Below are 136,605 nucleotides of genomic sequence, written 5' to 3'. Positions count from 1 at the left end.
CTCTAGGGCAATGTGGCACACCCAGGGCAGAAGTTCTACTTCAGCCAGATCAGGCCTGCAAAGAAACTGCGTCTCACAGGCCTTTGTAAGAGATGTTCACCGTAGGCTGTAAGAGCACTGTGCAGAGCGAGCTGTTTCTTAGCTTCCCAAAGAGCTGGAAGCAAGATGCTCTGGGGCCCAACTCGCCCTTTGGAAAGCAGATTGCACGTTGTAGCTTTCAGTTCTAGGCCAATGTGGCGCAACCAGAGCAGAAGATCTACTTCAGCCAGATCAGGCCTGCAAAGAAACTGCGTCTCACAGGCCTTTGTAAGAGATGTTCCCGGTAGGCTGTAAGAGCACTGTGCAGAGCGAGTTGTTTCTTAGCTTCCCAAAGAGCTGGAAGCAAGATGCTCTGGGGCCCAACTCGCCCTTTGTTAAGAAGCCTGCACGTTGTGCCTTTCAGCTCTAGGGCAATGTGGCACACCCAGGGCAGAAGTTCTACTTCAGCCAGATCAGGCCTGCAAAGAAACTGCGTTTCACAGGCCTTTGTAAGAGATGTTCCCGGTAGGCTGTAAGAGCAATGTGCAGAGCGAGTTGTTTCTTAGCTTCCCAAAGAGCTGGATGCAAGATGCTCTGGGGCCCAACTCGCCCTTTGGAAAGCAGACTGCACGTTGCAGCTTTCAGCTCTTGGGCAATGTGGCGCAACCAGAGCAGATCTTCTACTTCAGCCAGATCAGGCCTGCAAAGAAACTGCGTTTCACAGGCCTTTGTAAGACATGCTCCCGGTAGGCTGTAAGAGCACTGTGTAGAGCGAGCTGTTTCTTAGCTTCCCAAAGAGCAGGAAACAAGATGCTGTGGTGCCCAACTCGCCCTTTTTTAAGAAGCCTGCACGTTGTGCCTTTCAGCTCTAGGGCAATGTGGCACACCCAGGGCAGAAGTTCTACTTCAGCCAGATCAGGCCTGCAAAGAAACTGCGTTTCACAGGCCTTTGTAAGAGATGTTCCCGCTAGGCTGTCAGAGCCCTGTGCAGAGCGAGTTGTTTCTTACCTTCCCAAAAAGGTTGAAGCAAGATGCTCTGGCGCCCAACTCGCCCTTTGTCAAGAAGCCCGCAGGTTGTGCCTTTCAGCTCTAGGGCAATGTGGCACACCCAGGGCAGAAGTTCTACTTCAGCCAGATCAGGCCTGCAAAGAAACTGCGTTTCACAGGCCTTTGTAAGAGATGTTCCCGGTAGGCTGTAAGAGCACTGTGCAGAGCGAGTTGTTTCTTAGCTTCCCAAAGAGCTGGAAGCAAGATGCTCTGGGGCCCAACTCGCCCTTTGTCAAGAAGCCCGCACGTTGTGCCTTTCAGCTCTAGGGCAATGTGGCACAACCAGGGCAGAAGTTCTACTTCAGCCAGATCAGGCCTGCAAAGAAACTGCGTTTCACAGGCCTTTGTAAGAGATGTTCCCGGTAGGCTGTAAGAGCACTGTGCAGAGCGAGTTGTTTCTTAGCTTCCCAAAGAGCTGGAAGCAAGATGCTCTGGGGCCCAACTCGCCCTTTGGAAAGCAGATTGCACGTTGTAGCTTTCAGATCTAGGCCATTGTGGCGCAACCAGAGCAGAAGATCTACTTCAGCCAGATCAGGCCTGCAAAGAAACTGCGTCTCACAGGCCTTTGTAAGAGATGTTCCCGGTAGGCTGTAAGAGCACTGTGCAGAGCGAGTTGTTTCTTAGCTTCCCAAAGAGCTGGAAGCAAGATGCTCTGGGGCCCAACTCGCCCTTTGTTAAGAAGCCTGCACGTTGTGCCTTTCAGCTCTAGGGCAATGTGGCACACCCAGGGCAGAAGTTCTACTTCAGCCAGATCAGGCCTGCAAAGAAACTGCGTTTCACAGGCCTTTGTAAGAGATGTTCCCGGTAGGCTGTAAGAGCACTGTGCAGAGCAAGTTGTTTCTTAGCTTCCCAAAGAGCTGGAAGCAAGATGCTGTGGGGCCCAACTCGCCCTTTGGAAAGCAGACTGCACGTTGTAGCTTTCAGCTCTAGGGCAATGTGGCGCAACCAGAGCAGAACTTCTACTTCAGCCAGATCAGGCCTGCAAAGAAACTGCGTTTCACAGGCCTTTGTAAGACATGCTCCCGCTAGGCTGTAAGAGCACTGTGTAGAGCGAGTTGTTTCTTAGCTTCCCAAAGAGATGGAAGCAAGATGCTGTGGGGCCCAACTCGCCCTTTGGAAAGAAGCCTGCACGTTGTGCCTTTCAGCTCTAGGGCAAAGTAGCACACCCAGAGCAGAAGTCCTACTTCAGCCAGATCAGGCCTGCAAAGAAACTGCGTTTCACAGGCCTTTGGAAGAGATGTTCCCGGTAGGCTGTAAGAGCACTGTGCAGAGCGAGTTGTTTCTTAGCTTCCCAAAGAGCTGGAAGCAAGATGCTGTGGGGCCCAACTCGCCCTTTGGAAAGAAGCCTGCACGTTGTGCCTTTCAGCTCTAGGGCAAAGTAGCACACCCAGAGGAGAAGTCCTACTTCAGCCAGATCAGGCCTGCAAAGAAACTGCGTTTCACAGGCCTATGGAAGAGATGTTCCCACTAGGCTGTAAGAGCACTGTGCAGAGCGAGTTGTTTCTTAGCTTCCCAAAGAGCTGGAAGCAAGATGCTGTGGGGCCCAACTCGCCCTTTGGAAAGAAGCCTGCACGTTGTGCCTTTCAGCTCTAGGGCAAAGTAGCACACCCAGAGCAGAAGTCCTACTTCAGCCAGATCAGGCCTGCAAAGAAACTGCGTTTCACAGGCCTTTGGAAGAGATGTTCCCGGTAGGCTGTAAGAGCATTGTGCACAGCGAGTTGTTTCTTAGCTTCCCAAAGAGCTGGAAGCAAGATGCTGTGGGGCCCAACTCGCCCTTTGGAAAGAAGCCTGCAGGTTGTGCCTTTCAGCTCTAGGGCAAAGTAGCACACCCAGAGCAGAAGTCCTACTTCAGCCAGATCAGGCCTGCAAAGAATCTGCGTTTCACAGGTCTATGGAAGAGATGTTCCCCGTAGGCTCTAAGAGCACTGTGCAGAGCGAGTTGTTTCTTAGCTTCCCAAAGAGCTGGAAGCAAGATGCTGTGGGGCCCAACTCGCCCTTTGGAAAGAAGCCTGCACGTTGTGCCTTTCAGCTCTAGGGCAGAGTAGCACACCCAGAGCACAAGTCCTACTTCAGCCAGATCAGGCCTGCAAAGAGACTGCGTTTCACAGGCCTTTGGAAGAGATGTTCCCACTAGGCTGTAAGAGCACTGTGCAGAGCGAGTTGTTTATTAGCTTCCCAAAGACAAGGAAGCAAGATGCTGTGGGGCCCAACTCGCCATTTCGAAAGAAGCCTGCACGTTGTGCCTTTCAGCTCTAGGGCTAGGTGCCACACCCAGGGCAGAAGTTCTACTTCACACTGATCAGGCCTGCAAAGAAAGTGCGTTTCACAGGCCTTTGTAAGAGATGTTCCCGGTAGGCTTTAAGAGCACTGTGCAGAGCGAGTTGTTTCTTAGCTTCCCAAAGAGCTGGAAGCAAGATGCTCTGAGGCCCAACTCGCCCTTTGTTAAGAAGCCTGCACGTTGTGCCTTTCAGCTCTAGGGCAATGTGGCACACCCAGGGCAGAAGTTCTACTGAAGCCAGATCAGGCCTGCAAAGAAACTGCGTTTCACAGGCCTTTGTAAGAGATGTTGCCGGTAGGCTGTAAGAGCACTCTGCAGAGCGAGTTGTTTCTTAGCTTCCCAAAGAGCTGGAAGCAAGATGCTCTGGGGCCCAACTCGCCCTTTGTCAAGAAGCCCGCACGTTGTGCCTTTCAGCTCTAGGGCAATGTGGCACACCCAGGGCAGAAGTTCTACTTCAGCCAGATCAGGCCTGCAAGGTAACCGTGTTTCACAGGCCTTTGTAAGAGATGTTCCCAGTAGGCTGTAAGAGCACTGTGCAGAGCGAGTTGTTTCTTAGCTTCCCAAAGAGCTGGAAGGAAGATGCTCTGGGGCCCAACTCGCCCTTTGTTAAGAAGCCTGCACGTTGTGCCTTTCAGCTCTAGGGCAATGTGGCTCACCCAGGGTAGAACTTCTACTTCAGCCTTATCAGTCCTGCAAAGAAACTGCGTTTCACAGGCCTTTGTAAGAGATGTTCCCGGTAGGCTGTAAGAGCACTGTGCAGAGCGAGTTGTTTCTTAGCTTCCCAATGAGCTGGAAGCAAGATGCTCTGGGGCCCAACTCGCCTTTTGTTAAGAAGCCTGCACGTTGTGCCTTTCAGCTCTAAGGCAATGTGGAGCAACCTGAGCAGAAGTTCTACTGCAGCCAGATCAGGCCTGCAAAGAAACTGCATCACAACGGCCTTTGTAAGAGATGTTCCCGGTAGGCTGTAAGAGCACTGTGCAGAGCGAGTTGTTTCTTAGCTTCCCAAAGAGCTGGAAGCAAGATGCTCTGGGGCCCAACGTGCCCTTTGTTAAGAAGCCTGCACGTTGTGCCTTTCAGCTCTAGGGCAATGTGCCACACCCAGGGCAGAAGTTCTACTTCAGCCTGATCAGGCCTACACAGAAACTGCGTTTCACAGGCCTTTGTAAGAGATGTTCCTGGTAGGCTGTAAGAGCACTGTGCAGAGCGAGTTGTTTCTTAGCTTCCCAAAGAGCTGGAAGCAAGATGCTGTGTGGCCCAACTCGCCCTTTGTTAAGAAGCCTGCACGTTGTGCCTTTCAGCTCTAGGGCTAGGTGCCACACACAGGGCAGAAGTTCTACTTCAGCCTGATCAGGCCTGCAAAGAAAGTGCGTTTCACAGGCCTTGGTAAGAGATGTTCCCTGTAGGCTGTAAGAGCACTGTGCAGAGCGAGTTGTTTCTTAGCTTCCCAAAGAGCTGGAAGCAAGATGCTCTGGGGCCCAACTCGCCCTTTGGAAAGCAGACGGCACGTTGTAGCTTTCAGCTCTAGGGCAATGTTGCACACCCAGAGCAGAAGTTCTACTGCAGCCAGATCAGGCCTGCAAAGAAAGTGCATCACACAGGCCTTTGTAAGAGATGTTCCCGGTAGGCTGTAAGAGCACTGTGCAGAGCGAGTTGTTTCTTAGCTTCCCAAAGAGCTGGAAGCAAGATGCTCTGGGGCAAAACTTGCCCTTTGTTAAGAAGCCTGCACGTTGTGCCTTTCAGCTCTAGGGCAATGCGCCACACCCATGGCAGAAGTTCTACTTCAGCCTGATCAGGCCTGCAAAGAAACTGCGTTTCACAGGCCTTTGGAAGAGATGTTCCCGGTAGGCTGTAAGAGCACTGTGCAGAGCGAGTTGTTTCTTAGCTTCCCAAAGAGCTGGAAGCAAGATGCTGTGGGGCCCAACTCGCCCTTTGGAAAGAAGCCTGCACGTTGTGCCTTTCAGCTCTAGGGCAAAGTAGCACACCCAGAGCAGAAGTCCTACTTCAGCCAGATCAGGCCTGCAAAGAAACTGCGTTTCACAGGCCTTTGGAAGAGATGTTCCCGGTAGGCTGTAAGAGCACTGTGCAGAGCGAGTTGTTTCTTAGCTTCCCAAAGAGCTGGAAGCAAGATGCTGTGGGGCCCAACTCGCCCTTTGGAAAGAAGCCTGCAGGTTGTGCCTTTCAGCTCTAGGGCAAAGTAGCACACCCAGAGCAGAAGTCCTACTTCAGCCAGATCAGGCCTGCAAAGAATCTGCGTTTCACAGGTCTATGGAAGAGATGTTCCCCGTAGGCTCTAAGAGCACTGTGCAGAGCGAGTTGTTTCTTAGCTTCCCAAAGAGCTGGAAGCAAGATGCTGTGGGGCCCAACTCGCCCTTTGGAAAGAAGCCTGCACGTTGTGCCTTTCAGCTCTAGGGCAGAGTAGCACACCCAGAGCACAAGTCCTACTTCAGCCAGATCAGGCCTGCAAAGAGACTGCGTTTCACAGGCCTTTGGAAGAGATGTTCCCACTAGGCTGTAAGAGCACTGTGCAGAGCGAGTTGTTTATTAGCTTCCCAAAGACAAGGAAGCAAGATGCTGTGGGGCCCAACTCGCCCTTTCGAAAGAAGCCTGCACGTTGTGCCTTTCAGCTCTAGGGCTAGGTGCCACACCCAGGGCAGAAGTTCTACTTCACACTGATCAGGCCTGCAAAGAAAGTGCGTTTCACAGGCCTTTGTAAGAGATGTTCCCGGTAGGCTTTAAGAGCACTGTGCAGAGCGAGTTGTTTCTTAGCTTCCCAAAGAGCTGGAAGCAAGATGCTCTGAGGCCCAACTCGCCCTTTGTTAAGAAGCCTGCACGTTGTGCCTTTCAGCTCTAGGGCAATGTGGCACACCCAGGGCAGAAGTTCTACTGAAGCCAGATCAGGCCTGCAAAGAAACTGCGTTTCACAGGCCTTTGTAAGAGATGTTGCCGGTAGGCTGTAAGAGCACTCTGCAGAGCGAGTTGTTTCTTAGCTTCCCAAAGAGCTGGAAGCAAGATGCTCTGGGGCCCAACTCGCCCTTTGTCAAGAAGCCCGCACGTTGTGCCTTTCAGCTCTAGGGCAATGTGGCACACCCAGGGCAGAAGTTCTACTTCAGCCAGATCAGGCCTGCAAGGTAACCGTGTTTCACAGGCCTTTGTAAGAGATGTTCCCAGTAGGCTGTAAGAGCACTGTGCAGAGCGAGTTGTTTCTTAGCTTCCCAAAGAGCTGGAAGGAAGATGCTCTGGGGCCCAACTCGCCCTTTGTTAAGAAGCCTGCACGTTGTGCCTTTCAGCTCTAGGGCAATGTGGCTCACCCAGGGTAGAACTTCTACTTCAGCCTTATCAGTCCTGCAAAGAAACTGCGTTTCACAGGCCTTTGTAAGAGATGTTCCCGGTAGGCTGTAAGAGCACTGTGCAGAGCGAGTTGTTTCTTAGCTTCCCAATGAGCTGGAAGCAAGATGCTCTGGGGCCCAACTCGCCTTTTGTTAAGAAGCCGGCACGTTGTGCCTTTCAGCTCTAAGGCAATGTGGAGCAACCTGAGCAGAAGTTCTACTGCAGCCAGATCAGGCCTGCAAAGAAACTGCATCACAACGGCCTTTGTAAGAGATGTTCCCGGTAGGCTGTAAGAGCACTGTGCAGAGCGAGTTGTTTCTTAGCTTCCCAAAGAGCTGGAAGCAAGATGCTCTGGGGCCCAACGTGCCCTTTGTTAAGAAGCCTGCACGTTGTGCCTTTCAGCTCTAGGGCAATGTGCCACACCCAGGGCAGAAGTTCTACTTCAGCCTGATCAGGCCTACACAGAAACTGCGTTTCACAGGCCTTTGTAAGAGATGTTCCTGGTAGGCTGTAAGAGCACTGTGCAGAGCGAGTTGTTTCTTAGCTTCCCAAAGAGCTGGAAGCAAGATGCTGTGTGGCCCAACTCGCCCTTTGTTAAGAAGCCTGCACGTTGTGCCTTTCAGCTCTAGGGCTAGGTGCCACACACAGGGCAGAAGTTCTACTTCAGCCTGATCAGGCCTGCAAAGAAAGTGCGTTTCACAGGCCTTGGTAAGAGATGTTCCCTGTAGGCTGTAAGAGCACTGTGCAGAGCGAGTTGTTTCTTAGCTTCCCAAAGAGCTGGAAGCAAGATGCTCTGGGGCCCAACTCGCCCTTTGGAAAGCAGACGGCACGTTGTAGCTTTCAGCTCTAGGGCAATGTTGCACACCCAGAGCAGAAGTTCTACTGCAGCCAGATCAGGCCTGCAAAGAAAGTGCATCACACAGGCCTTTGTAAGAGATGTTCCCGGTAGGCTGTAAGAGCACTGTGCAGAGCGAGTTGTTTCTTAGCTTCCCAAAGAGCTGGAAGCAAGATGCTCTGGGGCAAAACTTGCCCTTTGTTAAGAAGCCTGCACGTTGTGCCTTTCAGCTCTAGGGCAATGCGCCACACCCATGGCAGAAGTTCTACTTCAGCCTGATCAGGCCTGCAAAGAAACTGCGTTTCACAGGCCTTTGGAAGAGATGTTCCCGGTAGGCTGTAAGAGCACTGTGCAGAGCGAGTTGTTTCTTAGCTTCCCAAAGAGCTGGAAGCAAGATGCTGTGGGGCCCAACTCGCCCTTTGGAAAGAAGCCTGCACGTTGTGCCTTTCAGCTCTAGGGCAAAGTAGCACACCCAGAGCAGAAGTCCTACTTCAGCCAGATCAGGCCTGCAAAGAAACTGCGTTTCACAGGCCTTTGGAAGAGATGTTCCCGGTAGGCTGTAAGAGCACTGTGCAGAGCGAGTTGTTTCTTAGCTTCCCAAAGAGCTGGAAGCAAGATGCTGTGGGGCCCAACTCGCCCTTTGGAAAGAAGCCTGCACGTTGTGCCTTTCAGCTCTAGGGCAAAGTAGCACACCCAGAGCAGAAGTCCTACTTCAGCCAGATCAGGCCTGCAAAGAAACTGCGTTTCACAGGCCTTTGGAAGAGATGTTCCCGGTAGGCTGTAAGAGCACTGTGCAGAGCGAGTTGTTTCTTAGCTTCCCAAAGAGCTGGAAGCAAGATGCTGTGGGGCCCAACTCGCCCTTTGGAAAGAAGCCTGCACGTTGTGCCTTTCAGCTCTAGGGCTAGGTGCCACACTTAGGGCAGAAGTTCTACCTCAGCCTGATCAGGCCTGCAAAGAAAGTGCGTTTCACAGGCCTTTGTAAGAGATGTTCCCGGTAGGCTGTAAGAGCACTGTGCAGAGCGAGTTGTTTCTTAGCTTCCCAAAGAGCTGGAAGGAAGATGCTCTGAGGCCCAACTCGCCCTTTGTTAAGAAGCCTGCACGTTGTGCCTTTCAGCTCTAGGGCTAGGTGCCACACCCAGGGCAGAAGTTCTACTTCAGCCTGATCAGGCCTGCAAAGAAACTGCGTTTCACAGGCCTTGGTAAGAGATGTTCCCTGTAGGCTGTAAGAGCACTGTGCAGACCGAGTTGTTTCTTAGCTTCCCAAAGAGCTGGAAGCAAGATGCTCTGGGGCCCAACTCGCCCTTTGGAAAGCAGACGGCACGTTGTAGCTTTCAGCTCTAGGGCAATGTGGCACACCCAGAGCAGAAGTTCTACTGCAGACAGATCAGGCCTGCAAAGAAAGTGCATCACACAGGCCTTTGTAAGAGATGTTCCCGGTAGGCTGTAAGAGCACTGTGCAGAGCGAGTTGTTTCTTAGCTTCCCAAAGAGCTGGAAGCAAGATGCTGTGGGGCCCAACTCGCCCTTTGGAAAGAAGCCTGCACGTTGTGCCTTTCAGCTCTAGGGCAAAGTAGCACACCCAGAGCAGAAGTCCTACTTCAGCCAGATCAGGCCTGCAAAGAAACTGCGTTTCACAGGCCTTTGGAAGAGATGTTCCCGGTAGGCTGTAAGAGCACTGTGCAGAGCGAGTTGTTTCTTAGCTTCCCAAAGAGCTGGAAGCAAGATGCTCTGGGGCCCTACTCTCACATTGGAAAGGAGACTGCGCGTTGTAGCTTTCAGGTCTAGGGCAGTGTGGCACACCCAGAGCAGAAGTTCTACTTCAGCCAGATCAGGCCTGCAAAGAAACTGCGTTTCACAGGCCTTTGTAAGAGATGTTCCCGGTAGGCTGTAAGAGCACTGTGCAGAGTGAGTTGTTTCTTAGCTTCCCAAAGAGCTGAAAGCAAGATGCACTGGGGCCCAACTCGCCCTTTGTTAAGAAGCCTCCACGTTGTGCATTTCAGCTCTAGGGCAATGTGGCACACCCAGAGCAGAAGTTCTACTTCAGCCAGATCAGGCCTGCCAAGAAACTGCGTTTCACAGGGCTTTTTAAGAGATGTTCCCGGTAGGCTGTAAGAGCACTGTGCAGAGTGAGTTGTTTCTTAGCTTCCCAAAGAGCTGCAAGGAAGATGCTCTGGGGCCCAACTCGCCCTTTGTTAAGACGCCTGCACGTTGTGCCTTTCAGCTCTAGGGCTACGTGACACACCCAGGGCAGAAGTTCTACTTCATCCAGATCAGGCCTGCAAAGAAACTGCGTCTCACAGGCCTTTGAAAGAGATGTTCCCGGTAGGCTGTAAGAGCACTGTGCAGAGCGAGTTGTTTCTTAGCTTCCCAAAGAGCTGGAAGCAAGATGCTCTGGGGCCCAACTCGCCCTTTGGAAAGCAGACTGCACGTTGTAGCTTTCTGCTCTAGGGCAATGTGACGCAACCAGAGCAGAACTTCTACTTCAGCCAGATCAGGCCTGCAAAGAAACTGCGTTTCACAGGCCTTTGTAAGACATGTTTCCGGTAGGCTGTAAGAGCACTGTGCAGAGCGAGTTGTTTCTTAGCTTCCCAAAGAGCTGGAAGCAAGATGCTCTGGGGCCCAACTCGCCCTTTGTTAAGAAGCCTGCACGTTGTAACATTCAGCTGCACGGCAATGTGGCACACCCAGGGCAGAAGTTCTCCTTCAGGCAGATCAGGCCTGCAAAGAAACTGCGTTTCACAGGCCTTTGTAAGAGATGTTCCCGGTAGGCTGTAAGAGCACTGTGCAGAGCGAGTTGTTTCTTAGCTTCCCAAAGAGCTGGAAGCAAGATGCTCTGGGGCCCAACTCGCCCTTTGTTAAGAAGCCTGCACGTTGTGCCTTTCAGCTCTAGGGCAATGTGGCACACCCACGGCAGAAGTTCTACTTCAGCCAGATCAGGCCTGCAAAGAAAGTGCGTTTCACAGGCCTTGGTAAGAGATGTTCCCGGTAGGCTGTAAGAGCACTGTGCAGAGCGAGTTGTTTCTTAGCTTCCCAAAGAGCTGGAAGCAAGATGCTCTGGGGCCCAATTCGCCCTTTGTTAAGAAGCCTGCACGTTGTGCCTTTCAGCTCTAGGGCAATGTGGCACACCCAGGGCAGAAGTTCTACTTCAGCCAGATCAGGCCTGCAAAGAAACAGCATTTCACAGGCCTTTGTAAGAGATGTTCCCGATAGGCTGTAAGAGCACTGTGCAGAGCGAGTTGTTTCTCAGCTTCCCAAAGAGCTGGAAGCAAGATGCTCTGGGCCTAAATCGCCCTTTGTTAAGAAGCCTGCACGTTGTGCCTTTCAGCTCTAGGGCAATGTTGCACACCCAGGGCAGAAATTCTACTTCAGCCAGATCAGGCCTGCAAAGAAACTGTGTTTCACAGGCCTTTGTAAGAGATGTTCCCGGTAGGCTGTAAGAGCACTGTGCAGAGCGAGTTCTTTCTTAGCTTCCCAAAGAGCTGGAAGCAAGATGCTCTGGGGCCCAACTCGCCATTTGTTAAGAAGCCTGAACGTTGTGCCTTTCAGCTCTAGGGCAATGTGGCAGACCCAGGGCAGAAGTTCTACTTCAGCCAGATCAGGCCTGCAAAGAAACTGCGTTTCACAGGCCTTGGTAAGACATGTTCCCGGTAGGCTGTAAGAGCAATGTGCAGAGCGAGTTGTTTCTTAGCTTCCCAAAGAGCTGGATGCAAGATGCTCTGGGGCCCAACTCGCCCTTTGGAAAGCAGACTGCACGTTGTAGCTTTCAGCTCTAGCGCAATGTGGCGCAACCAGAGCAGATCTTCTACTTCAGCCAGATCAGGCCTGCAAAGAAACTGCGTTTCACAGGCCTTTGTAAGACATGCTCCCGGTAGGCTGTAAGAGCACTGTGTAGAGCGAGCTGTTTCTTAGCTTCCCAAAGAGCAGGAAGCAAGATGCTGTGGTGCCCAACTCGCCCTTTTTTAAGAAGCCTGCACGTTGTGCCTTTCAGCTCTAGGGCAATGTGGCACACCCAGGGCAGAAGTTCTACTTCAGCCAGATCAGGCCTGCCAAGAAACTGCGTTTCACAGGCCTTTGTAAGAGATGTTCCCGGTAGGCTGTCAGAGCCCTGTGCAGAGCGAGTTGTTTCTTACCTTCCCAAAAAGGTTGAAGCAAGATGCTCTGGCGCCCAATTCGCCCTTTGTTAAGAAGCCTGCACGTTGTGCCTTTCAGCTCTAGGGCAATGTGGCACACCCAGGGCAGAAGTTCTACTTCAGCCAGATCAGGCCTGCAAAGAAACTGCGTTTCACAGGCCTTTGTAAGAGATGTTCCCGGTAGGCTGTAAGAGCACTGTGCAGAGCGAGTTGTTTCTTAGCTTCCGAAAGAGCTGGAAGCAAGATGCTCTGGGGCCCAACTCGCCCTTTGTCAAGAAGCCCGCAGGTTGTGCCTTTCAGCTCTAGGGCAATGTGGCACACCCAGGGCAGAAGTTCTACTTCAGCCAGATCAGGCCTGCAAAGAAACTGCGTTTCACAGGCCTTTGTAAGAGATGTTCCCGGTAGGGTGTAAGAGCACTGTGCAGAGCGAGTTGTTTCTTAGCTTCCCAAAGAGCTGGAAGCAAGATGCTCTGGGGCCCAACTCGCCCTTTGTCAAGAAGCCCGCACGTTGTGCCTTTCAGCTCTAGGGCAATGTGGCACAACCAGGGCAGAAGTTCTACTTCAGCCAGATCAGGCCTGCAAAGAAACTGCGTTTCACAGGCCTTTGTAAGAGATGTTCCCGGTAGGCTGTAAGAGCACTGTGCAGAGCGAGTTGTTTCTTAGCTTCCCAAAGAGCTGGAAGCAAGATGCTCTGGGGCCCAACTCGCCCTTTGGAAAGCAGATTGCATGTTGTAGCTTTCAGATCTAGGCCATTGTGGCGCAACCAGAGCAGAAGATCTACTTCAGCCAGATCAGGCCTGCAAAGAAACTGCGTCTCACAGGCCTTTGTAAGAGATGTTCCCGGTAGGCTGTAAGAGCACTGTGCAGAGCGAGTTGTCTCTTAGCTTCCCAAAGAGCTGGAAGCAAGATGCTCTGGGGCCCAACTCGCCCTTTGGAAAGCAGACTGCACGTTGTAGCTTTCAGCTCTAGGGCAATGTGGCGCAACCAGAGCAGAACTTCTACTTCAGCCAGATCAGGCCTGCAAAGAAACTGCGTTTCACAGGCCTTTGTAAGACATGCTCCCGGTAGGCTGTAAGAGCACTGTGTAGAGCGAGTTGTTTCTTAGCTTCCCAAAGAGATGGAAGCAAGATGCTGTGGGGCCCAACTCGCCCTTTGGAAAGAAGCCTGCACGTTGTGCCTTTCAGCTCTAGGGCAAAGTAGCACACCCAGAGCAGAAGTCCTACTTCAGCCAGATCAGGCCTGCAAAGAAACTGCGTTTCACAGGCCTTTGGAAGAGATGTTCCCGGTAGGCTGTAAGAGCACTGTGCAGAGCGAGTTGTTTCTTAGCTTCCCAAAGAGCTGGAAGCAAGATGCTGTGGGGCCCAACTGCCCTTTGGAAAGAAGCCTGCACGTTGTGCCTTTCAGCTCTAGGGCAAAGTAGCACACCCAGAGCAGAAGTCCTACTTCAGCCAGATCAGGCCTGCAAAGAAACTGCGTTTCACAGGCCTATGGAAGAGATGTTCCCACTAGGCTGTAAGAGCACTGTGCAGAGCGAGTTGTTTCTTAGCTTCCCAAAGTGCTGGAAGCAAGATGCTGTGGGGCCCAACTCGCCCTTTGGAAAGAAGCCTGCACGTTGTGCCTTTCAGCTCTAGGGCAAAGTAGCACACCCAGAGCAGAAGTCCTACTTCAGCCAGATCAGGCCTGCAAAGAAACTGCGTTTCACAGGCCTTTGGAAGAGATGTTCCCGGTAGGCTGTAAGAGCATTGTGCACAGCGAGTTGTTTCTTAGCTTCCCAAAGAGCTGGAAGCAAGATGCTGTGGGGCCCAACTCGCCCTTTGGAAAGAAGCCTGCAGGTTGTGCCTTTCAGCTCTAGGGCAAAGTAGCACACCCAGAGCAGAAGTCCTACTTCAGCCAGATCAGGCCTGCAAAGAATCTGCGTTTCACAGGTCTATGGAAGAGATGTTCCCCGTAGGCTCTAAGAGCACTGTGCAGAGCGAGTTGTTTCTTAGCTTCCCAAAGAGCTGGAAGCAAGATGCTGTGGGGCCCAACTCGCCCTTTGGAAAGAAGCCTGCACGTTGTGCCTTTCAGCTCTAGGGCTAGGTGCCACACCCAGGGCAGAAGTTCTACTTCACACTGATCAGGCCTGCAAAGAAAGTGCGTTTCACAGGCCTTTGTAAGAGATGTTCCCGGTAGGCTGTAAGAGCACTGTGCAGAGCGAGTTGTTTCTTAGCTTCCCAAAGAGCTGGAAGGAAGATGCTCTGAGGCCCAACTCGCCCTTTGTTAAGAAGCCTGCACGTTGTGCCTTTCAGCTCTAGGGCAATGTGGCACACCCAGGGCAGAAGTTCTACTGAAGCCAGATCAGGCCTGCAAAGAAACTGCGTTTCACAGGCCTTTGTAAGAGATGTTGCCGGTAGGCTGTAAGAGCACTCTGCAGAGCGAGTTGTTTCTTAGCTTCCCAAAGAGCTGGAAGCAAGATGCTCTGGGGTCCAACTCGCCCTTTGTCAAGAAGCCCGCACGTTGTGCCTTTCAGCTCTAGGGCAATGTGGCACACCCAGGGCAGAAGTTCTACTTCAGCCAGATCAGGCCTGCAAGGTAACCGTGTTTCACAGGCCTTTGTAAGAGATGTTCCCGGTAGGCTGTAAGAGCACTGTGCAGAGCGAGTTGTTTCTTAGCTTCCCAAAGAGCTGGAAGCAAGATGCTCTGGGGCCAACTCGCCCTTTTTTAAGAAGCCTGCACGTTGTGCCTTTCAGCTCTAGGGCAATGTGGCACACCCAGGGCAGAAGTTCTACTTCAGCCAGATCAGGCCTGCAAGGTAACCGTGTTTCACAGGCCTTTGTAAGAGATGTTCCCGGTAGGCTGTAAGAGCACTGTGCAGAGCGAGTTGTTTCATAGCTTCCCAAAGAGCTGGAAGCAAGATGGTCTGGGGACAACTCGCCCTTTTTTAAGAAGCCTGCACGTTGTGCCTTTCAGCTCTAGGGCAATGTGGCACACCCAGGGCAGAAGTTCTACTTCAGCCAGATCAGGCCTGCAAAGAAACTGCGTTTCACAGGCCTTTGTAAGAGATGTTCCCGGTAGGCTGTAAGAGCACTGTGCAGAGCGAGTTGTTTCTTAGCTTCCCAAAGAGCTGGAAGCAAGAAGCTCTGGGGCCCAACTCGCCCTTTGTTAAGAAGCCTGCACGTTGTGCCTTTCAGCTCTAGGGCAATGTGGCTCACCCAGGGTAGAACTTCTACTTCAGCCTTATCAGTCCTGCAAAGAAACTGCGTTTCACAGGCCTTTGTAAGAGATGTTCCCGGTAGGCTGTAAGAGCACTGTGCAGAGCGAGTTGTTTCTTAGCTTCCCAATGAGCTGGAAGCAAGATGCTCTGGGGCCCAACTCGCCTTTTGTTAAGAAGCCGGCACGTTGTGCCTTTCAGCTCTAAGGCAATGTGGAGCAACCTGAGCAGAAGTTCTACTGCAGCCAGATCAGGCCTGCAAAGAAACTGCATCACAACGGCCTTTGTAAGAGATGTTCCCGGTAGGCTGTAAGAGCACTGTGCAGAGCGAGTTGTTTCTTAGCTTCCCAAAGAGCTGGAAGCAAGATGCTCTGGGGCCCAACGTGCCCTTTGTTAAGAAGCCTGCACGTTGTGCCTTTCAGCTCTAGGGCAATGTGCCACACCCAGGGCAGAAGTTCTACTTCAGCCTGATCAGGCCTACACAGAAACTGCGTTTCACAGGCCTTTGTAAGAGATGTTCCTGGTAGGCTGTAAGAGCACTGTGCAGAGCGAGTTGTTTCTTAGCTTCCCAAAGAGCTGGAAGCAAGATGCTCTGGGGCCCAACTCGCCCTTTGGAAAGCAGACGGCACGTTGTAGCTTTCAGCTCTAGGGCAATGTTGCACACCCAGAGCAGAAGTTCTACTGCAGCCAGATCAGGCCTGCAAAGAAAGTGCATCACACAGGCCTTTGTAAGAGATGTTCCCGGTAGGCTGTAAGAGCACTGTGCAGAGCGAGTTGTTTCTTAGCTTCCCAAAGAGCTGGAAGCAAGATGCTCTGGGGCAAAACTTGCCCTTTGTTAAGAAGCCTGCACGTTGTGCCTTTCAGCTCTAGGGCAATGCGCCACACCCATGGCAGAAGTTCTACTTCAGCCTGATCAGGCCTGCAAAGAAACTGCGTTTCACAGGCCTTTGTAAGAGATGTTCCCGGTAGGCTGTAAGAGCCCTGTGCAGAGCGAGTTGTTTCTTAGCTTCCCAAAGAGCTGGAAGCAAGATGCTCTGGGGCCCAACTCGCGCTTTGTTAAGAAGCCTGAACGTTGTGCCTTTCAGCTATAGGGCAATGTGGCACACCCAGGGCAGAAGTTCTACTTCAGCCAGATCAGGCCTGCAAAGAAACTGCGTTTCACAGGCCTTTGGAAGAGATGTTCCCGGTAGGCTGTAAGAGCACTGTGCAGAGCGAGTTGTTTCTTAGCTTCCCAAAGAGCTGGAAGCAAGATGCTCTGGGGCCCAACTCGCCCTTTGGAAAGAAGCCTGCACGTTGTGCCTTTCAGCTCTAGGGCAAAGTAGCACACCCAGAGCAGAAGTCCTACTTCAGCCAGATCAGGCCTGCAAAGAAACTGCGTTTCACAGGCCTTTGGAAGACATGTTCCCACTAGGCTGTAAGAGCACTGTGCAGAGCGAGTTGTTTCTTAGCTTCCCAAAGAGCTGGAAGCAAGATGCTGTGGGGCCCAACTCGCCCTTTGGAAAGAAGCCTCCACGTTGTGCCTTTCAGCTCTAGGGCAAAGTAGCACACCCAGAGCAGAAGTCCTACTTCAGCCAGATCAGGCCTGCAAAGAAACTGCGTTTCACAGGCCTTTGGAAGAGATGTTCCCGGTAGGCTGTAAGAGCACTGTGCAGAGCGAGTTGTTTCTTAGCTTCCCAAAGAGCTGGAAGCAAGATGCTGTGGGGCCCAACTCGCCCTTTGGAAAGAAGCCTGCACGTTGTGCCTTTCAGCTCTAGGGCAAAGTAGCACACCCAGAGGAGAAGTCCTACTTCAGCCAGATCAGGCCTGCAAAGAAACTGCGTTTCACAGGCCTTTGGAAGAGACGTTCCCGGTAGGCTGTAAGAGCACTGAGCAGAGCGAGTTGTTTCTTAGCTTCCCAAAGAGCTGGAAGCAAGATGCTGTGGGGCCCAACTCGCCCTTTGTTAAGAAGCCTGCACGTTGTGCCTTTCAGCTCTAGGGCTAGGTGCCACACTTAGGGCAGAAGTTCTACCTCAGCCTGATCAGGCCTGCAAAGAAAGTGCGTTTCACAGGCCTTTGTAAGAGATGTTCCCGGTAGGCTGTAAGAGCACTGTGCAGAGCGAGTTGTTTCTTAGCTTCCCAAAGAGCTGGAAGGAAGATGCTCTGAGGCCCAACTCGCCGTTTGTTAAGAAGCCTGCACGTTGTGCCTTTCAGCTCTAGGGCAATGTGGCACACCCAGGGCAGAAGTTCTACTGAAGCCAGATCAGGCCTGCAAAGAAACTGCGTTTCACAGGCCTTTGTAAGAGATGTTGCCGGTAGGCTGTAAGAGCACTCTGCAGAGCGAGTTGTTTCTTAGCTTCCCAAAGAGCTGGAAGCAAGATGCTCTGGGGCCCAACTCGCCCTTTGTCAAGAAGCCCGCACGTTGTGCCTTTCAGCTCTAGGGCAATGTGGCACACCCAGGGCAGAAGTTCTACTTCAGACAGATTAGGCCTGCAAGGTAACCGTCTTTCACAGGCCTTTGTAAGAGATGTTCCCGGTAGGCTGTAAGAGCACTGTGCAGAGCGAGTTGTTTCTTAGCTTCCCAAAGAGCTCGAAGCAAGATGCTCTGGGGCCAACTCGCCCTTTTTTAAGAAGCCTGCACGTTGTGCCTTTCAGCTCTAGGGCAATGTGGCACACCCAGGGCAGAAGTTCTACTTCAGCCAGATCAGGCCTGCCAGGAAACTGCGTTTCACAGGCCTTTGTAAGAGATGTTCCCGGTAGGCTGTAAGAGCACTGTGCAGAGCGAGTTGTTTCTTACCTTCCCAAAGAGCTGGAAGCAAGATGCTCTGGGGCCCAACTTGCCCTTTCTTAAGAAGCCTGCACATTGCGCCTTTCAGCTCTAGGGCAATGAGGCACACACACTGCAGAAGTTCTACTTCAGCCTGATCAGGCCTGCAAAGAAACTGCGTTTCACAGGCCTTTGTAAGAGATGTTCCCGGTAGGCTGTAAGAGCCCTGTGCAGAGCGAGTTGTTTCTTAGCTTCCCAAAGAGCTGGAAGCAAGATGCTGTGGGGCACAACTCGCGCTTTGTTAAGAAGCCTGAACGTTGTGCCTTTCAGCTATACGGCAATGTGGCACACCCAGGGCAGAAGTTCTACTTCAGCCAGATCAGGACTGCAAAGAAACTGCATTTCACAGGCATTTGTAAGAGATGTTCCCCTTAGGCTGTAAGAGCACTGTGCAGGGCGAGTTGTTTCTTAGCTTACCAAAGAGCTGGAAGCAAGCTGCTCTGGGGCCCAACTCGCCGTTTGTGAAGAAGCCTGCACGTTGTGCCTTTCAGCTCTAGGGCAATGTGGCACACCCAGGGCAGAAGTTCTACTTCAGGCAGATCAGGCCTGCAAGGTAACCGTGTTTCACAGGCCTTTGTAAGAGATGTTCCCGGTAGGCTGTAAGAGCACTGTGCAGAGCGAGTTGTTTCTTAGCTTCCCAAAGAGCTGGAAGGAAGATGATCTGGGGCACAACTCGCCCTTTGTTAAGAAGCCTGCACGTTGTGTCTTTCAGCTCTAGGGCAATGTGGCTCACCCAGGGTAGAACTTCTACTTCAGCCTTATCAGTCCTGCAAAGAAACTGCGTTTCACAGGCCTTTGTAAGAGATGTTCCTGGTAGGCTGTAAGAGCACTGTGCAGAGCGAGTTGTTTCTTAGCTTCCCAAAGAGCTGGAAGCAAGATGCTGTGGGGCCCAACTCGCCCTTTGTTAAGAAGCCTGCACGTTGTGCCTTTCAGCTCTAGGGCAATGTGGCACACCCAGGGCAGAAGTTCTACTTCAGCCAGATCAGGCCTGCAAAGAAACTGCGTTTCACAGGCCTTTGTAAGAGATGTTGCCGGTAGGCTGTAAGAGCACTGTGCAGAGCGAGTTGTTTCTTAGCTTCCCAAAGAGCTGGAAGCAAGATGCTGTGGGGCCCAACTCGCCCTTTGTCAAGAAGCCCGCACGTTGTGCCTTTCAGCTCTAGGGCAATGTGGCACACCCAGGGCAGAAGTTCTACTTCAGACAGATCAGGCCTGCAAGGTAACCGTGTTTCACAGGCCTTTGTAAGAGATGTTCCCGGTAGGCTGTAAGAGCACTGTGCAGAGCGAGTTGTTTCTTAGCTTCCCAAAGAGCTGGAAGCAAGATGCTCTGGGGCCAACTCGCCCTTTGTTAAGAAGCCTGCACGTTGTGCCTTTCAGCTCTAGGGCTAGGTGCCACACTTAGGGCAGAAGTTCTACCTCAGCCTGATCAGGCCTGCAAAGAAAGTGCGTTTCACAGGCCTTTGTAAGAGATGTTCCCGGTAGGCTGTAAGAGCACTGTGCAGAGCGAGTTGTTTCTTAGCTTCCCAAAGAGCTGGAAGGAAGATGCTCTGAGGCCCAACTCGCCGTTTGTTAAGAAGCCTGCACGTTGTGCCTTTCAGCTCTAGGGCAATGTGGCACACCCAGGGCAGAAGTTCTACTGAAGCCAGATCAGGCCTGCAAAGAAACTGCGTTTCACAGGCCTTTGTAAGAGATGTTGCCGGTAGGCTGTAAGAGCACTCTGCAGAGCGAGTTGTTTCTTAGCTTCCCAAAGAGCTGGAAGCAAGATGCTCTGGGGCCCAACTCGCCCTTTGTCAAGAAGCCCGCACGTTGTGCCTTTCAGCTCTAGGGCAATGTGGCACACCCAGGGCAGAAGTTCTACTTCAGACAGATTAGGCCTGCAAGGTAACCGTCTTTCACAGGCCTTTGTAAGAGATGTTCCCGGTAGGCTGTAAGAGCACTGTGCAGAGCGAGTTGTTTCTTAGCTTCCCAAAGAGCTCGAAGCAAGATGCTCTGGGGCCAACTCGCCCTTTTTTAAGAAGCCTGCACGTTGTGCCTTTCAGCTCTAGGGCAATGTGGCACACCCAGGGCAGAAGTTCTACTTCAGCCAGATCAGGCCTGCCAGGAAACTGCGTTTCACAGGCCTTTGTAAGAGATGTTCCCGGTAGGCTGTAAGAGCACTGTGCAGAGCGAGTTGTTTCTTACCTTCCCAAAGAGCTGGAAGCAAGATGCTCTGGGGCCCAACTTGCCCTTTCTTAAGAAGCCTGCACATTGCGCCTTTCAGCTCTAGGGCAATGAGGCACACACACTGCAGAAGTTCTACTTCAGCCTGATCAGGCCTGCAAAGAAACTGCGTTTCACAGGCCTTTGTAAGAGATGTTCCCGGTAGGCTGTAAGAGCCCTGTGCAGAGCGAGTTGTTTCTTAGCTTCCCAAAGAGCTGGAAGCAAGATGCTGTGGGGCACAACTCGCGCTTTGTTAAGAAGCCTGAACGTTGTGCCTTTCAGCTATACGGCAATGTGGCACACCCAGGGCAGAAGTTCTACTTCAGCCAGATCAGGACTGCAAAGAAACTGCATTTCACAGGCATTTGTAAGAGATGTTCCCCTTAGGCTGTAAGAGCACTGTGCAGGGCGAGTTGTTTCTTAGCTTACCAAAGAGCTGGAAGCAAGCTGCTCTGGGGCCCAACTCGCCGTTTGTGAAGAAGCCTGCACGTTGTGCCTTTCAGCTCTAGGGCAATGTGGCACACCCAGGGCAGAAGTTCTACTTCAGGCAGATCAGGCCTGCAAGGTAACCGTGTTTCACAGGCCTTTGTAAGAGATGTTCCCGGTAGGCTGTAAGAGCACTGTGCAGAGCGAGTTGTTTCTTAGCTTCCCAAAGAGCTGGAAGGAAGATGATCTGGGGCACAACTCGCCCTTTGTTAAGAAGCCTGCACGTTGTGTCTTTCAGCTCTAGGGCAATGTGGCTCACCCAGGGTAGAACTTCTACTTCAGCCTTATCAGTCCTGCAAAGAAACTGCGTTTCACAGGCCTTTGTAAGAGATGTTCCTGGTAGGCTGTAAGAGCACTGTGCAGAGCGAGTTGTTTCTTAGCTTCCCAAAGAGCTGGAAGCAAGATGCTGTGGGGCCCAACTCGCCCTTTGTTAAGAAGCCTGCACGTTGTGCCTTTCAGCTCTAGGGCAATGTGGCACACCCAGGGCAGAAGTTCTACTTCAGCCAGATCAGGCCTGCAAAGAAACTGCGTTTCACAGGCCTTTGTAAGAGATGTTGCCGGTAGGCTGTAAGAGCACTGTGCAGAGCGAGTTGTTTCTTAGCTTCCCAAAGAGCTGGAAGCAAGATGCTGTGGGGCCCAACTCGCCCTTTGTCAAGAAGCCCGCACGTTGTGCCTTTCAGCTCTAGGGCAATGTGGCACACCCAGGGCAGAAGTTCTACTTCAGACAGATCAGGCCTGCAAGGTAACCGTGTTTCACAGGCCTTTGTAAGAGATGTTCCCGGTAGGCTGTAAGAGCACTGTGCAGAGCGAGTTGTTTCTTAGCTTCCCAAAGAGCTGGAAGCAAGATGCTCTGGGGCCAACTCGCCCTTTTTTAAGAAGCCTGCACGTTGTGCCTTTCAGCTCTAGGGCAATGTGGCACACCCAGGGCAGAAGTTCTACTTCAGCCAGATCAGGCCTGCCAAGAAACTGCGTTTCACAGGCCTTTGTAAGAGATGTTCCCGGTAGGCTGTAAGAGCACTGTGCAGAGCGAGTTGTTTCTTAGCTACCCAAAGAGCTGGAAGCAAGAAGCTCTGGGGCCCAACTCGCCCTTTGTTAAGAAGCCTGCACGTTGTGCCTTTCAGCTCTAGGGCAATGTGGCACACCCAGGGCAGAAGTTCTACTTCAGCCAGATCAGGCCTGCAAAGAAACTGCGTTTCACAGGCCTTTGTAAGAGATGTTCCCGGTAGGCTTAAAGAGCACTGTGCAGAGCGAGTTGTTTCTTAGCTTCCCAAAGAGCTGGAAGCAAGATGCTCTGGGGCCCAACTTGCCCTTTGTTAAGAAGCCTGCACGTTGCGCCTTTCAGCTCTAGGGCAATGAGGCACACACACTGCAGAAGTTCTACTTCAGCCTGATCAGGCCTGCAAAGAAACTGCGTTTCACAGGCCTTTGTAAGAGATGTTCCCGGTAGGCTGTAAGAGCCCTGTGCAGAGCGAGTTGTTTCTTAGCTTCCCAAAGAGCTGGAAGCAAGATGCTCTGGGGCCCAACTCGCGCTTTGTTAAGAAGCCTGAACGTTGTGCCTTTCAGCTAAACGGCAATGTGGCACACCCAGGGCAGAAGTTCTACTTCAGCCAGATCAGGACTGCAAAGAAACTGCATTTCACAGGCATTTGTAAGAGATGTTCCCCTTAGGCTGTAAGAGCACTGTGCAGGGCGAGTTGTTTCTTAGCTTACCAAAGAGCTGGAAGCAAGCTGCTCTGGGGCCCAACTCGCCCTTTGTGAAGAAGCCTGCACGTTGTGCCTTTCAGCTCTAGGGCAATGTGGCACACCCAGGGCAGAAGTTCTACCTCAGCCAGATCAGGCCTGCAAGGTAACCGTGTTTCACAGGCCTTTGTAAGAGATGTTCCCGGTAGGCTGTAAGAGCACTGTGCAGAGCGAGTTGTTTCTTAGCTTCCCAAAGAGCTGGAAGGAAGATGCTCTGGGGCCCAACTCGCCCTTTGTTAAGAAGCCTGCACGTTGTGCCTTTCAGCTCTAGGGCAATGTGGCTCACCCAGGGTAGAACTTCTACTTCAGCCTTATCAGTCCTGCAAAGAAACTGCGTTTCACAGGCCTTTGTAAGAGATGTTCCCGGTAGGCTGTAAGAGCACTGTGCAGAGCGAGTTGTTTCTTAGCTTCCCAATGAGCTGGAAGCAAGATGCTCTGGGGCCCAACTCGCCTTTTGTTAAGAAGCCTGCACGTTGTGCCTTTCAGCTCTAAGGCAATGTGGAGCAACCTGAGCAGAAGTTCTACTGCAGCCAGATCAGGCCTGCAAAGAAACTGCATCACACAGGCCTTTGTAAGAGATGTTCCCGGTAGGCTGTAAGAGCACTGTGCAGAGCGAGTTGTTTCTTAGCTTCCCAAAGAGCTGGAAGCAAGATGCTCTGGGGCCCAACGTGCCCTTTGTTAAGAAGCCTGCACGTTGTGCCTTTCAGCTCCAGGGCAATGTGCCACACCAAGGGCAGAAGTTCTACTTCAGCCTGATCAGGCCTGCACAGAAACTGCGTTTCACAGGCCTTTGTAAGAGATATTCCTGGTAGGCTGTAAGAGCACTGTGCAGAGCGAGTTGTTTCTTAGCTTCCCAAAGAGCTGGAAGCAAGATGCTGTGGGGCCCAACTCGCCCTTTGTTAGGAAGCCTGCACGTTGTGCCTTTCAGCTCTAGGGCTAGGTGCCACACCCAGGGCAGAAGTTCTACTTCAGCCTGATCAGGCCTGCAAAGAAACTGCGTTTCACAGGCCTTGGTAAGAGATGTTCCCTGTAGGCTGTAAGAGCACTGTGCAGAGCGAGTTGTTTCTTAGCTTCCCAAAGAGCTGGAAGCAAGATGCTCTGGGGCCCAACTCGCCCTTTGGAAAGCAGACGGCACGTTGTAGCTTTCAGCTCTAGGGCAATGTGGCACACCCAGAGCAGAAGTTCTACTGCAGCCAGATCAGGCCTGCAAAGAATGTGCATCACACAGGCCTTTGTAGGAGATGTTCCCGGTAGGCTGTAAGAGCACTGTGCAGAGCGAGTTGTTTCTTAGCTTCCCAAAGAGCTGGAAGCAAGATGCTCTGGGGCAAAACTTCCCCTTTGTTAAGAAGCCTGCACATTGTGCCTTTCAGCTCTAGGGCAATGCGCCACACCCATGGCAGAAGTTCTACTTCAGCCTGATCAGGCCTGCAAAGAAACTGCGTTTCACAGGCCTTTGGAAGAGATGTTCCCGGTAGGCTGTAAGAGCACTGTGCAGAGCGAGTTGTTTCTTAGCTTCCCAAAGAGCTGGAAGCAAGATGCTGTGGGGCCCAACTCGCCCTTTGGAAAGAAGCCTGCACGTTGTGCCTTTCAGCTCTAGGGCAAAGTAGCACACCCAGAGCAGAAGTCCTAGTTCAGCCAGATCAGGCCTGCAAAGAAACTGCCTTTCACAGGCCTTTGGAAGAGATGTTCCCACTAGGCTGTAAGAGCACTGTGCAGAGCGAGTTGTTTCTTAGCTTCCCAAAGAGCTGGAAGCAAGATGCTCTGGGGCCCAACTCGCCCTTTGGAAAGAAGCCTGCACGTTGTGCCTTTCAGCTCTAGGGCAAAGTAGCACACCCAGAGCAGAAGTCCTACTTCAGCCAGATCAGGCCTGCAAAGAAACTGCGTTTCACAGGCCTTTGGAAGAGATGTTCCCGGTAGGCTGTAAGAGCACTGTGCAGAGCGAGTTGTTTCTTAGCTTCCCAAAAGGCTGGAAGGAAGATGCTCTGAGGCCCAACTCGCCCTTTGTTAAGAAGCCTGCACGTTGTGCCTTTCAGCTCTAGGGGAATGTGGCACACCCAGGGCAGAAGTTCTACTGAAGCCAGATCAGGCCTGCAAAGAAACTGCGTTTCACAGGCCTTTGTAAGAGATGTTGCCGGTAGGCTGTAAGAGCACTCTGCAGAGCGAGTTGTTTCTTAGCTTCCCAAAGAGCTGGAAGCAAGATGCTCTGGGGCCCAACTCGCCCTTTGTCAAGAAGCCCGCACGTTGTGCCTTTCAGCTCTAGGGCAATGTGGCACACCCAGGGCAGAAGTTCTACTTCAGACAGATTAGGCCTGCAAGGTAACCGTCTTTCACAGGCCTTTGTAAGAGATGTTCCCGGTAGGCTGTAAGAGCACTGTGCAGAGCGAGTTGTTTCTTAGCTTCCCAAAGAGCTCGAAGCAAGATGCTCTGGGGCCAACTCGCCCTTTTTTAAGAAGCCTGCACGTTGTGCCTTTCAGCTCTAGGGCAATGTGGCACACCCAGGGCAGAAGTTCTACTTCAGCCAGATCAGGCCTGCCAAGAAACTGCGTTTCACAGGTCTTTGGAAGACATGTTCCCGGTAGGCTGTAAGAGCACTGTGCAGAGCGAGTTGTTTCTTAGCTTCCCAAAGAGATGGAAGCAAGATGCTGTGGGGCCCAACTCGCCCTTTGGAAAGAAGCCTGCACGTTGTGCCTTTCAGCTCTAGGGCAAAGTAGCACACCCAGAGCAGAAGTCCTACTTCAGCCAGATCAGGCCTGCAAAGAAACTGCGTTTCACAGGCCTTTGGAAGAGATCTTCCCACTAGGCTGTAAGAGCACTGTGCAGAGCGAGTTGTTTCTTAGCTTCCCAAAGAGCTGGAAGCAAGATGCTGTGGGGCCCAACTCGCCCTTTGGAAAGAAGCCTGCACGTTGTGCCTTTCAGCTCTAGGGCAATGTGGCACACCCAGGGCAGAAGTTCTACTTCAGCCAGATCAGGCCTGCAAAGAAACTGCGTTTCACAGGCCTTTGTAAGAGATGTTCCCGGTAGGCTGTAAGAGCACTGTGCAGAGCGAGTTGTTTCTTAGCTTCCCAAAGAGCTGGAAGCAAGAAGCTCTGGGGCCCAACTCGCCCTTTGTTAAGAAGCCTGCACGTTGTGCCTTTCAGCTCTAGGGCAATGTGGCTCACCCAGGGTAGAACTTCTACTTCAGCCTTATCAGTCCTGCAAAGAAACTGCGTTTCACAGGCCTTTGTAAGAGATGTTCCCGGTAGGCTGTAAGAGCACTGTGCAGAGCGAGTTGTTTCTTAGCTTCCCAATGAGCTGGAAGCAAGATGCTCTGGGGCCCAACTCGCCTTTTGTTAAGAAGCCGGCACGTTGTGCCTTTCAGCTCTAAGGCAATGTGGAGCAACCTGAGCAGAAGTTCTACTGCAGCCAGATCAGGCCTGCAAAGAAACTGCATCACAACGGCCTTTGTAAGAGATGTTCCCAGTAGGCTGTAAGAGCACTGTGCAGAGCGAGTTGTTTCTTAGCTTCCCAAAGAGCTGGAAGCAAGATGCTCTGGGGCCCAACGTGCCCTTTGTTAAGAAGCCTGCACGTTGTGCCTTTCAGCTCTAGGGCAATGTGCCACACCCAGGGCAGAAGTTCTACTTCAGCCTGATCAGGCCTACACAGAAACTGCGTTTCACAGGCCTTTGTAAGAGATGTTCCTGGTAGGCTGTAAGAGCACTGTGCAGAGCGAGTTGTTTCTTAGCTTCCCAAAGAGCTGGAAGCAAGATGCTGTGTGGCCCAACTCGCCCTTTGTTAAGAAGCCTGCACGTTGTGCCTTTCAGCTCTAGGGCTAGGTGCCACACACAGGGCAGAAGTTCTACTTCAGCCTGATCAGGCCTGCAAAGAAAGTGCGTTTCACAGGCCTTGGTAAGAGATGTTCCCTGTAGGCTGTAAGAGCACTGTGCAGAGCGAGTTGTTTCTTAGCTTCCCAAAGAGCTGGAAGCAAGATGCTCTGGGGCCCAACTCGCCCTTTGGAAAGCAGACGGCACGTTGTAGCTTTCAGCTCTAGGGCAATGTTGCACACCCAGAGCAGAAGTTCTACTGCAGCCAGATCAGGCCTGCAAAGAAAGTGCATCACACAGGCCTTTGTAAGAGATGTTCCCGGTAGGCTGTAAGAGCACTGTGCAGAGCGAGTTGTTTCTTAGCTTCCCAAAGAGCTGGAAGCAAGATGCTCTGGGGCCCAACTCGCCCTTTGGAAAGCAGACGGCACGTTGTAGCTTTCAGCTCTAGGGCAATGTTGCACACCCAGAGCAGAAGTTCTACTGCAGCCAGATCAGGCCTGCAAAGAAAGTGCATCACACAGGCCTTTGTAAGAGATGTTCCCGGTAGGCTGTAAGAGCACTGTGCAGAGCGAGTTGTTTCTTAGCTTCCCAAAGAGCTGGAAGCAAGATGCTCTGGGGCAAAACTTGCCCTTTGTTAAGAAGCCTGCACGTTGTGCCTTTCAGCTCTAGGGCAATGCGCCACACCCATGGCAGAAGTTCTACTTCAGCCTGATCAGGCCTGCAAAGAAACTGCGTTTCACAGGCCTTTGTAAGAGATGTTCCCGGTAGGCTGTAAGAGCCCTGTGCAGAGCGAGTTGTTTCTTAGCTTCCCAAAGAGCTGGAAGCAAGATGCTCTGGGGCCCAACTCGCGCTTTGTTAAGAAGCCTGAACGTTGTGCCTTTCAGCTCTAGGGCAATGTGGCACACCCAGGGCAGAAGTTCTACTTCAGCCAGATCAGGCCTGCAAAGAAACTGCGTTTCACAGGCCTTTGGAAGAGATGTTCCCGGTAGGCTGTAAGAGCACTGTGCAGAGCGAGTTGTTTCTTAGCTTCCCAAAGAGCTGGAAGCAAGATGCTGTGGGGCCCAACTCGCCCTTTGGAAAGAAGCCTGCACGTTGTGCCTTTCAGCTCTAGGGCAAAGTAGCACACCCAGAGCAGAAGTCCTACTTCAGCCAGATCAGGCCTGCAAAGAAACTGCGTTTCACAGGCCTTTGGAAGACATGTTCCCACTAGGCTGTAAGAGCACTGTGCAGAGCGAGTTGTTTCTTAGCTTCCCAAAGAGCTGGAAGCAAGATGCTGTGGGGCCCAACTCGCCCTTTGGAAAGAAGCCTCCACGTTGTGCCTTTCAGCTCTAGGGCAAAGTAGCACACCCAGAGCAGAAGTCCTACTTCAGCCAGATCAGGCCTGCAAAGAAACTGCGTTTCACAGGCCTTTGGAAGAGATGTTCCCGGTAGGCTGTAAGAGCACTGTGCAGAGCGAGTTGTTTCTTAGCTTCCCAAAGAGCTGGAAGCAAGATGCTGTGGGGCCCAACTCGCCCTTTGGAAAGAAGCCTGCACGTTGTGCCTTTCAGCTCTAGGGCAAAGTAGCACACCCAGAGCAGAAGTCCTACTTCAGCCAGATCAGGCCTGCAAAGAAACTGCGTTTCACAGGCCTTTGGAAGAGACGTTCCCGGTAGGCTGTAAGAGCACTGAGCAGAGCGAGTTGTTTCTTAGCTTCCCAAAGAGCTGGAAGCAAGATGCTGTGGGGCCCAACTCGCCCTTTGTTAAGAAGCCTGCACGTTGTGCCTTTCAGCTCTAGGGCTAGGTGCCACACTTAGGGCAGAAGTTCTACCTCAGCCTGATCAGGCCTGCAAAGAAAGTGCGTTTCACAGGCCTTTGTAAGAGATGTTCCCGGTAGGCTGTAAGAGCACTGTGCAGAGCGAGTTGTTTCTTAGCTTCCCAAAGAGCTGGAAGGAAGATGCTCTGAGGCCCAACTCGCCCTTTGTTAAGAAGCCTGCACGTTGTGCCTTTCAGCTCTAGGGCAATGTGGCACACCCAGGGCAGAAGTTCTACTGAAGCCAGATCAGGCCTGCAAAGAAACTGCGTTTCACAGGCCTTTGTAAGAGATGTTGCCGGTAGGCTGTAAGAGCACTCTGCAGAGCGAGTTGTTTCTTAGCTTCCCAAAGAGCTGGAAGCAAGATGCTCTGGGGCCCAACTCGCCCTTTGTCAAGAAGCCCGCACGTTGTGCCTTTCAGCTCTAGGGCAATGTGGCACACCCAGGGCAGAAGTTCTACTTCAGACAGATTAGGCCTGCAAGGTAACCGTCTTTCACAGGCCTTTGTAAGAGATGTTCCCGGTAGGCTGTAAGAGCACTGTGCAGAGCGAGTTGTTTCTTAGCTTCCCAAAGAGCTCGAAGCAAGATGCTCTGGGGCCAACTCGCCCTTTTTTAAGAAGCCTGCACGTTGTGCCTTTCAGCTCTAGGGCAATGTGGCACACCCAGGGCAGAAGTTCTACTTCAGCCAGATCAGGCCTGCCAGGAAACTGCGTTTCACAGGCCTTTGTAAGAGATGTTCCCGGTAGGCCGTAAGAGCACTGTGCAGAGCGAGTTGTTTCTTAGCTTCCCAAAGAGCTGGAAGCAAGAAGCTCTGGGGCCCAACTCGCCCTTTGTTAAGAAGCCTGCATGTTGTGCCTTTCAGCTCTAGGGAAATGTGGCACACCCAGGGCAGAAGTTCTACTTCAGCCAGATCAGGCCTGCAAAGAAACTGCGTTTCACAGGCCTTTGTAAGAGATGTTCCCGGTAGGCTGTAAGAGCACTGTGCAGAGCGAGTTGTTTCTTAGCTTCCCAAAGAGCTGGAAGCAAGATGCTCTGGGGCCCTACTTGCCCTTTCTTAAGAAGACTGCACATTGCGCCTTTCAGCTCTAGGGCAATGAGGCACACACACTGCAGAAGTTCTACTTCAGCCTGATCAGGCCTGCAAAGAAACTGCGTTTCACAGGCCTTTGTAAGAGATGTTCCCGGTAGGCTGTAAGAGCCCTGTGCAGAGCGAGTTGTTTCTTAGCTTCCCAAAGAGCTGGAAGCAAGATGCTGTGGGGCCCAACTCGCGCTTTGTTAAGAAGCCTGAACGTTGTGCCTTTCAGCTATACGGCAATGTGGCACACCCAGGGCAGAAGTTCTACTTCAGCCAGATCAGGACTGCAAAGAAACTGCATTTCACAGGCATTTGTAAGAGATGTTCCCCTTAGGCTGTAAGAGCACTGTGCAGGGCGAGTTGTTTCTTAGCTTACCAAAGAGCTGGAAGCAAGCTGCTCTGGGGCCCAACTCGCCGTTTGTGAAGAAGCCTGCACGTTGTGCCTTTCAGCTCTAGGGCAATGTGGCACACCCAGGGCAGAAGTTCTACTTCAGGCAGATCAGGCCTGCAAGGTAACCGTGTTTCACAGGCCTTTGTAAGAGATGTTCCCGGTAGGCTGTAAGAGCACTGTGCAGAGCGAGTTGTTTCTTAGCTTCCCAAAGAGCTGGAAGGAAGATGATCTGGGGCACAACTCGCCCTTTGTTAAGAAGCCTGCACGTTGTGTCTTTCAGCTCTAGGGCAATGTGGCTCACCCAGGGTAGAACTTCTACTTCAGCCTTATCAGTCCTGCAAAGAAACTGCGTTTCACAGGCCTTTGTAAGAGATGTTCCCGGTAGGCTGTAAGAGCACTGTGCAGAGCGAGTTGTTTCTTAGCTTCCCAATGAGCTGGAAGCAAGATGCTCTGGGGCCCAACTCGCCTTTTGTTAAGAAGCCTGCACGTTGTGCCTTTCAGCTCTAAGGCAATGTGGAGCAACCTGAGCAGAAGTTCTACTGCAGCCAGATCAGGCCTGCAAAGAAACTGCATCACACAGGCCTTTGTAAGAGATGTTCCCGGTAGGCTGTAAGAGCACTGTGCAGAGCGAGTTGTTTCTTAGCTTCCCAAAGAGCTGGAAGCAAGATGCTCTGGGGCCCAACGTGCCCTTTGTTAAGAAGCCTGCACGTTGTGCCTTTCAGCTCTAGGGCAATGTGCCACACCCAGGGCAGAAGTTCTACTTCAGCCTGATCAGGCCTGCACAGAAACTGCGTTTCACAGGCCTTTGTAAGAGATGTTCCTGGTAGGCTGTAAGAGCACTGTGCAGAGCGAGTTGTTTCTTAGCTTCCCAAAGAGCTGGAAGCAAGATGCTGTGGGGCCCAACTCGCCCTTTGTTAAGAAGCCTGCACGTTGTGCCTTTCAGCTCTAGGGCAATGTGGCACACCCAGGGCAGAAGTTCTACTTCAGCCAGATCAGGCCTGCAAAGAAACTGCGTTTCACAGGCCTTTGTAAGAGATGTTGCCGGTAGGCTGTAAGAGCACTGTGCAGAGCGAGTTGTTTCTTAGCTTCCCAAAGAGCTGGAAGCAAGATGCTGTGGGGCCCAACTCGCCCTTTGTCAAGAAGCCCGCACGTTGTGCCTTTCAGCTCTAGGGCAATGTGGCACACCCAGGGCAGAAGTTCTACTTCAGACAGATCAGGCCTGCAAGGTAACCGTGTTTCACAGGCCTTTGTAAGAGATGTTCCCGGTAGGCTGTAAGAGCACTGTGCAGAGCGAGTTGTTTCTTAGCTTCCCAAAGAGCTGGAAGCAAGATGCTCTGGGGCCAACTCGCCCTTTTTTAAGAAGCCTGCACGTTGTGCCTTTCAGCTCTAGGGCAATGTGGCACACCCAGGGCAGAAGTTCTACTTCAGCCAGATCAGGCCTGCCAAGAAACTGCGTTTCACAGGCCTTTGTAAGAGATGTTCCCGGTAGGCTGTAAGAGCACTGTGCAGAGCGAGTTGTTTCTTAGCTACCCAAAGAGCTGGAAGCAAGAAGCTCTGGGGCCCAACTCGCCCTTTGTTAAGAAGCCTGCACGTTGTGCCTTTCAGCTCTAGGGCAATGTGGCACACCCAGGGCAGAAGTTCTACTTCAGCCAGATCAGGCCTGCAAAGAAACTGCGTTTCACAGGCCTTTGTAAGAGATGTTCCCGGTAGGCTTAAAGAGCACTGTGCAGAGCGAGTTGTTTCTTAGCTTCCCAAAGAGCTGGAAGCAAGATGCTCTGGGGCTCAACTTGCCCTTTGTTAAGAAGCCTGCACGTTGCGCCTTTCAGCTCTAGGGCAATGAGGCACACACACTGCAGAAGTTCTACTTCAGCCTGATCAGGCCTGCAAAGAAACTGCGTTTCACAGGCCTTTGTAAGAGATGTTCCCGGTAGGCTGTAAGAGCCCTGTGCAGAGCGAGTTGTTTCTTAGCTTCCCAAAGAGCTGGAAGCAAGATGCTCTGGGGCCCAACTCGCGCTTTGTTAAGAAGCCTGAACGTTGTGCCTTTCAGCTAAACGGCAATGTGGCACACCCAGGGCAGAAGTTCTACTTCAGCCAGATCAGGACTGCAAAGAAACTGCATTTCACAGGCATTTGTAAGAGATGTTCCCCTTAGGCTGTAAGAGCACTGTGCAGGGCGAGTTGTTTCTTAGCTTACCAAAGAGCTGGAAGCAAGCTGCTCTGGGGCCCAACTCGCCCTTTGTGAAGAAGCCTGCACGTTGTGCCTTTCAGCTCTAGGGCAATGTGGCACACCCAGGGCAGAAGTTCTACCTCAGCCAGATCAGGCCTGCAAGGTAACCGTGTTTCACAGGCCTTTGTAAGAGATGTTCCCGGTAGGCTGTAAGAGCACTGTGCAGAGCGAGTTGTTTCTTAGCTTCCCAAAGAGCTGGAAGGAAGATGCTCTGGGGCCCAACTCGCCCTTTGTTAAGAAGCCTGCACGTTGTGCCTTTCAGCTCTAGGGCAATGTGGCTCACCCAGGGTAGAACTTCTACTTCAGCCTTATCAGTCCTGCAAAGAAACTGCGTTTCACAGGCCTTTGTAAGAGATGTTCCCGGTAGGCTGTAAGAGCACTGTGCAGAGCGAGTTGTTTCTTAGCTTCCCAATGAGCTGGAAGCAAGATGCTCTGGGGCCCAACTCGCCTTTTGTTAAGAAGCCTGCACGTTGTGCCTTTCAGCTCTAAGGCAATGTGGAGCAACCTGAGCAGAAGTTCTACTGCAGCCAGATCAGGCCTGCAAAGAAACTGCATCACACAGGCCTTTGTAAGAGATGTTCCCGGTAGGCTGTAAGAGCACTGTGCAGAGCGAGTTGTTTCTTAGCTTCCCAAAGAGCTGGAAGCAAGATGCTCTGGGGCCCAACGTGCCCTTTGTTAAGAAGCCTGCACGTTGTGCCTTTCAGCTCCAGGGCAATGTGCCACACCAAGGGCAGAAGTTCTACTTCAGCCTGATCAGGCCTGCACAGAAACTGCGTTTCACAGGCCTTTGTAAGAGATATTCCTGGTAGGCTGTAAGAGCACTGTGCAGAGCGAGTTGTTTCTTAGCTTCCCAAAGAGCTGGAAGCAAGATGCTGTGGGGCCCAACTCGCCCTTTGTTAGGAAGCCTGCACGTTGTGCCTTTCAGCTCTAGGGCTAGGTGCCACACCCAGGGCAGAAGTTCTACTTCAGCCTGATCAGGCCTGCAAAGAAACTGCGTTTCACAGGCCTTGGTAAGAGATGTTCCCTGTAGGCTGTAAGAGCACTGTGCAGAGCGAGTTGTTTCTTAGCTTCCCAAAGAGCTGGAAGCAAGATGCTCTGGGGCCCAACTCGCCCTTTGGAAAGCAGACGGCACGTTGTAGCTTTCAGCTCTAGGGCAATGTGGCACACCCAGAGCAGAAGTTCTACTGCAGCCAGATCAGGCCTGCAAAGAATGTGCATCACACAGGCCTTTGTAGGAGATGTTCCCGGTAGGCTGTAAGAGCACTGTGCAGAGCGAGTTGTTTCTTAGCTTCCCAAAGAGCTGGAAGCAAGATGCTCTGGGGCAAAACTTCCCCTTTGTTAAGAAGCCTGCACATTGTGCCTTTCAGCTCTAGGGCAATGCGCCACACCCATGGCAGAAGTTCTACTTCAGCCTGATCAGGCCTGCAAAGAAACTGCGTTTCACAGGCCTTTGGAAGAGATGTTCCCGGTAGGCTGTAAGAGCACTGTGCAGAGCGAGTTGTTTCTTAGCTTCCCAAAGAGCTGGAAGCAAGATGCTGTGGGGCCCAACTCGCCCTTTGGAAAGAAGCCTGCACGTTGTGCCTTTCAGCTCTAGGGCAAAGTAGCACACCCAGAGCAGAAGTCCTAGTTCAGCCAGATCAGGCCTGCAAAGAAACTGCCTTTCACAGGCCTTTGGAAGAGATGTTCCCACTAGGCTGTAAGAGCACTGTGCAGAGCGAGTTGTTTCTTAGCTTCCCAAAGAGCTGGAAGCAAGATGCTGTGGGGCCCAACTCGCCCTTTGGAAAGAAGCCTGCACGTTGTGCCTTTCAGCTCTAGGGCAAAGTAGCACACCCAGAGCAGAAGTCCTACTTCAGCCAGATCAGGCCTGCAAAGAAACTGCGTTTCACAGGCCTTTGGAAGAGATGTTCCCGGTAGGCTGTAAGAGCACTGTGCAGAGCGAGTTGTTTCTTAGCTTCCCAAAAGGCTGGAAGGAAGATGCTCTGAGGCCCAACTCGCCCTTTGTTAAGAAGCCTGCACGTTGTGCCTTTCAGCTCTAGGGCAATGTGGCACACCCAGGGCAGAAGTTCTACTGAAGCCAGATCAGGCCTGCAAAGAAACTGCGTTTCACAGGCCTTTGTAAGAGATGTTGCCGGTAGGCTGTAAGAGCACTCTGCAGAGCGAGTTGTTTCTTAGCTTCCCAAAGAGCTGGAAGCAAGATGCTCTGGGGCCCAACTCGCCCTTTGTCAAGAAGCCCGCACGTTGTGCCTTTCAGCTCTAGGGCAATGTGGCACACCCAGGGCAGAAGTTCTACTTCAGACAGATTAGGCCTGCAAGGTAACCGTCTTTCACAGGCCTTTGTAAGAGATGTTCCCGGTAGGCTGTAAGAGCACTGTGCAGAGCGAGTTGTTTCTTAGCTTCCCAAAGAGCTCGAAGCAAGATGCTCTGGGGCCAACTCGCCCTTTTTTAAGAAGCCTGCACGTTGTGCCTTTCAGCTCTAGGGCAATGTGGCACACCCAGGGCAGAAGTTCTACTTCAGCCAGATCAGGCCTGCCAAGAAACTGCGTTTCACAGGTCTTTGGAAGACATGTTCCCGGTAGGCTGTAAGAGCACTGTGCAGAGCGAGTTGTTTCTTAGCTTCCCAAAGAGATGGAAGCAAGATGCTGTGGGGCCCAACTCGCCCTTTGGAAAGAAGCCTGCACGTTGTGCCTTTCAGCTCTAGGGCAAAGTAGCACACCCAGAGCAGAAGTCCTACTTCAGCCAGATCAGGCCTGCAAAGAAACTGCGTTTCACAGGCCTTTGGAAGAGATCTTCCCACTAGGCTGTAAGAGCACTGTGCAGAGCGAGTTGTTTCTTAGCTTCCCAAAGAGCTGGAAGCAAGATGCTGTGGGGCCCAACTCGCCCTTTGGAAAGAAGCCTGCACGTTGTGCCTTTCAGCTCTAGGGCAAAGTAGCACACCCAGAGCAGAAGTCCTACTTCAGCTACATCAGGCCTGCAAAGAAACTGCGTTTCACAGGCCTTTGGAAGAGATCTTCCCAGTAGGCTGTAAGAGCACTGTGCAGAGCGAGTTGTTTCTTAGCTTCCCAAAGAGCTGGAAGCAAGATGCTGTGGGGCCCAACTCGCCCTTTGGAAAGAAGTCTGCACGTTGTGCCTTTCAGCTCTAGGGCAAAGTAGCACACCCAGAGCAGAAGTCCTACTTCAGCCAGATCAGGCCTGCAAAGAAACTGCGTTTCACAGGTCTATGGAAGAGATGTTCCCCGTAGGCTCTAAGAGCACTGTGCAGAGCGAGTTGTTTCTTAGCTTCCCAAAGAGATGGAAGCAAGATGCTGTGGGGCCCAACTCGCCCTTTGGAAAGAAGCCTGCACGTTGTGCCTTTCAGCTCTAGGGCAAAGTAGCACACCCAGAGCAGAAGTCCTACTTCAGCCAGATCAGGCCTGCAAAGAAACTGCGTTTCACAGGCCTTTGGAAGAGATGTTCCCGGTAGGCTCTAAGAGCACTGAGCAGAGCGAGTTGTTTCTTAGCTTCCCAAAGAGATGGAAGCAAGATGCTGTGGGGCCCAACTCGCCCTTTGGAAAGAAGCCTGCACGTTGTGCCTTTCAGCTCTAGGGCAAAGTAGCACACCCAGAGCAGAAGTCCTACTTCAGCCAGATCAGGCCTGCAAAGAAACTGCGTTTCACAGGCCTTTGGAAGAGATGTTCCCGGTAGGCTGTAAGAGCACTGTGCAAAGCGAGTTGTTTCTTAGCTTCCCAAAGAGATGGAAGCAAGATGCTGTGGGGCCCAACTCGCCCTTTGGAAAGAAGCCTGCACGTTGTGCCTTTCAGCTCTAGGGCAAAGTAGCACACCCAGAGCAGAAGTCCTACTTCAGCCAGATCAGGCCTGCAAAGAAACTGCGTTTCACAGGTCTTTGGAAGACATGTTCCCGGTAGGCTGTAAGAGCACTGTGCAGAGCGAGTTGTTTCTTAGCTTCCCAAAGAGATGGAAGCAAGCTGCTCTGGGGCCGAACTCGCCGTTTGTGAAGAAGCCTGCACGTTGTGCCTTTCAGCTCTAGGGCAATGTGGCACACCCAGGGCAGAAGTTATGCTTCAGGCAGATCAGGCCTGCAAGGTAACCGTGTTTCACAGGCCTTTGTAAGAGATGTTCCCGGTAGGCTGTAAGAGCACTGTGCAGAGCGAGTTGTTTCTTAGCTTCCCAAAGAGCTGGAAGGAAGATGATCTGGGGCCCAACTCGCCCTTTGTTAAGAAGCCTGCACGTTGTGCCTTTCAGCTCTAGGGCAATGTGGCTCACCCAGGGTAGAACTTCTACTTCAGCCTTATCAGTCCTGCAAAGAAACTGCGTGTCACAGGCCTTTGTAAGAGATGTTCCCGGTAGGCTGTAAGAGCACTGTGCAGAGCGAGTTGTTTCTTAGCTTCCCAATGAGCTGGAAGCAAGATGCTCTGGGGCCCAACTCGCCTTTTGTTAAGAAGCCTGCACGTTGTGCCTTTCAGCTCTAAGGCAATGTGGAGCAACCTGAGCAGAAGTTCTACTGCAGCCAGATCAGGCCTGCAAAGAAACTGCATCACACAGGCCTTTGTAAGAGATGTTCAGGGTAGGCTGTAAGAGCACTGTGCAGAGCGAGTTGTTTCTTAGCTTCCCAAAGAGCTGGAAGCAAGATGCTCTGGGGCCCAACGTGCCCTTTGTTAAGAAGCCTGCACGTTGTGCCTTTCAGCTCTAGGGCAATGTGCCACACCCAGGGCAGAAGTTCTACTTCAGCCTGATCAGGCCTGCACAGAAACTGCGTTTCACAGGCCTTTGTAAGAGATATTCCTGGTAGGCTGTAAGAGCACTGTGCAGAGCGAGTTGTTTCTTAGCTTCCCAAAGAGCTGGAGTCAAGATGCTGTGGGGCCCAACTCGCCCTTTGTTAGGAAGCCTGCACGTTGTGCCTTTCAGCTCTAGGGCTAGGTGCCACACCCAGGGCAGAAGTTCTACTTCAGCCTGATCAGGCCTGCAAAGAAACTGCGTTTCACAGGCCTTGGTAAGAGATGTTCCCTGTAGGCTGTAAGAGCACTGTGCAGAGCGAGTTGTTTCTTAGCTTCCCAAAGAGCTGGAAGCAAGATGCTCTGGGGCCCAACTCGCCCTTTGGAAAGCAGACGGCACGTTGTAGCTTTCAGCTCTAGGGCAATGTGGCACACCCAGAGCAGAAGTTCTACTGCAGCCAGATCAGGCCTGCAAAGAATGTGCATCACACAGGCCTTTGTAGGAGATGTTCCCGGTAGGCTGTAAGAGCACTGTGCAGAGCGAGTTGTTTCTTAGCTTCCCAAAGAGCTGGAAGCAAGATGCTCTGGGGCAAAACTTCCCCTTTGTTAAGAAGCCTGCACATTGTGCCTTTCAGCTCTAGGGCAATGCGCCACACCCATGGCAGAAGTTCTACTTCAGCCTGATCAGGCCTACAAAGAAACTGCGTTTCACAGGCCTTTGGAAGAGATGTTCCCGGTAAGCTGTAAGAGCACTGTGCAGAGCGAGTTGTTTCTTAGCTTCCCAAAGAGCTGGAAGCAAGATGCTGTGGGGCCCAACTCGCCCTTTGGAAAGAAGCCTGCACGTTGTGCCTTTCAGCTCTAGGGCAAAGTAGCACACCCAGAGCAGAAGTCCTAGTTCAGCCAGATCAGGCCTGCAAAGAAACTGCCTTTCACAGGCCTTTGGAAGAGATGTTCCCGGTAGGCTGTAAGAGCACTGTGCAGAGCGAGTTGTTTCTTAGCTTCCCAAAGAGCTGGAAGCAAGATGCTGTGGGGCCCAACTCGCCCTTTGGAAAGAAGCCTGCACGTTGTGCCTTTCAGCTCTAGGGCAAAGTAGCACACCCAGAGCAGAAGTCCTACTTCAGCCAGATCAGGCCTGCAAAGAAACTGCGTTTCACAGGCCTTTGGAAGAGATGTTCCCACTAGGCTGTAAGAGCACTGTGCAGAGCGAGTTGTTTCTTAGCTTCCCAAAGAGCTGGAAGCAAGATGCTGTGGGGCCCAACTCGCCCTTTGGAAAGAAGCCTGCACGTTGTGCCTTTCAGCTCTAGGGCAAAGTAGCACACCCAGAGCAGAAGTCCTACTTCAGCCAGATCAGGCCTGCAAAGAAACTGCGTTTCACAGGCCTTTGGAAGAGATGTTCCCGGTAGGCTGTAAGAGCACTGTGCAGAGCGAGTTGTTTCTTAGCTTCCCAAAGAGCTGGAAGCAAGATGCTGTGGGGCCCAACTCGCCCTTTGGAAAGAAGCCTGCACGTTGTGCCTTTCAGCTCTAGGGCAAAGTAGCACACCCAGAGCAGAAGTCCTACTTCAGCCAGATCAGGCCTGCAAAGAAACTGCGTTTCACAGGCCTTTGGAAGAGATGTTCCCGGTAGGCTGTAAGAGCACTGTGCAGAGCGAGTTGTTTCTTAGCTTCCCAAAGAGCTGGAAGCAAGATGCTGTGGGGCCCAACTCGCCCTTTGGAAAGAAGCCTGCACGTTGTGCCTTTCAGCTCTAGGGCAAAGTAGCACACCCAGAGCAGAAGTCCTACTTCAGCCAGATCAGGCCTGCAAAGAAACTGCGTTTCACAGGTCTTTGGAAGACATGTTCCCGGTAGGCTGTAAGAGCACTGTGCAGAGCGAGTTGTTTCTTAGCTTCCCAAAGAGCTGGAAGCAAGATGCTGTGGGGCCCAACTCGCCCTTTGGAAAGAAGCCTGCACGTTGTGCCTTTCAGCTCTAGGGCAAAGTAGCACACCCAGAGGAGAAGTCCTACTTCAGCCAGATCAGGCCTGCAAAGAAACTGCGTTTCACAGGTCTTTGGAAGACATGTTCCCGGTAGGCTGTAAGAGCACTGTGCAGAGCGAGTTGTTTCTTAGCTTCCCAAAGAGATGGAAGCAAGATGCTGTGGGGCCCAACTCGCCCTTTGGAAAGAAGCCTGCACGTTGTGCCTTTCAGCTCTAGGGCAAAGTAGCACACCCAGAGCAGAAGTCCTACTTCAGCCAGATCAGGCCTGCAAAGAAACTGCGTTTCACAGGCCTTTGGAAGAGATGTTCCCGGTAGGCTCTAAGAGCACTGAGCAGAGCGAGTTGTTTCTTAGCTTCCCAAAGAGCTGGAAGCAAGATGCTTTGGGGCCCAACTCGCCCTTTGGAAAGAAGCCTGCACGTTGTGCCTTTCAGCTCTAGGGCAAAGTAGCACACCCAGAGCAGAAGTCCTACTTCAGCCAGATCAGGCCTGCAAAGAAACTGCGTTTCACAGGCCTTTGGAAGAGATGTTCCCGGTAGGCTGTAAGAGCACTGTGCAGAGCGAGTTGTTTCTTAGCTTCCCAAAGAGCTGGAAGCAAGATGCTGTGGGGCCCAACTCGCCCTTTGGAAAGAAGCCTGCACGTTGTGCCTTTCAGCTCTAGGGCAAAGTAGCACACCCAGAGCAGAAGTCCTACTTCAGCCAGATCAGGCCTGCAAAGAAACTGCGTTTCACAGTTCTATGGAAGAGATGTTCCCCGTAGGCTCTAAGAGCACTGTGCAGAGCGAGTTGTTTCTTAGCTTCCCAAAGAGCTGGAAGCAAGATGCTGTGGGGCCCAACTCACCCTTTGGAAAGAAGCCTGCACGTTGTGAGTTTCAGCTCTAGGGCAAAGTAGCACACCCAGAGCAGAAGTCCTACTTCAGCCAGATCAGGCCTGCAAAGAAACTGCGTTTCACAGGCCTTTGGAAGAGATGTTCCCGGTAGGCTCTAAGAGCACTGAGCAGAGCGAGTTGTTTCTTAGCTTCCCAAAGAGATGGAAGCAAGATGCTGTGGGGCCCAACTCGCCCTTTGGAAAGAAGCCTGCACGTTGTGCCTTTCAGCTCTAGGGCAAAGTAGCACACCCAGAGCAGAAGTCCTACTTCAGCCAGATCAGGCCTGCAAAGAAACTGCGTTTCACAGGCCTTTGGAAGAGATGTTCCCGGTAGGCTGTAAGAGCACTGTGCAGAGCGAGTTGTTTCTTAGCTTCCCAAAGAGCTGGAAGCAAGATGCTGTGGGGCCCAACTCGCCCTTTGGAAAGAAGCCTGCACGTTGTGCCTTTCAGCTCTAGGGCAAAGTAGCACACTCAGAGCAGAAGTCCTACTTCAGCCAGATCAGGCCTGCAAAGAAACTGCGTTTCACAGGCCTTTGGAAGACATGTTCCCACTAGGCTGTAAGAGCACTGTGCAGAGCGAGTTGTTTCTTAGCTTCCCAAAGAGCTGGAAGCAAGATGCTGTGGGGCCCAACTCGCCCTTTGGAAAGAAGCCTGCACGTTGTGCCTTTCAGCTCTAGGGCAAAGTAGCACACCCAGAGCAGAAGTCCTACTTCAGCCAGATCAGGCCTGCAAAGAAACTGCGTTTCACAGGCCTTTGGAAGACATGTTCCCACTAGGCTGTAAGAGCACTGTGCAGAGCGAGTTGTTTCTTAGCTTCCCAAAGAGCTGGAAGCAAGATGCTGTGGGGCCCAACTCGCCCTTTGGAAAGAAGCCTGCACGTTGTGCCTTTCAGCTCTAGGGCAAAGTAGCACACCCAGAGCAGAAGTCCTACTTCAGCCAGATCAGGCCTGCAAAGAAACTGCGTTTCACAGGCCTTTGGAAGAGATCTTCCCACTAGGCTGTAAGAGCACTGTGCAGAGCGAGTTGTTTCTTAGCTTCCCAAAGAGCTGGAAGCAAGATGCTGTGGGGCCCAACTCGCCCTTTGGAAAGAAGCCTGCACGTTGTGCCTTTCAGCTCTAGGGCAAAGTAGCACACCCAGAGCAGAAGTCCTACTTCAGCCAGATCAGGCCTGCAAAGAAACTGCGTTTCACAGGCCTTTGGAAGAGATCTTCCCACTAGGCTGTAAGAGCACTGTGCAGAGCGAGTTGTTTCTTAGCTTCCCAAAGAGCTGGAAGCAAGATGCTGTGGGGCCCAACTCGCCCTTTGGAAAGAAGCCTGCACGTTGTGCCTTTCAGCTCTAGGGCAAAGTAGCACACCCAGAGCAGAAGTCCTACTTCAGCCAGATCAGGCCTGCAAAGAAACTGCGTTTCACAGGCCTTTGGAAGAGATCTTCCCACTAGGCTGTAAGAGCACTGTGCAGAGCGAGTTGTTTCTTAGCTTCCCAAAGAGCTGGAAGCAAGATGCTGTGGGGCCCAACTCGCCCTTTGGAAAGAAGTCTGCACGTTGTGCCTTTCAGCTCTAGGGCAAAGTAGCACACCCAGAGCAGAAGTCCTACTTCAGCCAGATCAGGCCTGCAAAGAAACTGCGTTTCACAGGTCTATGGAAGAGATGTTCCCCGTAGGCTCTAAGAGCACTGTGCAGAGCGAGTTGTTTCTTAGCTTCCCAAAGAGCTGGAAGCAAGATGCTGTGGGGCCCAACTCACCCTTTGGAAAGAAGCCTGCACGTTGTGCCTTTCAGCTCTAGGGCAAAGTAGCACACCCAGAGCAGAAGTCCTACTTCAGCCAGATCAGGCCTGCAAAGAAACTGCGTTTCACAGGCCTTTGGAAGAGATGTTCCCGGTAGGCTCTAAGAGCACTGAGCAGAGCGAGTTGTTTCTTAGCTTCCCAAAGAGATGGAAGCAAGATGCTGTGGGGCCCAACTCGCCCTTTGGAAAGAAGCCTGCACGTTGTGCCTTTCAGCTCTAGGGCAAAGTAGCACACCCAGAGCAGAAGTCCTACTTCAGCCAGATCAGGCCTGCAAAGAAACTGCGTTTCACAGGCCTTTGGAAGAGATGTTCCCGGTAGGCTGTAAGAGCACTGTGCAGAGCGAGTTGTTTCTTAGCTTCCCAAAGAGCTGGAAGCAAGATGCTGTGGGGCCCAACTCGCCCTTTGGAAAGAAGCCTGCACGTTGTGCCTTTCAGCTCTAGGGCAAAGTAGCACACCCAGAGCAGAAGTCCTACTTCAGCCAGATCAGGCCTGCAAAGAAACTGCGTTTCACAGGCCTTTGGAAGACATGTTCCCACTAGGCTGTAAGAGCACTGTGCAGAGCGAGTTGTTTCTTAGCTTCCCAAAGAGCTGGAAGCAAGATGCTGTGGGGCCCAACTCGCCCTTTGGAAAGAAGCCTGCACGTTGTGCCTTTCAGCTCTAGGGCAAAGTAGCACACCCAGAGCAGAAGTCCTACTTCAGCCAGATCAGGCCTGCAAAGAAACTGCGTTTCACAGGCCTTTGGAAGACATGTTCCCACTAGGCTGTAAGAGCACTGTGCAGAGCGAGTTGTTTCTTAGCTTCCCAAAGAGCTGGAAGCAAGATGCTGTGGGGCCCAACTCGCCCTTTGGAAAGAAGCCTGCACGTTGTGCCTTTCAGCTCTAGGGCAAAGTAGCACACCCAGAGCAGAAGTCCTACTTCAGCCAGATCAGGCCTGCAAAGAAACTGCGTTTCACAGGCCTTTGGAAGAGATCTTCCCACTAGGCTGTAAGAGCACTGTGCAGAGCGAGTTGTTTCTTAGCTTCCCAAAGAGCTGGAAGCAAGATGCTGTGGGGCCCAACTCGCCCTTTGGAAAGAAGCCTGCACGTTGTGCCTTTCAGCTCTAGGGCAAAGTAGCACACCCAGAGCAGAAGTCCTACTTCAGCCAGATCAGGCCTGCAAAGAAACTGCGTTTCACAGGCCTTTGGAAGAGATCTTCCCACTAGGCTGTAAGAGCACTGTGCAGAGCGAGTTGTTTCTTAGCTTCCCAAAGAGCTGGAAGCAAGATGCTGTGGGGCCCAACTCGCCCTTTGGAAAGAAGTCTGCACGTTGTGCCTTTCAGCTCTAGGGCAAAGTAGCACACCCAGAGCAGAAGTCCTACTTCAGCCAGATCAGGCCTGCAAAGAAACTGCGTTTCACAGGTCTATGGAAGAGATGTTCCCCGTAGGCTCTAAGAGCACTGTGCAGAGCGAGTTGTTTCTTAGCTTCCCAAAGAGATGGAAGCAAGATGCTGTGGGGCCCAACTCGCCCTTTGGAAAGAAGCCTGCACGTTGTGCCTTTCAGCTCTAGGGCAAAGTAGCACACCCAGAGCAGAAGTCCTACTTCAGCCAGATCAGGCCTGCAAAGAAACTGCGTTTCACAGGCCTTTGGAAGAGATGTTCCCGGTAGGCTCTAAGAGCACTGAGCAGAGCGAGTTGTTTCTTAGCTTCCCAAAGAGCTGGAAGCAAGATGCTGTGGGGCCCAACTCGCCCTTTGGAAAGAAGCCTGCACGTTGTGCCTTTCAGCTCTAGGGCAAAGTAGCACACCCAGAGCAGAAGTCCTACTTCAGCCAGATCAGGCCTGCAAAGAAACTGCGTTTCACAGGCCTTTGGAAGAGATGTTCCCGGTAGGCTGTAAGAGCACTGTGCAGAGCGAGTTGTTTCTTAGCTTCCCAAAGAGATGGAAGCAAGATGCTGTGGGGCCCAACTCGCCCTTTGGAAAGAAGCCTGCACGTTGTGCCTTTCAGCTCTAGGGCAAAGTAGCACACCCAGAGCAGAAGTCCTACTTCAGCCAGATCAGGCCTGCAAAGAAACTGCGTTTCACAGGTCTTTGGAAGACATGTTCCCAGTAGGCTGTAAGAGCACTGTGCAGAGCGAGTTGTTTCTTAGCTTCCCAAAGAGATGGAAGCAAGATGCTGTGGGGCCCAACTCGCCCTTTGGAAAGAAGCCTGCACGTTGTGCCTTTCAGCTCTAGGGCAAAGTAGCACACCCCAGAGCAGAAGTCCTACTTCAGCCAGATCAGGCCTGCAAAGAAACTGCGTTTCACAGGCCTATGGAAGAGATGTTCCCGGTAGGCTGTAAGAGCACTGTGCAGAGCGAGTTGTTTCTTAGCTTCCCAAAGAGCTGGAAGCAAGATGCTGTGGTGCCCAACTCGCCCTTTGGAAAGAAGCCTGCACGTTGTGCCTTTCAGCTCTAGGGCAAAGTAGCACACCCAGAGCAGAAGTCCTACTTCAGCCAGATCAGGCCTGCAAAGAAACTGCGTTTCACAGTCCTTTGGAAGACATGTTCCCACTAGGCTGTAAGAGCACTGTGCAAAGCGAGTTGTTTCTTAGCTTCCCAAAGAGCTGGAAGCAAGATGCTGTGGGGCCCAACTCGCCCTTTGGAAAGAAGCCTGCACGTTGTGCCTTTCAGCTCTAGGGCAAAGTAGCACACCCAGAGCAGAATTCCTACTTCAGCCAGATCAGTACTGCAAAGAAACTGCGTTTCACAGGCCTTTGGAAGAGATGTTCCCAGTAGGCTGTAAGAGCACTGTGCAGAGCGAGTTGTTTCTTAGCTTCCCAAAGAGCTGGAAGCAAGATGCTGTGGGGCCCAACTCGCCCTTTGGAAAGAAGCCTGCACGTTGTGCCTTTCAGCTCTAGGGCAAAGTAGCACACCTAGAGCAGAAGTCCTACTTCAGCTACATCAGGCCTGCAAAGAAACTGCGTTTCACAGGCCTTTGGAAGACATGTTCCCGGTAGTCTGTAAGAGCACTGTCCAGAGCGAGTTGTATCTTAGCTTCCCAAAGAGCTGGAAGCAAGATGCTGTGCGGCCCAACTCGCCCTTGGGAAAGAAGCCTGCACGTTGTGCCTTTCAGCTCTAGGGCAAAGTAGCACACCCAGAGCAGAAGTCCTACTTCAGCCAGATCAGGCCTGCAAAGAAACTGCGTTTCACAGGCCTTTGGAAGAGATGTCCCCACTAGGCTGTAAGAGCACTGTGCAGAGCGAGTTGTTTCTTAGCTTCCCAAAGAGAAGGAAGCAAGATGCTGTGGGGCCCAACTCGCCCTTTGGAAAGAAGCCTGCACGTTGTGCCTTTCAGCTCTAGGGCAAAGTAGCACACCTAGAGCAGAAGTCCTACTTCAGCTACATCAGGCCTGCAAAGAAACTGCGTTTCACAGGCCTTTGGAAGAGATGTTCCCACTAGGCTGTAAGAGCACTGTGCAGAGCGAGTTGTTTCTTAGCTTCCCCAAAGAGCTGGAAGCAAGATGCTGTGGGGCCCAACTCGCCCTTTGGAAAGAAGCCTGCACGTTGTGCCTTTCAGCTCTAGGGCAAAGTAGCACACCCAGAGCAGAAGTCCTACTTCAGCCAGATCAGGCCTGCAAAGAAACTGCGTTTCACAGGCCTTTGCAAGAGATGTTCCCGGTAGGCTGTAAGAGCACTGTGCAGAGCGAGTTGTTTCTTAGCTTCCCAAAGAGCTGGAAGCAAGATGCTGTGGGGCCCAACTCGCCCTTTGGAAAGAAGCCTGCACGTTGTGCCTTTCAGCTCTAGGGCAAAGTAGCACACCCAGAGCAGAAGTCCTACTTCAGCCAGATCTGGCCTGCAAAGAAACTGCGTTTCACAGGCCTATGGAAGAGATGTTCCCACTAGGCTGTAAGAGCACTGTGCAGAGCGAGTTGTTTCTTAGCTTCCCAAAGAGCTGGAAGCAAGATGCTGTGGGGCCCAACTCACCCTTTGGAAAGAAGCCTGCACGTTGTGCCTTTCAGCTCTAGGGCAAAGCAGCACACCCAGAGCAGAAGTCCTACTTCAGCCAGATAAGGCCTGCAAAGAAACTGCGTTTCACAGCCCTTTGGAAGACATGTTCCCGGCAGTCTGTAAGAGCACTGTGCAGAGCGAGTTGTTTCTTAGCTTCCCAAAGAGCTGGAAGCAAGATGCTGTGGGGCCCAACTCGCCCTTTGGAAAGAAGCCTGCACGTTGTGCCTTTCAGCTCTAGGGCAAAGTAGCACACCCAGAGCAGAAGTCCTACTTCAGCCAGATCAGGCCTGCAAAGAAACTGCGTTTCACAGGCCTTTGGAAGAGATGTTCCCGGTAGGCTGTAAGAGCACTGTGCAGAGCGAGTTGTTTCTTAGCTTCCCAAAGAGCTGGAAGCAAGATGCTGTGGGGCCCAACTTGCCCTTTGGAAAGAAGCCTGCACGTTGTGCCTTTCAGCTCTAGGGCAAAGTAGCACACCCAGAGCAGAAGTCCTACTTCAGCCAGATCAGGCCTGCAAAGAAACTGCGTTTCACAGGCCTTTGGAAGAGATGTTCCCACTAGGCTGTAAGAGCACTGTGCAGAGCGAGTTGTTTCTTAGCTTCCCAAAGAGCTGGAAGCAAGATGCTGTGGGGCCCAACTCGCCCTTTGGAAAGAAGCCTGCACGTTGTGCCTTTCAGCTCTAGGGCAAAGTAGCACACCCAGAGCAGAAGTCCTACTTCAGCCAGATCAGTACTGCAAAGAAACTGCCTTTCACAGGCCTTTGGAAGAGATGTTCCCGGTAGGCTGTAAGAGCACTGTGCAGAGCGAGTTGTTTCTTAGCTTCCCAAAGAGCTGGAAGCAAGATGCTGTGGGGCCCAACTCGCCCTTTGGAAAGAAGCCTGCACGTTGTGCCTTTCAGCTCTAGGGCAAAGTAGCACACCCAGAGCAGAAGTCCTACTTCAGCCAGATCAGGCCTGCAAAGAAACTGCGTTTCACAGGCCTTTGGAAGAGATGTTCCCGGTAGGCTGTAAGAGCACTGTGCAGAGCGAGTTGTTTCTTAGCTTCCCAAAGAGCTGGAAGCAAGATGCTGTGGGGCCCAACTCGCCCTTTGGAAAGAAGCCTGCACGTTGTGCCTTTCAGCTCTAGGGCAAAGTAGCACACCCAGAGCAGAAGTCCTACTTCAGCCAGATCAGGCCTGCAAAGAAACTGCGTTTCACAGGCCTTTGGAAGAGATGTTCCCGGTAGGCTGTAAGAGCACTGTGCAGAGCGAGTTGTTTCTTAGCTTCCCAAAGAGCTGGAAGCAAGATGCTGTGGGGCCCAACTCGCCCTTTGGAAAGAAGCCTGCACGTTGTGCCTTTCAGCTCTAGGGCAAAGTAGCACACCCAGAGCAGAAGTCCTACTTCAGCCAGATCAGGCCTGCAAAGAAACTGCGTTTCACAGGTCTTTGGAAGACATGTTCCCGGTAGGCTGTAAGAGCACTGTGCAGAGCGAGTTGTTTCTTAGCTTCCCAAAGGGATGGAAGCAAGATGCTGTGGGGCCCAACTCGCCCTTTGGAAAGAAGCCTGCACGTTGTGCCTTTCAGCTCTAGGGCAAAGTAGCACACCCAGAGCAGAAGTCCTACTTCAGCCAGATCAGGCCTGCAAAGAAACTGCGTTTCACAGGCCTTTGGAAGAGATGTTCCCGGTAGGCTGTAAGAGCACTGTGCAGAGCGAGTTGTTTCTTAGCTTCCCAAAGAGCTGGAAGCAAGATGCTGTGGGGCCCAACTCGCCCTTTGGAAAGAAGCCTGCACGTTGTGCCTTTCAGCTCTAGGGCAAAGTAGCACACCCAGAGCAGAAGTCCTACTTCAGCCAGATCAGGCCTGCAAAGAAACTGCGTTTCACAGGCCTTTGGAAGACATGTTCCCACTAGGCTGTAAGAGCACTGTGCAGAGCGAGTTGTTTCTTAGCTTCCCAAAGAGCTGGAAGCAAGATGCTGTGGGGCCCAACTCGCCCTTTGGAAAGAAGCCTGCACGTTGTGCCTTTCAGCTCTAGGGCAAAGTAGCACACCCAGAGCAGAAGTCCTACTTCAGCCAGATCAGGCCTGCAAAGAAACTGCGTTTCACAGGCCTTTGGAAGAGATCTTCCCACTAGGCTGTAAGAGCACTGTGCAGAGCGAGTTGTTTCTTAGCTTCCCAAAGAGCTGGAAGCAAGATGCTGTGGGGCCCAACTCGCCCTTTGGAAAGAAGCCTGCACGTTGTGCCTTTCAGCTCTAGGGCAAAGTAGCACACCCAGAGCAGAAGTCCTACTTCAGCCAGATCAGGCCTGCAAAGAAACTGCGTTTCACAGGTCTATGGAAGAGATGTTCCCCGTAGGCTCTAAGAGCACTGTGCAGAGCGAGTTGTTTCTTAGCTTCCCAAAGAGCTGGAAGCAAGATGCTGTGGGGCCCAACTCGCCCTTTGGAAAGAAGCCTGCACGTTGTGCCTTTCAGCTCTAGGGCAAAGTAGCACACCCAGAGCACAAGTCCTACTTCAGCCAGATCAGGCCTGCAAAGAAACTGCGTTTCACAGGCCTTTGAAAGAGACGTTCCCGGTAGGCGGTAAGAGCACTGAGCAGAGCGAGGTGTTTCTTAGCTTCCCAAAGAGCTGGAAGCAAGATGCTGTGGGGCCCAACTCGCCCTTTGGAAAGAAGCCTGCACGTTGTGCCTTTCAGCTCTAGGGCAAAGTAGCACACCCAGAGCAGAAGTCCTACTTCAGCCAGATCAGGCCTGCAAAGAAACTGCGTTTCACAGGCCTTTGGAAGAGATGTTCCCGGTAGGCTCTAAGAGCACTGAGCAGAGCGAGTTGTTTCTTAGCTTCCCAAAGAGCTGGAAGCAAGATGCTGTGGGGCCCAACTCGCCCTTTGGAAAGAAGCCTGCACGTTGTGCCTTTCAGCTCTAGGGCAAAGTAGCACACCCAGAGCAGAAGTCCTACTTCAGCCAGATCAGGCCTGCAAAGAAACTGCGTTTCACAGGCCTTTGGAAGAGATGTTCCCGGTAGGCTGTAAGAGCACTGTGCAGAGCGAGTTGTTTCTTAGCTTCCCAAAGAGCTGGAAGCAAGATGCTGTGGGGCCCAACTCGCCCTTTGGAAAGAAGCCTGCACGTTGTGCCTTTCAGCTCTAGGGCAAAGTAGCACACCCAGAGCAGAAGTCCTACTTCAGCCAGATCAGGCCTGCAAAGAAACTGCGTTTCACAGGTCTTTGGAAGACATGTTCCCGGTAGGCTGTAAGAGCACTGTGCAGAGCGAGTTGTTTCTTAGCTTCCCAAAGAGATGGAAGCAAGATGCTGTGGGGCCCAACTCGCCCTTTGGAAAGAAGCCTGCACGTTGTGCCTTTCAGCTCTAGGGCAAAGTAGCACACCCCAGAGCAGAAGTCCTACTTCAGCCAGATCAGGCCTGCAAAGAAACTGCGTTTCACAGGCCTTTGGAAGAGATGTTCCCACTAGGCTGTAAGAGCACTGTGCAGAGCGAGTAGTTTCTTAGCTTCCCAAAGAGCTGGAAGCAAGATGCTGTGGTGCCCAACTCGCCCTTTGGAAAGAAGCCTGCACGTTGTGCCTTTCAGCTCTAGGGCAAAGTAGCACACCCAGAGCAGAAGTCCTACTTCAGCCAGATCAGGCCTGCAAAGAAACTGCGTTTCACAGTCCTTTGGAAGACATGTTCCCACTAGGCTGTAAGAGCACTGTGCAAAGCGAGTTGTTTCTTAGCTTCCCACAGAGCTGGAAGCAAGATGCTGTGGGGCCCAACTCGCCCTTTGGAAAGAAGCCTGCACGTTGTGCCTTTCAGCTCTAGGGCAAAGTAGCACACCCAGAGCAGAATTCCTACTTCAGCCAGATCAGTACTGCAAAGAAACTGCGTTTCACAGGCCTTTGTAAGAGATGTTCCCGGTAGGCTGTAAGAGCACTGTGCAGAGCGAGTTGTTTCTTAGCTACCCAAAGAGCTGGAAGCAAGAAGCTCTGGGGCCCAACTCGCCCTTTGTTAAGAAGCCTGCACGTTGTGCCTTTCAGCTCTAGGGCAATGTGGCACACCCAGGGCAGAAGTTCTACTTCAGCCAGATCAGGCCTGCAAAGAAACTGCGTTTCACAGGCCTTTGTAAGAGATGTTCCCGGTAGGCTTAAAGAGCACTGTGCAGAGCGAGTTGTTTCTTAGCTTCCCAAAGAGCTGGAAGCAAGATGCTCTGGGGCCCAACTTGCCCTTTGTTAAGAAGCCTGCACGTTGCGCCTTTCAGCTCTAGGGCAATGAGGCACACACACTGCAGAAGTTCTACTTCAGCCTGATCAGGCCTGCAAAGAAACTGCGTTTCACAGGCCTTTGTAAGAGATGTTCCCGGTAGGCTGTAAGAGCCCTGTGCAGAGCGAGTTGTTTCTTAGCTTCCCAAAGAGCTGGAAGCAAGATGCTCTGGGGCCCAACTCGCGCTTTGTTAAGAAGCCTGAACGTTGTGCCTTTCAGCTAAACGGCAATGTGGCACACCCAGGGCAGAAGTTCTACTTCAGCCAGATCAGGACTGCAAAGAAACTGCATTTCACAGGCATTTGTAAGAGATGTTCCCCTTAGGCTGTAAGAGCACTGTGCAGGGCGAGTTGTTTCTTAGCTTACCAAAGAGCTGGAAGCAAGCTGCTCTGGGGCCCAACTCGCCCTTTGTGAAGAAGCCTGCACGTTGTGCCTTTCAGCTCTAGGGCAATGTGGCACACCCAGGGCAGAAGTTCTACCTCAGCCAGATCAGGCCTGCAAGGTAACCGTGTTTCACAGGCCTTTGTAAGAGATGTTCCCGGTAGGCTGTAAGAGCACTGTGCAGAGCGAGTTGTTTCTTAGCTTCCCAAAGAGCTGGAAGGAAGATGCTCTGGGGCCCAACTCGCCCTTTGTTAAGAAGCCTGCACGTTGTGCCTTTCAGCTCTAGGGCAATGTGGCTCACCCAGGGTAGAACTTCTACTTCAGCCTTATCAGTCCTGCAAAGAAACTGCGTTTCACAGGCCTTTGTAAGAGATGTTCCCGGTAGGCTGTAAGAGCACTGTGCAGAGCGAGTTGTTTCTTAGCTTCCCAATGAGCTGGAAGCAAGATGCTCTGGGGCCCAACTCGCCTTTTGTTAAGAAGCCTGCACGTTGTGCCTTTCAGCTCTAAGGCAATGTGGAGCAACCTGAGCAGAAGTTCTACTGCAGCCAGATCAGGCCTGCAAAGAAACTGCATCACACAGGCCTTTGTAAGAGATGTTCCCGGTAGGCTGTAAGAGCACTGTGCAGAGCGAGTTGTTTCTTAGCTTCCCAAAGAGCTGGAAGCAAGATGCTCTGGGGCCCAACGTGCCCTTTGTTAAGAAGCCTGCACGTTGTGCCTTTCAGCTCCAGGGCAATGTGCCACACCAAGGGCAGAAGTTCTACTTCAGCCTGATCAGGCCTGCACAGAAACTGCGTTTCACAGGCCTTTGTAAGAGATATTCCTGGTAGGCTGTAAGAGCACTGTGCAGAGCGAGTTGTTTCTTAGCTTCCCAAAGAGCTGGAAGCAAGATGCTGTGGGGCCCAACTCGCCCTTTGTTAGGAAGCCTGCACGTTGTGCCTTTCAGCTCTAGGGCTAGGTGCCACACCCAGGGCAGAAGTTCTACTTCAGCCTGATCAGGCCTGCAAAGAAACTGCGTTTCACAGGCCTTGGTAAGAGATGTTCCCTGTAGGCTGTAAGAGCACTGTGCAGAGCGAGTTGTTTCTTAGCTTCCCAAAGAGCTGGAAGCAAGATGCTCTGGGGCCCAACTCGCCCTTTGGAAAGCAGACGGCACGTTGTAGCTTTCAGCTCTAGGGCAATGTGGCACACCCAGAGCAGGAGTTCTACTGCAGCCAGATCAGGCCTGCAAAGAATGTGCATCACACAGGCCTTTGTAGGAGATGTTCCCGGTAGGCTGTAAGAGCACTGTGCAGAGCGAGTTGTTTCTTAGCTTCCCAAAGAGCTGGAAGCAAGATGCTCTGGGGCAAAACTTCCCCTTTGTTAAGAAGCCTGCACATTGTGCCTTTCAGCTCTAGGGCAATGCGCCACACCCATGGCAGAAGTTCTACTTCAGCCTGATCAGGCCTGCAAAGAAACTGCGTTTCACAGGCCTTTGGAAGAGATGTTCCCGGTAGGCTGTAAGAGCACTGTGCAGAGCGAGTTGTTTCTTAGCTTCCCAAAGAGCTGGAAGCAAGATGCTGTGGGGCCCAACTCGCCCTTTGGAAAGAAGCCTGCACGTTGTGCCTTTCAGCTCTAGGGCAAAGTAGCACACCCAGAGCAGAAGTCCTAGTTCAGCCAGATCAGGCCTGCAAAGAAACTGCCTTTCACAGGCCTTTGGAAGAGATGTTCCCACTAGGCTGTAAGAGCACTGTGCAGAGCGAGTTGTTTCTTAGCTTCCCAAAGAGCTGGAAGCAAGATGCTCTGGGGCCCAACTCGCCCTTTGGAAAGAAGCCTGCACGTTGTGCCTTTCAGCTCTAGGGCAAAGTAGCACACCCAGAGCAGAAGTCCTACTTCAGCCAGATCAGGCCTGCAAAGAAACTGCGTTTCACAGGCCTTTGGAAGAGATGTTCCCGGTAGGCTGTAAGAGCACTGTGCAGAGCGAGTTGTTTCTTAGCTTCCCAAAAGGCTGGAAGGAAGATGCTCTGAGGCCCAACTCGCCCTTTGTTAAGAAGCCTGCACGTTGTGCCTTTCAGCTCTAGGGGAATGTGGCACACCCAGGGCAGAAGTTCTACTGAAGCCAGATCAGGCCTGCAAAGAAACTGCGTTTCACAGGCCTTTGTAAGAGATGTTGCCGGTAGGCTGTAAGAGCACTCTGCAGAGCGAGTTGTTTCTTAGCTTCCCAAAGAGCTGGAAGCAAGATGCTCTGGGGCCCAACTCGCCCTTTGTCAAGAAGCCCGCACGTTGTGCCTTTCAGCTCTAGGGCAATGTGGCACACCCAGGGCAGAAGTTCTACTTCAGACAGATTAGGCCTGCAAGGTAACCGTCTTTCACAGGCCTTTGTAAGAGATGTTCCCGGTAGGCTGTAAGAGCACTGTGCAGAGCGAGTTGTTTCTTAGCTTCCCAAAGAGCTCGAAGCAAGATGCTCTGGGGCCAACTCGCCCTTTTTTAAGAAGCCTGCACGTTGTGCCTTTCAGCTCTAGGGCAATGTGGCACACCCAGGGCAGAAGTTCTACTTCAGCCAGATCAGGCCTGCCAAGAAACTGCGTTTCACAGGTCTTTGGAAGACATGTTCCCGGTAGGCTGTAAGAGCACTGTGCAGAGCGAGTTGTTTCTTAGCTTCCCAAAGAGATGGAAGCAAGATGCTGTGGGGCCCAACTCGCCCTTTGGAAAGAAGCCTGCACGTTGTGCCTTTCAGCTCTAGGGCAAAGTAGCACACCCAGAGCAGAAGTCCTACTTCAGCCAGATCAGGCCTGCAAAGAAACTGCGTTTCACAGGCCTTTGGAAGAGATCTTCCCACTAGGCTGTAAGAGCACTGTGCAGAGCGAGTTGTTTCTTAGCTTCCCAAAGAGCTGGAAGCAAGATGCTGTGGGGCCCAACTCGCCCTTTGGAAAGAAGCCTGCACGTTGTGCCTTTCAGCTCTAGGGCAATGTGGCACACCCAGGGCAGAAGTTCTACTTCAGCCAGATCAGGCCTGCAAAGAAACTGCGTTTCACAGGCCTTTGTAAGAGATGTTCCCGGTAGGCTGTAAGAGCACTGTGCAGAGCGAGTTGTTTCTTAGCTTCCCAAAGAGCTGGAAGCAAGAAGCTCTGGGGCCCAACTCGCCCTTTGTTAAGAAGCCTGCACGTTGTGCCTTTCAGCTCTAGGGCAATGTGGCTCACCCAGGGTAGAACTTCTACTTCAGCCTTATCAGTCCTGCAAAGAAACTGCGTTTCACAGGCCTTTGTAAGAGATGTTCCCGGTAGGCTGTAAGAGCACTGTGCAGAGCGAGTTGTTTCTTAGCTTCCCAATGAGCTGGAAGCAAGATGCTCTGGGGCCCAACTCGCCTTTTGTTAAGAAGCCGGCACGTTGTGCCTTTCAGCTCTAAGGCAATGTGGAGCAACCTGAGCAGAAGTTCTACTGCAGCCAGATCAGGCCTGCAAAGAAACTGCATCACAACGGCCTTTGTAAGAGATGTTCCCAGTAGGCTGTAAGAGCACTGTGCAGAGCGAGTTGTTTCTTAGCTTCCCAAAGAGCTGGAAGCAAGATGCTCTGGGGCCCAACGTGCCCTTTGTTAAGAAGCCTGCACGTTGTGCCTTTCAGCTCTAGGGCAATGTGCCACACCCAGGGCAGAAGTTCTACTTCAGCCTGATCAGGCCTACACAGAAACTGCGTTTCACAGGCCTTTGTAAGAGATGTTCCTGGTAGGCTGTAAGAGCACTGTGCAGAGCGAGTTGTTTCTTAGCTTCCCAAAGAGCTGGAAGCAAGATGCTGTGTGGCCCAACTCGCCCTTTGTTAAGAAGCCTGCACGTTGTGCCTTTCAGCTCTAGGGCTAGGTGCCACACACAGGGCAGAAGTTCTACTTCAGCCTGATCAGGCCTGCAAAGAAAGTGCGTTTCACAGGCCTTGGTAAGAGATGTTCCCTGTAGGCTGTAAGAGCACTGTGCAGAGCGAGTTGTTTCTTAGCTTCCCAAAGAGCTGGAAGCAAGATGCTCTGGGGCCCAACTCGCCCTTTGGAAAGCAGACGGCACGTTGTAGCTTTCAGCTCTAGGGCAATGTTGCACACCCAGAGCAGAAGTTCTACTGCAGCCAGATCAGGCCTGCAAAGAAAGTGCATCACACAGGCCTTTGTAAGAGATGTTCCCGGTAGGCTGTAAGAGCACTGTGCAGAGCGAGTTGTTTCTTAGCTTCCCAAAGAGCTGGAAGCAAGATGCTCTGGGGCCCAACTCGCCCTTTGGAAAGCAGACGGCACGTTGTAGCTTTCAGCTCTAGGGCAATGTTGCACACCCAGAGCAGAAGTTCTACTGCAGCCAGATCAGGCCTGCAAAGAAAGTGCATCACACAGGCCTTTGTAAGAGATGTTCCCGGTAGGCTGTAAGAGCACTGTGCAGAGCGAGTTGTTTCTTAGCTTCCCAAAGAGCTGGAAGCAAGATGCTCTGGGGCAAAACTTGCCCTTTGTTAAGAAGCCTGCACGTTGTGCCTTTCAGCTCTAGGGCAATGCGCCACACCCATGGCAGAAGTTCTACTTCAGCCTGATCAGGCCTGCAAAGAAACTGCGTTTCACAGGCCTTTGTAAGAGATGTTCCCGGTAGGCTGTAAGAGCCCTGTGCAGAGCGAGTTGTTTCTTAGCTTCCCAAAGAGCTGGAAGCAAGATGCTCTGGGGCCCAACTCGCGCTTTGTTAAGAAGCCTGAACGTTGTGCCTTTCAGCTCTAGGGCAATGTGGCACACCCAGGGCAGAAGTTCTACTTCAGCCAGATCAGGCCTGCAAAGAAACTGCGTTTCACAGGCCTTTGGAAGAGATGTTCCCGGTAGGCTGTAAGAGCACTGTGCAGAGCGAGTTGTTTCTTAGCTTCCCAAAGAGCTGGAAGCAAGATGCTGTGGGGCCCAACTCGCCCTTTGGAAAGAAGCCTGCACGTTGTGCCTTTCAGCTCTAGGGCAAAGTAGCACACCCAGAGCAGAAGTCCTACTTCAGCCAGATCAGGCCTGCAAAGAAACTGCGTTTCACAGGCCTTTGGAAGACATGTTCCCACTAGGCTGTAAGAGCACTGTGCAGAGCGAGTTGTTTCTTAGCTTCCCAAAGAGCTGGAAGCAAGATGCTGTGGGGCCCAACTCGCCCTTTGGAAAGAAGCCTCCACGTTGTGCCTTTCAGCTCTAGGGCAAAGTAGCACACCCAGAGCAGAAGTCCTACTTCAGCCAGATCAGGCCTGCAAAGAAACTGCGTTTCACAGGCCTTTGGAAGAGATGTTCCCGGTAGGCTGTAAGAGCACTGTGCAGAGCGAGTTGTTTCTTAGCTTCCCAAAGAGCTGGAAGCAAGATGCTGTGGGGCCCAACTCGCCCTTTGGAAAGAAGCCTGCACGTTGTGCCTTTCAGCTCTAGGGCAAAGTAGCACACCCAGAGCAGAAGTCCTACTTCAGCCAGATCAGGCCTGCAAAGAAACTGCGTTTCACAGGCCTTTGGAAGAGACGTTCCCGGTAGGCTGTAAGAGCACTGAGCAGAGCGAGTTGTTTCTTAGCTTCCCAAAGAGCTGGAAGCAAGATGCTGTGGGGCCCAACTCGCCCTTTGTTAAGAAGCCTGCACGTTGTGCCTTTCAGCTCTAGGGCTAGGTGCCACACTTAGGGCAGAAGTTCTACCTCAGCCTGATCAGGCCTGCAAAGAAAGTGCGTTTCACAGGCCTTTGTAAGAGATGTTCCCGGTAGGCTGTAAGAGCACTGTGCAGAGCGAGTTGTTTCTTAGCTTCCCAAAGAGCTGGAAGGAAGATGCTCTGAGGCCCAACTCGCCCTTTGTTAAGAAGCCTGCACGTTGTGCCTTTCAGCTCTAGGGCAATGTGGCACACCCAGGGCAGAAGTTCTACTGAAGCCAGATCAGGCCTGCAAAGAAACTGCGTTTCACAGGCCTTTGTAAGAGATGTTGCCGGTAGGCTGTAAGAGCACTCTGCAGAGCGAGTTGTTTCTTAGCTTCCCAAAGAGCTGGAAGCAAGATGCTGTGGGGCCCAACTCGCCCTTTGTCAAGAAGCCCGCACGTTGTGCCTTTCAGCTCTAGGGCAATGTGGCACACCCAGGGCAGAAGTTCTACTTCAGACAGATTAGGCCTGCAAGGTAACCGTCTTTCACAGGCCTTTGTAAGAGATGTTCCCGGTAGGCTGTAAGAGCACTGTGCAGAGCGAGTTGTTTCTTAGCTTCCCAAAGAGCTCGAAGCAAGATGCTCTGGGGCCAACTCGCCCTTTTTTAAGAAGCCTGCACGTTGTGCCTTTCAGCTCTAGGGCAATGTGGCACACCCAGGGCAGAAGTTCTACTTCAGCCAGATCAGGCCTGCCAGGAAACTGCGTTTCACAGGCCTTTGTAAGAGATGTTCCCGGTAGGCTGTAAGAGCACTGTGCAGAGCGAGTTGTTTCTTAGCTTCCCAAAGAGCTGGAAGCAAGAAGCTCTGGGGCCCAACTCGCCCTTTGTTAAGAAGCCTGCATGTTGTGCCTTTCAGCTCTAGGGAAATGTGGCACACCCAGGGCAGAAGTTCTACTTCAGCCAGATCAGGCCTGCAAAGAAACTGCGTTTCACAGGCCTTTGTAAGAGATGTTCCCGGTAGGCTGTAAGAGCACTGTGCAGAGCGAGTTGTTTCTTAGCTTCCCAAAGAGCTGGAAGCAAGATGCTCTGGGGCCCTACTTGCCCTTTCTTAAGAAGACTGCACATTGCGCCTTTCAGCTCTAGGGCAATGAGGCACACACACTGCAGAAGTTCTACTTCAGCCTGACCAGGCCTGCAAAGAAACTGCGTTTCACAGGCCTTTGTAAGAGATGTTCCCGGTAGGCTGTAAGAGCCCTGTGCAGAGCGAGTTGTTTCTTAGCTTCCCAAAGAGCTGGAAGCAAGATGCTGTGGGGCCCAACTCGCGCTTTGTTAAGAAGCCTGAACGTTGTGCCTTTCAGCTATACGGCAATGTGGCACACCCAGGGCAGAAGTTCTACTTCAGCCAGATCAGGACTGCAAAGAAACTGCATTTCACAGGCATTTGTAAGAGATGTTCCCCTTAGGCTGTAAGAGCACTGTGCAGGGCGAGTTGTTTCTTAGCTTACCAAAGAGCTGGAAGCAAGCTGCTCTGGGGCCCAACTCGCCGTTTGTGAAGAAGCCTGCACGTTGTGCCTTTCAGCTCTAGGGCAATGTGGCACACCCAGGGCAGAAGTTCTACTTCAGGCAGATCAGGCCTGCAAGGTAACCGTGTTTCACAGGCCTTTGTAAGAGATGTTCCCGGTAGGCTGTAAGAGCACTGTGCAGAGCGAGTTGTTTCTTAGCTTCCCAAAGAGCTGGAAGGAAGATGATCTGGGGCACAACTCGCCCTTTGTTAAGAAGCCTGCACGTTGTGTCTTTCAGCTCTAGGGCAATGTGGCTCACCCAGGGTAGAACTTCTACTTCAGCCTTATCAGTCCTGCAAAGAAACTGCGTTTCACAGGCCTTTGTAAGAGATGTTCCCGGTAGGCTGTAAGAGCACTGTGCAGAGCGAGTTGTTTCTTAGCTTCCCAATGAGCTGGAAGCAAGATGCTCTGGGGCCCAACGCGCCTTTTGTTAAGAAGCCTTCACGTTGTGCCTTTCAGCTCTAAGGCAATGTGGAGCAACCTGAGCAGAAGTTCTACTGCAGCCAGATCAGGCCTGCAAAGAAACTGCATCACACAGGCCTTTGTAAGAGATGTTCCCGGTAGGCTGTAAGAGCACTGTGCAGAGCGAGTTGTTTCTTAGCTTCCCAAAGAGCTGGAAGCAAGATGCTCTGGGGCCCAACGTGCCCTTTGTTAAGAAGCCTGCACGTTGTGCCTTTCAGCTCTAGGGCAATGTGCCACACCCAGGGCAGAAGTTCTACTTCAGCCTGATCAGGCCTGCACAGAAACTGCGTTTCACAGGCCTTTGTAAGAGATGTTCCTGGTAGGCTGTAAGAGCACTGTGCAGAGCGAGTTGTTTCTTAGCTTCCCAAAGAGCTGGAAGCAAGATGCTGTGGGGCCCAACTCGCCCTTTGTTAAGAAGCCTGCACGTTGTGCCTTTCAGCTCTAGGGCAATGTGGCACACCCAGGGCAGAAGTTCTACTTCAGCCAGATCAGGCCTGCAAAGAAACTGCGTTTCACAGGCCTTTGTAAGAGATGTTGCCGGTAGGCTGTAAGAGCACTGTGCAGAGCGAGTTGTTTCTTAGCTTCCCAAAGAGCTGGAAGCAAGATGCTGTGGGGCCCAACTCGCCCTTTGTCAAGAAGCCCGCACGTTGTGCCTTTCAGCTCTAGGGCAATGTGGCACACCCAGGGCAGAAGTTCTACTTCAGACAGATCAGGCCTGCAAGGTAACCGTGTTTCACAGGCCTTTGTAAGAGATGTTCCCGGTAGGCTGTAAGAGCACTGTGCAGAGCGAGTTGTTTCTTAGCTTCCCAAAGAGCTGGAAGCAAGATGCTCTGGGGCCAACTCGCCCTTTTTTAAGAAGCCTGCACGTTGTGCCTTTCAGCTCTAGGGCAATGTGGCACACCCAGGGCAGAAGTTCTACTTCAGCCAGATCAGGCCTGCCAAGAAACTGCGTTTCACAGGCCTTTGTAAGAGATGTTCCCGGTAGGCTGTAAGAGCACTGTGCAGAGCGAGTTGTTTCTTAGCTACCCAAAGAGCTGGAAGCAAGAAGCTCTGGGGCCCAACTCGCCCTTTGTTAAGAAGCCTGCACGTTGTGCCTTTCAGCTCTAGGGCAATGTGGCACACCCAGGGCAGAAGTTCTACTTCAGCCAGATCAGGCCTGCAAAGAAACTGCGTTTCACAGGCCTTTGTAAGAGATGTTCCCGGTAGGCTTAAAGAGCACTGTGCAGAGCGAGTTGTTTCTTAGCTTCCCAAAGAGCTGGAAGCAAGATGCTCTGGGGCCCAACTTGCCCTTTGTTAAGAAGCCTGCACGTTGCGCCTTTCAGCTCTAGGGCAATGAGGCACACACACTGCAGAAGTTCTACTTCAGCCTGATCAGGCCTGCAAAGAAACTGCGTTTCACAGGCCTTTGTAAGAGATGTTCCCGGTAGGCTGTAAGAGCCCTGTGCAGAGCGAGTTGTTTCTTAGCTTCCCAAAGAGCTGGAAGCAAGATGCTCTGGGGCCCAACTCGCGCTTTGTTAAGAAGCCTGAACGTTGTGCCTTTCAGCTAAACGGCAATGTGGCACACCCAGGGCAGAAGTTCTACTTCAGCCAGATCAGGACTGCAAAGAAACTGCATTTCACAGGCATTTGTAAGAGATGTTCCCCTTAGGCTGTAAGAGCACTGTGCAGGGCGAGTTGTTTCTTAGCTTACCAAAGAGCTGGAAGCAAGCTGCTCTGGGGCCCAACTCGCCCTTTGTGAAGAAGCCTGCACGTTGTGCCTTTCAGCTCTAGGGCAATGTGGCACACCCAGGGCAGAAGTTCTACCTCAGCCAGATCAGGCCTGCAAGGTAACCGTGTTTCACAGGCCTTTGTAAGAGATGTTCCCGGTAGGCTGTAAGAGCACTGTGCAGAGCGAGTTGTTTCTTAGCTTCCCAAAGAGCTGGAAGGAAGATGCTCTGGGGCCCAACTCGCCCTTTGTTAAGAAGCCTGCACGTTGTGCCTTTCAGCTCTAGGGCAATGTGGCTCACCCAGGGTAGAACTTCTACTTCAGCCTTATCAGTCCTGCAAAGAAACTGCGTTTCACAGGCCTTTGTAAGAGATGTTCCCGGTAGGCTGTAAGAGCACTGTGCAGAGCGAGTTGTTTCTTAGCTTCCCAATGAGCTGGAAGCAAGATGCTCTGGGGCCCAACTCGCCTTTTGTTAAGAAGCCTGCACGTTGTGCCTTTCAGCTCTAAGGCAATGTGGAGCAACCTGAGCAGAAGTTCTACTGCAGCCAGATCAGGCCTGCAAAGAAACTGCATCACACAGGCCTTTGTAAGAGATGTTCCCGGTAGGCTGTAAGAGCACTGTGCAGAGCGAGTTGTTTCTTAGCTTCCCAAAGAGCTGGAAGCAAGATGCTCTGGGGCCCAACGTGCCCTTTGTTAAGAAGCCTGCACGTTGTGCCTTTCAGCTCCAGGGCAATGTGCCACACCAAGGGCAGAAGTTCTACTTCAGCCTGATCAGGCCTGCACAGAAACTGCGTTTCACAGGCCTTTGTAAGAGATATTCCTGGTAGGCTGTAAGAGCACTGTGCAGAGCGAGTTGTTTCTTAGCTTCCCAAAGAGCTGGAAGCAAGATGCTGTGGGGCCCAACTCGCCCTTTGTTAGGAAGCCTGCACGTTGTGCCTTTCAGCTCTAGGGCTAGGTGCCACACCCAGGGCAGAAGTTCTACTTCAGCCTGATCAGGCCTGCAAAGAAACTGCGTTTCACAGGCCTTGGTAAGAGATGTTCCCTGTAGGCTGTAAGAGCACTGTGCAGAGCGAGTTGTTTCTTAGCTTCCCAAAGAGCTGGAAGCAAGATGCTCTGGGGCCCAACTCGCCCTTTGGAAAGCAGACGGCACGTTGTAGCTTTCAGCTCTAGGGCAATGTGGCACACCCAGAGCAGAAGTTCTACTGCAGCCAGATCAGGCCTGCAAAGAATGTGCATCACACAGGCCTTTGTAGGAGATGTTCCCGGTAGGCTGTAAGAGCACTGTGCAGAGCGAGTTGTTTCTTAGCTTCCCAAAGAGCTGGAAGCAAGATGCTCTGGGGCAAAACTTCCCCTTTGTTAAGAAGCCTGCACATTGTGCCTTTCAGCTCTAGGGCAATGCGCCACACCCATGGCAGAAGTTCTACTTCAGCCTGATCAGGCCTGCAAACAAACTGCGTTTCACAGGCCTTTGGAAGAGATGTTCCCGGTAGGCTGTAAGAGCACTGTGCAGAGCGAGTTGTTTCTTAGCTTCCCAAAGAGCTGGAAGCAAGATGCTGTGGGGCCCAACTCGCCCTTTGGAAAGAAGCCTGCACGTTGTGCCTTTCAGCTCTAGGGCAAAGTAGCACACCCAGAGCAGAAGTCCTAGTTCAGCCAGATCAGGCCTGCAAAGAAACTGCCTTTCACAGGCCTTTGGAAGAGATGTTCCCACTAGGCTGTAAGAGCACTGTGCAGAGCGAGTTGTTTCTTAGCTTCCCAAAGAGCTGGAAGCAAGATGCTCTGGGGCCCAACTCGCCCTTTGGAAAGAAGCCTGCACGTTGTGCCTTTCAGCTCTAGGGCAAAGTAGCACACCCAGAGCAGAAGTCCTACTTCAGCCAGATCAGGCCTGCAAAGAAACTGCGTTTCACAGGCCTTTGGAAGAGATGTTCCCGGTAGGCTGTAAGAGCACTGTGCAGAGCGAGTTGTTTCTTAGCTTCCCAAAAGGCTGGAAGGAAGATGCTCTGAGGCCCAACTCGCCCTTTGTTAAGAAGCCTGCACGTTGTGCCTTTCAGCTCTAGGGGAATGTGGCACACCCAGGGCAGAAGTTCTACTGAAGCCAGATCAGGCCTGCAAAGAAACTGCGTTTCACAGGCCTTTGTAAGAGATGTTGCCGGTAGGCTGTAAGAGCACTCTGCAGAGCGAGTTGTTTCTTAGCTTCCCAAAGAGCTGGAAGCAAGATGCTCTGGGGCCCAACTCGCCCTTTGTCAAGAAGCCCGCACGTTGTGCCTTTCAGCTCTAGGGCAATGTGGCACACCCAGGGCAGAAGTTCTACTTCAGACAGATTAGGCCTGCAAGGTAACCGTCTTTCACAGGCCTTTGTAAGAGATGTTCCCGGTAGGCTGTAAGAGCACTGTGCAGAGCGAGTTGTTTCTTAGCTTCCCAAAGAGCTCGAAGCAAGATGCTCTGGGGCCAACTCGCCCTTTTTTAAGAAGCCTGCACGTTGTGCCTTTCAGCTCTAGGGCAATGTGGCACACCCAGGGCAGAAGTTCTACTTCAGCCAGATCAGGCCTGCCAAGAAACTGCGTTTCACAGGTCTTTGGAAGACATGTTCCCGGTAGGCTGTAAGAGCACTGTGCAGAGCGAGTTGTTTCTTAGCTTCCCAAAGAGATGGAAGCAAGATGCTGTGGGGCCCAACTCGCCCTTTGGAAAGAAGCCTGCACGTTGTGCCTTTCAGCTCTAGGGCAAAGTAGCACACCCAGAGCAGAAGTCCTACTTCAGCCAGATCAGGCCTGCAAAGAAACTGCGTTTCACAGGCCTTTGGAAGAGATCTTCCCACTAGGCTGTAAGAGCACTGTGCAGAGCGAGTTGTTTCTTAGCTTCCCAAAGAGCTGGAAGCAAGATGCTGTGGGGCCCAACTCGCCCTTTGGAAAGAAGCCTGCACGTTGTGCCTTTCAGCTCTAGGGCAAAGTAGCACACCCAGAGCAGAAGTCCTACTTCAGCTACATCAGGCCTGCAAAGAAACTGCGTTTCACAGGCCTTTGGAAGAGATCTTCCCAGTAGGCTGTAAGAGCACTGTGCAGAGCGAGTTGTTTCTTAGCTTCCCAAAGAGCTGGAAGCAAGATGCTGTGGGGCCCAACTCGCCCTTTGGAAAGAAGTCTGCACGTTGTGCCTTTCAGCTCTAGGGCAAAGTAGCACACCCAGAGCAGAAGTCCTACTTCAGCCAGATCAGGCCTGCAAAGAAACTGCGTTTCACAGGTCTATGGAAGAGATGTTCCCCGTAGGCTCTAAGAGCACTGTGCAGAGCGAGTTGTTTCTTAGCTTCCCAAAGAGATGGAAGCAAGATGCTGTGGGGCCCAACTCGCCCTTTGGAAAGAAGCCTGCACGTTGTGCCTTTCAGCTCTAGGGCAAAGTAGCACACCCAGAGCAGAAGTCCTACTTCAGCCAGATCAGGCCTGCAAAGAAACTGCGTTTCACAGGCCTTTGGAAGAGATGTTCCCGGTAGGCTCTAAGAGCACTGAGCAGAGCGAGTTGTTTCTTAGCTTCCCAAAGAGATGGAAGCAAGATGCTGTGGGGCCCAACTCGCCCTTTGGAAAGAAGCCTGCACGTTGTGCCTTTCAGCTCTAGGGCAAAGTAGCACACCCAGAGCAGAAGTCCTACTTCAGCCAGATCAGGCCTGCAAAGAAACTGCGTTTCACAGGCCTTTGGAAGAGATGTTCCCGGTAGGCTGTAAGAGCACTGTGCAGAGCGAGTTGTTTCTTAGCTTCCCAAAGAGATGGAAGCAAGATGCTGTGGGGCCCAACTCGCCCTTTGGAAAGAAGCCTGCACGTTGTGCCTTTCAGCTCTAGGGCAAAGTAGCACACCCAGAGCAGAAGTCCTACTTCAGCCAGATCAGGCCTGCAAAGAAACTGCGTTTCACAGGTCTTTGGAAGACATGTTCCCGGTAGGCTGTAAGAGCACTGTGCAGAGCGAGTTGTTTCTTAGCTTCCCAAAGAGATGGAAGCAAGCTGCTCTGGGGCCGAACTCGCCGTTTGTGAAGAAGCCTGCACGTTGTGCCTTTCAGCTCTAGGGCAATGTGGCACACCCAGGGCAGAAGTTATGCTTCAGGCAGATCAGGCCTGCAAGGTAACCGTGTTTCACAGGCCTTTGTAAGAGATGTTCCCGGTAGGCTGTAAGAGCACTGTGCAGAGCGAGTTGTTTCTTAGCTTCCCAAAGAGCTGGAAGGAAGATGATCTGGGGCCCAACTCGCCCTTTGTTAAGAAGCCTGCACGTTGTGCCTTTCAGCTCTAGGGCAATGTGGCTCACCCAGGGTAGAACTTCTACTTCAGCCTTATCAGTCCTGCAAAGAAACTGCGTGTCACAGGCCTTTGTAAGAGATGTTCCCGGTAGGCTGTAAGAGCACTGTGCAGAGCGAGTTGTTTCTTAGCTTCCCAATGAGCTGGAAGCAAGATGCTCTGGGGCCCAACTCGCCTTTTGTTAAGAAGCCTGCACGTTGTGCCTTTCAGCTCTAAGGCAATGTGGAGCAACCTGAGCAGAAGTTCTACTGCAGCCAGATCAGGCCTGCAAAGAAACTGCATCACACAGGCCTTTGTAAGAGATGTTCAGGGTAGGCTGTAAGAGCACTGTGCAGAGCGAGTTGTTTCTTAGCTTCCCAAAGAGCTGGAAGCAAGATGCTCTGGGGCCCAACGTGCCCTTTGTTAAGAAGCCTGCACGTTGTGCCTTTCAGCTCTAGGGCAATGTGCCACACCCAGGGCAGAAGTTCTACTTCAGCCTGATCAGGCCTGCACAGAAACTGCGTTTCACAGGCCTTTGTAAGAGATATTCCTGGTAGGCTGTAAGAGCACTGTGCAGAGCGAGTTGTTTCTTAGCTTCCCAAAGAGCTGGAGTCAAGATGCTGTGGGGCCCAACTCGCCCTTTGTTAGGAAGCCTGCACGTTGTGCCTTTCAGCTCTAGGGCTAGGTGCCACACCCAGGGCAGAAGTTCTACTTCAGCCTGATCAGGCCTGCAAAGAAACTGCGTTTCACAGGCCTTGGTAAGAGATGTTCCCTGTAGGCTGTAAGAGCACTGTGCAGAGCGAGTTGTTTCTTAGCTTCCCAAAGAGCTGGAAGCAAGATGCTCTGGGGCCCAACTCGCCCTTTGGAAAGCAGACGGCACGTTGTAGCTTTCAGCTCTAGGGCAATGTGGCACACCCAGAGCAGAAGTTCTACTGCAGCCAGATCAGGCCTGCAAAGAATGTGCATCACACAGGCCTTTGTAGGAGATGTTCCCGGTAGGCTGTAAGAGCACTGTGCAGAGCGAGTTGTTTCTTAGCTTCCCAAAGAGCTGGAAGCAAGATGCTCTGGGGCAAAACTTCCCCTTTGTTAAGAAGCCTGCACATTGTGCCTTTCAGCTCTAGGGCAATGCGCCACACCCATGGCAGAAGTTCTACTTCAGCCTGATCAGGCCTACAAAGAAACTGCGTTTCACAGGCCTTTGGAAGAGATGTTCCCGGTAAGCTGTAAGAGCACTGTGCAGAGCGAGTTGTTTCTTAGCTTCCCAAAGAGCTGGAAGCAAGATGCTGTGGGGCCCAACTCGCCCTTTGGAAAGAAGCCTGCACGTTGTGCCTTTCAGCTCTAGGGCAAAGTAGCACACCCAGAGCAGAAGTCCTAGTTCAGCCAGATCAGGCCTGCAAAGAAACTGCCTTTCACAGGCCTTTGGAAGAGATGTTCCCGGTAGGCTGTAAGAGCACTGTGCAGAGCGAGTTGTTTCTTAGCTTCCCAAAGAGCTGGAAGCAAGATGCTGTGGGGCCCAACTCGCCCTTTGGAAAGAAGCCTGCACGTTGTGCCTTTCAGCTCTAGGGCAAAGTAGCACACCCAGAGCAGAAGTCCTACTTCAGCCAGATCAGGCCTGCAAAGAAACTGCGTTTCACAAGCCTTTGGAAGAGATGTTCCCACTAGGCTGTAAGAGCACTGTGCAGAGCGAGTTGTTTCTTAGCTTCCCAAAGAGCTGGAAGCAAGATGCTGTGGGGCCCAACTCGCCCTTTGGAAAGAAGCCTGCACGTTGTGCCTTTCAGCTCTAGGGCAAAGTAGCACACCCAGAGCAGAAGTCCTACTTCAGCCAGATCAGGCCTGCAAAGAAACTGCGTTTCACAGGCCTTTGGAAGAGATGTTCCCACTAGGCTGTAAGAGCACTGTGCAGAGCGAGTTGTTTCTTAGCTTCCCAAAGAGCTGGAAGCAAGATGCTGTGGGGCCCAACTCGCCCTTTGGAAAGAAGCCTGCACGTTGTGCCTTTCAGCTCTAGGGCAATGTAGCACACCCAGAGCAGAAGTCCTACTTCAGCCAGATCAGGCCTGCAAAGAAACTGCGTTTCACAGGCCTTTGGAAGAGATGTTCCCGGTAGGCTGTAAGAGCACTGTGCAGAGCGAGTTGTTTCTTAGCTTCCCAAAGAGCTGGAAGCAAGATGCTGTGGGGCCCAACTCGCCCTTTGGAAAGAAGCCTGCACGTTGTGCCTTTCAGCTCTAGGGCAAAGTAGCACACCCAGAGCAGAAGTCCTACTTCAGCCAGATCAGGCCTGCAAAGAAACTGCGTTTCACAGGCCTTTGGAAGAGATGTTCCCACTAGGCTGTAAGAGCACTGTGCAGAGCGAGTTGTTTCTTAGCTTCCCAAAGAGCTGGAAGCAAGATGCTGTGGGGCCCAACTCGCCCTTTGGAAAGAAGCCTGCACGTTGTGCCTTTCGGCTCTAGGGCAAAGTAGCACACCCAGAGCAGAAGTCCTACTTCAGCCAGATCAGGCCTGCAAAGAAACTGCGTTCCACAGTCCTTTGGAAGACATGTTCCCACTAGGCTGTAAGAGCACTGTGCAGAGCGAGTTGTTTCTTAGCTTCCCAAAGAGCTGGAAGCAAGATGCTGTGGGGCCCAACTCGCCCTTTGGAAAGAAGCCTGCACGTTGTGCCTTTCAGCTCTAGGGCAAAGTAGCACACCCAGAGCAGAAGTCCTACTTCAGCCAGATCAGTACTGCAAAGAAACTGCGTTTCACAGGCCTTTGGAAGAGATGTTCCCAGTAGGCTGTAAGAGCACTGTGCAGAGCGAGTTGTTTCTTAGCTTCCCAAAGAGCTGGAAGCAAGATGCTGTGGGGCCCAACTCGCCCTTTGGAAAGAAGCCTGCACGTTGTGACTTTCAGCTCTAGGGCAAAGTAGCACACCCAGAGCAGAAGTCCTACTTCAGCCAGATCAGGCCTGCAAAGAAACTGCGTTTCACAGGCCTTTAGAAGACATGTTCCCGGTAGTCTGTAAGAGCACTGTCCAGAGCGAGTTGTATCTTAGCTTCCCAAAGAGCTGGAAGCAAGATGCTGTGGGGCCCAACTCGCCCTTTGGAAAGAAGCCTGCACGTTGTGCCTTTCAGCTCTAGGGCAAAGTAGCACACCCAGAGCAGAAGTCCTACTTCAGCCAGATCAGGCCTGCAAAGAAACTGCGTTTCACAGGCCTTTGGAAGAGATGTTCCCGGTAGGCTGTAAGAGCACTGTGCAGAGCGAGTTGTTTCTTAGCTTCCCAAAGAGCTGGAAGCAAGATGCTGTGGGGCCCAACTCGCCCTTTGGAAAGAAGCCTGCACGTTGTGCCTTTCAGCTCTAGGGCAAAGTAGCACACCCAGAGCAGAAGTCCTACTTCAGCCAGATCAGGCCTGCAAAGAAACTGCGTTTCACAGGCCTTTGGAAGAGATGTTCCCGGTAGGCTGTAAGAGCACTGTGCAGAGCGAGTTGTTTCTTAGCTTCCCAAAGAGCTGGAAGCAAGATGCTGTGGGGCCCAACTCGCCCTTTGGAAAGAAGCCTGCACGTTGTGCCTTTCAGCTCTAGGGCAAAGTAGCACACCCAGAGCAGAAGTCCTACTTCAGCCAGATCAGGCCTGCAAAGAAACTGCGTTTCACAGGTCTTTGGAAGACATGTTCCCGGTAGGCTGTAAGAGCACTGTGCAGAGCGAGTTGTTTCTTAGCTTCCCAAAGAGCTGGAAGCAAGATGCTGTGGGGCCCAACTCGCCCTTTGGAAAGAAGCCTGCACGTTGTGCCTTTCAGCTCTAGGGCAAAGTAGCACACCCAGAGGAGAAGTCCTACTTCAGCCAGATCAGGCCTGCAAAGAAACTGCGTTTCACAGGTCTTTGGAAGACATGTTCCCGGTAGGCTGTAAGAGCACTGTGCAGAGCGAGTTGTTTCTTAGCTTCCCAAAGAGATGGAAGCAAGATGCTGTGGGGCCCAACTCGCCCTTTGGAAAGAAGCCTGCACGTTGTGCCTTTCAGCTCTAGGGCAAAGTAGCACACCCAGAGCAGAAGTCCTACTTCAGCCAGATCAGGCCTGCAAAGAAACTGCGTTTCACAGGCCTTTGGAAGAGATGTTCCCGGTAGGCTCTAAGAGCACTGAGCAGAGCGAGTTGTTTCTTAGCTTCCCAAAGAGCTGGAAGCAAGATGCTTTGGGGCCCAACTCGCCCTTTGGAAAGAAGCCTGCACGTTGTGCCTTTCAGCTCTAGGGCAAAGTAGCACACCCAGAGCAGAAGTCCTACTTCAGCCAGATCAGGCCTGCAAAGAAACTGCGTTTCACAGGCCTTTGGAAGAGATGTTCCCGGTAGGCTGTAAGAGCACTGTGCAGAGCGAGTTGTTTCTTAGCTTCCCAAAGAGCTGGAAGCAAGATGCTGTGGGGCCCAACTCGCCCTTTGGAAAGAAGCCTGCACGTTGTGCCTTTCAGCTCTAGGGCAAAGTAGCACACCCAGAGCAGAAGTCCTACTTCAGCCAGATCAGGCCTGCAAAGAAACTGCGTTTCACAGTTCTATGGAAGAGATGTTCCCCGTAGGCTCTAAGAGCACTGTGCAGAGCGAGTTGTTTCTTAGCTTCCCAAAGAGCTGGAAGCAAGATGCTGTGGGGCCCAACTCACCCTTTGGAAAGAAGCCTGCACGTTGTGAGTTTCAGCTCTAGGGCAAAGTAGCACACCCAGAGCAGAAGTCCTACTTCAGCCAGATCAGGCCTGCAAAGAAACTGCGTTTCACAGGCCTTTGGAAGAGATGTTCCCGGTAGGCTCTAAGAGCACTGAGCAGAGCGAGTTGTTTCTTAGCTTCCCAAAGAGCTGGAAGCAAGATGCTGTGGGGCCCAACTCGCCCTTTGGAAAGAAGCCTGCACGTTGTGCCTTTCAGCTCTAGGGCAAAGTAGCACACCCAGAGCAGAAGTCCTACTTCAGCCAGATCAGGCCTGCAAAGAAACTGCGTTTCACAGGCCTTTGGAAGAGATGTTCCCGGTAGGCTGTAAGAGCACTGTGCAGAGCGAGTTGTTTCTTAGCTTCCCAAAGAGCTGGAAGCAAGATGCTGTGGGGCCCAACTCGCCCTTTGGAAAGAAGCCTGCACGTTGTGCCTTTCAGCTCTAGGGCAAAGTAGCACACCCAGAGCAGAAGTCCTACTTCAGCCAGATCAGGCCTGCAAAGAAACTGCGTTTCACAGGCCTTTGGAAGACATGTTCCCACTAGGCTGTAAGAGCACTGTGCAGAGCGAGTTGTTTCTTAGCTTCCCAAAGAGCTGGAAGCAAGATGCTGTGGGGCCCAACTCGCCCTTTGGAAAGAAGCCTGCACGTTGTGCCTTTCAGCTCTAGGGCAAAGTAGCACACCCAGAGCAGAAGTCCTACTTCAGCCAGATCAGGCCTGCAAAGAAACTGCGTTTCACAGGCCTTTGGAAGACATGTTCCCACTAGGCTGTAAGAGCACTGTGCAGAGCGAGTTGTTTCTTAGCTTCCCAAAGAGCTGGAAGCAAGATGCTGTGGGGCCCAACTCGCCCTTTGGAAAGAAGCCTGCACGTTGTGCCTTTCAGCTCTAGGGCAAAGTAGCACACCCAGAGCAGAAGTCCTACTTCAGCCAGATCAGGCCTGCAAAGAAACTGCGTTTCACAGGCCTTTGGAAGAGATCTTCCCACTAGGCTGTAAGAGCACTGTGCAGAGCGAGTTGTTTCTTAGCTTCCCAAATAGCTGGAAGCAAGATGCTGTGGGGCCCAACTCGCCCTTTGGAAAGAAGCCTGCACGTTGTGCCTTTCAGCTCTAGGGCAAAGTAGCACACCCAGAGCAGAAGTCCTACTTCAGCCAGATCAGGCCTGCAAAGAAACTGCGTTTCACAGGCCTTTGGAAGAGATCTTCCCACTAGGCTGTAAGAGCACTGTGCAGAGCGAGTTGTTTCTTAGCTTCCCAAAGAGCTGGAAGCAAGATGCTGTGGGGCCCAACTCGCCCTTTGGAAAGAAGCCTGCACGTTGTGCCTTTCAGCTCTAGGGCAAAGTAGCACACCCAGAGCAGAAGTCCTACTTCAGCCAGATCAGGCCTGCAAAGAAACTGCGTTTCACAGGCCTTTGGAAGAGATCTTCCCACTAGGCTGTAAGAGCACTGTGCAGAGCGAGTTGTTTCTTAGCTTCCCAAAGAGCTGGAAGCAAGATGCTGTGGGGCCCAACTCGCCCTTTGGAAAGAAGTCTGCACGTTGTGCCTTTCAGCTCTAGGGCAAAGTAGCACACCCAGAGCAGAAGTCCTACTTCAGCCAGATCAGGCCTGCAAAGAAACTGCGTTTCACAGGTCTATGGAAGAGATGTTCCCCGTAGGCTCTAAGAGCACTGTGCAGAGCGAGTTGTTTCTTAGCTTCCCAAAGAGCTGGAAGCAAGATGCTGTGGGGCCCAACTCACCCTTTGGAAAGAAGCCTGCACGTTGTGCCTTTCAGCTCTAGGGCAAAGTAGCACACCCAGAGCAGAAGTCCTACTTCAGCCAGATCAGGCCTGCAAAGAAACTGCGTTTCACAGGCCTTTGGAAGAGATGTTCCCGGTAGGCTCTAAGAGCACTGAGCAGAGCGAGTTGTTTCTTAGCTTCCCAAAGAGATGGAAGCAAGATGCTGTGGGGCCCAACTCGCCCTTTGGAAAGAAGCCTGCACGTTGTGCCTTTCAGCTCTAGGGCAAAGTAGCACACCCAGAGCAGAAGTCCTACTTCAGCCAGATCAGGCCTGCAAAGAAACTGCGTTTCACAGGCCTTTGGAAGAGATGTTCCCGGTAGGCTGTAAGAGCACTGTGCAGAGCGAGTTGTTTCTTAGCTTCCCAAAGAGCTGGAAGCAAGATGCTGTGGGGCCCAACTCGCCCTTTGGAAAGAAGCCTGCACGTTGTGCCTTTCAGCTCTAGGGCAAAGTAGCACACCCAGAGCAGAAGTCCTACTTCAGCCAGATCAGGCCTGCAAAGAAACTGCGTTTCACAGGCCTTTGGAAGACATGTTCCCACTAGGCTGTAAGAGCACTGTGCAGAGCGAGTTGTTTCTTAGCTTCCCAAAGAGCTGGAAGCAAGATGCTGTGGGGCCCAACTCGCCCTTTGGAAAGAAGCCTGCACGTTGTGCCTTTCAGCTCTAGGGCAAAGTAGCACACCCAGAGCAGAAGTCCTACTTCAGCCAGATCAGGCCTGCAAAGAAACTGCGTTTCACAGGCCTTTGGAAGACATGTTCCCACTAGGCTGTAAGAGCACTGTGCAGAGCGAGTTGTTTCTTAGCTTCCCAAAGAGCTGGAAGCAAGATGCTGTGGGGCCCAACTCGCCCTTTGGAAAGAAGCCTGCACGTTGTGCCTTTCAGCTCTAGGGCAAAGTAGCACACCCAGAGCAGAAGTCCTACTTCAGCCAGATCAGGCCTGCAAAGAAACTGCGTTTCACAGGCCTTTGGAAGAGATCTTCCCACTAGGCTGTAAGAGCACTGTGCAGAGCGAGTTGTTTCTTAGCTTCCCAAAGAGCTGGAAGCAAGATGCTGTGGGGCCCAACTCGCCCTTTGGAAAGAAGCCTGCACGTTGTGCCTTTCAGCTCTAGGGCAAAGTAGCACACCCAGAGCAGAAGTCCTACTTCAGCCAGATCAGGCCTGCAAAGAAACTGCGTTTCACAGGCCTTTGGAAGAGATCTTCCCACTAGGCTGTAAGAGCACTGTGCAGAGCGAGTTGTTTCTTAGCTTCCCAAAGAGCTGGAAGCAAGATGCTGTGGGGCCCAACTCGCCCTTTGGAAAGAAGTCTGCACGTTGTGCCTTTCAGCTCTAGGGCAAAGTAGCACACCCAGAGCAGAAGTCCTACTTCAGCCAGATCAGGCCTGCAAAGAAACTGCGTTTCACAGGTCTATGGAAGAGATGTTCCCCGTAGGCTCTAAGAGCACTGTGCAGAGCGAGTTGTTTCTTAGCTTCCCAAAGAGATGGAAGCAAGATGCTGTGGGGCCCAACTCGCCCTTTGGAAAGAAGCCTGCACGTTGTGCCTTTCAGCTCTAGGGCAAAGTAGCACACCCAGAGCAGAAGTCCTACTTCAGCCAGATCAGGCCTGCAAAGAAACTGCGTTTCACAGGCCTTTGGAAGAGATGTTCCCGGTAGGCTCTAAGAGCACTGAGCAGAGCGAGTTGTTTCTTAGCTTCCCAAAGAGCTGGAAGCAAGATGCTGTGGGGCCCAACTCGCCCTTTGGAAAGAAGCCTGCACGTTGTGCCTTTCAGCTCTAGGGCAAAGTAGCACACCCAGAGCAGAAGTCCTACTTCAGCCAGATCAGGCCTGCAAAGAAACTGCGTTTCACCGGCCTTTGGAAGAGATGTTCCCGGTAGGCTGTAAGAGCACTGTGCAGAGCGAGTTGTTTCTTAGCTTCCCAAAGAGATGGAAGCAAGATGCTGTGGGGCCCAACTCGCCCTTTGGAAAGAAGCCTGCACGTTGTGCCTTTCAGCTCTAGGGCAAAGTAGCACACCCAGAGCAGAAGTCCTACTTCAGCCAGATCAGGCCTGCAAAGAAACTGCGTTTCACAGGTCTTTGGAAGACATGTTCCCAGTAGGCTGTAAGAGCACTGTGCAGAGCGAGTTGTTTCTTAGCTTCCCAAAGAGATGGAAGCAAGATGCTGTGGGGCCCAACTCGCCCTTTGGAAAGAAGCCTGCACGTTGTGCCTTTCAGCTCTAGGGCAAAGTAGCACACCCCAGAGCAGAAGTCCTACTTCAGCCAGATCAGGCCTGCAAAGAAACTGCGTTTCACAGGCCTTTGGAAGAGATGTTCCCGGTAGGCTGTAAGAGCACTGTGCAGAGCGAGTTGTTTCTTAGCTTCCCAAAGAGCTGGAAGCAAGATGCTGTGGTGCCCAACTCGCCCTTTGGAAAGAAGCCTGCACGTTGTGCCTTTCAGCTCTAGGGCAAAGTAGCACACCCAGAGCAGAAGTCCTACTTCAGCCAGATCAGGCCTGCAAAGAAACTGCGTTTCACAGTCCTTTGGAAGACATGTTCCCACTAGGCTGTAAGAGCACTGTGCAAAGCGAGTTGTTTCTTAGCTTCCCAAAGAGCTGGAAGCAAGATGCTGTGGGGCCCAACTCGCCCTTTGGAAAGAAGCCTGCACGTTGTGCCTTTCAGCTCTAGGGCAAAGTAGCACACCCAGAGCAGAATTCCTACTTCAGCCAGATCAGTACTGCAAAGAAACTGCGTTTCACAGGCCTTTGGAAGAGATGTTCCCAGTAGGCTGTAAGAGCACTGTGCAGAGCGAGTTGTTTCTTAGCTTCCCAAAGAGCTGGAAGCAAGATGCTGTGGGGCCCAACTCGCCCTTTGGAAAGAAGCCTGCACGTTGTGCCTTTCAGCTCTAGGGCAAAGTAGCACACCTAGAGCAGAAGTCCTACTTCAGCTACATCAGGCCTGCAAAGAAACTGCGTTTCACAGGCCTTTGGAAGACATGTTCCCGGTAGTCTGTAAGAGCACTGTCCAGAGCGAGTTGTATCTTAGCTTCCCAAAGAGCTGGAAGCAAGATGCTGTGCGGCCCAACTCGCCCTTGGGAAAGAAGCCTGCACGTTGTGCCTTTCAGCTCTAGGGCAAAGTAGCACACCCAGAGCAGAAGTCCTACTTCAGCCAGATCAGGCCTGCAAAGAAACTGCGTTTCACAGGCCTTTGGAAGAGATGTCCCCACTAGGCTGTAAGAGCACTGTGCAGAGCGAGTTGTTTCTTAGCTTCCCAAAGAGAAGGAAGCAAGATGCTGTGGGGCCCAACTCGCCCTTTGGAAAGAAGCCTGCACGTTGTGCCTTTCAGCTCTAGGGCAAAGTAGCACACCTAGAGCAGAAGTCCTACTTCAGCTACATCAGGCCTGCAAAGAAACTGCGTTTCACAGGCCTTTGGAAGAGATGTTCCCACTAGGCTGTAAGAGCACTGTGCAGAGCGAGTTGTTTCTTAGCTTCCCCAAAGAGCTGGAAGCAAGATGCTGTGGGGCCCAACTCGCCCTTTGGAAAGAAGCCTGCACGTTGTGCCTTTCAGCTCTAGGGCAAAGTAGCACACCCAGAGCAGAAGTCCTACTTCAGCCAGATCAGGCCTGCAAAGAAACTGCGTTTCACAGGCCTTTGCAAGAGATGTTCCCGGTAGGCTGTAAGAGCACTGTGCAGAGCGAGTTGTTTCTTAGCTTCCCAAAGAGCTGGAAGCAAGATGCTGTGGGGCCCAACTCGCCCTTTGGAAAGAAGCCTGCACGTTGTGCCTTTCAGCTCTAGGGCAAAGTAGCACACCCAGAGCAGAAGTCCTACTTCAGCCAGATCAGGCCTGCAAAGAAACTGCGTTTCACAGGCCTATGGAAGAGATGTTCCCACTAGGCTGTAAGAGCACTGTGCAGAGCGAGTTGTTTCTTAGCTTCCCAAAGAGCTGGAAGCAAGATGCTGTGGGGCCCAACTCACCCTTTGGAAAGAAGCCTGCACGTTGTGCCTTTCAGCTCTAGGGCAAAGCAGCACACCCAGAGCAGAAGTCCTACTTCAGCCAGATAAGGCCTGCAAAGAAACTGCGTTTCACAGCCCTTTGGAAGACATGTTCCCGGTAGTCTGTAAGAGCACTGTGCAGAGCGAGTTGTTTCTTAGCTTCCCAAAGAGCTGGAAGCAAGATGCTGTGGGGCCCAACTCGCCCTTTGGAAAGAAGCCTGCACGTTGTGCCTTTCAGCTCTAGGGCAAAGTAGCACACCCAGAGCAGAAGTCCTACTTCAGCCAGATCAGGCCTGCAAAGAAACTGCGTTTCACAGGCCTTTGGAAGAGATGTTCCCGGTAGGCTGTAAGAGCACTGTGCAGAGCGAGTTGTTTCTTAGCTTCCCAAAGAGCTGGAAGCAAGATGCTGTGGGGCCCAACTTGCCCTTTGGAAAGAAGCCTGCACGTTGTGCCTTTCAGCTCTAGGGCAAAGTAGCACACCCAGAGCAGAAGTCCTACTTCAGCCAGATCAGGCCTGCAAAGAAACTGCGTTTCACAGGCCTTTGGAAGAGATGTTCCCACTAGGCTGTAAGAGCACTGTGCAGAGCGAGTTGTTTCTTAGCTTCCCAAAGAGCTGGAAGCAAGATGCTGTGGGGCCCAACTCGCCCTTTGGAAAGAAGCCTGCACGTTGTGCCTTTCAGCTCTAGGGCAAAGTAGCACACCCAGAGCAGAAGTCCTACTTCAGCCAGATCAGTACTGCAAAGAAACTGCCTTTCACAGGCCTTTGGAAGAGATGTTCCCGGTAGGCTGTAAGAGCACTGTGCAGAGCGAGTTGTTTCTTAGCTTCCCAAAGAGCTGGAAGCAAGATGCTGTGGGGCCCAACTCGCCCTTTGGAAAGAAGCCTGCACGTTGTGCCTTTCAGCTCTAGGGCAAAGTAGCACACCCAGAGCAGAAGTCCTACTTCAGCCAGATCAGGCCTGCAAAGAAACTGCGTTTCACAGGCCTTTGGAAGAGATGTTCCCGGTAGGCTGTAAGAGCACTGTGCAGAGCGAGTTGTTTCTTAGCTTCCCAAAGAGCTGGAAGCAAGATGCTGTGGGGCCCAACTCGCCCTTTGGAAAGAAGCCTGCACGTTGTGCCTTTCAGCTCTAGGGCAAAGTAGCACACCCAGAGCAGAAGTCCTACTTCAGCCAGATCAGGCCTGCAAAGAAACTGCGTTTCACAGGCCTTTGGAAGAGATGTTCCCGGTAGGCTGTAAGAGCACTGTGCAGAGCGAGTTGTTTCTTAGCTTCCCAAAGAGCTGGAAGCAAGATGCTGTGGGGCCCAACTCGCCCTTTGGAAAGAAGCCTGCACGTTGTGCCTTTCAGCTCTAGGGCAAAGTAGCACACCCAGAGCAGAAGTCCTACTTCAGCCAGATCAGGCCTGCAAAGAAACTGCGTTTCACAGGTCTTTGGAAGACATGTTCCCGGTAGGCTGTAAGAGCACTGTGCAGAGCGAGTTGTTTCTTAGCTTCCCAAAGGGATGGAAGCAAGATGCTGTGGGGCCCAACTCGCCCTTTGGAAAGAAGCCTGCACGTTGTGCCTTTCAGCTCTAGGGCAAAGTAGCACACCCAGAGCAGAAGTCCTACTTCAGCCAGATCAGGCCTGCAAAGAAACTGCGTTTCACAGGCCTTTGGAAGAGATGTTCCCGGTAGGCTGTAAGAGCACTGTGCAGAGCGAGTTGTTTCTTAGCTTCCCAAAGAGCTGGAAGCAAGATGCTGTGGGGCCCAACTCGCCCTTTGGAAAGAAGCCTGCACGTTGTGCCTTTCAGCTCTAGGGCAAAGTAGCACACCCAGAGCAGAAGTCCTACTTCAGCCAGATCAGGCCTGCAAAGAAACTGCGTTTCACAGGCCTTTGGAAGACATGTTCCCACTAGGCTGTAAGAGCACTGTGCAGAGCGAGTTGTTTCTTAGCTTCCCAAAGAGCTGGAAGCAAGATGCTGTGGGGCCCAACTCGCCCTTTGGAAAGAAGCCTGCACGTTGTGCCTTTCAGCTCTAGGGCAAAGTAGCACACCCAGAGCAGAAGTCCTACTTCAGCCAGATCAGGCCTGCAAAGAAACTGCGTTTCACAGGCCTTTGGAAGAGATGTTCCCACTAGGCTGTAAGAGCACTGTGCAGAGCGAGTTGTTTCTTAGCTTCCCAAAGAGCTGGAAGCAAGATGCTGTGGGGCCCAACTCGCCCTTTGGAAAGAAGCCTGCACGTTGTGCCTTTCAGCTCTAGGGCAAAGTAGCACACCCAGAGCAGAAGTCCTACTTCAGCCAGATCAGGCCTGCAAAGAAACTGCGTTTCACAGGTCTATGGAAGAGATGTTCCCCGTAGGCTCTAAGAGCACTGTGCAGAGCGAGTTGTTTCTTAGCTTCCCAAAGAGCTGGAAGCAAGATGCTGTGGGGCCCAACTCGCCCTTTGGAAAGAAGCCTGCACGTTGTGCCTTTCAGCTCTAGGGCAAAGTAGCACACCCAGAGCACAAGTCCTACTTCAGCCAGATCAGGCCTGCAAAGAAACTGCGTTTCACAGGCCTTTGAAAGAGACGTTCCCGGTAGGCGGTAAGAGCACTGTGCAGAGCGAGTTGTTTCTTAGCTTCCCAAAGAGCTGGAAGCAAGATGCTGTGGGGCCCAACTCGCCCTTTGGAAAGAAGCCTGCACGTTGTGCCTTTCAGCTCTAGGGCAAAGTAGCACACCCAGAGCAGAAGTCCTACTTCAGCCAGATCAGGCCTGCAAAGAAACTGCGTTTCACAGGCCTTTGGAAGAGATGTTCCCGGTAGGCTCTAAGAGCACTGAGCAGAGCGAGTTGTTTCTTAGCTTCCCAAAGAGCTGGAAGCAAGATGCTGTGGGGCCCAACTCGCCCTTTGGAAAGAAGCCTGCACGTTGTGCCTTTCAGCTCTAGGGCAAAGTAGCACACCCAGAGCAGAAGTCCTACTTCAGCCAGATCAGGCCTGCAAAGAAACTGCGTTTCACAGGCCTTTGGAAGAGATGTTCCCGGTAGGCTGTAAGAGCACTGTGCAGAGCGAGTTGTTTCTTAGCTTCCCAAAGAGCTGGAAGCAAGATGCTGTGGGGCCCAACTCGCCCTTTGGAAAGAAGCCTGCACGTTGTGCCTTTCAGCTCTAGGGCAAAGTAGCACACCCAGAGCAGAAGTCCTACTTCAGCCAGATCAGGCCTGCAAAGAAACTGCGTTTCACAGGTCTTTGGAAGACATGTTCCCGGTAGGCTGTAAGAGCACTGTGCAGAGCGAGTTGTTTCTTAGCTTCCCAAAGAGATGGAAGCAAGATGCTGTGGGGCCCAACTCGCCCTTTGGAAAGAAGCCTGCACGTTGTGCCTTTCAGCTCTAGGGCAAAGTAGCACACCCCAGAGCAGAAGTCCTACTTCAGCCAGATCAGGCCTGCAAAGAAACTGCGTTTCACAGGCCTTTGGAAGAGATGTTCCCGGTAGGCTTTAAGAGCACTGTGCAGAGCGAGTAGTTTCTTAGCTTCCCAAAGAGCTGGAAGCAAGATGCTGTGGTGCCCAACTCGCCCTTTGGAAAGAAGCCTGCACGTTGTGCCTTTCAGCTCTAGGGCAAAGTAGCACACCCAGAGCAGAAGTCCTACTTCAGCCAGATCAGGCCTGCAAAGAAACTGCGTTTCACAGTCCTTTGGAAGACATGTTCCCACTAGGCTGTAAGAGCACTGTGCAAAGCGAGTTGTTTCTTAGCTTCCCAAAGAGCTGGAAGCAAGATGCTGTGGGGCCCAACTCGCCCTTTGGAAAGAAGCCTGCACGTTGTGCCTTTCAGCTCTAGGGCAAAGTAGCACACCCAGAGCAGAATTCCTACTTCAGCCAGATCAGTACTGCAAAGAAACTGCGTTTCACAGGCATTTGGAAGAGATGTTCCCAGTAGGCTGTAAGAGCACTGTGCAGAGCGAGTTGTTTCTTAGCTTCCCAAAGAGCTGGAAGCAAGATGCTCTGGGGCCCAACTCGCCCTTTGGAAAGAAGCCTGCACGTTGTGCCTTTCAGCTCTAGGGCAAAGTAGCACACCCAGAGCAGAAGTCCTACTTCAGCCAGATCAGGCCTGCAAAGAAACTGCGTTTCACAGGCCTTTGGAAGACATGTTCCCGGTAGTCTGTAAGAGCACTGTCCAGAGCGAGTTGTATCTTAGCTTCCCAAAGAGCTGGAAGCAAGATGCTGTGCGGCCCAACTCGCCCTTGGGAAAGAAGCCTGAACGTTGTGCCTTTCAGCTCTAGGGCAAAGTAGCACACCCAGAGCAGAAGTCCTACTTCAGCCAGATCAGGCCTGCAAAGAAACTGCGTTTCACAGGCCTTTGGAAGAGATGTCCCCACTAGGCTGTAAGAGCACTGTGCAGAGCGAGTTGTTTCTTAGCTTCCCAAAGAGAAGGAAGCAAGATGCTGTGGGGCCCAACTCGCCCTTTGGAAAGAAGCCTGCACGTTGTGCCTTTCAGCTCTAGGGCAAAGTAGCACACCTAGAGCAGAAGTCCTACTTCAGCTACATCAGGCCTGCAAAGAAACTGCGTTTCACAGGCCTTTGGAAGAGATGTTCCCACTAGGCTGTAAGAGCACTGTGCAGAGCGAGTTGTTTCTTAGCTTCCCAAAGAGCTGGAAGCAAGATGCTGTGGGGCCCAACTCGCCCTTTGGAAAGAAGCCTGCACGTTGTGCCTTTCAGCTCTAGGGCAAAGTAGCATACCCAGAGCAGAAGTCCTACTTCAGCCAGATCAGGCCTGCAAAGAAACTGCGTTTCACAGGCCTTTGGAAGAGATGTTCCCGGTAGGCTGTAAGAGCACTGTGCAGAGCGAGTTGTTTCTTAGCTTCCCAAAGAGCTGGAAGCAAGATGCTGTGGGGCCCAACTCGCCCTTTGGAAAGAAGCCTGCACGTTGTGCCTTTCAGCTCTAGGGCAAAGTAGCACACCCAGAGCAGAAGTCCTACTTCAGCCAGATCAGGCCTGCAAAGAAACTGCGTTTCACAGGCCTTTGGAAGAGATGTTCCCACTAGGCTGTAAGAGCACTGTGCAGAGCGAGTTGTTTCTTAGCTTCCCAAAGAGCTGGAAGCAAGATGCTGTGGGGCCCAACTCGCCCTTTGGAAAGAAGCCTGCACGTTGTGCCTTTCAGCTCTAGGGCAAAGTAGCACACCCAGAGCAGAAGTCCTACTTCAGCCAGATCAGTACTGCAAAGAAACTGCCTTTCACAGGCCTTTGGAAGAGATGTTCCCGGTAGGCTGTAAGAGCACTGTGCAGAGCGAGTTGTTTCTTAGCTTCCCAAAGAGCTGGAAGCAAGATGCTGTGGGGCCCAACTCGCCCTTTGGAAAGAAGCCTGCACGTTGTGCCTTTCAGCTCTAGGGCAAAGTAGCACACCCAGAGCAGAAGTCCTACTTCAGCCAGATCAGGCCTGCAAAGAAACTGCGTTTCACAGGCCTTTGGAAGAGATGTTCCCGGTAGGCTGTAAGAGCACTGTGCAGAGCGAGTTGTTTCTTAGCTTCCCAAAGAGCTGGAAGCAAGATGCTGTGGGGCCCAACTCGCCCTTTGGAAAGAAGCCTGCACGTTGTGCCTTTCAGCTCTAGGGCAAAGTAGCACACCCAGAGCAGAAGTCCTACTTCAGCCAGATCAGGCCTGCAAAGAAACTGCGTTTCACAGGCCTATGGAAGAGATGTTCCCACCAGGCTGTAAGAGCACTGTGCAGAGCGAGTTGTTTCTTAGCTTCCCAAAGAGCTGGAAGCAAGATGCTGTGGGGCCCAACTCGCCCTTTGGAAAGAAGCCTGCACGTTGTGCCTTTCAGCTCTAGGGCAAAGTAGCACACCCAGAGCAGAAGTCCTACTTCAGCCAGATCAGGCCTGCAAAGAAACTGCGTTTCACAGGCCTTTGGAAGAGATGTTCCCGGTAGGCTGTAAGAGCACTGTGCAGAGCGAGTTGTTTCTTAGCTTCCCAAAGAGCTGGAAGCAAGATGCTGTGGGGCCCAACTCGCCCTTTGGAAAGAAGCCTGCACGTTGTGCCTTTCAGCTCTAGGGCAAAGTAGCACACCCAGAGGAGAAGTCCTACTTCAGCCAGATCAGGCCTGCAAAGAAACTGCGTTTCACAGGTCTTTGGAAGACATGTTCCCGGTAGGCTGTAAGAGCACTGTGCAGAGCGAGTTGTTTCCTAGCTTCCCAAAGAGCTGGAAGCAAGATGCTGTGGGGCCCAACTCGCCCTTTGGAAAGAAGCCTGCACGTTGTGCCTTTCAGCTCTAGGGCAAAGTAGCACACCCAGAGCCGAAGTCCTACTTCAGCCAGATCAGGCCTGCAAAGAAACTGCGTTTCACAGGCCTTTGGAAGAGATGTTCCCACTAGGCTGTAAGAGCACTGTGCAGAGCGAGTTGTTTCTTAGCTTCCCAAAGAGCTGGAAGCAAGATGCTGTGGGGCCCAACTCGCCCTTTGGAAAGAAGCCTGCACGTTGTGCCTTTCGGCTCTAGGGCAAAGTAGCACACCCAGAGCAGAAGTCCTACTTCAGCCAGATCAGGCCTGCAAAGAAACTGCGTTCCACAGTCCTTTGGAAGACATGTTCCCACTAGGCTGTAAGAGCACTGTGCAGAGCGAGTTGTTTCTTAGCTTCCCAAAGAGCTGGAAGCAAGATGCTGTGGGGCCCAACTCGCCCTTTGGAAAGAAGCCTGCACGTTGTGCCTTTCAGCTCTAGGGCAAAGTAGCACACCCAGAGCAGAAGTCCTACTTCAGCCAGATCAGTACTGCAAAGAAACTGCGTTTCACAGGCCTTTGGAAGAGATGTTCCCAGTAGGCTGTAAGAGCACTGTGCAGAGCGAGTTGTTTCTTAGCTTCCCAAAGAGCTGGAAGCAAGATGCTGTGGGGCCCAACTCGCCCTTTGGAAAGAAGCCTGCACGTTGTGACTTTCAGCTCTAGGGCAAAGTAGCACACCCAGAGCAGAAGTCCTACTTCAGCCAGATCAGGCCTGCAAAGAAACTGCGTTTCACAGGCCTTTAGAAGACATGTTCCCGGTAGTCTGTAAGAGCACTGTCCAGAGCGAGTTGTATCTTAGCTTCCCAAAGAGCTGGAAGCAAGATGCTGTGGGGCCCAACTCGCCCTTTGGAAAGAAGCCTGCACGTTGTGCCTTTCAGCTCTAGGGCAAAGTAGCACACCCAGAGCAGAAGTCCTACTTCAGCCAGATCAGGCCTGCAAAGAAACTGCGTTTCACAGGCCTTTGGAAGAGATGTTCCCGGTAGGCTGTAAGAGCACTGTGCAGAGCGAGTTGTTTCTTAGCTTCCCAAAGAGCTGGAAGCAAGATGCTGTGGGGCCCAACTCGCCCTTTGGAAAGAAGCCTGCACGTTGTGCCTTTCAGCTCTAGGGCAAAGTAGCACACCCAGAGCAGAAGTCCTACTTCAGCCAGATCAGGCCTGCAAAGAAACTGCGTTTCACAGGCCTTTGGAAGAGATGTTCCCGGTAGGCTGTAAGAGCACTGTGCAGAGCGAGTTGTTTCTTAGCTTCCCAAAGAGCTGGAAGCAAGATGCTGTGGGGCCCAACTCGCCCTTTGGAAAGAAGCCTGCACGTTGTGCCTTTCAGCTCTAGGGCAAAGTAGCACACCCAGAGCAGAAGTCCTACTTCAGCCAGATCAGGCCTGCAAAGAAACTGCGTTTCACAGGTCTTTGGAAGACATGTTCCCGGTAGGCTGTAAGAGCACTGTGCAGAGCGAGTTGTTTCTTAGCTTCCCAAAGAGCTGGAAGCAAGATGCTGTGGGGCCCAACTCGCCCTTTGGAAAGAAGCCTGCACGTTGTGCCTTTCAGCTCTAGGGCAAAGTAGCACACCCAGAGGAGAAGTCCTACTTCAGCCAGATCAGGCCTGCAAAGAAACTGCGTTTCACAGGTCTTTGGAAGACATGTTCCCGGTAGGCTGTAAGAGCACTGTGCAGAGCGAGTTGTTTCTTAGCTTCCCAAAGAGATGGAAGCAAGATGCTGTGGGGCCCAACTCGCCCTTTGGAAAGAAGCCTGCACGTTGTGCCTTTCAGCTCTAGGGCAAAGTAGCACACCCAGAGCAGAAGTCCTACTTCAGCCAGATCAGGCCTGCAAAGAAACTGCGTTTCACAGGCCTTTGGAAGAGATGTTCCCGGTAGGCTCTAAGAGCACTGAGCAGAGCGAGTTGTTTCTTAGCTTCCCAAAGAGCTGGAAGCAAGATGCTTTGGGGCCCAACTCGCCCTTTGGAAAGAAGCCTGCACGTTGTGCCTTTCAGCTCTAGGGCAAAGTAGCACACCCAGAGCAGAAGTCCTACTTCAGCCAGATCAGGCCTGCAAAGAAACTGCGTTTCACAGGCCTTTGGAAGAGATGTTCCCGGTAGGCTGTAAGAGCACTGTGCAGAGCGAGTTGTTTCTTAGCTTCCCAAAGAGCTGGAAGCAAGATGCTGTGGGGCCCAACTCGCCCTTTGGAAAGAAGCCTGCACGTTGTGCCTTTCAGCTCTAGGGCAAAGTAGCACACCCAGAGCAGAAGTCCTACTTCAGCCAGATCAGGCCTGCAAAGAAACTGCGTTTCACAGTTCTATGGAAGAGATGTTCCCCGTAGGCTGTAAGAGCACTGTGCAGAGCGAGTTGTTTCTTAGCTTCCCAAAGAGCTGGAAGCAAGATGCTGTGGGGCCCAACTCACCCTTTGGAAAGAAGCCTGCACGTTGTGCCTTTCAGCTCTAGGGCAAAGTAGCACACCCAGAGCAGAAGTCCTACTTCAGCCAGATCAGGCCTGCAAAGAAACTGCGTTTCACAGGCCTTTGGAAGAGATGTTCCCGGTAGGCTCTAAGAGCACTGAGCAGAGCGAGTTGTTTCTTAGCTTCCCAAAGAGATGGAAGCAAGATGCTGTGGGGCCCAACTCGCCCTTTGGAAAGAAGCCTGCACGTTGTGCCTTTCAGCTCTAGGGCAAAGTAGCACACCCAGAGCAGAAGTCCTACTTCAGCCAGATCAGGCCTGCAAAGAAACTGCGTTTCACAGGCCTTTGGAAGAGATGTTCCCGGTAGGCTGTAAGAGCACTGTGCAGAGCGAGTTGTTTCTTAGCTTCCCAAAGAGCTGGAAGCAAGATGCTGTGGGGCCCAACTCGCCCTTTGGAAAGAAGCCTGCACGTTGTGCCTTTCAGCTCTAGGGCAAAGTAGCACACCCAGAGCAGAAGTCCTACTTCAGCCAGATCAGGCCTGCAAAGAAACTGCGTTTCACAGGCCTTTGGAAGACATGTTCCCACTAGGCTGTAAGAGCACTGTGCAGAGCGAGTTGTTTCTTAGCTTCCCAAAGAGCTGGAAGCAAGATGCTGTGGGGCCCAACTCGCCCTTTGGAAAGAAGCCTGCACGTTGTGCCTTTCAGCTCTAGGGCAAAGTAGCACACCCAGAGCAGAAGTCCTACTTCAGCCAGATCAGGCCTGCAAAGAAACTGCGTTTCACAGGCCTTTGGAAGACATGTTCCCACTAGGCTGTAAGAGCACTGTGCAGAGCGAGTTGTTTCTTAGCTTCCCAAAGAGCTGGAAGCAAGATGCTGTGGGGCCCAACTCGCCCTTTGGAAAGAAGCCTGCACGTTGTGCCTTTCAGCTCTAGGGCAAAGTAGCACACCCAGAGCAGAAGTCCTACTTCAGCCAGATCAGGCCTGCAAAGAAACTGCGTTTCACAGGCCTTTGGAAGAGATCTTCCCACTAGGCTGTAAGAGCACTGTGCAGAGCGAGTTGTTTCTTAGCTTCCCAAAGAGCTGGAAGCAAGATGCTGTGGGGCCCAACTCGCCCTTTGGAAAGAAGCCTGCACGTTGTGCCTTTCAGCTCTAGGGCAAAGTAGCACACCCAGAGCAGAAGTCCTACTTCAGCCAGATCAGGCCTGCAAAGAAACTGCGTTTCACAGGCCTTTGGAAGAGATCTTCCCACTAGGCTGTAAGAGCACTGTGCAGAGCGAGTTGTTTCTTAGCTTCCCAAAGAGCTGGAAGCAAGATGCTGTGGGGCCCAACTCGCCCTTTGGAAAGAAGCCTGCACGTTGTGCCTTTCAGCTCTAGGGCAAAGTAGCACACCCAGAGCAGAAGTCCTACTTCAGCCAGATCAGGACTGCAAAGAAACTGCGTTTCACAGGCCTTTGGAAGAGATCTTCCCACTAGGCTGTAAGAGCACTGTGCAGAGCGAGTTGTTTCTTAGCTTCCCAAAGAGCTGGAAGCAAGATGCTGTGGGGCCCAACTCGCCCTTTGGAAAGAAGTCTGCACGTTGTGCCTTTCAGCTCTAGGGCAAAGTAGCACACCCAGAGCAGAAGTCCTACTTCAGCCAGATCAGGCCTGCAAAGAAACTGCGTTTCACAGGTCTATGGAAGAGATGTTCCCCGTAGGCTCTAAGAGCACTGTGCAGAGCGAGTTGTTTCTTAGCTTCCCAAAGAGCTGGAAGCAAGATGCTGTGGGGCCCAACTCACCCTTTGGAAAGAAGCCTGCACGTTGTGCCTTTCAGCTCTAGGGCAAAGTAGCACACCCAGAGCAGAAGTCCTACTTCAGCCAGATCAGGCCTGCAAAGAAACTGCGTTTCACAGGCCTTTGGAAGAGATGTTCCCGGTAGGCTCTAAGAGCACTGAGCAGAGCGAGTTGTTTCTTAGCTTCCCAAAGAGATGGAAGCAAGATGCTGTGGGGCCCAACTCGCCCTTTGGAAAGAAGCCTGCACGTTGTGCCTTTCAGCTCTAGGGCAAAGTAGCACACCCAGAGCAGAAGTCCTACTTCAGCCAGATCAGGCCTGCAAAGAAACTGCGTTTCACAGGCCTTTGGAAGAGATGTTCCCGGTAGGCTGTAAGAGCACTGTGCAGAGCGAGTTGTTTCTTAGCTTCCCAAAGAGCTGGAAGCAAGATGCTGTGGGGCCCAACTCGCCCTTTGGAAAGAAGCCTGCACGTTGTGCCTTTCAGCTCTAGGGCAAAGTAGCACACCCAGAGCAGAAGTCCTACTTCAGCCAGATCAGGCCTGCAAAGAAACTGCGTTTCACAGGCCTTTGGAAGACATGTTCCCACTAGGCTGTAAGAGCACTGTGCAGAGCGAGTTGTTTCTTAGCTTCCCAAAGAGCTGGAAGTAAGATGCTGTGGGGCCCAACTCGCCCTTTGGAAAGAAGCCTGCACGTTGTGCCTTTCAGCTCTAGGGCAAAGTAGCACACCCAGAGCAGAAGTCCTACTTCAGCCAGATCAGGCCTGCAAAGAAACTGCGTTTCACAGGCCTTTGGAAGACATGTTCCCACTAGGCTGTAAGAGCACTGTGCAGAGCGAGTTGTTTCTTAGCTTCCCAAAGAGCTGGAAGCAAGATGCTGTGGGGCCCAACTCGCCCTTTGGAAAGAAGCCTGCACGTTGTGCCTTTCAGCTCTAGGGCAAAGTAGCACACCCAGAGCAGAAGTCCTACTTCAGCCAGATCAGGCCTGCAAAGAAACTGCGTTTCACAGGCCTTTGGAAGAGATCTTCCCACTAGGCTGTAAGAGCACTGTGCAGAGCGAGTTGTTTCTTAGCTTCCCAAAGAGCTGGAAGCAAGATGCTGTGGGGCCCAACTCGCCCTTTGGAAAGAAGCCTGCACGTTGTGCCTTTCAGCTCTAGGGCAAAGTAGCACACCCAGAGCAGAAGTCCTACTTCAGCCAGATCAGGCCTGCAAAGAAACTGCGTTTCACAGGCCTTTGGAAGAGATCTTCCCACTAGGCTGTAAGAGCACTGTGCAGAGCGAGTTGTTTCTTAGCTTCCCAAAGAGCTGGAAGCAAGATGCTGTGGGGCCCAACTCGCCCTTTGGAAAGAAGTCTGCACGTTGTGCCTTTCAGCTCTAGGGCAAAGTAGCACACCCAGAGCAGAAGTCCTACTTCAGCCAGATCAGGCCTGCAAAGAAACTGCGTTTCACAGGTCTATGGAAGAGATGTTCCCCGTAGGCTCTAAGAGCACTGTGCAGAGCGAGTTGTTTCTTAGCTTCCCAAAGAGATGGAAGCAAGATGCTGTGGGGCCCAACTCGCCCTTTGGAAAGAAGCCTGCACGTTGTGCCTTTCAGCTCTAGGGCAAAGTAGCACACCCAGAGCAGAAGTCCTACTTCAGCCAGATCAGGCCTGCAAAGAAACTGCGTTTCACAGGCCTTTGGAAGAGATGTTCCCGGTAGGCTCTAAGAGCACTGAGCAGAGCGAGTTGTTTCTTAGCTTCCCAAAGAGCTGGAAGCAAGATGCTGTGGGGCCCAACTCGCCCTTTGGAAAGAAGCCTGCACGTTGTGCCTTTCAGCTCTAGGGCAAAGTAGCACACCCAGAGCAGAAGTCCTACTTCAGCCAGATCAGGCCTGCAAAGAAACTGCGTTTCACAGGCCTTTGGAAGAGATGTTCCCGGTAGGCTGTAAGAGCACTGTGCAGAGCGAGTTGTTTCTTAGCTTCCCAAAGAGATGGAAGCAAGATGCTGTGGGGCCCAACTCGCCCTTTGGAAAGAAGCCTGCACGTTGTGCCTTTCAGCTCTAGGGCAAAGTAGCACACCCAGAGCAGAAGTCCTACTTCAGCCAGATCAGGCCTGCAAAGAAACTGCGTTTCACAGGTTTTTGGAAGACATGTTCCCAGTAGGCTGTAAGAGCACTGTGCAGAGCGAGTTGTTTCTTAGCTTCCCAAAGAGATGGAAGCAAGATGCTGTGGGGCCCAACTCGCCCTTTGGAAAGAAGCCTGCACGTTGTGCCTTTCAGCTCTAGGGCAAAGTAGCACACCCCAGAGCAGAAGTCCTACTTCAGCCAGATCAGGCCTGCAAAGAAACTGCGTTTCACAGGCCTTTGGAAGAGATGTTCCCGGTAGGCTGTAAGAGCACTGTGCAGAGCGAGTTGTTTCTTAGCTTCCCAAAGAGCTGGAAGCAAGATGCTGTGGTGCCCAACTCGCCCTTTGGAAAGAAGCCTGCACGTTGTGCCTTTCAGCTCTAGGGCAAAGTAGCACACCCAGAGCAGAAGTCCTACTTCAGCCAGATCAGGCCTGCAAAGAAACTGCGTTTCACAGTCCTTTGGAAGACATGTTCCCACTAGGCTGTAAGAGCACTGTGCAAAGCGAGTTGTTTCTTAGCTTCCCAAAGAGCTGGAAGCAAGATGCTGTGGGGCCCAACTCGCCCTTTGGAAAGAAGCCTGCACGTTGTGCCTTTCAGCTCTAGGGCAAAGTAGCACACCCAGAGCAGAATTCCTACTTCAGCCAGATCAGTACTGCAAAGAAACTGCGTTTCACAGGCCTTTGGAAGAGATGTTCCCAGTAGGCTGTAAGAGCACTGTGCAGAGCGAGTTGTTTCTTAGCTTCCCAAAGAGCTGGAAGCAAGATGCTGTGGGGCCCAACTCGCCCTTTGGAAAGAAGCCTGCACGTTGTGCCTTTCAGCTCTAGGGCAAAGTAGCACACCTAGAGCAGAAGTCCTACTTCAGCTACATCAGGCCTGCAAAGAAACTGCGTTTCACAGGCCTTTGGAAGACATGTTCCCGGTAGTCTGTAAGAGCACTGTCCAGAGCGAGTTGTATCTTAGCTTCCCAAAGAGCTGGAAGCAAGATGCTGTGCGGCCCAACTCGCCCTTGGGAAAGAAGCCTGCACGTTGTGCCTTTCAGCTCTAGGGCAAAGTAGCACACCCAGAGCAGAAGTCCTACTTCAGCCAGATCAGGCCTGCAAAGAAACTGCGTTTCACAGGCCTTTGGAAGAGATGTCCCCACTAGGCTGTAAGAGCACTGTGCAGAGCGAGTTGTTTCTTAGCTTCCCAAAGAGAAGGAAGCAAGATGCTGTGGGGCCCAACTCGCCCTTTGGAAAGAAGCCTGCACGTTGTGCCTTTCAGCTCTAGGGCAAAGTAGCACACCTAGAGCAGAAGTCCTACTTCAGCTACATCAGGCCTGCAAAGAAACTGCGTTTCACAGGCCTTTGGAAGAGATGTTCCCACTAGGCTGTAAGAGCACTGTGCAGAGCGAGTTGTTTCTTAGCTTCCCCAAAGAGCTGGAAGCAAGATGCTGTGGGGCCCAACTCGCCCTTTGGAAAGAAGCCTGCACGTTGTGCCTTTCAGCTCTAGGGCAAAGTAGCACACCCAGAGCAGAAGTCCTACTTCAGCCAGATCAGGCCTGCAAAGAAACTGCGTTTCACAGGCCTTTGCAAGAGATGTTCCCGGTAGGCTGTAAGAGCACTGTGCAGAGCGAGTTGTTTCTTAGCTTCCCAAAGAGCTGGAAGCAAGATGCTGTGGGGCCCAACTCGCCCTTTGGAAAGAAGCCTGCACGTTGTGCCTTTCAGCTCTAGGGCAAAGTAGCACACCCAGAGCAGAAGTCCTACTTCAGCCAGATCAGGCCTGCAAAGAAACTGCGTTTCACAGGCCTATGGAAGAGATGTTCCCACTAGGCTGTAAGAGCACTGTGCAGAGCGAGTTGTTTCTTAGCTTCCCAAAGAGCTGGAAGCAAGATGCTGTGGGGCCCAACTCACCCTTTGGAAAGAAGCCTGCACGTTGTGCCTTTCAGCTCTAGGGCAAAGCAGCACACCCAGAGCAGAAGTCCTACTTCAGCCAGATAAGGCCTGCAAAGAAACTGCGTTTCACAGCCCTTTGGAAGACATGTTCCCGGTAGTCTGTAAGAGCACTGTGCAGAGCGAGTTGTTTCTTAGCTTCCCAAAGAGCTGGAAGCAAGATGCTGTGGGGCCCAACTCGCCCTTTGGAAAGAAGCCTGCACGTTGTGCCTTTCAGCTCTAGGGCAAAGTAGCACACCCAGAGCAGAAGTCCTACTTCAGCCAGATCAGGCCTGCAAAGAAACTGCGTTTCACAGGCCTTTGGAAGAGATGTTCCCGGTAGGCTGTAAGAGCACTGTGCAGAGCGAGTTGTTTCTTAGCTTCCCAAAGAGCTGGAAGCAAGATGCTGTGGGGCCCAACTTGCCCTTTGGAAAGAAGCCTGCACGTTGTGCCTTTCAGCTCTAGGGCAAAGTAGCACACCCAGAGCAGAAGTCCTACTTCAGCCAGATCAGGCCTGCAAAGAAACTGCGTTTCACAGGCCTTTGGAAGAGATGTTCCCACTAGGCTGTAAGAGCACTGTGCAGAGCGAGTTGTTTCTTAGCTTCCCAAAGAGCTGGAAGCAAGATGCTGTGGGGCCCAACTCGCCCTTTGGAAAGAAGCCTGCACGTTGTGCCTTTCAGCTCTAGGGCAAAGTAGCACACCCAGAGCAGAAGTCCTACTTCAGCCAGATCAGTACTGCAAAGAAACTGCCTTTCACAGGCCTTTGGAAGAGATGTTCCCGGTAGGCTGTAAGAGCACTGTGCAGAGCGAGTTGTTTCTTAGCTTCCCAAAGAGCTGGAAGCAAGATGCTGTGGGGCCCAACTCGCCCTTTGGAAAGAAGCCTGCACGTTGTGCCTTTCAGCTCTAGGGCAAAGTAGCACACCCAGAGCAGAAGTCCTACTTCAGCCAGATCAGGCCTGCAAAGAAACTGCGTTTCACAGGCCTTTGGAAGAGATGTTCCCGGTAGGCTGTAAGAGCACTGTGCAGAGCGAGTTGTTTCTTAGCTTCCCAAAGAGCTGGAAGCAAGATGCTGTGGGGCCCAACTCGCCCTTTGGAAAGAAGCCTGCACGTTGTGCCTTTCAGCTCTAGGGCAAAGTAGCACACCCAGAGCAGAAGTCCTACTTCAGCCAGATCAGGCCTGCAAAGAAACTGCGTTTCACAGGCCTTTGGAAGAGATGTTCCCGGTAGGCTGTAAGAGCACTGTGCAGAGCGAGTTGTTTCTTAGCTTCCCAAAGAGCTGGAAGCAAGATGCTGTGGGGCCCAACTCGCCCTTTGGAAAGAAGCCTGCACGTTGTGCCTTTCAGCTCTAGGGCAAAGTAGCACACCCAGAGCAGAAGTCCTACTTCAGCCAGATCAGGCCTGCAAAGAAACTGCGTTTCACAGGCCTTTGGAAGAGATGTTCCCGGTAGGCTGTAAGAGCACTGTGCAGAGCGAGTTGTTTCTTAGCTTCCCAAAGAGCTGGAAGCAAGATGCTGTGGGGCCCAACTCGCCCTTTGGAAAGAAGCCTGCACGTTGTGCCTTTCAGCTCTAGGGCAAAGTAGCACACCCAGAGCAGAAGTCCTACTTCAGCCAGATCAGGCCTGCAAAGAAACTGCGTTTCACAGGTCTTTGGAAGACATGTTCCCGGTAGGCTGTAAGAGCACTGTGCAGAGCGAGTTGTTTCTTAGCTTCCCAAAGTGATGGAAGCAAGATGCTGTGGGGCCCAACTCGCCCTTTGGAAAGAAGCCTGCACGTTGTGCCTTTCAGCTCTAGGGCAAAGTAGCACACCCAGAGCAGAAGTCCTACTTCAGCCAGATCAGGCCTGCAAAGAAACTGCGTTTCACAGGCCTTTGGAAGAGATGTTCCCGGTAGGCTGTAAGAGCACTGTGCAGAGCGAGTTGTTTCTTAGCTTCCCAAAGAGCTGGAAGCAAGATGCTGTGGGGCCCAACTCGCCCTTTGGAAAGAAGCCTGCACGTTGTGCCTTTCAGCTCTAGGGCAAAGTAGCACACCCAGAGCAGAAGTCCTACTTCAGCCAGATCAGGCCTGCAAAGAAACTGCGTTTCACAGGCCTTTGGAAGACATGTTCCCACTAGGCTGTAAGAGCACTGTGCAGAGCGAGTTGTTTCTTAGCTTCCCAAAGAGCTGGAAGCAAGATGCTGTGGGGCCCAACTCGCCCTTTGGAAAGAAGCCTGCACGTTGTGCCTTTCAGCTCTAGGGCAAAGTAGCACACCCAGAGCAGAAGTCCTACTTCAGCCAGATCAGGCCTGCAAAGAAACTGCGTTTCACAGGCCTTTGGAAGAGATCTTCCCACTAGGCTGTAAGAGCACTGTGCAGAGCGAGTTGTTTCTTAGCTTCCCAAAGAGCTGGAAGCAAGATGCTGTGGGGCCCAACTCGCCCTTTGGAAAGAAGCCTGCACGTTGTGCCTTTCAGCTCTAGGGCAAAGTAGCACACCCAGAGCAGAAGTCCTACTTCAGCCAGATCAGGCCTGCAAAGAAACTGCGTTTCACAGGTCTATGGAAGAGATGTTCCCCGTAGGCTCTAAGAGCACTGTGCAGAGCGAGTTGTTTCTTAGCTTCCCAAAGAGCTGGAAGCAAGATGCTGTGGGGCCCAACTCGCCCTTTGGAAAGAAGCCTGCACGTTGTGCCTTTCAGCTCTAGGGCAAAGTAGCACACCCAGAGCACAAGTCCTACTTCAGCCAGATCAGGCCTGCAAAGAAACTGCGTTTCACAGGCCTTTGAAAGAGACGTTCCCGGTAGGCGGTAAGAGCACTGAGCAGAGCGAGTTGTTTCTTAGCTTCCCAAAGAGCTGGAAGCAAGATGCTGTGGGGCCCAACTCGCCCTTTGGAAAGAAGCCTGCACGTTGTGCCTTTCAGCTCTAGGGCAAAGTAGCACACCCAGAGCAGAAGTCCTACTTCAGCCAGATCAGGCCTGCAAAGAAACTGCGTTTCACAGGCCTTTGGAAGAGATGTTCCCGGTAGGCTCTAAGAGCACTGAGCAGAGCGAGTTGTTTCTTAGCTTCCCAAAGAGCTGGAAGCAAGATGCTGTGGGGCCCAACTCGCCCTTTGGAAAGAAGCCTGCACGTTGTGCCTTTCAGCTCTAGGGCAAAGTAGCACACCCAGAGCAGAAGTCCTACTTCAGCCAGATCAGGCCTGCAAAGAAACTGCGTTTCACAGGCCTTTGGAAGAGATGTTCCCGGTAGGCTGTAAGAGCACTGTGCAGAGCGAGTTGTTTCTTAGCTTCCCAAAGAGCTGGAAGCAAGATGCTGTGGGGCCCAACTCGCCCTTTGGAAAGAAGCCTGCACGTTGTGCCTTTCAGCTCTAGGGCAAAGTAGCACACCCAGAGCAGAAGTCCTACTTCAGCCAGATCAGGCCTGCAAAGAAACTGCGTTTCACAGGTCTTTGGAAGACATGTTCCCGGTAGGCTGTAAGAGCACTGTGCAGAGCGAGTTGTTTCTTAGCTTCCCAAAGAGATGGAAGCAAGATGCTGTGGGGCCCAACTCGCCCTTTGGAAAGAAGCCTGCACGTTGTGCCTTTCAGCTCTAGGGCAAAGTAGCACACCCCAGAGCAGAAGTCCTACTTCAGCCAGATCAGGCCTGCAAAGAAACTGCGTTTCACAGGCCTTTGGAAGAGATGTTCCCGGTAGGCTTTAAGAGCACTGTGCAGAGCGAGTAGTTTCTTAGCTTCCCAAAGAGCTGGAAGCAAGATGCTGTGGTGCCCAACTCGCCCTTTGGAAAGAAGCCTGCACGTTGTGCCTTTCAGCTCTAGGGCAAAGTAGCACACCCAGAGCAGAAGTCCTACTTCAGCCAGATCAGGCCTGCAAAGAAACTGCGTTTCACAGTCCTTTGGAAGACATGTTCCCACTAGGCTGTAAGAGCACTGTGCAAAGCGAGTTGTTTCTTAGCTTCCCAAAGAGCTGGAAGCAAGATGCTGTGGGGCCCAACTCGCCCTTTGGAAAGAAGCCTGCACGTTGTGCCTTTCAGCTCTAGGGCAAAGTAGCACACCCAGAGCAGAATTCCTACTTCAGCCAGATCAGTACTGCAAAGAAACTGCGTTTCACAGGCATTTGGAAGAGATGTTCCCAGTAGGCTGTAAGAGCACTGTGCAGAGCGAGTTGTTTCTTAGCTTCCCAAAGAGCTGGAAGCAAGATGCTGTGGGGCCCAACTCGCCCTTTGGAAAGAAGCCTGCACGTTGTGCCTTTCAGCTCTAGGGCAAAGTAGCACACCCAGAGCAGAAGTCCTACTTCAGCCAGATCAGGCCTGCAAAGAAACTGCGTTTCACAGGCCTTTGGAAGACATGTTCCCGGTAGTCTGTAAGAGCACTGTCCAGAGCGAGTTGTATCTTAGCTTCCCAAAGAGCTGGAAGCAAGATGCTGTGCGGCCCAACTCGCCCTTGGGAAAGAAGCCTGAACGTTGTGCCTTTCAGCTCTAGGGCAAAGTAGCACACCCAGAGCAGAAGTCCTACTTCAGCCAGATCAGGCCTGCAAAGAAACTGCGTTTCACAGGCCTTTGGAAGAGATGTCCCCACTAGGCTGTAAGAGCACTGTGCAGAGCGAGTTGTTTCTTAGCTTCCCAAAGAGAAGGAAGCAAGATGCTGTGGGGCCCAACTCGCCCTTTGGAAAGAAGCCTGCACGTTGTGCCTTTCAGCTCTAGGGCAAAGTAGCACACCTAGAGCAGAAGTCCTACTTCAGCTACATCAGGCCTGCAAAGAAACTGCGTTTCACAGGCCTTTGGAAGAGATGTTCCCACTAGGCTGTAAGAGCACTGTGCAGAGCGAGTTGTTTCTTAGCTTCCCAAAGAGCTGGAAGCAAGATGCTGTGGGGCCCAACTCGCCCTTTGGAAAGAAGCCTGCACGTTGTGCCTTTCAGCTCTAGGGCAAAGTAGCATACCCAGAGCAGAAGTCCTACTTCAGCCAGATCAGGCCTGCAAAGAAACTGCGTTTCACAGGCCTTTGGAAGAGATGTTCCCGGTAGGCTGTAAGAGCACTGTGCAGAGCGAGTTGTTTCTTAGCTTCCCAAAGAGCTGGAAGCAAGATGCTGTGGGGCCCAACTCGCCCTTTGGAAAGAAGCCTGCACGTTGTGCCTTTCAGCTCTAGGGCAAAGTAGCACACCCAGAGCAGAAGTCCTACTTCAGCCAGATCAGGCCTGCAAAGAAACTGCGTTTCACAGGCCTTTGGAAGAGATGTTCCCACTAGGCTGTAAGAGCACTGTGCAGAGCGAGTTGTTTCTTAGCTTCCCAAAGAGCTGGAAGCAAGATGCTGTGGGGCCCAACTCGCCCTTTGGAAAGAAGCCTGCACGTTGTGCCTTTCAGCTCTAGGGCAAAGTAGCACACCCAGAGCAGAAGTCCTACTTCAGCCAGATCAGTACTGCAAAGAAACTGCCTTTCACAGGCCTTTGGAAGAGATGTTCCCGGTAGGCTGTAAGAGCACTGTGCAGAGCGAGTTGTTTCTTAGCTTCCCAAAGAGCTGGAAGCAAGATGCTGTGGGGCCCAACTCGCCCTTTGGAAAGAAGCCTGCACGTTGTGCCTTTCAGCTCTAGGGCAAAGTAGCACACCCAGAGCAGAAGTCCTACTTCAGCCAGATCAGGCCTGCAAAGAAACTGCGTTTCACAGGCCTTTGGAAGAGATGTTCCCGGTAGGCTGTAAGAGCACTGTGCAGAGCGAGTTGTTTCTTAGCTTCCCAAAGAGCTGGAAGCAAGATGCTGTGGGGCCCAACTCGCCCTTTGGAAAGAAGCCTGCACGTTGTGCCTTTCAGCTCTAGGGCAAAGTAGCACACCCAGAGCAGAAGTCCTACTTCAGCCAGATCAGGCCTGCAAAGAAACTGCGTTTCACAGGCCTATGGAAGAGATGTTCCCACCAGGCTGTAAGAGCACTGTGCAGAGCGAGTTGTTTCTTAGCTTCCCAAAGAGCTGGAAGCAAGATGCTGTGGGGCCCAACTCGCCCTTTGGAAAGAAGCCTGCACGTTGTGCCTTTCAGCTCTAGGGCAAAGTAGCACACCCAGAGCAGAAGTCCTACTTCAGCCAGATCAGGCCTGCAAAGAAACTGCGTTTCACAGGCCTTTGGAAGAGATGTTCCCGGTAGGCTGTAAGAGCACTGTGCAGAGCGAGTTGTTTCTTAGCTTCCCAAAGAGCTGGAAGCAAGATGCTGTGGGGCCCAACTCGCCCTTTGGAAAGAAGCCTGCACGTTGTGCCTTTCAGCTCTAGGGCAAAGTAGCACACCCAGAGGAGAAGTCCTACTTCAGCCAGATCAGGCCTGCAAAGAAACTGCGTTTCACAGGTCTTTGGAAGACATGTTCCCGGTAGGCTGTAAGAGCACTGTGCAGAGCGAGTTGTTTCCTAGCTTCCCAAAGAGCTGGAAGCAAGATGCTGTGGGGCCCAACTCGCCCTTTGGAAAGAAGCCTGCACGTTGTGCCTTTCAGCTCTAGGGCAAAGTAGCACACCCAGAGCAGAAGTCCTACTTCAGCCAGATCAGGCCTGCAAAGAAACTGCGTTTCACAGGCCTTTGGAAGAGATGTTCCCGGTAGGCTGTAAGAGCACTGTGGAGAGCGAGTTGTTTCTTAGCTTCCCAAAGAGCTGGAAGCAAGATGCTGTGGGGCCCAACTCGCCCTTTGGAAAGAAGCCTGCACGTTGTGCCTTTCAGCTCTAGGGCAAAGTAGCACACCCAGAGCAGAAGTCCTACTTCAGCCAGATCAGGCCTGCAAAGAAACTGCGTTTCACAGGCCTTTGGAAGACATGTTCCCACTAGGCTGTAAGAGCACTGTGCAGAGCGAGTTGTTTCTTAGCTTCCCAAAGAGCTGGAAGCAAGATGCTGTGGGGCCCAACTCGCCCTTTGGAAAGAAGCCTGCACGTTGTGCCTTTCAGCTCTAGGGCAAAGTAGCACACCCAGAGCAGAAGTCCTACTTAAGCCAGATCAGGCCTGCAAAGAAACTGCGTTTCACAGGCCTTTGGAAGAGATCTTCCCACTAGGCTGTAAGAGCACTGTGCAGAGCGAGTTGTTTCTTAGCTTCCCAAAGAGCTGGAAGCAAGATGCTGTGGGGCCCAACTCGCCCTTTGGAAAGAAGCCTGCACGTTGTGCCTTTCAGCTCTAGGGCAAAGTAGCACACCCAGAGCAGAAGTCCTACTTCAGCCAGATCAGGCCTGCAAAGAAACTGCGTTTCACAGGCCTTTGGAAGAGATCTTCCCACTAGGCTGTAAGAGCACTGTGCAGAGCGAGTTGTTTCTTAGCTTCCCAAAGAGCTGGAAGCAAGATGCTGTGGGGCCCAACTCGCCCTTTGGAAAGAAGCCTGCACGTTGTGCCTTTCAGCTCTAGGGCAAAGTAGCACACCCAGAGCAGAAGTCCTACTTCAGCCAGATCAGGCCTGCAAAGAAACTGCGTTTCACAGGCCTTTGGAAGAGATCTTCCCACTAGGCTGTAAGAGCACTGTGCAGAGCGAGTTGTTTCTTAGCTTCCCAAAGAGATGGAAGCAAGATGCTGTGGGGCCCAACTCGCCCTTTGGAAAGAAGCCTGCACGTTGTGCCTTTCAGCTCTAGGGCAAAGTAGCACACCCAGAGCAGAAGTCCTACTTCAGCCAGATCAGGCCTGCAAAGAAACTGCGTTTCACAGGTCTATGGAAGAGATGTTCCCCGTAGGCTCTAAGAGCACTGTGCAGAGCGAATTGTTTCTTAGCTTTCAAAGAGCTGGAAGCAAGATGCTGTGGGGCCCAACTCGCCCTTTGGAAAGAAGCCTGCACGTTGTGCCTTTCAGCTCTAGGGCAAAGTAGCACACCCAGAGCACAAGTCCTACTTCAGCCAGATCAGGCCTGCAAAGAAACTGCCTTTCACAGGCCTTTGGAAGAGACGTTCCCGGTCGGCGGTAAGAGCACTGAGCAGAGCGAGTTGTTTCTTAGCTTCCCAAAGAGCTGGAAGCAAGATGCTGTGGGGCCCAACTCGCCCTTTGGAAAGAAGCCTGCACGTTGTGCCTTTCAGCTCTAGGGCAAAGTAGCACACCCAGAGCAGAAGTCCTACTTCAGCCAGATCAGGCCTGCAAAGAAACTGCGTTTCACAGGCCTTTGGAAGAGATGTTCCCGGTAGGCTCTAAGAGCACTGAGCAGAGCGAGTTGTTTCTTAGCTTCCCAAAGAGCTGGAAGCAAGATGCTGTGGGGCCCAACTCGCCCTTTGGAAAGAAGCCTGCACGTTGTGCCTTTCAGCTCTAGGGCAAAGTAGCACACCCAGAGCAGAAGTCCTACTTCAGCCAGATCAGGCCTGCAAAGAAACTGCCTTTCACAGGCCTTTGAAAGAGATGTTCCCGGTAGGCTGTAAGAGCACTGTGCAGAGCGAGTTGTTTCTTAGCTTCCCAAAGAGCTGGAAGCAAGATGCTGTGGGGCCCAACTCGCCCTTTGGAAAGAAGCCTGCACGTTGTGCCTTTCAGCTCTAGGGCAAAGTAGCACACCCAGAGGAGAAGTCCTACTTCAGCCAGATCAGGCCTGCAAAGAAACTGCGTTTCACAGGTCTTTGGAAGACATGTTCCCGGTAGGCTGTAAGAGCACTGTGCAGAGCGAGTTGTTTCTTAGCTTCCCAAAGAGATGGAAGCAAGATGCTGTGGGGCCCAACTCGCCCTTTGGAAAGAAGCCTGCACGTTGTGCCTTTCAGCTCTAGGGCAAAGTAGCACACCCAGAGCACAAGTCCTACTTCAGCCAGATCAGGCCTGCAAAGAAACTGCGTTTCACAGGCCTTTGGAAGAGATGTTCCCGGTAGGCTGTAAGAGCACTGTGCAGAGCGAGTTGTTTCTTAGCTTCCCAAAGAGCTGGAAGCAAGATGCTATGGGGCCCAACTCGCCCTTTGGAAAGAAGCCTGCACGTTGTGCCTTTCAGCTCTAGGGCAAAGTAGCACACCCAGAGCAGAAGTCCTACTTCAGCCAGATCAGGCCTGCAAAGAAACTGCGTTTCACAGACCTTTGGAAGACATGTTCCCACTAGGCTGTAAGAGAACTGTGCAGAGCGAGTTGTTTCTTAGCTTCCCAAAGAGCTGGAAGCAAGATGCTGTGGGGCCCAACTCGCCCTTTGGAAAGAAGCCTGCACGTTGTGCCTTTCAGCTCTAGGGCAAAGTAGCACACCCAGAGCACAAGTCCTACTTCAGCCAGATCAGGCCTGCAAAGAAACTGCGTTTCACAGGCCTTTGGAAGAGATCTTCCCACTAGGCTGTAAGAGCACTGTGCAGAGCGAGTTGTTTCTTAGCTTCCCAAAGAGATGGAAGCAAGATGCTGTGGGGCCCAACTCGCCCTTTGGAAAGAAGCCTGCACGTTGTGCCTTTCAGCTCTAGGGCAAAGTAGCACACCCAGAGCAGAAGTCCTACTTCAGCCAGATCAGGCCTGCAAAGAAACTGCGTTTCACAGGCCTTTGGAAGAGATGTTCCCGGTAGGCTGTAAGAGCACTGTGCAGAGCGAGTTGTTTCTTAGCTTCCCAAAGAGCTGGAAGCAAGATGCTGTGGGGCCCAACTCGCCCTTTGGAAAGAAGCCTGCACGTTGTGCCTTTCAGCTCTAGGGCAAAGTAGCACACCCAGAGCAGAAGTCCTACTTCAGCCAGATCAGGCCTGCAAAGAAACTGCGTTTCACAGGCCTTTGGAAGAGATGTTCCCGGTAGGCTGTAAGAGCACTGTGCAGAGCGAGTTGTTTCTTAGCTTCCCAAAGAGCTGGAAGCAAGATGCTGTGGGGCCCAACTCGCCCTTTGGAAAGAAGCCTGCACGTTGTGCCTTTCAGCTCTAGGGCAAAGTAGCACACCCAGAGCAGAAGTCCTACTTCAGCCAGATCAGGCCTGCAAAGAAACTGCGTTTCACAGGCCTTTGGAAGAGATGTTCCCGGTAGGCTGTAAGAGCACTGTGCAGAGCGAGTTGTTTCTTAGCTTCCCAAAGAGCTGGAAGCAAGATGCTGTGGGGCCCAACTCGCCCTTTGGAAAGAAGCCTGCACGTTGTGCCTTTCAGCTCTAGGGCAAAGTAGCACACCCAGAGCAGAAGTCCTACTTCAGCCAGATCAGGCCTGCAAAGAAACTGCGTTTCACAGGCCTTTGGAAGAGATCTTCCCACTAGGCTGTAAGAGCACTGTGCAGAGCGAGTTGTTTCTTAGCTTCCCAAAGAGCTGGAAGCAAGATGCTGTGGGGCCCAACTCGCCCTTTGGAAAGAAGCCTGCACGTTGTGCCTTTCAGCTCTAGGGCAAAGTAGCACACCCAGAGCAGAAGTCCTACTTCAGCCAGATCAGGCCTGCAAAGAAACTGCGTTTCACAGGTCTTTGGAAGACATGTTCCCGGTAGGCTGTAAGAGCACTGTGCAGAGCGAGTTGTTTCTTAGCTTCCCAAAGAGATGGAAGCAAGATGCTGTGGGGCCCAACTCGCCCTTTGGAAAGAAGCCTGCACGTTGTGCCTTTCAGCTCTAGGGCAAAGTAGCACACCCCAGAGCAGAAGTCCTACTTCAGCCAGATCAGGCCTGCAAAGAAACTGCGTTTCACAGGCCTTTGGAAGAGATGTTCCCGGTAGGCTTTAAGAGCACTGTGCAGAGCGAGTTGTTTCTTAGCTTCCCAAAGAGCTGGAAGCAAGATGCTGTGGGGCCCAACTCGCCCTTTGGAAAGAAGCCTGCACGTTGTGCCTTTCAGCTCTAGGGCAAAGTAGCACACCCAGAGCAGAAGTCCTACTTCAGCCAGATCAGGCCTGCAAAGAAACTGCGTTTCACAGTCCTTTGGAAGACATGTTCCCACTAGGCTGTAAGAGCACTGTGCAAAGCGAGTTGTTTCTTAGCTTCCCAAAGAGCTGGAAGCAAGATGCTGTGGGGCCCAACTCGCCCTTTGGAAAGAAGCCTGCACGTTGTGCCTTTCAGCTCTAGGGCAAAGTAGCACACCCAGAGGAGAAGTCCTACTTCAGCCAGATCAGGCCTGCAAAGAAACTGCGTTTCACAGGTCTTTGGAAGACATGTTCCCGGTAGGCTGTAAGAGCACTGTGCAGAGCGAGTTGTTTCTTAGCTTCCCAAAGAGATGGAAGCAAGATGCTGTGGGGCCCAACTCGCCCTTTGGAAAGAAGCCTGCACGTTGTGCCTTTCAGCTCTAGGGCAAAGTAGCACACCCAGAGCAGAAGTCCTACTTCAGCCAGATCAGGCCTGCAAAGAAACTGCGTTTCACAGGTCTATGGAAGAGATGTTCCCCGTAGGCTCTAAGAGCACTGTGCAGAGCGAGTTGTTTCTTAGCTTTCAAAGAGCTGGAAGCAAGATGCTGTGGGGCCCAACTCGCCCTTTGGAAAGAAGCCTGCACGTTGTGCCTTTCAGCTCTAGGGCAAAGTAGCACACCCAGAGCACAAGTCCTACTTCAGCCAGATCAGGCCTGCAAAGAAACTGCGTTTCACAGGCCTTTGGAAGAGACGTTCCCGGTCGGCGGTAAGAGCACTGAGCAGAGCGAGTTGTTTCTTAGCTTCCCAAAGAGCTGGAAGCAAGATGCTGTGGGGCCCAACTCGCCCTTTGGAAAGAAGCCTGCACGTTGTGCCTTTCAGCTCTAGGGCAAAGTAGCACACCCAGAGCAGAAGTCCTACTTCAGCCAGATCAGGCCTGCAAAGAAACTGCGTTTCACAGGCCTTTGGAAGAGATGTTCCCGGTAGGCTCTAAGAGCACTGAGCAGAGCGAGTTGTTTCTTAGCTTCCCAAAGAGCTGGAAGCAAGATGCTGTGGGGCCCAACTCGCCCTTTGGAAAGAAGCCTGCACGTTGTGCCTTTCAGCTCTAGGGCAAAGTAGCACACCCAGAGCAGAAGTCCTACTTCAGCCAGATCAGGCCTGCAAAGAAACTGCCTTTCACAGGCCTTTGAAAGAGATGTTCCCGGTAGGCTGTAAGAGCACTGTGCAGAGCGAGTTGTTTCTTAGCTTCCCAAAGAGCTGGAAGCAAGATGCTGTGGGGCCCAACTCGCCCTTTGGAAAGAAGCCTGCACGTTGTGCCTTTCAGCTCTAGGGCAAAGTAGCACACCCAGAGGAGAAGTCCTACTTCAGCCAGATCAGGCCTGCAAAGAAACTGCGTTTCACAGGTCTTTGGAAGACATGTTCCCGGTAGGCTGTAAGAGCACTGTGCAGAGCGAGTTGTTTCTTAGCTTCCCAAAGAGATGGAAGCAAGATGCTGTGGGGCCCAACTCGCCCTTTGGAAAGAAGCCTGCACGTTGTGCCTTTCAGCTCTAGGGCAAAGTAGCACACCCAGAGGAGAAGTCCTACTTCAGCCAGATCAGGCCTGCAAAGAAACTGCGTTTCACAGGCCTTTGGAAGAGATGTTCCCGGTAGGCTGTAAGAGCACTGTGCAGAGCGAGTTGTTTCTTAGCTTCCCAAAGAGCTGGAAGCAAGATGCTATGGGGCCTAACTCGCCCTTTGGAAAGAAGCCTGCACGTTGTGCCTTTCAGCTCTAGGGCAAAGTAGCACACCCAGAGCAGAAGTCCTACTTCAGCCAGATCAGGCCTGCAAAGAAACTGCGTTTCACAGACCTTTGGAAGACATGTTCCCACTAGGCTGTAAGAGCACTGTGCAGAGCGAGTTGTTTCTTAGCTTCCCAAAGAGCTGGAAGCAAGATGCTGTGGGGCCCAACTCGCCCTTTGGAAAGAAGCCTGCACGTTGTGCCTTTCAGCTCTAGGGCAAAGTAGCACACCCAGAGCACAAGTCCTACTTCAGCCAGATCAGGCCTGCAAAGAAACTGCGTTTCACAGGCCTTTGGAAGAGATCTTCCCACTAGGCTGTAAGAGCACTGTGCAGAGCGAGTTGTTTCTTAGCTTCCCAAAGAGATGGAAGCAAGATGCTGTGGGGCCCAACTCGCCCTTTGGAAAGAAGCCTGCACGTTGTGCCTTTCAGCTCTAGGGCAAAGTAGCACACCCAGAGCAGAAGTCCTACTTCAGCCAGATCAGGCCTGCAAAGAAACTGCGTTTCACAGGCCTTTGGAAGAGATGTTCCCGGTAGGCTGTAAGAGCACTGTGCAGAGCGAGTTGTTTCTTAGCTTCCCAAAGAGCTGGAAGCAAGATGCTGTGGGGCCCAACTCGCCCTTTGGAAAGAAGCCTGCACGTTGTGCCTTTCAGCTCTAGGGCAAAGTAGCACACCCAGAGGAGAAGTCCTACTTCAGCCAGATCAGGCCTGCAAAGAAACTGCGTTTCACAGGCCTTTGGAAGAGATGTTCCCGGTAGGCTGTAAGAGCACTGTGCAGAGCGAGTTGTTTCTTAGCTTCCCAAAGAGCTGGAAGCAAGATGCTGTGGGGCCCAACTCGCCCTTTGGAAAGAAGCCTGCACGTTGTGCCTTTCAGCTCTAGGGCAAAGTAGCACACACAGAGCAGAAGTCCTACTTCAGCCAGATCAGTACTGCAAAGAAACTGCCTTTCACAGGCCTTTGGAAGAGATGTTCCCGGTAGGCTGTAAGAGCACTGTGCAGAGCGAGTTGTTTCTTAGCTTCCCAAAGAGCTGGAAGCAAGATGCTGTGGGGCCCAACTCGCCCTTTGGAAAGAAGCCTGCACGTTGTGCCTTTCAGCTCTAGGGCAAAGTAGCACACCCAGAGCAGAAGTCCTACTTCAGCCAGATCAGTACTGCAAAGAAACTGCCTTTCACAGGCCTTTGGAAGAGATGTTCCCACTAGGCTGTAAGAGCACTGTGCAGAGCGAGTTGTTTATTAGCTTCCCAAAGAGCTGGAAGCAAGATGCTGTGGGGCCCAACTCGCCCTTTGGAAAGAAGCCTGCACGTTGTGCCTTTCAGCTCTAGGGCAAAGTAGCACACCCAGAGCAGAAGTCCTACTTCAGCCAGATCAGGCCTGCAAAGAAACTGCGTTTCACAGGCCTTTGGAAGAGATGTTCCCGGTAGGCTGTAAGAGCACTGTGCAGAGCGAGTTGTTTCTTAGCTTCCCAAAGAGCTGGAAGCAAGATGCTGTGGGGCCCAACTCGCCCTTTGGAAAGAAGCCTGCACGTTGTGCCTTTCAGCTCTAGGGCAAAGTAGCACACCCAGAGCAGAAGTCCTACTTCAGCCAGATCAGGCCTGCAAAGAAACTGCGTTTCACAGGCCTATGGAAGAGATGTTCCCACCAGGCTGTAAGAGCACTGTGCAGAGCGAGTTGTTTCTTAGCTTCCCAAAGAGCTGGAAGCAAGATGCTGTGGGGCCCAACTCGCCCTTTGGAAAGAAGCCTGCACGTTGTGCCTTTCAGCTCTAGGGCAAAGTAGCACACCCAGAGCAGAAGTCCTACTTCAGCCAGATCAGGCCTGCAAAGAAACTGCGTTTCACAGGCCTTTGGAAGAGATGTTCCCGGTAGGCTGTAAGAGCACTGTGCAGAGCGAGTTGTTTCTTAGCTTCCCAAAGAGCTGGAAGCAAGATGCTGTGGGGCCCAACTCGCCCTTTGGAAAGAAGCCTGCACGTTGTGCCTTTCAGCTCTAGGGCAAAGTAGCACACCCAGAGGAGAAGTCCTACTTCAGCCAGATCAGGCCTGCAAAGAAACTGCGTTTCACAGGTCTTTGGAAGACATGTTCCCGGTAGTCTGTAAGAGCACTGTGCAGAGCGAGTTGTTTCTTAGCTTCCCAAAGAGATGGAAGCAAGATGCTGTGGGGCCCAACTCGCCCTTTGGAAAGAAGCCTGCACGTTGTGCCTTTCAGCTCTAGGGCAAAGTAGCACACCCAGAGCAGAAGTCCTACTTCAGCCAGATCAGGCCTGCAAAGAAACTGCGTTTCACAGGTCTATGGAAGAGATGTTCCCCGTAGGCTCTAAGAGCACTTTGCAGAGCGAGTTGTTTCTTAGCTTTCAAAGAGCTGGAAGCAAGATGCTGTGGGGCCCAACTCGCCCTTTGGAAAGAAGCCTGCACGTTGTGCCTTTCAGCTCTAGGGCAAAGTAGCACACCCAGAGCACAAGTCCTACTTCAGCCAGATCAGGCCTGCAAAGAAACTGCGTTTCACAGGCCTTTGGAAGAGACGTTCCCGGTAGGCGGTAAGAGCACTGAGCAGAGCGAGTTGTTTCTTAGCTTCCCAAAGAGCTGGAAGCAAGATGCTGTGGGGCCCAACTCGCCCTTTGGAAAGAAGCCTGCACGTTGTGCCTTTCAGCTCTAGGGCAAAGTAGCACACCCAGAGCAGAAGTCCTACTTCAGCCAGATCAGGCCTGCAAAGAAACTGCGTTTCACAGGCCTTTGGAAGAGATGTTCCCACTAGGCTCTAAGAGCACTGAGCAGAGCGAGTTGTTTCTTAGCTTCCCAAAGAGCTGGAAGCAAGATGCTGTGGGGCCCAACTCGCCCTTTGGAAAGAAGCCTGCACGTTGTGCCTTTCAGCTCTAGGGCAAAGTAGCACACCCAGAGCAGAAGTCCTACTTCAGCCAGATCAGGCCTGCAAAGAAACTGCCTTTCACAGGCCTTTGAAAGAGATGTTCCCGGTAGGCTGTAAGAGCACTGTGCAGAGCGAGTTGTTTCTTAGCTTCCCAAAGAGCTGGAAGCAAGATGCTGTGGGGCCCAACTCGCCCTTTGGAAAGAAGCCTGCACGTTGTGCCTTTCAGCTCTAGGGCAAAGTAGCACACCCAGAGGAGAAGTCCTACTTCAGCCAGATCAGGCCTGCAAAGAAACTGCGTTTCACAGGTCTTTGGAAGACATGTTCCCGGTAGGCTGTAAGAGCACTGTGCAGAGCGAGTTGTTTCTTAGCTTCCCAAAGAGATGGAAGCAAGATGCTGTGGGGCCCAACTCGCCCTTTGGAAAGAAGCCTGCACGTTGTGCCTTTCAGCTCTAGGGCAAAGTAGCACACCCAGAGCAGAAGTCCTACTTCAGCCAGATCAGGCCTGCAAAGAAACTGCGTTTCACAGGCCTTTGGAAGAGATGTTCCCGGTAGGCTGTAAGAGCACTGTGCAGAGCGAGTTGTTTCTTAGCTTCCCAAAGAGCTGGAAGCAAGATGCTGTGGGGCCCAACTCGCCCTTTGGAAAGAAGCCTGCACGTTGTGCCTTTCAGCTCTAGGGCAAAGTAGCACACCCAGAGCAGAAGTCCTACTTCAGCCAGATCAGGCCTGCAAAGAAACTGCGTTTCACAGACCTTTGGAAGACATGTTCCCACTAGGCTGTAAGAGCACTGTGCAGAGCGAGTTGTTTCTTAGCTTCCCAAAGAGCTGGAAGCAAGATGCTGTGGGGCCCAACTCGCCCTTTGGAGAGAAGCCTGCACGTTGTGCCTTTCAGCTCTAGGGCAAAGTAGCACACCCAGAGCACAAGTCCTACTTCAGCCAGATCAGGCCTGCAAAGAAACTGCGTTTCACAGGCCTTTGGAAGAGATCTTCCCACTAGGCTGTAAGAGCACTGTGCAGAGCGAGTTGTTTCTTAGCTTCCCAAAGAGCTGGAAGCAAGATGCTGTGGGGCCCAACTCGCCCTTTGGAAAGAAGCCTGCACGTTGTGCCTTTCAGCTCTAGGGCAAAGTAGCACACCCAGAGCAGAAGTCCTACTTCAGCCAGATCAGGCCTGCAAAGAAACTGCCTTTCACAGGCCTTTGAAAGAGATGTTCCCGGTAGGCTGTAAGAGCACTGTGCAGAGCGAGTTGTTTCTTAGCTTCCCAAAGAGCTGGAAGCAAGATGCTGTGGGGCCCAACTCGCCCTTTGGAAAGAAGCCTGCACGTTGTGCCTTTCAGCTCTAGGGCAAAGTAGCACACCCAGAGGAGAAGTCCTACTTCAGCCAGATCAGGCCTGCAAAGAAACTGCGTTTCACAGGTCTTTGGAAGACATGTTCCCGGTAGGCTGTAAGAGCACTGTGCAGAGCGAGTTGTTTCTTAGCTTCCCAAAGAGATGGAAGCAAGATGCTGTGGGGCCCAACTCGCCCTTTGGAAAGAAGCCTGCACGTTGTGCCTTTCAGCTCTAGGGCAAAGTAGCACACCCAGAGCAGAAGTCCTACTTCAGCCAGATCAGGCCTGCAAAGAAACTGCGTTTCACAGGCCTTTGGAAGAGATGTTCCCGGTAGGCTGTAAGAGCACTGTGCAGAGCGAGTTGTTTCTTAGCTTCCCAAAGAGCTGGAAGCAAGATGCTGTGGGGCCCAACTCGCCCTTTGGAAAGAAGCCTGCACGTTGTGCCTTTCAGCTCTAGGGCAAAGTAGCACACCCAGAGCAGAAGTCCTACTTCAGCCAGATCAGGCCTGCAAAGAAACTGCGTTTCACAGACCTTTGGAAGACATGTTCCCACTAGGCTGTAAGAGCACTGTGCAGAGCGAGTTGTTTCTTAGCTTCCCAAAGAGCTGGAAGCAAGATGCTGTGGGGCCCAACTCGCCCTTTGGAAAGAAGCCTGCACGTTGTGCCTTTCAGCTCTAGGGCAAAGTAGCACACCCAGAGCACAAGTCCTACTTCAGCCAGATCAGGCCTGCAAAGAAACTGCGTTTCACAGGCCTTTGGAAGAGATCTTCCCACTAGGCTGTAAGAGCACTGTGCAGAGCGAGTTGTTTCTTAGCTTCCCAAAGAGATGGAAGCAAGATGCTGTGGGGCCCAAATCGCCCTTTGGAAAGAAGCCTGCACGTTGTGCCTTTCAGCTCTAGGGCAAAGTAGCACACCCAGAGCAGAAGTCCTACTTCAGCCAGATCAGGCCTGCAAAGAAACTGCGTTTCACAGGCCTTTGGAAGAGATGTTCCCGGTAGGCTGTAAGAGCACTGTGCAGAGCGAGTTGTTTCTTAGCTTCCCAAAGAGCTGGAAGCAAGATGCTGTGGGGCCCAACTCGCCCTTTGGAAAGAAGCCTGCACGTTGTGCCTTTCAGCTCTAGGGCAAAGTAGCACACCCAGAGGAGAAGTCCTACTTCAGCCAGATCAGGCCTGCAAAGAAACTGCGTTTCACAGGCCTTTGGAAGAGATGTTCCCGGTAGGCTGTAAGAGCACTGTGCAGAGCGAGTTGTTTCTTAGCTTCCCAAAGAGCTGGAAGCAAGATGCTGTGGGGCCCAACTCGCCCTTTGGAAAGAAGCCTGCACGTTGTGCCTTTCAGCTCTAGGGCAAAGTAGCACACCCAGAGCAGAAGTCCTACTTCAGCCAGATCAGGCCTGCAAAGAAACTGCGTTTCACAGGCCTTTGGAAGAGATGTTCCCGGTAGGCTGTAAGAGCACTGTGCAGAGCGAGTTGTTTCTTAGCTTCCCAAAGAGCTGGAAGCAAGATGCTGTGGGGCCCAACTCGCCCTTTGGAAAGAAGCCTGCACGTTGTGCCTTTCAGCTCTAGGGCAAAGTAGCACACCCAGAGCAGAAGTCCTACTTCAGCCAGATCAGGCCTGCAAAGAAACTGCGTTTCACAGGCCTTTGGAAGAGATCTTCCCACTAGGCTGTAAGAGCACTGTGCAGAGCGAGTTGTTTCTTAGCTTCCCAAAGAGCTGGAAGCAAGATGCTGTGGGGCCCAACTCGCCCTTTGGAAAGAAGCCTGCACGTTGTGCCTTTCAGCTCTAGGGCAAAGTAGCACACCCAGAGCAGAAGTCCTACTTCAGCCAGATCAGGCCTGCAAAGAAACTGCGTTTCACAGGTCTATGGAAGAGATGTTCCCCGTAGGCTGTAAGAGCACTGTGCAGAGCGAGTTGTTTCTTAGCTTCCCAAAGAGCTGGAAGCAAGATGCTGTGGGGCCCAACTCGCCCTATGGAAAGAAGCCTGCACGTTGTGCCTTTCAGCTCTAGGGCAAAGTAGCACACCCAGAGCACAAGTCCTACTTCAGCCAGATCAGGCCTGCAAAGAAACTGCGTTTCACAGGCCTTTGGAAGAGACGTTCCCGGTAGGCGGTAAGATCACTGAGCAGAGCGAGTTGTTTCTTAGCTTCCCAAAGAGCTGGAAGCAAGATGCTGTGGGGCCCAACTCGCCCTTTGGAAAGAAGCCTGCACGTTGTGCCTTTCAGCTCTAGGGCAAAGTAGCACACCCAGAGCAGAAGTCCTACTTCAGCCAGATCAGGCCTGCAAAGAAACTGCGTTTCACAGGCCTTTGGAAGAGATGTTCCCGGTAGGCTGTAAGAGCACTGTGCAGAGCGAGTTGTTTCTTAGCTTCCCAAAGAGCTGGAAGCAAGATGCTGTGGGGCCCAACTCGCCCTTTGGAAAGAAGCCTGCACGTTGTGCCTTTCAGCTCTAGGGCAAAGTAGCACACCCAGAGCAGAAGTCCTACTTCAGCCAGATCAGGCCTGCAAAGAAACTGCGTTTCACAGGCCTTTGGAAGAGATGTTCCCGGTAGGCTGTAAGAGCACTGTGCAGAGCGAGTTGTTTCTTAGCTTCCCAAAGAGCTGGAAGCAAGATGCTGTGGGGCCCAACTCGCCCTTTGGAAAGAAGCCTGCACGTTGTGCCTTTCAGCTCTAGGGCAAAGTAGCACACCCAGAGCAGAAGTCCTACTTCAGCCAGATCAGTACTGCAAAGAAACTGCCTTTCACAGGCCTTTGGAAGAGATGTTCCCGGTAGGCTGTAAGAGCACTGTGCAGAGCGAGTTGTTTCTTAGCTTCCCAAAGAGCTGGAAGCAAGATGCTGTGGGGCCCAACTCGCCCTTTGGAAAGAAGCCTGCACGTTGTGCCTTTCAGCTCTAGGGCAAAGTAGCACACCCAGAGCAGAAGTCCTACTTCAGCCAGATCAGTACTGCAAAGAAACTGCCTTTCACAGGCCTTTGGAAGAGATGTTCCCACTAGGCTGTAAGAGCACTGTGCAGAGCGAGTTGTTTCTTAGCTTCCCAAAGAGCTGGAAGCAAGATGCTGTGGGGCCCAACTCGCCCTTTGGAAAGAAGCCTGCACGTTGTGCCTTTCAGCTCTAGGGCAAAGTAGCACACCCAGAGGAGAAGTCCTACTTCAGCCAGATCAGGCCTGCAAAGAAACTGCGTTTCACAGGCCTTTGGAAGAGATGTTCCCGGTAGGCTGTAAGAGCACTGTGCAGAGCGAGTTGTTTCTTAGCTTCCCAAAGAGCTGGAAGCAAGATGCTGTGGGGCCCAACTCGCCCTTTGGAAAGAAGCCTGCACGTTGTGCCTTTCAGCTCTAGGGCAAAGTAGCACACCCAGAGCAGAAGTCCTACTTCAGCCAGATCAGGCCTGCAAAGAAACTGCGTTTCACAGGCCAATGGAAGAGATGTTCACACCAGGCTGTAAGAGCACTGTGCAGAGCGAGTTGTTTCTTAGCTTCCCAAAGAGCTGGAAGCAAGATGCTGTGGGGCCCAACTCGCCCTTTGGAAAGAAGCCTGCACGTTGTGCCTTTCAGCTCTAGGGCAAAGTAGCACACCCAGAGCAGAAGTCCTACTTCAGCCAGATCAGGCCTGCAAAGAAACTGCGTTTCACAGGCCTTTGGAAGAGATCTTCCCGGTAGGCTGTAAGAGCACTGTGCAGAGCGAGTTGTTTCTTAGCTTCCCAAAGAGCTGGAAGCAAGATGCTGTGGGGCCCAACTCGCCCTTTGGAAAGAAGCCTGCACGTTGTGCCTTTCAGCTCTAGGGCAAAGTAGCACACCCAGAGGAGAAGTCCTACTTCAGCCAGATCAGGCCTGCAAAGAAACTGCGTTTCACAGGTCTTTGGAAGACATGTTCCCGGTAGTCTGTAAGAGCACTGTGCAGAGCGAGTTGTTTCTTAGCTTCCCAAAGAGATGGAAGCAAGATGCTGTGTGGCCCAACTCGCCCTTTGGAAAGAAGCCTGCACGTTGTGCCTTTCAGCTCTAGGGCAAAGTAGCACACCCAGAGCAGAAGTCCTACTTCAGCCAGATCAGGCCTGCAAAGAAACTGCGTTTCACAGGTCTATGGAAGAGATGTTCCCCGTAGGCTCTAAGAGCACTGTGCAGAGCGAGTTGTTTCTTAGCTTTCAAAGAGCTGGAAGCAAGATGCTGTGGGGCCCAACTCGCCCTTTGGAAAGAAGCCTGCACGTTGTGCCTTTCAGCTCTAGGGCAAAGTAGCACACCCAGAGCAGAAGTCCTACTTCAGCCAGATCAGGCCTGCAAAGAAACTGCGTTTCACAGGCCTTTGGAAGAGACGTTCCCGGTAGGCGGTAAGAGCACTGAGCAGAGCGAGTTGTTTCTTAGCTTCCCAAAGAGCTGGAAGCAAGATGCTGTGGGGCCCAACTCGCCCTTTGGAAAGAAGCCTGCACGTTGTGCCTTTCAGCTCTAGGGCAAAGTAGCACACCCAGAGCAGAAGTCCTACTTCAGCCAGATCAGGCCTGCAAAGAAACTGCGTTTCACAGGCCTTTGGAAGAGATGTTCCCACTAGGCTCTAAGAGCACTGAGCAGAGCGAGTTGTTTCTTAGCTTCCCAAAGAGCTGGAAGCAAGATGCTGTGGGGCCCAACTCGCCCTTTGGAAAGAAGCCTGCACGTTGTGCCTTTCAGCTCTAGGGCAAAGTAGCACACCCAGAGCAGAAGTCCTACTTCAGCCAGATCAGGCCTGCAAAGAAACTGCCTTTCACAGGCCTTTGAAAGAGATGTTCCCGGTAGGCTGTAAGAGCACTGTGCAGAGCGAGTTGTTTCTTAGCTTCCCAAAGAGCTGGAAGCAAGATGCTGTGGGGCCCAACTCGCCCTTTGGAAAGAAGCCTGCACGTTGTGCCTTTCAGCTCTAGGGCAAAGTAGCACACCCAGAGGAGAAGTCAAACTTCAGCCAGATCAGGCCTGCAAAGAAACTGCGTTTCACAGGTCTTTGGAAGACATGTTCCCGGTAGGCTGTAAGAGCACTGTGCAGAGCGAGTTGTTTCTTAGCTTCCCAAAGAGATGGAAGCAAGATGCTGTGGGGCCCAACTCGCCCTTTGGAAAGAAGCCTGCACGTTGTGCCTTTCAGCTCTAGGGCAAAGTAGCACACCCAGAGGAGAAGTCCTACTTCAGCCAGATCAGGCCTGCAAAGAAACTGCGTTTCACAGGCCTTTGGAAGAGATGTTCCCGGTAGGCTGTAAGAGCACTGTGCAGAGCGAGTTGTTTCTTAGCTTCCCAAAGAGCTGGAAGCAAGATGCTGTGGGGCCCAACTCGCCCTTTGGAAAGAAGCCTGCACGTTGTGCCTTTCAGCTCTAGGGCAAAGTAGCACACCCAGAGCAGAAGTCCTACTTCAGCCAGATCAGGCCTGCAAAGAAACTGCGTTTCACAGGCCTTTGGAAGAGATGTTCCCGGTAGGCTGTAAGAGCACTGTGCAGAGCGAGTTGTTTCTTAGCTTCCCAAAGAGCTGGAAGCAAGATGCTGTGGGGCCCAACTCGCCCTTTGGAAAGAAGCCTGCACGTTGTGCCTTTCAGCTCTAGGGCAAAGTAGCACACCCAGAGCAGAAGTCCTACTTCAGCCAGATCAGGCCTGCAAAGAAACTGCGTTTCACAGGCCTTTGGAAGAGATGTTCCCGGTAGGCTGTAAGAGCACTGTGCAGAGCGAGTTGTTTCTTAGCTTCCCAAAGAGCTGGAAGCAAGATGCTGTGGGGCCCAACTCGCCCTTTGGAAAGAAGCCTGCACGTTGTGCCTTTCAGCTCTAGGGCAAAGTAGCACACCCAGAGCAGAAGTCCTACTTCAGCCAGATCAGGCCTGCAAAGAAACTGCGTTTCACAGGTCTATGGAAGAGATGTTCCCCGTAGGCTCTAAGAGCACTGTGCAGAGCGAGTTGTTTCTTAGCTTCCCAAAGAGCTGGAAGCAAGATGCTGTGGGGCCCAACTCGCCCTTTGGAAAGAAGCCTGCACGTTGTGCCTTTCAGCTCTAGGGCAACGTAGCACACCCAGAGCACAAGTCCTACTTCAGCCAGATCAGGCCTGCAAAGAAACTGCGTTTCACAGGCCTTTGGAAGAGACGTTCCCGGTAGGCGGTAAGATCATTGAGCAGAGCGAGTTGTTTCTTAGCTTCCCAAAGAGCTGGAAGCAAGATGCTGTGGGGCCCAACTCGCCCTTTGGAAAGAAGCCTGCACGTTGTGCCTTTCAGCTCTAGGGCAAAGTAGCACACCCAGAGCAGAAGTCCTACTTCAGCCAGATCAGGCCTGCAAAGAAACTGCGTTTCACAGGCCTTTGGAAGAGATCTTCCCACTAGGCTGTAAGAGCACTGTGCAGAGCGAGTTGTTTCTTAGCTTCCCAAAGAGCTGGAAGCAAGATGCTGTGGGGCCCAACTCGCCCTTTGGAAAGAAGCCTGCACGTTGTGCCTTTCAGCTCTAGGGCAAAGTAGCACACCCAGAGCAGAAGTCCTACTTCAGCCAGATCAGGCCTGCAAAGAAACTGCGTTTCACAGGTCTATGGAAGAGATTTTCCCCGTAGGCTCTAAGAGCACTGTGCAGAGCGAGTTCTTTCTTAGCTTTCAAAGAGCTGGAAGCAAGATGCTGTGGGGCCCAACTCGCCCTTTGGAAAGAAGCCTGCACGTTGTGCCTTTCAGCTCTAGGGCAAAGTAGCACACCCAGAGCACAAGTCCTACTTCAGCCAGATCAGGCCTGCAAAGAAACTGCGTTTCACAGGCCTTTGGAAGAGACGTTCCCGGTAGGCGGTAAGAGCACTGAGCAGAGCGAGTTGTTTCTTAGCTTCCCAAAGAGCTGGAAGCAAGATGCTGTGGGGCCCAACTCGCCCTTTGGAAAGAAGCCTGCACGTTGTGCCTTTCAGCTCTAGGGCAAAGTAGCACACCCAGAGCAGAAGTCCTACTTCAGCCAGATCAGGCCTGCAAAGAAACTGCGTTTCACAGGCCTTTGGAAGAGATGTTCCCACTAGGCTCTAAGAGCACTGAGCAGAGCGAGTTGTTTCTTAGCTTCCCAAAGAGCTGGAAGCAAGATGCTGTGGGGCCCAACTCGCCCTTTGGAAAGAAGCCTGCACGTTGTGCCTTTCAGCTCTAGGGCAAAGTAGCACACCCAGAGCAGAAGTCCTACTTCAGCCAGATCAGGCCTGCAAAGAAACTGCCTTTCACAGGCCTTTGAAAGAGATGTTCCCGGTAGGCTGTAAGAGCACTGTGCAGAGCGAGTTGTTTCTTAGCTTCCCAAAGAGCTGGAAGCAAGATGCTGTGGGGCCCAACTCGCCCTTTGGAAAGAAGCCTGCACGTTGTGCCTTTCAGCTCTAGGGCAAAGTAGCACACCCAGAGGAGAAGTCCTACTTCAGCCAGATCAGGCCTGCAAAGAAACTGCGTTTCACAGGTCTTTGGAAGACATGTTCCCGGTAGGCTGTAAGAGCACTGTGCAGAGCGAGTTGTTTCTTAGCTTCCCAAAGAGATGGAAGCAAGATGCTGTGGGGCCCAACTCGCCCTTTGGAAAGAAGCCTGCACGTTGTGCCTTTCAGCTCTAGGGCAAAGTAGCACACCCAGAGCAGAAGTCCTACTTCAGCCAGATCAGGCCTGCAAAGAAACTGCGTTTCACAGGCCTTTGGAAGAGATGTTCCCGGTAGGCTGTAAGAGCACTGTGCAGAGCGAGTTGTTTCTTAGCTTCCCAAAGAGCTGGAAGCAAGATGCTGTGGGGCCCAACTCGCCCTTTGGAAAGAAGCCTGCACGTTGTGCCTTTCAGCTCTAGGGCAAAGTAGCACACCCAGAGCAGAAGTCCTACTTCAGCCAGATCAGGCCTGCAAAGAAACTGCGTTTCACAGACCTTTGGAAGACATGTTCCCACTAGGCTGTAAGAGCACTGTGCAGAGCGAGTTGTTTCTTAGCTTCCCAAAGAGCTGGAAGCAAGATGCTGTGGGGCCCAACTCGCCCTTTGGAAAGAAGCCTGCACGTTGTGCCTTTCAGCTCTAGGGCAAAGTAGCACACCCAGAGCACAAGTCCTACTTCAGCCAGATCAGGCCTGCAAAGAAACTGCGTTTCACAGGCCTTTGGAAGAGATCTTCCCACTAGGCTGTAAGAGCACTGTGCAGAGCGAGTTGTTTCTTAGCTTCCCAAAGAGATGGAAGCAAGATGCTGTGGGGCCCAACTCGCCCTTTGGAAAGAAGCCTGCACGTTGTGCCTTTCAGCTCTAGGGCAAAGTAGCACACCCAGAGCAGAAGTCCTACTTCAGCCAGATCAGGCCTGCAAAGAAACTGCGTTTCACAGGCCTTTGGAAGAGATGTTCCCGGTAGGCTGTAAGAGCACTGTGCAGAGCGAGTTGTTTCTTAGCTTCCCAAAGAGCTGGAAGCAAGATGCTGTGGGGCCCAACTCGCCCTTTGGAAAGAAGCCTGCACGTTGTGCCTTTCAGCTCTAGGGCAAAGTAGCACACCCAGAGCAGAAGTCCTACTTCAGCCAGATCAGGCCTGCAAAGAAACTGCGTTTCACAGGCCTTTGGAAGAGATGTTCCCGGTAGGCTGTAAGAGCACTGTGCAGAGCGAGTTGTTTCTTAGCTTCCCAAAGAGCTGGAAGCAAGATGCTGTGGGGCCCAACTCGCCCTTTGGAAAGAAGCCTGCACGTTGTGCCTTTCAGCTCTAGGGCAAAGTAGCACACCCAGAGCAGAAGTCCTACTTCAGCCAGATCAGGCCTGCAAAGAAACTGCGTTTCACAGGCCTTTGGAAGAGATGTTCCCGGTAGGCTGTAAGAGCACTGTGCAGAGCGAGTTGTTTCTTAGCTTCCCAAAGAGCTGGAAGCAAGATGCTGTGGGGCCCAACTCGCCCTTTGGAAAGAAGCCTGCACGTTGTGCCTTTCAGCTCTAGGGCAAAGTAGCACACCCAGAGCAGAAGTCCTACTTCAGCCAGATCAGGCCTGCAAAGAAACTGCGTTTCACAGGCCTTTGGAAGAGATCTTCCCACTAGGCTGTAAGAGCACTGTGCAGAGCGAGTTGTTTCTTAGCTTCCCAAAGAGCTGGAAGCAAGATGCTGTGGGGCCCAACTCGCCCTTTGGAAAGAAGCCTGCACGTTGTGCCTTTCAGCTCTAGGGCAAAGTAGCACACCCAGAGCAGAAGTCCTACTTCAGCCAGATCAGGCCTGCAAAGAAACTGCGTTTCACAGGCCTTTGGAAGAGATGTTCCCGGTAGGCTGTAAGAGCACTGTGCAGAGCGAGTTGTTTCTTAGCTTCCCAAAGAGCTGGAAGCAAGATGCTGTGGGGCCCAACTCGCCCTTTGGAAAGAAGCCTGCACGTTGTGCCTTTCAGCTCTAGGGCAAAGTAGCACACCCAGAGCAGAAGTCCTACTTCAGCCAGATCAGGCCTGCAAAGAAACTGCGTTTCACAGACCTTTGGAAGACATGTTCCCACTAGGCTGTAAGAGCACTGTGCAGAGCGAGTTGTTTCTTAGCTTCCCAAAGAGCTGGAAGCAAGATGCTGTGGGGCCCAACTCGCCCTTTGGAAAGAAGCCTGCACGTTGTGCCTTTCAGCTCTAGGGCAAAGTAGCACACCCAGAGCAGAAGTCCTACTTCAGCCAGATCAGGCCTGCAAAGAAACTGCGTTTCACAGGCCTTTGGAAGAGATGTTCCCGGTAGGCTGTAAGAGCACTGTGCAGAGCGAGTTGTTTCTTAGCTTCCCAAAGAGCTGGAAGCAAGATGCTGTGGGGCCCAACTCGCCCTTTGGAAAGAAGCCTGCACGTTGTGCCTTTCAGCTCTAGGGCAAAGTAGCACACCCAGAGCAGAAGTCCTACTTCAGCCAGATCAGGCCTGCAAAGAAACTGCGTTTCACAGGCCTTTGGAAGAGATCTTCCCACTAGGCTGTAAGAGCACTGTGCAGAGCGAGTTGTTTCTTAGCTTCCCAAAGAGCTGGAAGCAAGATGCTGTGGGGCCCAACTCGCCCTTTGGAAAGAAGCCTGCACGTTGTGCCTTTCAGCTCTAGGGCAAAGTAGCACACCCAGAGCAGAAGTCCTACTTCAGCCAGATCAGGCCTGCAAAGAAACTGCGTTTCACAGGTCTATGGAAGAGATGTTCCCCGTAGGCTCTAAGAGCACTGTGCAGAGCGAGTTGTTTCTTAGCTTCCCAAAGAGCTGGAAGCAAGATGCTGTGGGGCCCAACTCGCCCTATGGAAAGAAGCCTGCACGTTGTGCCTTTCAGCTCTAGGGCAAAGTAGCACACCCAGAGCACAAGTCCTACTTCAGCCAGATCCGGCCTGCAAAGAAACTGCGTTTCACAGGCCTTTGGAAGAGACGTTCCCGGTAGGCGGTAAGATCACTGAGCAGAGCGAGTTGTTTCTTAGCTTCCCAAAGAGCTGGAAGCAAGATGCTGTGGGGCCCAACTCGCCCTTTGGAAAGAAGCCTGCACGTTGTGCCTTTCAGCTCTAGGGCAAAGTAGCACACCCAGAGCAGAAGTCCTACTTCAGCCAGATCAGGCCTGCAAAGAAACTGCGTTTCACAGGCCTTTGGAAGAGATGTTCCCGGTAGGCTGTAAGAGCACTGTGCAGAGCGAGTTGTTTCTTAGCTTCCCAAAGAGCTGGAAGCAAGATGCTGTGGGGCCCAACTCGCCCTTTGGAAAGAAGCCTGCACGTTGTGCCTTTCAGCTCTAGGGCAAAGTAGCACACCCAGAGCAGAAGTCCTACTTCAGCCAGATCAGGCCTGCAAAGAAACTGCGTTTCACAGGCCTTTGGAAGAGATGTTCCCGGTAGGCTGTAAGAGCACTGTGCAGAGCGAGTTGTTTCTTAGCTTCCCAAAGAGCTGGAAGCAAGATGCTGTGTGGCCCAACTCGCCCTTTGGAAAGAAGCCTGCACGTTGTGCCTTTCAGCTCTAGGGCAAAGTAGCACACCCAGAGCAGAAGTCCTACTTCAGCCAGATCAGTACTGCAAAGAAACTGCCTTTCACAGGCCTTTGGAAGAGATGTTCCCGGTAGGCTGTAAGAGCACTGTGCAGAGCGAGTTGTTTCTTAGCTTCCCAAAGAGCTGGAAGCAAGATGCTGTGGGGCCCAACTCGCCCTTTGGAAAGAAGCCTGCACGTTGTGCCTTTCAGCTCTAGGGCAAAGTAGCACACCCAGAGCAGAAGTCCTACTTCAGCCAGATCAGTACTGCAAAGAAACTGCCTTTCACAGGCCTTTGGAAGAGATGTTCCCACTAGGCTGTAAGAGCACTGTGCAGAGCGAGTTGTTTCTTAGCTTCCCAAAGAGCTGGAAGCAAGATGCTGTGGGGCCCAACTCGCCCTTTGGAAAGAAGCCTGCACGTTGTGCCTTTCAGCTCTAGGGCAAAGTAGCACACCCAGAGCAGAAGTCCTACTTCAGCCAGATCAGGCCTGCAAAGAAACTGCGTTTCACAGGCCTTTGGAAGAGATGTTCCCGGTAGGCTGTAAGAGCACTGTGCAGAGCGAGTTGTTTCTTAGCTTCCCAAAGAGCTGGAAGCAAGATGCTGTGGGGCCCAACTCGCCCTTTGGAAAGAAGCCTGCACGTTGTGCCTTTCAGCTCTAGGGCAAAGTAGCACACCCAGAGCAGAAGTCCTACTTCAGCCAGATCAGGCCTGCAAAGAAACTGCGTTTCACAGGCCTTTGGAAGAGATGTTCCCACCAGGCTGTAAGAGCACTGTGCAGAGCGAGTTGTTTCTTAGCTTCCCAAAGAGCTGGAAGCAAGATGCTGTGGGGCCCAACTCGCCCTTTGGAAAGAAGCCTGCACGTTGTGCCTTTCAGCTCTAGGGCAAAGTAGCACACCCAGAGCAGAAGTCCTACTTCAGCCAGATCAGGCCTGCAAAGAAACTGCGTTTCACAGGCCTTTGGAAGAGATGTTCCCGGTAGGCTGTAAGAGCACTGTGCAGAGCGAGTTGTTTCTTAGCTTCCCAAAGAGCTGGAAGCAAGATGCTGTGGGGCCCAACTCGCCCTTTGGAAAGAAGCCTGCACGTTGTGCCTTTCAGCTCTAGGGCAAAGTAGCACACCCAGAGGAGAAGTCCTACTTCAGCCAGATCAGGCCTGCAAAGAAACTGCGTTTCTCAGGTCTTTGGAAGACATGTTCCCGGTAGTCTGTAAGAGCACTGTGCAGAGCGAGTTGTTTCTTAGCTTCCCAAAGAGATGGAAGCAAGATGCTGTGGGGCCCAACTCGCCCTTTGGAAAGAAGCCTGCACGTTGTGCCTTTCAGCTCTAGGGCAAAGTAGCACACCCAGAGCAGAAGTCCTACTTCAGCCAGATCAGGCCTGCAAAGAAACTGCGTTTCACAGGCCTTTGGAAGAGATGTTCCCGGTAGGCTGTAAGAGCACTGTGCAGAGCGAGTTGTTTCTTAGCTTCCCAAAGAGCTGGAAGCAAGATGCTGTGGGGCCCAACTCGCCCTTTGGAAAGAAGCCTGCACGTTGTGCCTTTCAGCTCTAGGGCAAAGTAGCACACCCAGAGCAGAAGTCCTACTTCAGCCAGATCAGGCCTGCAAAGAAACTGCGTTTCACAGGCCTTTGGAAGAGATGTTCCCGGTAGGCTGTAAGAGCACTGTGCAGAGCGAGTTGTTTCTTAGCTTCCCAAAGAGCTGGAAGCAAGATGCTGTGGGGCCCAACTCGCCCTTTGGAAAGAAGCCTGCACGTTGTGCCTTTCAGCTCTAGGGCAAAGTAGCACACCCAGAGCAGAAGTCCTACTTCAGCCAGATCAGTACTGCAAAGAAACTGCCTTTCACAGGCCTTTGGAAGAGATGTTCCCGGTAGGCTGTAAGAGCACTGTGCAGAGCGAGTTGTTTCTTAGCTTCCCAAAGAGCTGGAAGCAAGATGCTGTGGGGCCCAACTCGCCCTTTGGAAAGAAGCCTGCACGTTGTGCCTTTCAGCTCTAGGGCAAAGTAGCACACCCAGAGCAGAAGTCCTACTTCAGCCAGATCAGTACTGCAAAGAAACTGCCTTTCACAGGCCTTTGGAAGAGATGTTCCCACTAGGCTGTAAGAGCACTGTGCAGAGCGAGTTGTTTCTTAGCTTCCCAAAGAGCTGGAAGCAAGATGCTGTGGGGCCCAACTCGCCCTTTGGAAAGAAGCCTGCACGTTGTGCCTTTCAGCTCTAGGGCAAAGTAGCACACCCAGAGCAGAAGTCCTACTTCAGCCAGATCAGGCCTGCAAAGAAACTGCGTTTCACAGGCCTTTGGAAGAGATGTTCCCGGTAGGCTGTAAGAGCACTGTGCAGAGCGAGTTGTTTCTTAGCTTCCCAAAGAGCTGGAAGCAAGATGCTGTGGGGCCCAACTCGCCCTTTGGAAAGAAGCCTGCACGTTGTGCCTTTCAGCTCTAGGGCAAAGTAGCACACCCAGAGCAGAAGTCCTACTTCAGCCAGATCAGTACTGCAAAGAAACTGCCTTTCACAGGCCTTTGGAAGAGATGTTCCCGGTAGGCTGTAAGAGCACTGTGCAGAGCGAGTTGTTTCTTAGCTTCCCAAAGAGCTGGAAGCAAGATGCTGTGGGGCCCAACTCGCCCTTTGGAAAGAAGCCTGCACGTTGTGCCTTTCAGCTCTAGGGCAAAGTAGCACACCCAGAGCAGAAGTCCTACTTCAGCCAGATCAGTACTGCAAAGAAACTGCCTTTCACAGGCCTTTGGAAGAGATGTTCCCACTAGGCTGTAAGAGCACTGTGCAGAGCGAGTTGTTTCTTAGCTTCCCAAAGAGCTGGAAGCAAGATGCTGTGGGGCCCAACTCGCCCTTTGGAAAGAAGCCTGCACGTTGTGCCTTTCAGCTCTAGGGCAAAGTAGCACACCCAGAGGAGAAGTCCTACTTCAGCCAGATCAGGCCTGCAAAGAAACTGCGTTTCACAGGCCTTTGGAAGAGATGTTCCCGGTAGGCTGTAAGAGCACTGTGCAGAGCGAGTTGTTTCTTAGCTTCCCAAAGAGCTGGAAGCAAGATGCTGTGGGGCCCAACTCGCCCTTTGGAAAGAAGCCTGCACGTTGTGCCTTTCAGCTCTAGGGCAAAGTAGCACACCCAGAGCAGAAGTCCTACTTCAGCCAGATCAGGCCTGCAAAGAAACTGCGTTTCACAGGCCAATGGAAGAGATGTTCACACCAGGCTGTAAGAGCACTGTGCAGAGCGAGTTGTTTCTTAGCTTCCCAAAGAGCTGGAAGCAAGATGCTGTGGGGCCCAACTCGCCCTTTGGAAAGAAGCCTGCACGTTGTGCCTTTCAGCTCTAGGGCAAAGTAGCACACCCAGAGCAGAAGTCCTACTTCAGCCAGATCAGGCCTGCAAAGAAACTGCGTTTCACAGGCCTTTGGAAGAGATGTTCCCGGTAGGCTGTAAGAGCACTGTGCAGAGCGAGTTGTTTCTTAGCTTCCCAAAGAGCTGGAAGCAAGATGCTGTGGGGCCCAACTCGCCCTTTGGAAAGAAGCCTGCACGTTGTGCCTTTCAGCTCTAGGGCAAAGTAGCACACCCAGAGGAGAAGTCCTACTTCAGCCAGATCAGGCCTGCAAAGAAACTGCGTTTCACAGGTCTTTGGAAGACATGTTCCCGGTAGTCTGTAAGAGCACTGTGCAGAGCGAGTTGTTTCTTAGCTTCCCAAAGAGATGGAAGCAAGATGCTGTGGGGCCCAACTCGCCCTTTGGAAAGAAGCCTGCACGTTGTGCCTTTCAGCTCTAGGGCAAAGTAGCACACCCAGAGCAGAAGTCCTACTTCAGCCAGATCAGGCCTGCAAAGAAACTGCGTTTCACAGGTCTATGGAAGAGATGTTCCCCGTAGGCTCTAAGAGCACTGTGCAGAGCGAGTTGTTTCTTAGCTTTCAAAGAGCTGGAAGCAAGATGCTGTGGGGCCCAACTCGCCCTTTGGAAAGAAGCCTGCACGTTGTGCCTTTCAGCTCTAGGGCAAAGTAGCACACCCAGAGCAGAAGTCCTACTTCAGCCAGATCAGGCCTGCAAAGAAACTGCGTTTCACAGGCCTTTGGAAGAGACGTTCCCGGTAGGCGGTAAGAGCACTGAGCAGAGCGAGTTGTTTCTTAGCTTCCCAAAGAGCTGGAAGCAAGATGCTGTGGGGCCCAACTCGCCCTTTGGAAAGAAGCCTGCACGTTGTGCCTTTCAGCTCTAGGGCAAAGTAGCACACCCAGAGCAGAAGTCCTACTTCAGCCAGATCAGGCCTGCAAAGAAACTGCGTTTCACAGGCCTTTGGAAGAGATGTTCCCACTAGGCTCTAAGAGCACTGAGCAGAGCGAGTTGTTTCTTAGCTTCCCAAAGAGCTGGAAGCAAGATGCTGTGGGGCCCAACTCGCCCTTTGGAAAGAAGCCTGCACGTTGTGCCTTTCAGCTCTAGGGCAAAGTAGCACACCCAGAGCAGAAGTCCTACTTCAGCCAGATCAGGCCTGCAAAGAAACTGCCTTTCACAGGCCTTTGAAAGAGATGTTCCCGGTAGGCTGTAAGAGCACTGTGCAGAGCGAGTTGTTTCTTAGCTTCCCAAAGAGCTGGAAGCAAGATGCTGTGGGGCCCAACTCGCCCTTTGGAAAGAAGCCTGCACGTTGTGCCTTTCAGCTCTAGGGCAAAGTAGCACACCCAGAGGAGAAGTCCTACTTCAGCCAGATCAGGCCTGCAAAGAAACTGCGTTTCACAGGTCTTTGGAAGACATGTTCCCGGTAGGCTGTAAGAGCACTGTGCAGAGCGAGTTGTTTCTTAGCTTCCCAAAGAGATGGAAGCAAGATGCTGTGGGGCCCAACTCGCCCTTTGGAAAGAAGCCTGCACGTTGTGCCTTTCAGCTCTAGGGCAAAGTAGCACACCCAGAGGAGAAGTCCTACTTCAGCCAGATCAGGCCTGCAAAGAAACTGCGTTTCACAGGCCTTTGGAAGAGATGTTCCCGGTAGGCTGTAAGAGCACTGTGCAGAGCGAGTTGTTTCTTAGCTTCCCAAAGAGCTGGAAGCAAGATGCTGTGGGGCCCAACTCGCCCTTTGGAAAGAAGCCTGCACGTTGTGCCTTTCAGCTCTAGGGCAAAGTAGCACACCCAGAGCAGAAGTCCTACTTCAGCCAGATCCGGCCTGCAAAGAAACTGCGTTTCACAGGCCTTTGGAAGAGATGTTCCCGGTAGGCTGTAAGAGCACTGTGCAGAGCGAGTTGTTTCTTAGCTTCCCAAAGAGCTGGAAGCAAGATGCTGTGGGGCCCAACTCGCCCTTTGGAAAGAAGCCTGCACGTTGTGCCTTTCAGCTCTAGGGCAAAGTAGCACACCCAGAGCAGAAGTCCTACTTCAGCCAGATCAGGCCTGCAAAGAAACTGCGTTTCACAGGCCTTTGGAAGAGATGTTCCCGGTAGGCTGTAAGAGCACTGTGCAGAGCGAGTTGTTTCTTAGCTTCCCAAAGAGCTGGAAGCAAGATGCTGTGGGGCCCAACTCGCCCTTTGGAAAGAAGCCTGCACGTTGTGCCTTTCAGCTCTAGGGCAAAGTAGCACACCCAGAGCAGAAGTCCTACTTCAGCCAGATCAGGCCTGCAAAGAAACTGCGTTTCACAGGTCTATGGAAGAGATGTTCCCCGTAGGCTCTAAGAGCACTGTGCAGAGCGAGTTGTTTCTTAGCTTCCCAAAGAGCTGGAAGCAAGATGCTGTGGGGCCCAACTCGCCCTATGGAAAGAAGCCTGCACGTTGTGCCTTTCAGCTCTAGGGCAAAGTAGCACACCCAGAGCACAAGTCCTACTTCAGCCAGATCAGGCCTGCAAAGAAACTGCGTTTCACAGGCCTTTGGAAGAGACGTTCCCGGTAGGCGGTAAGATCATTGAGCAGAGCGAGTTGTTTCTTAGCTTCCCAAAGAGCTGGAAGCAAGATGCTGTGGGGCCCAACTCGCCCTTTGGAAAGAAGCCTGCACGTTGTGCCTTTCAGCTCTAGGGCAAAGTAGCACACCCAGAGCAGAAGTCCTACTTCAGCCAGATCAGGCCTGCAAAGAAACTGCGTTTCACAGGCCTTTGGAAGAGATCTTCCCACTAGGCTGTAAGAGCACTGTGCAGAGCGAGTTGTTTCTTAGCTTCCCAAAGAGCTGGAAGCAAGATGCTGTGGGGCCCAACTCGCCCTTTGGAAAGAAGCCTGCACGTTGTGCCTTTCAGCTCTAGGGCAAAGTAGCACACCCAGAGCAGAAGTCCTACTTCAGCCAGATCAGGCCTGCAAAGAAACTGCGTTTCACAGGTCTATGGAAGAGATTTTCCCCGTAGGCTCTAAGAGCACTGTGCAGAGCGAGTTGTTTCTTAGCTTTCAAAGAGCTGGAAGCAAGATGCTGTGGGGCCCAACTCGCCCTTTGGAAAGAAGCCTGCACGTTGTGCCTTTCAGCTCTAGGGCAAAGTAGCACACCCAGAGCACAAGTCCTACTTCAGCCAGATCAGGCCTGCAAAGAAACTGCGTTTCACAGGCCTTTGGAAGAGACGTTCCCGGTAGGCGGTAAGAGCACTGAGCAGAGCGAGTTGTTTCTTAGCTTCCCAAAGAGCTGGAAGCAAGATGCTGTGGGGCCCAACTCGCCCTTTGGAAAGAAGCCTGCACGTTGTGCCTTTCAGCTCTAGGGCAAAGTAGCACACCCAGAGCAGAAGTCCTACTTCAGCCAGATCAGGCCTGCAAAGAAACTGCGTTTCACAGGCCTTTGGAAGAGATGTTCCCACTAGGCTCTAAGAGCACTGAGCAGAGCGAGTTGTTTCTTAGCTTCCCAAAGAGCTGGAAGCAAGATGCTGTGGGGCCCAACTCGCCCTTTGGAAAGAAGCCTGCACGTTGTGCCTTTCAGCTCTAGGGCAAAGTAGCACACCCAGAGGAGAAGTCCTACTTCAGCCAGATCAGGCCTGCAAAGAAACTGCGTTTCACAGGTCTTTGGAAGACATGTTCCCGGTAGGCTGTAAGAGCACTGTGCAGAGCGAGTTGTTTCTTAGCTTCCCAAAGAGATGGAAGCAAGATGCTGTGGGGCCCAACTCGCCCTTTGGAAAGAAGCCTGCACGTTGTGCCTTTCAGCTCTAGGGCAAAGTAGCACACCCAGAGCAGAAGTCCTACTTCAGCCAGATCAGGCCTGCAAAGAAACTGCGTTTCACAGGCCTTTGGAAGAGATGTTCCCGGTAGGCTGTAAGAGCACTGTGCAGAGCGAGTTGTTTCTTAGCTTCCCAAAGAGCTGGAAGCAAGATGCTGTGGGGCCCAACTCGCCCTTTGGAAAGAAGCCTGCACGTTGTGCCTTTCAGCTCTAGGGCAAAGTAGCACACCCAGAGCAGAAGTCCTACTTCAGCCAGATCAGGCCTGCAAAGAAACTGCGTTTCACAGGTCTATGGAAGAGATTTTCCCCGTAGGCTCTAAGAGCACTGTGCAGAGCGAGTTGTTTCTTAGCTTTCAAAGAGCTGGAAGCAAGATGCTGTGGGGCCCAACTCGCCCTTTGGAAAGAAGCCTGCACGTTGTGCCTTTCAGCTCTAGGGCAAAGTAGCACACCCAGAGCACAAGTCCTACTTCAGCCAGATCAGGCCTGCAAAGAAACTGCGTTTCACAGGCCTTTGGAAGAGACGTTCCCGGTAGGCGGTAAGAGCACTGAGCAGAGCGAGTTGTTTCTTAGCTTCCCAAAGAGCTGGAAGCAAGATGCTGTGGGGCCCAACTCGCCCTTTGGAAAGAAGCCTGCACGTTGTGCCTTTCAGCTCTAGGGCAAAGTAGCACACCCAGAGCAGAAGTCCTACTTCAGCCAGATCAGGCCTGCAAAGAAACTGCGTTTCACAGGCCTTTGGAAGAGATGTTCCCACTAGGCTCTAAGAGCACTGAGCAGAGCGAGTTGTTTCTTAGCTTCCCAAAGAGCTGGAAGCAAGATGCTGTGGGGCCCAACTCGCCCTTTGGAAAGAAGCCTGCACGTTGTGCCTTTCAGCTCTAGGGCAAAGTAGCACACCCAGAGGAGAAGTCCTACTTCAGCCAGATCAGGCCTGCAAAGAAACTGCGTTTCACAGGTCTTTGGAAGACATGTTCCCGGTAGGCTGTAAGAGCACTGTGCAGAGCGAGTTGTTTCTTAGCTTCCCAAAGAGATGGAAGCAAGATGCTGTGGGGCCCAACTCGCCCTTTGGAAAGAAGCCTGCACGTTGTGCCTTTCAGCTCTAGGGCAAAGTAGCACACCCAGAGCAGAAGTCCTACTTCAGCCAGATCAGGCCTGCAAAGAAACTGCGTTTCACAGGCCTTTGGAAGAGATGTTCCCGGTAGGCTGTAAGAGCACTGTGCAGAGCGAGTTGTTTCTTAGCTTCCCAAAGAGCTGGAAGCAAGATGCTGTGGGGCCCAACTCGCCCTTTGGAAAGAAGCCTGCACGTTGTGCCTTTCAGCTCTAGGGCAAAGTAGCACACCCAGAGCAGAAGTCCTACTTCAGCCAGATCAGGCCTGCAAAGAAACTGCGTTTCACAGACCTTTGGAAGACATGTTCCCACTAGGCTGTAAGAGCACTGTGCAGAGCGAGTTGTTTCTTAGCTTCCCAAAGAGCTGGAAGCAAGATGCTGTGGGGCCCAACTCGCCCTTTGGAAAGAAGCCTGCACGTTGTGCCTTTCAGCTCTAGGGCAAAGTAGCACACCCAGAGCACAAGTCCTACTTCAGCCAGATCAGGCCTGCAAAGAAACTGCGTTTCACAGGCCTTTGGAAGAGATCTTCCCACTAGGCTGTAAGAGCACTGTGCAGAGCGAGTTGTTTCTTAGCTTCCCAAAGAGATGGAAGCAAGATGCTGTGGGGCCCAACTCGCCCTTTGGAAAGAAGCCTGCACGTTGTGCCTTTCAGCTCTAGGGCAAAGTAGCACACCCAGAGCAGAAGTCCTACTTCAGCCAGATCAGGCCTGCAAAGAAACTGCGTTTCACAGGCCTTTGGAAGAGATGTTCCCGGTAGGCTGTAAGAGCACTGTGCAGAGCGAGTTGTTTCTTAGCTTCCCAAAGAGCTGGAAGCAAGATGCTGTGGGGCCCAACTCGCCCTTTGGAAAGAAGCCTGCACGTTGTGCCTTTCAGCTCTAGGGCAAAGTAGCACACCCAGAGCAGAAGTCCTACTTCAGCCAGATCAGGCCTGCAAAGAAACTGCGTTTCACAGGCCTTTGGAAGAGATGTTCCCGGTAGGCTGTAAGAGCACTGTGCAGAGCGAGTTGTTTCTTAGCTTCCCAAAGAGCTGGAAGCAAGATGCTGTGGGGCCCAACTCGCCCTTTGGAAAGAAGCCTGCACGTTGTGCCTTTCAGCTCTAGGGCAAAGTAGCACACCCAGAGCAGAAGTCCTACTTCAGCCAGATCAGGCCTGCAAAGAAACTGCGTTTCACAGGCCTTTGGAAGAGATGTTCCCGGTAGGCTGTAAGAGCACTGTGCAGAGCGAGTTGTTTCTTAGCTTCCCAAAGAGCTGGAAGCAAGATGCTGTGGGGCCCAACTCGCCCTTTGGAAAGAAGCCTGCACGTTGTGCCTTTCAGCTCTAGGGCAAAGTAGCACACCCAGAGCAGAAGTCCTACTTCAGCCAGATCAGGCCTGCAAAGAAACTGCGTTTCACAGGCCTTTGGAAGAGATCTTCCCACTAGGCTGTAAGAGCACTGTGCAGAGCGAGTTGTTTCTTAGCTTCCCAAAGAGCTGGAAGCAAGATGCTGTGGGGCCCAACTCGCCCTTTGGAAAGAAGCCTGCACGTTGTGCCTTTCAGCTCTAGGGCAAAGTAGCACACCCAGAGCAGAAGTCCTACTTCAGCCAGATCAGGCCTGCAAAGAAACTGCGTTTCACAGGCCTTTGGAAGAGATGTTCCCGGTAGGCTGTAAGAGCACTGTGCAGAGCGAGTTGTTTCTTAGCTTCCCAAAGAGCTGGAAGCAAGATGCTGTGGGGCCCAACTCGCCCTTTGGAAAGAAGCCTGCACGTTGTGCCTTTCAGCTCTAGGGCAAAGTAGCACACCCAGAGCAGAAGTCCTACTTCAGCCAGATCAGGCCTGCAAAGAAACTGCGTTTCACAGACCTTTGGAAGACATGTTCCCACTAGGCTGTAAGAGCACTGTGCAGAGCGAGTTGTTTCTTAGCTTCCCAAAGAGCTGGAAGCAAGATGCTGTGGGGCCCAACTCGCCCTTTGGAAAGAAGCCTGCACGTTGTGCCTTTCAGCTCTAGGGCAAAGTAGCACACCCAGAGCACAAGTCCTACTTCAGCCAGATCAGGCCTGCAAAGAAACTGCGTTTCACAGGCCTTTGGAAGAGATCTTCCCACTAGGCTGTAAGAGCACTGTGCAGAGCGAGTTGTTTCTTAGCTTCCCAAAGAGATGGAAGCAAGATGCTGTGGGGCCCAACTCGCCCTTTGGAAAGAAGCCTGCACGTTGTGCCTTTCAGCTCTAGGGCAAAGTAGCACACCCAGAGGAGAAGTCCTACTTCAGCCAGATCAGGCCTGCAAAGAAACTGCGTTTCACAGGCCTTTGGAAGAGATGTTCCCGGTAGGCTGTAAGAGCACTGTGCAGAGCGAGTTGTTTCTTAGCTTCCCAAAGAGCTGGAAGCAAGATGCTGTGGGGCCCAACTCGCCCTTTGGAAAGAAGCCTGCACGTTGTGCCTTTCAGCTCTAGGGCAAAGTAGCACACCCAGAGCAGAAGTCCTACTTCAGCCAGATCAGGCCTGCAAAGAAACTGCGTTTCACAGGCCTTTGGAAGAGATGTTCCCGGTAGGCTGTAAGAGCACTGTGCAGAGCGAGTTGTTTCTTAGCTTCCCAAAGAGCTGGAAGCAAGATGCTGTGGGGCCCAACTCGCCCTTTGGAAAGAAGCCTGCACGTTGTGCCTTTCAGCTCTAGGGCAAAGTAGCACACCCAGAGCAGAAGTCCTACTTCAGCCAGATCAGGCCTGCAAAGAAACTGCGTTTCACAGGCCTTTGGAAGAGATGTTCCCGGTAGGCTGTAAGAGCACTGTGCAGAGCGAGTTGTTTCTTAGCTTCCCAAAGAGCTGGAAGCAAGATGCTGTGGGGCCCAACTCGCCCTTTGGAAAGAAGCCTGCACGTTGTGCCTTTCAGCTCTAGGGCAAAGTAGCACACCCAGAGCAGAAGTCCTACTTCAGCCAGATCAGGCCTGCAAAGAAACTGCGTTTCACAGGCCTTTGGAAGAGATCTTCCCACTAGGCTGTAAGAGCACTGTGCAGAGCGAGTTGTTTCTTAGCTTCCCAAAGAGCTGGAAGCAAGATGCTGTGGGGCCCAACTCGCCCTTTGGAAAGAAGCCTGCACGTTGTGCCTTTCAGCTCTAGGGCAAAGTAGCACACCCAGAGCAGAAGTCCTACTTCAGCCAGATCAGGCCTGCAAAGAAACTGCGTTTCACAGGTCTATGGAAGAGATGTTCCCCGTAGGCTCTAAGAGCACTGTGCAGAGCGAGTTGTTTCTTAGCTTCCCAAAGAGCTGGAAGCAAGATGCTGTGGGGCCCAACTCGCCCTATGGAAAGAAGCCTGCACGTTGTGCCTTTCAGCTCTAGGGCAAAGTAGCACACCCAGAGCACAAGTCCTACTTCAGCCAGATCCGGCCTGCAAAGAAACTGCGTTTCACAGGCCTTTGGAAGAGACGTTCCCGGTAGGCGGTAAGATCACTGAGCAGAGCGAGTTGTTTCTTAGCTTCCCAAAGAGCTGGAAGCAAGATGCTGTGGGGCCCAACTCGCCCTTTGGAAAGAAGCCTGCACGTTGTGCCTTTCAGCTCTAGGGCAAAGTAGCACACCCAGAGCAGAAGTCCTACTTCAGCCAGATCAGGCCTGCAAAGAAACTGCGTTTCACAGGCCTTTGGAAGAGATGTTCCCGGTAGGCTGTAAGAGCACTGTGCAGAGCGAGTTGTTTCTTAGCTTCCCAAAGAGCTGGAAGCAAGATGCTGTGGGGCCCAACTCGCCCTTTGGAAAGAAGCCTGCACGTTGTGCCTTTCAGCTCTAGGGCAAAGTAGCACACCCAGAGCAGAAGTCCTACTTCAGCCAGATCAGGCCTGCAAAGAAACTGCGTTTCACAGGCCTTTGGAAGAGATGTTCCCGGTAGGCTGTAAGAGCACTGTGCAGAGCGAGTTGTTTCTTAGCTTCCCAAAGAGCTGGAAGCAAGATGCTGTGGGGCCCAACTCGCCCTTTGGAAAGAAGCCTGCACGTTGTGCCTTTCAGCTCTAGGGCAAAGTAGCACACCCAGAGCAGAAGTCCTACTTCAGCCAGATCAGTACTGCAAAGAAACTGCCTTTCACAGGCCTTTGGAAGAGATGTTCCCGGTAGGCTGTAAGAGCACTGTGCAGAGCGAGTTGTTTCTTAGCTTCCCAAAGAGCTGGAAGCAAGATGCTGTGGGGCCCAACTCGCCCTTTGGAAAGAAGCCTGCACGTTGTGCCTTTCAGCTCTAGGGCAAAGTAGCACACCCAGAGCAGAAGTCCTACTTCAGCCAGATCAGTACTGCAAAGAAACTGCCTTTCACAGGCCTTTGGAAGAGATGTTCCCACTAGGCTGTAAGAGCACTGTGCAGAGCGAGTTGTTTCTTAGCTTCCCAAAGAGCTGGAAGCAAGATGCTGTGGGGCCCAACTCGCCCTTTGGAAAGAAGCCTGCACGTTGTGCCTTTCAGCTCTAGGGCAAAGTAGCACACCCAGAGCAGAAGTCCTACTTCAGCCAGATCAGGCCTGCAAAGAAACTGCGTTTCACAGGCCTTTGGAAGAGATGTTCCCGGTAGGCTGTAAGAGCACTGTGCAGAGCGAGTTGTTTCTTAGCTTCCCAAAGAGCTGGAAGCAAGATGCTGTGGGGCCCAACTCGCCCTTTGGAAAGAAGCCTGCACGTTGTGCCTTTCAGCTCTAGGGCAAAGTAGCACACCCAGAGCAGAAGTCCTACTTCAGCCAGATCAGGCCTGCAAAGAAACTGCGTTTCACAGGCCTTTGGAAGAGATGTTCCCACCAGGCTGTAAGAGCACTGTGCAGAGCGAGTTGTTTCTTAGCTTCCCAAAGAGCTGGAAGCAAGATGCTGTGGGGCCCAACTCGCCCTTTGGAAAGAAGCCTGCACGTTGTGCCTTTCAGCTCTAGGGCAAAGTAGCACACCCAGAGCAGAAGTCCTACTTCAGCCAGATCAGGCCTGCAAAGAAACTGCGTTTCACAGGCCTTTGGAAGAGATGTTCCCGGTAGGCTGTAAGAGCACTGTGCAGAGCGAGTTGTTTCTTAGCTTCCCAAAGAGCTGGAAGCAAGATGCTGTGGGGCCCAACTCGCCCTTTGGAAAGAAGCCTGCACGTTGTGCCTTTCAGCTCTAGGGCAAAGTAGCACACCCAGAGGAGAAGTCCTACTTCAGCCAGATCAGGCCTGCAAAGAAACTGCGTTTCTCAGGTCTTTGGAAGACATGTTCCCGGTAGTCTGTAAGAGCACTGTGCAGAGCGAGTTGTTTCTTAGCTTCCCAAAGAGATGGAAGCAAGATGCTGTGGGGCCCAACTCGCCCTTTGGAAAGAAGCCTGCACGTTGTGCCTTTCAGCTCTAGGGCAAAGTAGCACACCCAGAGCAGAAGTCCTACTTCAGCCAGATCAGGCCTGCAAAGAAACTGCGTTTCACAGGCCTTTGGAAGAGATGTTCCCGGTAGGCTGTAAGAGCACTGTGCAGAGCGAGTTGTTTCTTAGCTTCCCAAAGAGCTGGAAGCAAGATGCTGTGGGGCCCAACTCGCCCTTTGGAAAGAAGCCTGCACGTTGTGCCTTTCAGCTCTAGGGCAAAGTAGCACACCCAGAGCAGAAGTCCTACTTCAGCCAGATCAGGCCTGCAAAGAAACTGCGTTTCACAGGCCTTTGGAAGAGATGTTCCCGGTAGGCTGTAAGAGCACTGTGCAGAGCGAGTTGTTTCTTAGCTTCCCAAAGAGCTGGAAGCAAGATGCTGTGGGGCCCAACTCGCCCTTTGGAAAGAAGCCTGCACGTTGTGCCTTTCAGCTCTAGGGCAAAGTAGCACACCCAGAGCAGAAGTCCTACTTCAGCCAGATCAGTACTGCAAAGAAACTGCCTTTCACAGGCCTTTGGAAGAGATGTTCCCGGTAGGCTGTAAGAGCACTGTGCAGAGCGAGTTGTTTCTTAGCTTCCCAAAGAGCTGGAAGCAAGATGCTGTGGGGCCCAACTCGCCCTTTGGAAAGAAGCCTGCACGTTGTGCCTTTCAGCTCTAGGGCAAAGTAGCACACCCAGAGCAGAAGTCCTACTTCAGCCAGATCAGTACTGCAAAGAAACTGCCTTTCACAGGCCTTTGGAAGAGATGTTCCCACTAGGCTGTAAGAGCACTGTGCAGAGCGAGTTGTTTCTTAGCTTCCCAAAGAGCTGGAAGCAAGATGCTGTGGGGCCCAACTCGCCCTTTGGAAAGAAGCCTGCACGTTGTGCCTTTCAGCTCTAGGGCAAAGTAGCACACCCAGAGCAGAAGTCCTACTTCAGCCAGATCAGGCCTGCAAAGAAACTGCGTTTCACAGGCCTTTGGAAGAGATGTTCCCGGTAGGCTGTAAGAGCACTGTGCAGAGCGAGTTGTTTCTTAGCTTCCCAAAGAGCTGGAAGCAAGATGCTGTGGGGCCCAACTCGCCCTTTGGAAAGAAGCCTGCACGTTGTGCCTTTCAGCTCTAGGGCAAAGTAGCACACCCAGAGCAGAAGTCCTACTTCAGCCAGATCAGGCCTGCAAAGAAACTGCGTTTCACAGGCCTATGGAAGAGATGTTCCCACCAGGCTGTAAGAGCACTGTGCAAAGCGAGTTGTTTCTTAGCTTCCCAAAGAGCTGGAAGCAAGATGCTGTGGGGCCCAACTCGCCCTTTGGAAAGAAGCCTGCACGTTGTGCCTTTCAGCTCTAAGGCAAAGTAGCACACCCAGAGCAGAAGTCCTACTTCAGCCAGATCAGGCCTGCAAAGAAACTGCGTTTCACAGGCCTTTGGAAGAGATGTTCCCGGTAGGCTGTAAGAGCACTGTGCAGAGCGAGTTGTTTCTTAGCTTCCCAAAGAGCTGGAAGCAAGATGCTGTGGGGCCCAACTCGCCCTTTGGAAAGAAGCCTGCACGTTGTGCCTTTCAGCTCTAGGGCAAAGTAGCACACCCAGAGGAGAAGTCCTACTTCAGCCAGATCAGGCCTGCAAAGAAACTGCGTTTCTCAGGTCTTTGGAAGACATGTTCCCGGTAGTCTGTAAGAGCACTGTGCAGAGCGAGTTGTTTCTTAGCTTCCCAAAGAGATGGAAGCAAGATGCTGTGGGGCCCAACTCGCCCTTTGGAAAGAAGCCTGCACGTTGTGCCTTTCAGCTCTAGGGCAAAGTAGCACACCCAGAGCAGAAGTCCTACTTCAGCCAGATCAGGCCTGCAAAGAAACTGCGTTTCACAGGTCTATGGAAGAGATGTTCCCCGTAGGCTCTAAGAGCACTGTGCAGAGCGAGTTGTTTCTTAGCTTTCAAAGAGCTGGAAGCAAGATGCTGTGGGGCCCAACTCGCCCTTTGGAAAGAAGCCTGCACGTTGTGCCTTTCAGCTCTAGGGCAAAGTAGCACACCCAGAGCAGAAGTCCTACTTCAGCCAGATCAGGCCTGCAAAGAAACTGCGTTTCACAGGCCTTTGGAAGAGACGTTCCCGGTAGGCGGTAAGAGCACTGAGCAGAGCGAGTTGTTTCTTAGCTTCCCAAAGAGCTGGAAGCAAGATGCTGTGGGGCCCAACTCGCCCTTTGGAAAGAAGCCTGCACGTTGTGCCTTTCAGCTCTAGGGCAAAGTAGCACACCCAGAGCAGAAGTCCTACTTCAGCCAGATCAGGCCTGCAAAGAAACTGCGTTTCACAGGCCTTTGGAAGAGATGTTCCCACTAGGCTCTAAGAGCACTGAGCAGAGCGAGTTGTTTCTTAGCTTCCCAAAGAGCTGGAAGCAAGATGCTGTGGGGCCCAACTCGCCCTTTGGAAAGAAGCCTGCACGTTGTGCCTTTCAGCTCTAGGGCAAAGTAGCACACCCAGAGCAGAAGTCCTACTTCAGCCAGATCAGGCCTGCAAAGAAACTGCCTTTCACAGGCCTTTGAAAGAGATGTTCCCGGTAGGCTGTAAGAGCACTGTGCAGAGCGAGTTGTTTCTTAGCTTCCCAAAGAGCTGGAAGCAAGATGCTGTGGGGCCCAACTCGCCCTTTGGAAAGAAGCCTGCACGTTGTGCCTTTCAGCTCTAGGGCAAAGTAGCACACCCAGAGGAGAAGTCCTACTTCAGCCAGATCAGGCCTGCAAAGAAACTGCGTTTCACAGGTCTTTGGAAGACATGTTCCCGGTAGGCTGTAAGAGCACTGTGCAGAGCGAGTTGTTTCTTAGCTTCCCAAAGAGATGGAAGCAAGATGCTGTGGGGCCCAACTCGCCCTTTGGAAAGAAGCCTGCACGTTGTGCCTTTCAGCTCTAGGGCAAAGTAGCACACCCAGAGCAGAAGTCCTACTTCAGCCAGATCAGGCCTGCAAAGAAACTGCGTTTCACAGGCCTTTGGAAGAGATGTTCCCGGTAGGCTGTAAGAGCACTGTGCAGAGCGAGTTGTTTCTTAGCTTCCCAAAGAGCTGGAAGCAAGATGCTGTGGGGCCCAACTCGCCCTTTGGAAAGAAGCCTGCACGTTGTGCCTTTCAGCTCTAGGGCAAAGTAGCACACCCAGAGCAGAAGTCCTACTTCAGCCAGATCAGGCCTGCAAAGAAACTGCGTTTCACAGACCTTTGGAAGACATGTTCCCACTAGGCTGTAAGAGCACTGTGCAGAGCGAGTTGTTTCTTAGCTTCCCAAAGAGCTGGAAGCAAGATGCTGTGGGGCCCAACTCGCCCTTTGGAAAGAAGCCTGCACGTTGTGCCTTTCAGCTCTAGGGCAAAGTAGCACACCCAGAGCACAAGTCCTACTTCAGCCAGATCAGGCCTGCAAAGAAACTGCGTTTCACAGGCCTTTGGAAGAGATCTTCCCACTAGGCTGTAAGAGCACTGTGCAGAGCGAGTTGTTTCTTAGCTTCCCAAAGAGATGGAAGCAAGATGCCTTGGGGCCCAACTCGCCCTTTGGAAAGAAGCCTGCACGTTGTGCCTTTCAGCTCTAGGGCAAAGTAGCACACCCAGAGCAGAAGTCCTACTTCAGCCAGATCAGGCCTGCAAAGAAACTGCGTTTCACAGGCCTTTGGAAGAGATGTTCCCGGTAGTCTGTAAGAGCACTGTGCAGAGCGAGTTGTTTCTTAGCTTCCCAAAGAGCTGGAAGCAAGATGCTGTGGGGCCCAACTCGCCCTTTGGAAAGAAGCCTGCACGTTGTGCCTTTCAGCTCTAGGGCAAAGTAGCACACCCAGAGGAGAAGTCCTACTTCAGCCAGATCAGGCCTGCAAAGAAACTGCGTTTCACAGGCCTTTGGAAGAGATGTTCCCGGTAGGCTGTAAGAGCACTGTGCAGAGCGAGTTGTTTCTTAGCTTCCCAAAGAGCTGGAAGCAAGATGCTGTGGGGCCCAACTCGCCCTTTGGAAAGAAGCCTGCACGTTGTGCCTTTCAGCTCTAGGGCAAAGTAGCACACCCAGAGCAGAAGTCCTACTTCAGCCAGATCAGGCCTGCAAAGAAACTGCGTTTCACAGGCCTTTGGAAGAGATGTTCCCGGTAGGCTGTAAGAGCACTGTGCAGAGCGAGTTGTTTCTTAGCTTCCCAAAGAGCTGGAAGCAAGATGCTGTGGGGCCCAACTCGCCCTTTGGAAAGAAGCCTGCACGTTGTGCCTTTCAGCTCTAGGGCAAAGTAGCACACCCAGAGCAGAAGTCCTACTTCAGCCAGATCAGGCCTGCAAAGAAACTGCGTTTCACAGGCCTTTGGAAGAGATCTTCCCACTAGGCTGTAAGAGCACTGTGCAGAGCGAGTTGTTTCTTAGCTTCCCAAAGAGCTGGAAGCAAGATGCTGTGGGGCCCAACTCGCCCTTTGGAAAGAAGCCTGCACGTTGTGCCTTTCAGCTCTAGGGCAAAGTAGCACACCCAGAGCAGAAGTCCTACTTCAGCCAGATCAGGCCTGCAAAGAAACTGCGTTTCACAGGTCTATGGAAGAGATGTTCCCCGTAGGCTCTAAGAGCACTGTGCAGAGCGAGTTGTTTCTTAGCTTCCCAAAGAGCTGGAAGCAAGATGCTGTGGGGCCCAACTCGCCCTATGGAAAGAAGCCTGCACGTTGTGCCTTTCAGCTCTAGGGCAAAGTAGCACACCCAGAGCACAAGTCCTACTTCAGCCAGATCAGGCCTGCAAAGAAACTGCGTTTCACAGGCCTTTGGAAGAGACGTTCCCGGTAGGCGGTAAGATCACTGAGCAGAGCGAGTTGTTTCTTAGCTTCCCAAAGAGCTGGAAGCAAGATGCTGTGGGGCCCAACTCGCCCTTTGGAAAGAAGCCTGCACGTTGTGCCTTTCAGCTCTAGGGCAAAGTAGCACACCCAGAGCAGAAGTCCTACTTCAGCCAGATCAGGCCTGCAAAGAAACTGCGTTTCACAGGCCTTTGGAAGAGATGTTCCCACTAGGCTGTAAGAGCACTGTGCAGAGCGAGTTGTTTCTTAGCTTCCCAAAGAGAAGGAAGCAAGATGCTGTGGGGCCCAACTCGCCCTTTGGAAAGAAGCCTGCACGTTGTGCCTTTCAGCTCTAGGGCAAAGTAGCACACCCAGAGCAGAAGTCCTACTTCAGCCAGATCAGGCCTGCAAAGAAACTGCGTTTCACAGGCCTTTGGAAGAGATGTTCCCGGTAGGCTGTAAGAGCACTGTGCAGAGCGAGTTGTTTCTTAGCTTCCCAAAGAGCTGGAAGCAAGATGCTGTGGGGCCCAACTCGCCCTTTGGAAAGAAGCCTGCACGTTGTGCCTTTCAGCTCTAGGGCAAAGTAGCACACCCAGAGCAGAAGTCCTACTTCAGCCAGATCAGGCCTGCAAAGAAACTGCGTTTCACAGACCTTTGGAAGACATGTTCCCACTAGGCTGTAAGAGCACTGTGCAGAGCGAGTTGTTTCTTAGCTTCCCAAAGAGCTGGAAGCAAGATGCTGTGGGGCCCAACTCGCCCTTTGGAAAGAAGCCTGCACGTTGTGCCTTTCAGCTCTAGGGCAAAGTAGCACACCCAGAGCACAAGTCCTACTTCAGCCAGATCAGGCCTGCAAAGAAACTGCGTTTCACAGGCCTTTGGAAGAGATCTTCCCACTAGGCTGTAAGAGCACTGTGCAGAGCGAGTTGTTTCTTAGCTTCCCAAAGAGATGGAAGCAAGATGCCTTGGGGCCCAACTCGCCCTTTGGAAAGAAGCCTGCACGTTGTGCCTTTCAGCTCTAGGGCAAAGTAGCACACCCAGAGCAGAAGTCCTACTTCAGCCAGATCAGGCCTGCAAAGAAACTGCGTTTCACAGGCCTTTGGAAGAGATGTTCCCGGTAGTCTGTAAGAGCACTGTGCAGAGCGAGTTGTTTCTTAGCTTCCCAAAGAGCTGGAAGCAAGATGCTGTGGGGCCCAACTCGCCCTTTGGAAAGAAGCCTGCACGTTGTGCCTTTCAGCTCTAGGGCAAAGTAGCACACCCAGAGGAGAAGTCCTACTTCAGCCAGATCAGGCCTGCAAAGAAACTGCGTTTCACAGGCCTTTGGAAGAGATGTTCCCGGTAGGCTGTAAGAGCACTGTGCAGAGCGAGTTGTTTCTTAGCTTCCCAAAGAGCTGGAAGCAAGATGCTGTGGGGCCCAACTCGCCCTTTGGAAAGAAGCCTGCACGTTGTGCCTTTCAGCTCTAGGGCAAAGTAGCACACCCAGAGCAGAAGTCCTACTTCAGCCAGATCAGGCCTGCAAAGAAACTGCGTTTCACAGGCCTTTGGAAGAGATGTTCCCGGTAGGCTGTAAGAGCACTGTGCAGAGCGAGTTGTTTCTTAGCTTCCCAAAGAGCTGGAAGCAAGATGCTGTGGGGCCCAACTCGCCCTTTGGAAAGAAGCCTGCACGTTGTGCCTTTCAGCTCTAGGGCAAAGTAGCACACCCAGAGCAGAAGTCCTACTTCAGCCAGATCAGGCCTGCAAAGAAACTGCGTTTCACAGGCCTTTGGAAGAGATCTTCCCACTAGGCTGTAAGAGCACTGTGCAGAGCGAGTTGTTTCTTAGCTTCCCAAAGAGCTGGAAGCAAGATGCTGTGGGGCCCAACTCGCCCTTTGGAAAGAAGCCTGCACGTTGTGCCTTTCAGCTCTAGGGCAAAGTAGCACACCCAGAGCAGAAGTCCTACTTCAGCCAGATCAGGCCTGCAAAGAAACTGCGTTTCACAGGTCTATGGAAGAGATGTTCCCCGTAGGCTCTAAGAGCACTGTGCAGAGCGAGTTGTTTCTTAGCTTCCCAAAGAGCTGGAAGCAAGATGCTGTGGGGCCCAACTCGCCCTATGGAAAGAAGCCTGCACGTTGTGCCTTTCAGCTCTAGGGCAAAGTAGCACACCCAGAGCACAAGTCCTACTTCAGCCAGATCAGGCCTGCAAAGAAACTGCGTTTCACAGGCCTTTGGAAGAGACGTTCCCGGTAGGCGGTAAGATCACTGAGCAGAGCGAGTTGTTTCTTAGCTTCCCAAAGAGCTGGAAGCAAGATGCTGTGGGGCCCAACTCGCCCTTTGGAAAGAAGCCTGCACGTTGTGCCTTTCAGCTCTAGGGCAAAGTAGCACACCCAGAGCAGAAGTCCTACTTCAGCCAGATCAGGCCTGCAAAGAAACTGCGTTTCACAGGCCTTTGGAAGAGATGTTCCCACTAGGCTGTAAGAGCACTGTGCAGAGCGAGTTGTTTCTTAGCTTCCCAAAGAGAAGGAAGCAAGATGCTGTGGGGCCCAACTCGCCCTTTGGAAAGAAGCCTGCACGTTGTGCCTTTCAGCTCTAGGGCAAAGTAGCACACCCAGAGCAGAAGTCCTACTTCAGCCAGATCAGGCCTGCAAAGAAACTGCGTTTCACAGGTCTTTGGAAGAGATGTTCCCGGTAGGCTGTAAGAGCACTGTGCAGAGCGAGTTGTATCTTAGCTTCCCAAAGAGATGGAAGCAAGATGCTGTGGGGCCCAACTCGCCCTTTGGAAAGAAGCCTGCACGTTGTGCCTTTCAGCTCTAGGGCAAAGTAGCACACCCAGAGCAGGAGTCCTACTTCAGCCAGATCAGGCCTGCAAAGAAACTGCGTTTCACAGGCCTATGGAAGAGATGTTCCCACTAGGCTATAAGAGCACTGTGCAGAGCGAGTTGTTTCTTAGCTTCCCAAAGAGCTGGAAGCAAGATGCTGTGGGGCCCAACTCGCCCTTTGGAAAGAAGCCTGCACGTTGTGCCTTTCAGCTCTAGGTCAAAGTAGCTCACCCAGAGCAGAAGTCCTACTTCAGCCAGATCAGGCCTGCAAAGAAACAGCATTTCACAGGGCTTTGGAAGAGATGTTCCCGCTAGGCTGTAAGAGCACTGTGCAGAGCGAGTTGTTTCTTAGCTTCCCAAAGAGCTGGAAGCAAGATGCTGTGGGGCCCAACTCGCCCTTTGGAAAGAAGCCTGCACGTTGTGCCTTTCAGCTCTAGGGCAAAGTAGCACACCCAGAGCAGAAGTCCTACTTCAGCCAGATCAGGCCTGCAAAGAAACTGCGTTTCACAGGCCTTTGGAATAGACGTTCCCGGTAGGCTGTAAGAGCACTGTGCAGAGCGAGTTGTTTCTTAGCTTCCCAAAGAGCTGGAAGCAAGATGCTGTGGGGCCCAACTCGCCCTTTGGAAAGAAGCCTGCACGTTGTGCCTTTCAGCTCTAGGGCAAAGTAGCACACCCAGAGCAGAAGTCCTACTTC

This window comes from Equus caballus, chromosome 9 (genome assembly GCF_041296265.1).
Source record: "Equus caballus isolate H_3958 breed thoroughbred chromosome 9, TB-T2T, whole genome shotgun sequence".
Taxonomy (NCBI): Eukaryota; Metazoa; Chordata; class Mammalia; order Perissodactyla; family Equidae; genus Equus; species Equus caballus.
Note: the sequence above shows the minus strand (reverse complement) of the source record.